The 144,179-nt window shown below is 46.3% G+C and overlaps 1 pseudogene; it reads right to left on the bottom strand.

Annotated features, from left to right (window-relative positions):
• Positions 1–103,426: 103,426 nt before the first annotated feature.
• On the bottom strand, positions 103,427–103,544 carry LOC146817307 (5S ribosomal RNA; annotated as a pseudogene).
• Between the last annotated feature and the right edge of the window lie 40,635 nt (positions 103,545–144,179).

The raw sequence follows: 144,179 nt of genomic DNA on the forward strand, positions 1-144,179 counted from the left end.
TCATTCATTTATTGCTTTTAGACCCGTTTAATGCTTATCTATGTTTCTTAATGAAATGTGCTTATCCTCCTAACGCATACTATTATATGTATTTGGGTCACAGGAGTTTTCACTCTCTTTACAGCTTTTCTAATTTATTGTCCTGGCTGATATTCATTTTAATTGTCCACCCTCCTTAAGGTGTCTGTACTCGTAGTGGTGCTCCAGTGAGCCCAGACCCGCGCTTAAAAGTTAAAAGTTGTATGTAACGAATCTATAACAATTCTTTTGATTGTCCTTTATATTTTAACAGCCAGAAATATACTGATTACATAGAACATTTTGATCTCTCTAATATATATCAATAAGAACCTTCTTTTACATTTTCTTATATCTTTCTCTATTGTTCTATACAATACTTTATTAAATTCTTTATTTGCTTCTTTATCACGTTTGTCCTCCATAAGTCTTTTTCTTTTCTTCTCTTTTTCTTTTCATATACTAAACTTTCTTAACCTGTAAAACTCTTATTTTCTTAAACTTTTCTATTTCTTATCAACCAGAGTACTCTCCCTTCCCATACAGCCCTATTCCCTCCCATTTTATGCCTACCTCTTATTTTTCCAATTTTTGACTAATACATTGATTCCCAATCCGTTTTGATTGTATCCCATCATGGGTAATGTTCATCCTTTATCTACCATTACTTGGAATGTCCATGGCCTCAATCATTACATTAAACAGAAGAAGGTACTTTCTTATTTACAGTCCAAACATGTAGACATAGCTTTATTACAAGAAACACACCTCGGTGAGATTGAATCTGACAAACTTTGCAGAGATTGGGTGGGGAAGGTCATTCACAGCAGCATTCACAAAAATGACCCCACAGATACTAATCCTGTCCGCAAATGTGGAGTTGCAATTCTTATCCGCAGACCACTTCCAGTCACGATTTCCAAGACTTGGTCAGATCCTGATGGTCGATATGTATTTGCCAAATTACGTATCGGGAATTCTTACATCTGTCTTGGGTCTATTTATGCTCCGATTGGCACTAAAAAGTCTTTTTTCCTTCAATTGAATCGCGTCCTCACAGAAATTGATGCGTCGCAATACCTCATTGGTGGGGATTGGAATTTGGTACAAGATCCTATTTTAGATAAAACTGGTTCGTTTGATAAGGCCAATGCAGCGGATAGAGCGGTATTAAATGACATATTTTCGGATAACGGTTTGGTTGATCATTGGCGTCTTAGTCATCCACAAGACATAGAATATACGTTCTTCTCATCCTCACATGGTACATTTTCCCGCTTAGACTATTTTATGATATCGCACAAAGTGGTTCAATTAGTCACGGAATCACGTATCCTAGAAGCAGCCTTGTCTGATCATTCTCCTGTCCTTTTATCTTTAGATTTAGGTATATTCCGACCAGGGCGTAAACCATGGCGTATGAGCATTCAAAGACACAGGACGCCCAAGGGTAAACTTCAGTTACAATCCCATCTACAGGACTATCTCTCTATTAACCAGGGTTCTGTCACCTCCAGCAGAACTGTTTGGGCGGCGGCTAAAGCCACTATTAGAGGGCAACTAATGCGCGATGCAGCACTTGCCAATAAGAATAATATTGCAAAGCAGACAGAATTAGAACGAGATATTCAACTCTATTCCCGTTTATATACGTCGGATCCTACCTTACATAATCGCAAGTTATTGGAGCAAGCACGTATGTCTCTTAATAGTCTCTTTACATCTAAAGCTGAATTTGCTTTACAAAGGATGAAAGGAAGACATTACGAGCAAAGGGAGAAGGCCGGGAGGTTGTTAGCTGCACAATTACGTCAAAGGGAAGCAGCAATGGCTATTCCAGCTATTCGATCGACTCAAGGTGACATACTTACAAGGCCCCAAGAGATAGTTAATGAATTTGCCTCCTTTTTTCAATTCTTATATCCTCCAGGTAGCTAAATAGACCTAGGTAAGATGTCCTCTTTTTTAGAGGAGGTGAGTCTTCCGCGTCTTTCTGATGATGGTAGAGCTCTGCTTGATGGTGAAATCACAAGAGATGAGATCTCTTAAGCCATTACTGCTCTGCCTTATCATAAAGCTCCTGGGGAAGAGGGCTTCCCTGCTGAATTTATTTTATAGGGCAGGTCATAGTATAATTGATACGTTACATGCTGTATTTCTTGAGGCTGATAAAGAATCATGATGGGCCCTCTCTCTAATAAAGCAGTTATAGCTGTACGACCTAAACCTGGCAAAGACCCTCTTTTGTGCGGTAGCTATCATCCAATTTCTTTATTAAATTGTGATATTAAAATCTTGGCTAGCATCTTGGCGTCTCGACTCCGCAAAGTACTGCCTTCTTTCATACATTTCACTCAAGTAGGCTTTGTACCAGGGCGTTCTTCTCGGAACCATCTCCGCACCCTGGCCTACACCTTGTGGTCTGCTAAACATCTTTCAGAAGATATCTTGGCCCTTTCGCTTGATGCAGAAAAAGCGTTTGATCGCATTGAGTGGGAATACCTTTTTACCAATATGCATAGATTTGGTTTGGGTGATCAATTCATCAATAAAGTGCGTTTATTATATGACAATCCCTCAGCCCAGGTTAATTGCGGTGGTTTTTTGTCCAATGCATTTCCAATACGGAGGGGAACACGTCAGGGTTGCCCGTTGTCCCCCCTTCTTTTTCTTTTAGCTATGGAACTACTTGCTGCTGCTATCCGTCAATCTGATGATATTATAGGTGTGCATACAAACTAATATCGTGATTGCACCACTCTTGTTAATATATCAGAATAGTTCATATTAAGTCCAAATACAGATTAATGTTCATCTTTATTGGTGATTCATATTCTTCTTTCTCTTGATATAAAACAGAGCAAACAGCCAACGCGTTTCGTTCTCCACTGAGAACTTCTTCAGGGCTGTGAAGTTAAAACACATATAAAAAATCCAAAATATGTGGAACAAGATACACATATAATAACAAACATAAAAATGCCACAACATTTTTGCACATGATGCACATTACATAGTGACATATAGAAACCCTAAACATATCGCATACTCAATTGTATCGGAGGTGCATAACATCATATTAATATCCATGCACCGATTGCTTAAAAGGAATTAACCTATGTATGACCACTTCACAAACGAGTAAATATATGTCTCAATAGGGTATGACCAACCTAAGGACATTCCAATATATCATTTTCATCAATAGACATTTAAATCCACTAAATGCCAATAAAATGCAAAGGCTAGAATCAAAAAGTACAAAAATTAGAGGAATGCATGAAATTCATATCCTAAGAAACTATCAACTTCAATAAGGTAGAAAAGGTAAAGTTTATCATATGTTAACATACCATTTTAAATTTTCCAAAAAGCGAACAGAGTTGATATTTATAATCTTGTTGTCCTGGTTTGAATAAGTATGTCCGCCCAGTAATCGTCAGTCAGCTGTATAAAAGCATAAAATTAAAAAACAATATGTGTGCTCAAAACGAAAAGCAAAAAACATATCTCAAAAGAGAACATGTTCAAAAAATGTGTATCAGTGCTATAAGACATGGTCATCAGCCTACCTTATGAGTTGAAGTGAACGCTGTTACTGTATTGCAGTATTCAGTTGGAGTCGTCAAATGGTGATATAATAGTCACCATATGCACCATAATATATACTTTGAATCAAAGTATCAAGGCATTACCTAAGAAGATTCAAACAACATGGAACAAGCTATTAATTTCCCTTGTTGTGAGTCCAATGCTCATCTGCACCAAACCTCAGAGTCATAATTATCTAATGCCATATGGTAAATGATGTATCAATAATTTATTATTGGTCAAAGTTTTTTAAAAAAGAAAAGAAAAACTAGCCCCAACATTTTAAAGTGGTAAGATAAACCATAATCAGATATTGTATATCGGAAATTGCTCAGACTCAGAACGTCGAGAAAAGATAATTCCTTCACGTTTGGAGCCCACAAACTCAATAGAAATATATACAATTTTATAAACCGAATATACGTGGTCCAGTTAGCAATGTCGCACTGATCCGACCAGCAAGTCCAAAACTCCAAAAGGGGATCACCCAAATGCGGAAGACACCCAATTCAGAGGGGGCCGTCGCAATACGACACCGGCCATGCTAAAGTAACGGACAATAATCATAACCAAATGCGGAAGGCACGCAATTTAAAGGGGGGCGTCACAATACGAAACCGGCCATGCTAAAGTAACAGACAATGATCAAAACCAACATCATTACAATCAAAGACAACATAATTATGAGACGTATAGGTATCGAAACGATACTAATCATGAACATGTACATGTCCAGCAAAAAGCCCTTAGTATGGCATTAATACTACATATTGTTAGGCTTTAGTAAGCACGATCAGTACAACGTACCGCATATCGCATTTAATGGGCACAAGATAATATCATGTGAGCACAGTTGCCGCGATAGTATAATAACTATAAGGAGACTTGTGTATGGCAATAGTTCTTACCCCATGTTGCAGTGACAACGTAGCTATCACTCTCGTAACTCGCGTGAGCCCGCCGTAATTTCGAAAAAGCGGGCGCGAAATAAGTCGTCATTTAAACGCCGCACCAAAGCGTGCATCTGACGTCAATCATACGTCCCCATCCCAAGCTGGATCTAGTCCCACGTTACCTATATTGAACGTGGTGGCCATATTAGAGTGTGGATCGTGTGTAACAAATGAATATCTAAGTCACGATCAATAGGTTCTTCCTATGGTTACATAAACAATGCGAAGAATCTAAACCGATAAACCATAATTACAAGAAAAAATGTAAAAAACAATAAATTAATAATACAAATAGACAAAAAATTTATAACACAAAATAAAACAAAAAATATATAATCAAAATGATACAAAATCGATAACTGACAGATCCCCTAGTTGTCCGAGGCGTGACTAACATGAAACGGATAGTATCAAATCCATTACCATTACTAAACCCTTCAAAAAGGGAACACAATAGCAACTGCCCCACAATGTGAAGAGAACCCGCCATTTTAGAGCATTGGCCCATGATGGTATTCTTTCAATATATAAAAGCAACAGACTGCATGTTTGATCATAAGGACCTATAGGGAACAGAAAGTGTAAACAATGTCGATCCAAAAAGGGATATGTAAACAATGATTATCTTTATGATGCTACACTGGGGCACAGCCTATTGTGAAGATATGGGAATACATATTTAAATAATGTCTTGAAAATACCGTGATAAAATTAAAGAGAAAAAGTATATTCTGTTAAGCCTATTGTAAAGGCATGGGGGTACATATATATCTCCCAACATCTCCAATCACCATTAGTTCCTAAAACGTGCTTGAATGGCAGAAGTGGGACAGAACACATTAAAACTCATGGTCCAATTAGGTAACCCTATAAGCAGAATAGAGAGAAGGATAGTATAAGATGGTGTACCTTTACAGATGATAGTGCATTTCATCTTCCGTATTGTGGCCCATCTCAATGCATCTCAGACGACAAATCCACATGGCCTCTTTTTTACGGAGGGTAAGTTCTCTATTACCACCACGAGGGTGGGGAGGGATATGTTCAATGCCGTGGAACCATATTCGATAATTAGCGCCATGATGTTCTCTCATATGATAAGTCATAGGGTATTTTAAGTCATAGTTCTTAAGAGCTCTTACGTGCTCCTGAATACGTAACTTAAGCGGTCGAACAGTACTACCTACATATATCTTATTGCAGTCACAACCCAAAATGTATACAACATAACATGTTTTACAGTTAATAAACTGTCTTATGTCATATTCCTTTGTCATGTTGTAATTAAATTTTAAAGTCTTGTTCTTACCAAAGGTACAAACATTGCAACCAGAACATGTATAGAAACCATTTGGTGTGGTGGGCATCCATGTTTTGAGGCTTGTATGCCTGGGGTAAGTAGGGCATAGTAGATTTCGAAGTGTTTTGCCTCTACGAAAGGTGACTCTAGGTGTAGCTGTAACATATTCCTTCAAATTCGGTATTTCATACAAAAGTCCCCAATGTCGTTTAAGTATACTAAACAATCTAGCACTGTTATTTGTATATTGTGTAATAAATGCTAGATGGGACCCATCTGTTCTTAGATGTTTAGTTCTTGTTTGTTTTTGTAAAGTACTAGCTCTAGTTACATTCTTAATTCTTGAGTCAGCCTTGGTTAGGATGTCCTCTGCATAGCCCCTTTGTCTGAATCTGTTTTTAACATCCCTGATGTTAACCCGGAATGACTCCTCCGAACTACAGTTACTACGCACACATACCATATTATAGGTGTGCCTCTCCCAATTGGACATTCTAAAATCTATTTATATGCAGATGATATTCTTCTTACTCTTACTAATCTTCCTCGATCTCTTCCATCCCTTCTTCAAATTATTAATGATTTCTCCTCCTTTTCGGGTTACAAAATAAATTGGGACAAAAGTGAAGCGTTACCCATTTCTAATGGCACTACAAGGGCAGTGATTCATGAATTCCCTTTTCATTGGCAGTCCTCACATCTTAAATATCTAGGAATTTTGGTCAACAAAGGTTTGGAAGATATGGTTGCAGATAACTTAGCTCTTTTACTTTCTCAAATGCAGAGGGATTTTGATAATTGGAAAGCTCTGGGTTTATCTCTTTGGGGTAGAGTACAAGCTATCAAAATGGTGACCCTTCCTCGTTTCATCTATGTTTTAGGTATGCTTCCCCTCCAGATTCCTTTAGCTACCCTTAGATTAATAGATTCTAAGATTAAGATTTTTATATGGGGCTCAGCTAAACCACGTCTTGCTATAACAAAATTAAAAGCCAATCAGTTATATGGAGGTATGGGTCTTCCATCCATTGAACACTATTCCCTTGCTCTACACATCTCCCAATTTTCTTATTTTTTGCCAGGAACTAAAGATGTCCCACAATGGGTTTCCATTGAGCGTCATCTTTTATCCAAGAACTCAGATTTTTCTCTTTTATTTGGTAGTGGCACTAGTTCTTCTGATCCCAAGAATCCGATCTTATCAGTCATGCACAAATCTTGGCAAAGGGGGCATCGTATACTAGGCTCAAACGCGCGTATTCATGTTAAGGCTCCTCTTTGGAACAATTCAGCTATCCGTATCAATGGTTGCACTTTATCCTGGCCTTTATGGCAAGCAGCTGGTATTTACTCCCCAGATCAGCTTCTTCATGATGAAAATTTTAAATCATTTTCTCAATTATGTGAGGAATTTAATCTTCATATACAACACTCCTCTAGATACTCTCAACTTCAACAATGTCTGAGGAAACACTTGGGATCTCCCCCTTGGGTGTTGCAAGTGCCCCCAATACTATCTTACCTAAATCTGTAGGGGAAAGTTTAGAGGAGTGACCTCTGGTCTTTATAAAACCTTTATGTCTCCTTTATTTTCACAATCTCTCGTGTATGCTCTCCAAAATAAATGGCAATCTTGTTTATCTATTTAATTTACGGCTTCTGAATGGGACAAGATACTGGAGGGATTACACAAAGGCGTTCGTGAAGCAAGGCTTAAATTTTGTATATTTAAAGTCCTTCATGAATGGCACTGGTCACCAACTAAGTTACATAAAGCTGGATTGCTTTCACACACTAATTGCTGGCGATGTTCCACCTCTGGTTGTGACATAGTTCATATCATTTGCGATTGCCCAGCAACAAGGTCCTTTTGGTCCTTTGTTGGCAAGACTTTACATTCCACAATGCCATTATCCTTACCATTTACACCTGCCACAATCCTTCTACATGATTTTCGACACTTTCCAAAACTTTCTAAATCAAAATACGTCTTCTACACACTGCATTGGCTACAGCTAAAATCTGTATTTTGTGTCATTGGAAGTCTCCTTCTCCACCCTCTCAGGAAGAATGGCTGGTGGTAATGATGCAAACAGCCCTACATGAGCGCACAATTTATAACCTTCAAGATCAAGTTGATGTATTTCTCCAGACCTGGTCTTCTTTTTTTAAAACTGAAATTAACACTGATGCCAACTCCACTCTCTCTCCTAATGCAAACACTTGAATTAACTAATTCATTATTTTATATTTTGTGTATTTCTTTTCTTTTTCCCTTTCCTTTATCCTTCATAAATGTATTTCCCCCACTCCCGTCCTCCTTCTCCTCCCTCCCTTCCTCTGGCTCTATTATCTTTCACTGTTCTCTTATTATCTTCTTTACAGTTTACCTCTTTTCTCTTCTTTTCTTCTTCCACTTTTCATATCAATTTTCTCCTCCCTTTTTAATTTTTGTGCTCTGATCTAATTATTTAAATTTTCTTGTACAAAGTCATTCTCTTTTATATTTAGATTCATTCATATTTTATATATTATAATATGTATAATATCCAGTTCTTATTCATGTTCTTTATACCATATATCTACTCACTGATTTATTCATTTTAATATTTATATATAATATGATTCATATTTATCATCAACATATGTATTTAATATTATCAATAATTCATTGTTTTAGTATTTCTGTGTTACTCTGTATTTCATGATAAAATTCAATAAAAAATGTCAACACAAAAAAAACTAGCTTTAAGTTGCTCATTATGAACTCCATTGTTATATAAACCATGGTGGCAGTGTCTGACATAGTAGTAGAGTTTGGAGACAGCTTCCCAGAACAGTAGTTGCTGTTTTGTCCTGTTTCGAGACAGTGGAAGGAGAAAGTCATGCCTGCAGGATACCTGAGAGCACCTGCAAGCTGCTAAATTTGGTGGAGTTTAACGAGCGTGCGGAGAAGGTTGATCACACGTACTAACTGAAGTTTTCAAAGGACGAGTTCAGCGGGGCAGTTGAAAAGGGTTTACCATGTAAAGGGTGTTTGTCAAAGGAGGAAGTTGTTTTCAGCGGTTATAAAGTTGTGCACAGAGTCCAGAGGGGGCAACATGTTAAGGTGCAGGAATTAATTAACGTTTAGAGACTGGGGCACACAGAATCAGAGAAGTCCCACAGTCAGAGCCACTCCCTCCCATCTCATCGCAGGTCTCACGGTCGGGCAGGGCAGGGCAGGGCCTGCCCCCACTTCTGCAGATGCTCAGCGCCTCTTACCTGCCGGGGCCCAGTCGCTTGCCCGTTACTGTGGACAGACACAGCCAGGACCAGAAGACTCTGAGCAGGGAACAGCCAGGAAAGGTGATGCTCCTGCCAGCGTAAGGCTGCTCTAGTCAAGGAAACACACCACTATCTTCCTGTCCCAGCCCTGGTAGGAGTGGCCCACTGGTAAGATCAAACAACTAGACCATTACCCATCAGTCTAGTTGTTTGCTGTTACCAGTGGACCTCTCCTGGAGCAAACAACTAGACTTCTGTCTGGCACACACACACACTGCCGAACCTGACTTTCCACAAACACTAATAGCTATCATCGACTCTAGTTAGAGCAAAGCTCTGCATTCTCTGGAAATAGAAAACAATGGCAGTTCTGACCTATGACGGATGAAGGTGTTCCATGGCAAGCCAATGAGAGACTCATATATAAATGCACTGATCGACTACAAACATTTCAGGATGTGTTCCTCCTCTAACTAGTCCTTATTGAGATTGGCCCTTGCCCCGGAGGGGGACAGCCCATTTGGACCCCATGACCAGTCCTCCATGAACAGCTTTGCTTTATGTGACAATTGACCTTGTTATTATAAACCATACTCTTGCATCAATCCTCACCTTTCTTTTGCACATACCTCCCCTTCCTTCCACCCACCCACCACTTGCTGGGAAATAATGCATCATCCCTAAAGGTCCATGAGATGCCTCAAGCAGATTGTATATTTCATAATGTTTTAGTGTACAAGGAGATGCCAGAGAAAGCATTTACTGCATAGCTGATATTATTATTCTTCACCATGTATGACTACACATAAAACCCAATAAAATATTATAAAGCTGACATGTAGACACTCAGATCACTACATATGGTGCAGTGGATTGTAGGTTGATGAATAACTCATTTCTCTTATTGTCCTCTGTAAGTTTGGATTCAGAAGGGACCGAAAGAATAGAAATTAGGCATACAAATACTGGGAATAAAAGTAGAATCCCAGGTGCCTCTGCCAAATACTGCTGGAATCGGTTACTTTGAGAGAGTACTGTAGGAAAGTTGATTATTAGTAGGTGGGGGTATTTACCTTCAGCTATTAATAATACTACAATCATAGGACCATTCAAGTTTCAATAAATTAATACTTGCTCAAACCTGAGTAGCTTGGCAAATGACCCGTCAGGGTTAAAACCAGCACAGTCAGGTCGATTCACAAATAGATGACAGCGGCTTGACTCTCAACATCGAACCGGTCTCCTCCTTGAGCTTTTCTGCAATCCTTTGCATAAAGTGTTGAAACTTTCAAATCTTGACGTTTCTTGGTTCCTTGGGGTAAAATAAGTGTCCAATAGCACAGTCCAAGGTTTCAGAGACTCTGGAGTGCCTCTTGGGGGCTAGGACTCAATTTCCCATAATGCACCTGCAAAGTCCAGGAAAAATCCAATTGCCATCAGTCAGCTGGGGTGATCCTCTGTTTGACTGGGCAGGTGAATATTTCCAGCTCTGTTGAACCTGTTGCTGATCATGGAGTCTACTTCTTTTCCTTTGAGTCAGGCACAGACCTTTCTTTGTGGGACATTATGAGTGCAGCAGGTGTAGTCTTTTTGAGTTCAAAGCTTATGTGGTGCAGTCAAGGGTCCAACAGGGCAGTCCATCTTCTTTTGATGATTCAAGTAAACCTGAACATCATCTTCAAGTCTTGAAGCCCTTCATATTCATACTCCATTCTGCGCTAGCAAGCAGAGGGACACCCCAGCTAATAGGGCTGAAGTTACCTCCCATTGTTATGACGACTTCCTGCAAAGCGTGGGATAGTTTTGACCCAGAATGCACAGTTGTCCCAAAATCAAAATGGAGAAAATCTCTCCTTGGTGTGTGTGTGTGTCGGTGTAACCGAGCCCAAAGGTGTTGCTACCATCTGATTACACACCCATTCCAGACCCTCTCCTAAGCTAATTAGGGGTGCTCCCATCTGGTTGGGGATCAAGGAATTTTGGGATGACCTGGGCCCTGTGACATCTGTTCTCCTCCCTCCCTCTGAATCCCAGTTATCTCTCCAGCTCCCTTCCTCTTTCTGGATTCTCCAGGAAGCCAATCTCCTCCCACCAAATGGCTGTACTGTTTTAGCCCCAGTCCTCTTTCCACCTACTGAGCAGCAGCTTGGCTCAAGCTATCAAAGAATAGCCAATCAGAGGAGGCTGCTACAGGGCTTTTTTAGGCAACGCCAGGATAGTAAGTTTTAGAACAACTTTCCTGTAATATTTACATTACATCTAACTTTGGCAAGTTTTTGGTCCTAATGTGACCATTAACTTGATACTTTGAATGATATTGTGAGCTAGCACCAATAAATATTTAGACTTTATTAAGTTTAATAAATACTTCCCATGTTAGCCTGTGGAGCTAGCAGCACTACAGTAGGGAAAATTACGGTGGCTGTTTTTCCTTACTAGGCCATATAAACCAGAATATTTATTGTCCTGACTTTTATAACAATGCGCCCTACAAATGGGCACCTAGTGCAAAGTTTAGGGGTGACTTATAAGCTATGAAAAGGTAGCTTTGGTCTTTGGAAGTACTTTTTATTCCAAAGTTGAATTTGGACAGCATTCTGTCTTAAAACCTGCCTGCAAGGCAGGTATGGCTTAAAAATGACACCAGACACCACAGCAGTGCACCCATAAGTGCATTAAGTCTACTGAGGTCTCTAAACCCACATGCTGTACCATATCCTAGGGACTTGTGGGTAGGTTTTCTTTGCCAAATATAATTATACCAATTACTGTATACCTTTAGAGGACAGAGCACTGGGCCTGGTTAGACAAGACCAAAGCACTGCTAGAGTCTGTAACCACCAGCATCAGTCGGAAAATGAGTATTGATCAGGGCAACAAAGATGACTTTCCTACACGCCCCTCCCCAGACGAAAGGTGATGGGCAACTAACCTACACCCTGGTAGTCTTTGTCATCTAAATGGAAAAACCTGGAAAGTCCATCTTCATTGGCATGGGCAGTCCCAGGTCTGTGTTCAATGCTGAAGGCCATCCCCTGTAGGGAAATGGACAACTTAAACAATGTTTCCCCTCCCTCATCTGCATGAGCTGAGAGGTCCGTGGTCAGTATGAACACAGACATGAGTACCAAACAGTTATGGCCTCAGCTTCTTCAGGGACCAGACCACAGCAAAGGCTTCCCTCTCAAAGGCACTCTTTCTTTTCTCTCTGGTGAGTAGTCTACTGCTAATAAAGGCAACTGGTTGATCTTTGCCCTCTTCATTTACTTGTGCCAGTACTTCCCCAATCCCTTACTCTGAAGCATCTATCTGGACAATAAACTCTTTATTTTAGTTAGGGGGCAGTAGAACAGGTGCTGAACACATAGCATCCTTCAGAGTGTCAAAGGCTTTTTGACACTGTGGGATTCAAATGACCTTTTTGGGCTGCTACTTTCAGTTAGGATCTGTCAGGGGAGCCACAATGATCCCATAGTCCCTCACAGACAATGCCTTGACCTGTGTCTGGGTTTTAGGAGCTTCCCAATCCAGGATGTTCTGGATATTGGGCTGGAGAGGTTGTACATGGCCTCCACCTATAAATTGGCCATAGCCAACACCAAAGAACATTGCCCTATCTGGCATTTGCTTACCTTGATAACCAGGCCTGCCTGCTGCAGGGCCTGAATCACTGTCATCAGGTGGACCAGGTGCTCCTCCCAGTTGGAACTGAATATGGTTATATCATCCAAATAAACTGCACTGAAGGTTTCTAACCCAGACAGCACTCTGTTCACCAACCCTTGGAAGGTTGCAGGAGTATTTGTCAAGCCAGAGGGTATCACCTTGAACTGAAAGTGGCCATCTGGGGTAGAAAATGCTTTCCTCCCCAGTGCTCCTGGGTTTAGGACAATCTGCCAATAACATGCGGTCAAATCAAATGTACTTTGCAGCCCCTAACCTGTCAATGAGCTCATCAGCTCTAGGTATGGGGAGAGCATCAGTCTTGGGGACTGCATTCAAATCTCTCTAGTCCACACAAAACCTCAATTCTTTCTTTCGCCCTTGGGGATAAAGCTTGGGCACCAATGCCACTGGACTGGCTCATGGAATGTCAGAGGGCTCAATTACCCCCAACTCGAGCATCTTGGCAACCTCAGCCCTAATGCTGGCTTTGACCTGGTCAGACAACCTGTACAATTTGTTTTTGACAGGTAGGCTGCTGAAGTGTTAATATCATGGATGCAACCAAGTGGTGAGTCTAGGGGTCAGCGAAAACAGCCCAGCAAACTGCTCCAACACTTGTCTGCAGTCCTTTTACTGCTGGTCTGTCAATTTAGGGGAGCGTACTACTCCTTCGACTGACCCGTCTTGTGCATTGGTGGAGAGGAGGTTTGGCAGAAACTCACTCTCTTCCTCTCCTCTCTCTTCTGTGACCATCAGCATAGACATGTGTTGGTAGGATTTCAATCTGTTGACATGGAGTACCCTATAGGGACTTCTGGGGCTTTCAAGGTCTACCAAGTAGGTGACCTCAACCCTTTTTTTCCAGAATGGGGTAGGGCCAGTCCACTTGCCCTGGAGGCGACAGGCTCTAACACCCACACCAATTGTCCTGGATGGTACTAAATCAAAGTAGCCTTCTGGTCATAACAGAGCTTAATAAGCTCTTGGCTGGCCTCCATGTTGCTGCTAACTCTCTTCATGTACTCTGCCATGCTGGACCGCACATCTAGCACATAATCCAGCACATCTTGTTAGGGCTCTTTGAGAGGCTTCTCCCAAGCTTCTCTAACCAAGCTAAATGACCCTCTTGCAGGATAACCAAACAGTTACACGATGGGGCTACATCCAACCCTTTTCTGTGGCACCTCTCTGTAAGCAAACAGCAGGCATGGAAGGAGGATATTGAATCTACTCCTAAGCTTATCGGTTAAGGCCATGATCTCACCCTTCAGGTTCTTATAAAATCTTTACACCAGACCATTCATCTGGGGATGATATGGGGTGGTGAACTTGTAGGTAACACCGCATGCACCCAATATCGCCTTCAGGTAGGTGGACATAAAATAAGTCTCCCTATCTGAGATCATCTCCTTTGCAAAGCCCACTCTAGAGATGATGCCAAATAGGACTCTGGCCAGTATGGGAGCAGTGATAGTCTTGATTCTGGGTATCTAGTGGCATGGTCCACTACCACCAAGATACATTTGTCCCCAGAGGCAGTTTGTGGGTCCACTTTGGGAGGAAATCTAATGTATGAATATCACTGAGTCTTAGTGCCGGTAAACACTGCCTTACCATCCTGTAGTAGGTGGCTTCCAGGAAGGGTGACTCACTTGGGGCAGCATAAGATTTCAAAACCAGCCACCCGTGTGACCGCTTCAACACCTTTTATTTGTCATTTATCCAGCTTTGCAGTTTAATAGATTTATTTACTGCTATTTTAAAAACCTGATCAGGTATACTGGTAACCATAGTTCACCCAGCTCGAGTATCTTAATGCTGTTTTCAACATATGTTTTGTGTTCGCGGTTTCCCCGTTACAGATTCATTTTGGACCAGACTAGATTGGCCAGTGTGCCCTCAGTGGCTGACTACAGTTTGTGGCAGCACTTAATGTAGGCCGCCGGTCTGGCAAGTGACTGTTTCGTCAATGAGAACTCCAGCCTGACTTGGGCGGGTGATGCAAATTTGGGTAGCAGGAAAATTTGCTTATAGCTCTTCATGTGATTTTATCAAGTAGTCTGGCCTCAGTGCCTATCATTATTTCTGAGCCATATGCAAAGTTGGTAGCAAATTGGCTTTCATTACTGTTACCAGGGGCTTCAAGTTATGACCTCAAATAGATCTTGCTAGTGTTGTGAAGGCATGATTGAGTGTTTTCGCCTTTCCCTTAATCGCCTCTCTTTGAGGTGCAAACGTAGCTCTTGCATCTATTGTGACTCATAAGTAGACATAGGCCGTTGCTTCATCAATTATGTTTCTGCTAAGGTGCCATTTGCACTTATTTAAATATGGAGTATAAATGAGATCACTTTTGTTTTTTTATGGTTCATTTCCAGTTCGTTATCCTCTTACAGGTGGATTGGTTCTGAATATTCCCTCTTTGGGCTAGTGTTTGGGGACATTTGCGGACTCTTTCTGTTTTTTATCTTGGTTACCCAGGGCTTTCCACTGGGAAGGGACCTGTCATGCTTTGTTCTGAACACCTCTCTGGTTCTTCTTGGTCACCCTGTTGAAAACCCACTCATCTTCTGTCCCACCCAGCTCCACGGGACTAGGCAGCTTAGAGTCAACTAGATACTGGTGTAACTTCTCTGAGGGACAGTTGGCCAATCTGTGCTCCTTCATGAACAAACTGTACAGCTCTCATGGGTACTTATGTTGTTACCCTGTATCTGGCCCTCTAGTGCCTTGACAGATAGGTCTGCAAATTCAACCCTGGATTGGGTACTGACTTTCTGGGTGTTCCTAAACTTTATCCCGTACTGCTCAGGGGTGAGACCAAACCTGATCAAGCTCTGCTTCATGTAGGGATATGATTCTGCCTCCAATCCCTCTAAGGTCAAGAGACTATATCTCCCCACTACTGGAATAAGTTCTCACAGGAGTGAACTCCAGTACTGAGAACTCACCCTCTTCATCTTGAGGGTCCTCTCAAAAGCTGTCAGCCATTTTCAATGTCATTGCCTTCCTCGTACTTAGGAACAACCCCCTTGAGTAGTCTTGGGTCAAAACCACCACCCCATGACACTTCTGTCTCCTCTTCGCTGCCACCATCTTCCTCTCTACCACCCCATGTGGTCTTTCTGTCCTCACTGGCCAACATCTCTGCTTCTAGGGCCATATAAGCCAGCGTTTATTCAAGCTATTTTTTTTCCCTAAGGGACAGACCTGGCTCATTTCTGGTGGCTCTTCTGCACCCACTAGCTTTGGACAAGGCCCTGACCACTGTGTGTGTGGAGAGGTGTTCAATTTCCTCAACACTGAGGTCTAGGGGTTCTTCCTCTCCCTGTTCTCCTATCTCTGGAGCCTCCTCTATGTTAGAGTGTTGAACCTCTAGCTGGGCCTCTGCCTAGGCCATAAGGGGTTTATCAGCACTGTCTTCCTGGAATTGGAGAGTGCTGGTAAGCCCCTATCCCTACACAGGTACCTAAGCTCCCTTGGATTTAAAAACAAAAGCTTTGCAAAAATTGAGGTCACAGTAATTCAGAAAAAAATTACATTAATCAATTAATATTAGTCCAAATTAAACATCAAAAACAATTTTTGCACTGGGTCAATTTAGAGGATTTTTATTAGTCCAACTTAAATACTGAAGGGTGCTACTAAACACAAGTTATGGATCCCACCACTGCTTACCAAATGTAGGAAAGTGGATTATTAGTATCTGCAGGCATCCACTTTCAGCTAGTATTAGTACCACAATCACTAATAAGTCAGTCAAGTCTCAATAAACGAATCCTTGCTCAACACTTAACTTAGAAGACAGGTATGTATAAAGCATTTAATATCACCAAAACCGCAAATACGTATAGCACAGCACAATAAAATTTATAAAAAGTGAGAATATTTTTATTTCAGAACACCAAAATGAGAAAATTCTAATGTAGGGAACCGGAGATATGAATTTTTAAAGATTATGTATTCCAGCACCGAATAGCTTAAAGCACCACTTATGATTTTCTGGTCGTGCTGGACCGGGACAAAGTCAGCGTTTTAGGCCGACCGTGATAGAGTGTCGGTTGGATAGGATCAAGGGTAGGTCCCAGTCAAAAGTTTACCATTAAACTTAGGGCCTGATTCAGAACATGGCAGATGGGTTACTCCAGCACAACGGTGATGGATATCCCGCCTCCCGAAATATAAATCGAACCATATCATATGGGATTTATATTTTGGCAGACAGGATATCTGTCAGTGGTGTGATGGAGTAACCCATCTGCCAGATCTTAATCAGGCCCTAAGTCTTATTTTGGAGCTTTTCTGTAATCGGAGTGTCGTCAGGCTTCTCTGATACAAATTTTGATTCTTCAATGGTGGCCTGTTGCAGTGCGATGCCTCAGTGAGTCTCTGAAAGTCTTTGTCCTCGACGTCGAATGCGAGGAGCTCCAGAGTTTTCAGCAGAGCAGAGCATTCAGGCCAATTCTCAAGTCAATTACAGTGCCTTGACTCTCGACATCCAGCTGGTCTTCTTTTGGAGCTTTTCTACAAACTTTTTCAGAAAGTTTCCAAACTTTAAAATATTGAAGTTTCTTGGTTTCTTTTGGGGAAATTAGTGTCCACTAGCTCAGTCCACGTATTCAGAGACTCTGAATAGCCTCTTGGGAGCTAGGACTCAATTTCCCGCAGTACACATGTGCAGTCCAGGAAAACTCCAGTTGCAACTGATCAGCTGGGGATGATCAGCTATTAGGCTGTGCAGGTGACTTCTTACAGCTCTGTTGTACCTATTGCCGATCAGGATGTCCACTCTTTTTTCTTTTAGCCTGGCATAGTCCCTTCTTTGTGGAGCCTCATGAGTGCAGCAGGTGCAGTCTTTTTGCGTGCTAGCCTTCTGTGGTGCAGTACAAGGGTCCAGCAGAGCAGTCCTTCTTCTGATGTTAAAGGCAGTGTTCTGAGGAGCTCCTGCAGTTGGCCAAACAGAAGAGGCTGCTGCAGGGCTGTTTTAGGTAACTTTAGGATAGTCATCTCTAAAGGGACTTTTTCTTGTAATATTTACATTTCATCCAACTTTGGCAAGTTGTATTTAATGTGACCATTATTTTAATACTTTGAATGTTATTACTAGCTAGCTCCAATCAAAAGTTAGATTTGATTAAGTTTAATACAGCCTTCCCATGTTGGCCTGGAGGTCATGAGTGCAGCAGGTGCAGTCTTTTTGCGTGCTAGCCTTCTGTGGTGCAGTCCAAGGGTCCAGCAGGGCAGCTCTTCTTCTGATGTTAAAGGCAGTGTTCTGAGGAGATTCTGCAGCTCTCCCATATGTATCCTTCAATCTGGGCAGGCAAGATGGTGAGTCACCATAACTAATAGGGACAAAGCTAACTCCCTCTGCTATGAACACTTCCTGCAAAGTGTGGCATAATTTTGACCCAGAATCCAATATTTGCCCAAATATCAAAATGGAGAAAATCTCTCCTTGGTGTGTGTGACTTTGTAACCCAACCCAAAGGTGTGGATACCATATGATTACACTCTCCATCCAGTTCCTCTCCTAATCTAGAGAGCTCCCATCTGGCGGGGGATCAAGGAAGAAGGGGCTGGACTGGATCCCGTGACATCTGTTCCCCTGCCTTTGAAGTGAAGCTTATATCGCCAGCCCCTTCCTCTCGCTGGATGTTCCAGGTAGCAAATTTCCTCCCCCACATGGCTGCATTGTTTCAGCCCAAGGCCTCTTCACACCGTCTCAGGAATCAGATTGGCTCAGGCTATCAAAGGCTGGCCAAACAGAAGAGGCTGCTACAGGGCTGTTTTAGGCAACTTCAGGCTAGTAAGTTCTAAAACGACTTTCCTGTAATATTTACATTTCATCCAACTTTGGCAAGTTGTTGTATTTAATGTGACCATTATTTTAATACTTTAAATGTTATTACTAGCTAGCTCCAATCAAAACTTAGATTTTATTCAGATTAATATAGCCTTCCCATTTTGGCCTGCGGGGCTAACAGCACTACAATAGGGAAAAACGAAGTTGGATGTTTTCTCCTTACCAGGACATATAAAATATCTTTTATATTGTCTCTGCTTTTCATAACAATGCACCCTACCCTTTGGGCACCTAGGACGGACGTTAGGGGTGACTTATAAGTTAAAAAAGGTGGTTTTGGGGTTTGGATGTACTTTTAATTCCAAAGTCGAATTTGGTCATAGTTTTATCTTTAAACCAGCCTGCCAGGCAGGCCTGGTTTTAAAATCGCACCAGATACCACAGCAGTGCACCCCTAACTGCATTACGTCCACTGAGGTCTCTAAACCTGCATGCTGTACCATGTAGTTAGGAATTCACGAGTAGGTTATCTTTGAAAATTTGAATTTTCCCAATTACCATATACCTTTAGAGGACAGAGCACAGGCCCTGTGCCTGGTTAGCAGAGCCCAGGGAAGTTTCAGAATCAGTGACCACCAGCATCAGTCAATAAACAGGGGTGATCAGGGCAAAATGGATTACTTTCCTACAAGTACCAAGAGTGAGTAGGTTATGTTTGTTTACAGTCTTGCTGCACAAAACTGGCCTGTCAGGCTTTGAATGTGATGTATGAATGAGTTCCCATGCTGTCAAAACAGGAGGTCATTCAGATGTAAACTGGTTTCAGCAAATACAATCTTAGCTTATAATAGGTTAGCTGGCTTGGGTAACAAGACAACCTTCAGAGAAAACACAAAAGTTTAATAAGATATACAGATCTTACAATGTCCACACCACATTTTAAATTACTATCATTACTTTTAGCAGAGAAATGTAGCAACTATAAAGAAACATTGAAATGGGTTAATGAGTTAATGAGGAAAACATAGACCTTGCTGGATTAAGTATCGATTAATTATTTTGGTTAAATGGGTTGAATACAAACCTGAAAATAATTATATAGCCATGATAGATAGAATATTTGTGAATGTGAATTGCCAGCTCATAAGTTGAAGGCAATGGATACAAACAATAAGTCCAAAAGAAACATAGTATTATCAGGAACAGCGAAAAGACAACAGCAATATGCTATGGATATAGGCTGTTCACATGGACACTTTAACCCACATATGCTCACAGAGACAGACAGGGTAGTGACAAAGTTGGTAACTTTCATGGACACTTTATCTCTGCTGATATAGCACACATTCCAAGTGGATGTATGACGTTACAACGCATACTATTACAACGCATACCATGACAACGCATTTTTTACAACGCAAACACTGTTATAACGCATTATTTTACAACAAATACTGTTACAACGCAAAACTGAGTAAATTACTTAAAAGTGCATTTACAACGAAAACAATTACAACGCATGCCATTACAACGCCAAAATATATAATTTTTTTTTAAAAGTACAATAAAATCTGGCACGGGATGCAGGGAAATTAGGGGTTTTGGGGTGGGGAAAAGTATTAAAATGTGGAGAAAAACTGTACGTAAATTAACTGAAATGCATTACAAAATGAATACTCGAGTATTAAAATTAATACTCGGGTATTAAAATTAATACTCCTATTTCCCCAAAAAATCTCACATTTAAACGTTTTACACAAATAACGAATAATTACTCAACAGTTCATATACATGCAAATCATGATTATATCAGAAAATAAGTAAACGGATTAAAACACAAAACACATACACATAGGTGCCGATCACAATCCGGTAAAAAATTCCCCCGTGCGACTCGTATCGGGTCTTTTTACCGTACGAATCGTACAAGTGCCGTACGAACTGGCAATCACGATTCGCATGGTAAAAAGTCCATACGAACCGCACTGGGAATCATTCCCCACACGTCCTCGGGTCGGAAAATGTGTCCGACACGTCCTCGGACGATTTACCTTACAAACGTGAAAAGCCAAGTCCGACCGAGGAATCACGATCCATCCCGTGCGTCCGACCGTACAACCGTATGGAAAAAACACCGTCCGCACCGAACACCCATAGCAACCATGGAGACATGTGCCCGCATACGCGCCCAACACTCCCCCCAGCCCCCGTACGTCCGACACGTACCCCCCGTGTATGTATACCCCCACCCGTCTAGGTACACCCCAGTACGTTCCAGTCGAACCCCCACCCCAGTACGTGTCATACCCCCGTCAATGTACACCCCCCCACCCCTGTACGTGTCGTACCCCCGTGTACCCCCACCCCAGTACGTTCCAGTCGTACCCCCACCCCTGGACGTGTCGTACCCCCCGTGTACCTACACCCAAGTACGTTCCAGTCGTACCCCCACCCCAGGACGTGTCGTACCACCGTCAATGTACACCCCCCCACCCCTGTACGTGTCGTACCACCGTCTATGTACACCCCAGTACATTCCAGTCGTACCCCCACCCCAGTACGTGTCATACCCCCCGTGTACCTACACCCCAGTACGTTCCAGTCGTACCCCCACCCCAGTACGTGTCGTACCACCGTCAATGTACACCCCCCACCCCTGTACGTGTCGTACCCCCCGTGTACCTACACCCCAGTACGTTCCAGTCGTACCCCCACCCCAGTACGTGTCGTACCCCCCGTGTACCTACACCCCAGTACGTTCCAGTCGTACCCCCACCCCAGTACGTGTCGTACCACCGTCAATGTACACACCCCCACCCCTGTACGTGTCGTACCCCCGTGTACCCCCACCCCAGTACGTTCCAGTCGTACCCCCACCCCTGGACGTGTCGTACCCCCCGTGTACCTACACCCAAGTACGTTCCAGTCGTACCCCCACCCCAGGACGTGTCGTACCACCGTCAATGTACACCCCCCCACCCCTGTACGTGTCGTACCACCGTCTATGTACACCCCAGTACGTTCGAGTCGTACCCCCACCCCAGGACGTGTCGTACCCCCGTGTACCTACACCCCAGTACGTTCCAGTCGTACCCCCACCCCAGTACGTGTCGTACCACCGTCAATGTACACCCCCCCACCCCAGTCCGTGTCGTACCCCCCGTGTACCTACACCCAAGTACGTTCGAGTCGTACCCCCACCCCAGGACGTGTCGTACCCCCCGTGTACCTACACCCCAGTACGTTCCAGTCGTACCCCCACCCCAGTACGTGTCGTACCACCGTCAATGTACACCCCCCCACCCCAGTACGTGTCGTACCCCCCGTGTACCTACACCCAAGTACGTTCGAGTCGTACCCCCACCCCAGGACATGTCGTACCCCCCCGTGTACCTACACCCAAGTACGTTCCAGTCGTACCCCCACCCCTGGACGTGTCGTACCCCCCGTGTACCTACACCCAAGTACGTTCGAGTCGTACCCCCACCCCAGGACGTGTCGTACCCCCCGTGTACCTACACCCCAGTACGTTCCAGTCGTACCCCCACCCCAGTACGTGTCGTACCACCGTCAATGTACACCCCCCACCCCTGTACGTGTCGTACCCCCCGTGTACCTACACCCCAGTACGTTCCAGTCGTACCCCCACCCCAGTACGTTCCTGGCGCACCCCCAACACAACCTCCTAAGTACGGAGCGCACCCCATGCCCCAACATCACAACCGCATGTACGAGTCTTACAAAGCCACACACAAGGACAAAATCGTACAACCAAATGGCCCATGTACACACCGTACACACGCTCAAAACGCACGTACACAACCAGGACAAAATAAAACAACACAAGAATACACCAGTCGAAAGGCACACAGCCACTAAACATGGCCAACAACCACTTAAATAACACAACACTGACCTGCAACTGCCAAAAACAAACAGAGGCCCAATACACCACCACTCCTTATAACACACCCACCCAAAATTCAAAAACTGCCACACCCACCCATGGACCAATAAAAAGGGCCCACACACACAAACCATGAGCCTTTCCAACAGACTCACTGCTGCCAGACACCACAGAACCAGACTACAAGCTACACCACACCTTACACTTGCACACCTTCAAACGACCACCCTCACAAACACCCTCTCATCACATTCACACACACACACAACCATCCACACCCCCCCCCCAACATCCACACCCCCCCCACACCCACACCATCCCCACCCACACCCCTCACCATGCCCACTACCAAGAATCCAAAGTTCAGTCACCGAGAGTTGGAGGTCCTTGTTGATCAAATCCTCAGAGTCGAGCCACAGATCTTTGGAACATTGGTCAGAAGCACCAGCCAGGCAGCCAAAACAGCCATGTGGCAGACCATCGTCGATGCTGTGAATGCTGTTGCGGACACCAGGAGGACCAAGCAGGATTGCCAGAACAGGTGGTACGATCTGCGGAGGAGGGTCAGAGCCAAGAGGCAGGAGGAACACGACCAGGCCAACGCCACCGGAGGAGGGCCCTCCCGCAGAGCCGTACAGTACCATCCCTGGGAGGAGAGGGTGATGGCCATACTGCCGGTGGAGGCAGTTGAAGGAGTAGAAGGACTCCGAGACCCGGGTGAGTACACAAACAACGCACCTCACATGGGGGGAACTGCAACCACAACCAAAATCAATAACAGGCACGCAACCACCACAAGCCATCGCATTACTCAACCACACTCCATGAGCAGGCACATGCCACTGCTGCCACCATGCCCCATGCACCCAGCTGGACAATGTCAAGTCACAGGCCACAGAAGACAACAACACATGACACGGTAACCCGGATGGCGGGAGGCTGGGCACCAAGAATCACATAGTGCGACTCCAAAGCAGACAACAATGCCCTCTGCCCATATGGCCTAGGTCACAGCCAGACAAACACTGTGTCCCAACACAGGAATGACTTGCCAGCAAATGGCGGACGCCTTGCATCAACACATGGGGGTGAAGGCACTGTTTTGCACATGCCAGCAGCTAATGAACAGCCAACAGTGTGAAAGAGTGGCAGCACACACCACCACAGCAGCAGCGCACAGACACACAGCAGACAAAATGGGTGCCTGGAGATCAGAAACAAACTCACATCAACAGGCCAAGGGCCACTCAAAGATCTGCTAACAGTGTGTGCCCAGGAAGCTGGGCCAAGGTGACAGAGGGTGACACACGGAGGGAGGGAGAGGGGGACACAGAGGGAGGGAGAGGGGGACAGAGAGGGAGGGAGAGGGGGACTGAGAGGGAGGGAGACGGACAGAGGGAGGAGGCTGACACACGGAGGGAGGGAGAGGGGGACACAGAGGGTGGGAGAGGGGGACAGGGAGGGAGGGAGAGGGGGACTGAGAGGGAGGGAGACGGACAGAGGGAGGAGGCTGACACACGGAGGGAGGGAGAGGGGGACACAGAGGGAGGGAGAGGGGGACAGAGAGGGAGGGAGAGGGGGACTGAGAGGGAGGGAGACGGACAGAGGGAGGAGGCTGACACACGGAGGGAGGGAGAGGGGGACACAGAGGGTGGGAGAGGGGGACAGGGAGGGAGGGAGAGGGGGACTGAGAGGGAGGGAGACGGACAGAGGGAGGAGGCTGACACACGGAGGGAGGGAGAGGGGGACACAGAGGGTGGGAGAGGGGGACAGAGAGGGAGGGAGAGGGGGACTGAGAGGGAGGGAGACGGACAGAGGGAGGAGGCTGACACACGGAGGGAGGGAGAGGGGGACACAGAGGGAGGGAGAGGGGGACAGAGAGGGAGGGAGAGGGGGACAGAGAGGGAGGGAGAGGGGGACAGAGAGGGAGGGAGACGGACAGAGGGAGGAGGCTGACACACGGAGGGAGGGAGAGGGGGACAGAGAGGGAGGGAGAGGGGGACAGAGAAGGAGGGAGACACAGGGAGAGCAAATCAGTCCTTTGGTGTGTGGGAATGTCTGCTCGTCAGCAGGTGGACTGCGTGCATGTAGACAAGGGAGCCCAGTGCCAGAACCCCCCCTCTTCATCATGGCAAAACGCAGGGCCATGTTACAACCTATACACGAGCACAAGGACAGCCACCTGCATCATATGAGTGTGTGGATCCACTCCATGTGCACATGTACAGTGCTACAAGGAAGGCGCAAACGCATAGCTCGGCACACATGCACACTCCACTGCTGACTGCAGTCACACTTGACGCAGCAAGTAAGACTGTGCCACACATAGTTAAAGGGGCCAAATTGGTGCCCAAGGGACACACACATGCACAAGTGCACTGTGAGTGGAATGCAAGACAGATCCTAATTCCAAGAGGAAATGTGCCAACTTTGTAACGGATGAAACATGGATGTTGCATGGATCAAAATTAACATTGTCTCTCTCACACACAGGTCAACGTCGTGCTGCACCCCCCAACACTGGGGGGGAACACTCACAGGACCCGGATCTGCAGGAGACCGATCCCACCGGCAGCGACCACTCTCACCACTCTGCGGACGACCCCGACCGACCTGGCCCCTCTGGTGTCCAACCACCTGCAGCACCTGCGTCAGGTACAACCGTGCCAACCACCACCCCCACTCCTGCCACATCCCAGGAGACACCCAGGATCCCTGCCCCAACACCACAATGCAGCCAGGCTCGCCAGGAGGGACACGGTGTCCCGGGCACCCAGGAGGAGGCAGGCGACAACGCCAATGCCACCCCTCAGGGGTCCCGGAGACCCCATGTGCCCACAAGTGCAGGCCAGACGCAAGTGGGCAGGGGTGGTGGGAGTGGAGAGCGGCGGAGGCGCGAGCCTGACCAGTTGGCTGGGGATCCGGTATTTTCCCATGTCCGTAACATCCTGGACTCATACCGGCAGGACACCACGGGCATGGCCCAGGTTGTGTCCGTCCTCGAGGGGATCAAGGTCCAGCAGGCCCAGCAACATGCGGAGCTAATAGCCTGTCTACAGCTACACCAACGGAGGATGGAGGACAGACAGGCTGAGCAAGTGACGGCGTCCCAGGGGATTCACGCTGAACTCCGTCGGATGGCCGACACCATGGCCGACCCTCCCTGTGCCAGAAGGCGGAGAACATCACCACCCACAGGGAGGGATCATGAGGAGGAGGAGGAAACATCCGACGGAGCATCCCAGACGTCGTCACGGCCTGCTGCTGAGGTTCCCCGCAGGAAGCCGGGTCGTCCACGGAAAGGACCGTGAGGGTGGCTGCTACATCACCATCTCCCAGGACACCTGGCCTGGCACCTGGCCCACTGGAGCAACAGCATCACAGCATCAAGAGACATTCTCTGCCACATGGCCCTGCTGGTCACTGGCTGACCAATGTTGACAAAGACTGTGGCATGGACTCTGAGGATTTCCAATGGCAAGGACACCAACTCCCCTACTGAACTTTGGATTCCCTAATCCCGGAAAGCCCCTCACTTGGCCCCCCCCCCCCAATAATAAATCACACTATTAAGAGTAGATGCCTGCTGGTAGCATTATTACCTAACATGTGTCTTGTACAGTCTAAACATGCCTGAGTCATCTGTTCACTTCAACCATCCACACCCTGGGGCCTGAGTCTGGCACAGGACACATGGGTCACAGTTTTCTAGGCAAGACAGACATGGAGCACCATACACACCCGTGATGGTCAGAACCAGCTGAGGGGGTGGCCGAACAACCGTGCTGACAGACACATTGAGTACAGCAACAGTCATGCGCAGAGGTCAGGGATCCTGGCCCGTGTCCTGGGGGGCACCCAGGTACGTGTAGACAGGTGGCAGAACCATGTCCTGCAAGCTTGAGTCCGGTTGATGCAGAGAATGGGGTCATGGACAACGTTGGATGCATGGGGATGGCACATGTCACAATACCCACACAGTCATGGACATCATGCCCATTACACAGTCTCAGCACACACACACAGCTTGCATCTTGCCACTCGACACATTGACACATAGCCACAATCAGGGAATACCATGCCAGACATGCAGGATGCACCGTGCCAACACACCAGCATTGACTGAGAAGAGGCACCTTGGAGGCATAGGGACACCTTTAATAGTCATGTGTTTGGGATTGCAGAGGCAACTTGAAGTACACATGAACACATCATGTGGAGTAACATGTGGCTCCAACACTGGCACCCCCCTTCTGCAGCACAAATGCGTGATAGCCATGGGACTGGCACACAAGTGTCGGATAATAGCTAAATACCCACAGCTGCTCACGGAGAGCCTGCCATACACCATACATCCGCTGATGTGGAAGTCCCACGCCATGTCAAGACAATGTTAACCGTATGTGTCCGAGGGCAGTGTCACACACATTGATGCCTTCATCACAATCCACCATCCCATCACTGATGACTGACAACCAGCCAGCCCATCTATTCAGGTGTACCCAGCTGCATGTCGTGTCCCATGGGGATGCCACATGTCTGCAGAGGACCCAAACCCCGACCGGGGCAGTGTGCACACATCGTGAACAACTGCCACACCCAATACACCCCAGATGCATCCCTTACCCCATGGAGACTTCCAAACGTGTCCGTGCCTGTAACGCTGAGTCAGCCCACGATGCCATGTCCATGAGGAATAGCAGTGCCACAACAATGCAACCAGCAAACGGCATGCGCAGGTACCTGGGGAAGAGAGACACACAAGAAGTCAGCCACAAGAAGCACAGCCACTTGCATGTGCATTTACTCGACACATGTATGTATGACAACATGCTAGGTCACAATTATGCCTGGGGAAATACTACCATCACTGCCACCATCACTCCAGTGACACACCCACACACACCTCTGACCCACGTGCCATACATGCAGGTGGAGACACACATCACAACGCATGCCACACGGGGACCAATGCGTGCACACTCAGACCCTGGTACTCACCACTAAGCAAAGAAGTCGCGTATGAGCCGAGTCCGGATGTCCTCTTGCGGCTCCACATCCTCCACATCACTAGCCCCATTGCCAAGCCCTTCGTCCTCCACGGGTGGATGGTCCTCGTCATCTTGATCCAGGATGAGGGGCACAGCTCTTTCAACTGCCATGTTGTGCAGCATGCAGCAGACCATGAAGATCTTGCAGACCTTTGCCGGGGCATATGGGAGTGCGCCGCCGGTCTTGTGGAGGCACCGGAATCGGCTCTTCAGCATGCCAAACGTCCTCTCTATCACTCGCCTTGTCCGGCCATGGGCGGTGTTGTAGCGGAGCTGGGCCGGCGTGATGGGGTTGCGGAGAGGTGTCAGCAGCCAAGGCATGTTGGGATAGCCAGCGTCCCCTAAATGGAAAGCACATGGATATCGTTAGAACAGGCGAAGCGGTAGTGCTGCTCGGCCAAACAGAATACAGGACAGACAGACTGTACCCACCAACAACACATGCACGTTCGTTGCGCAGCTGCATCATCATATCAGGCATCCCGCTACGCCTCATGATGTAGGCATCGTGTGCTGATCCTGGAAAACGAGCACAGACATGTGAAATCACAATGTTGGACAGACACACCACAAGGGCATTGATGGAGTGGTAGTGCTTCCGATTGCGGTACGCCACCTCCCGTGCGTGTGGTGGTACCAAACCTACATGTGTCCCATCTATGGACCCAATGACATGGGGCATCCCTCCCAGGGCATAGAAACCACGTTTGACCTCAGTCATCTGTTCAGGGGTTGGGAACTTGATGAAGTCATCCAGGTGAATCAACATGGCCTCCAAGAAATCATGCAGCACACCGCTGAACATGCTCTGGGACATGCCACCAACATGAGCTATGGTATATTGGAAGGTACCCGTGGCAAGGAAATGTAGGGCAGCCATTACCTTCAGCTGGGGTGTCAGTGCCGTAGGATACCTGTGCTGCGGTTGCAGGTGTGGTGCCAGTCTCGCCGTCAGCTCCAGAATCAACGGTTGGGTGAAGCGGTAGAGCCGGATCCTGTCATTCTCCTGCATGGTGGCCAAGTCTGGAATTCTTCGGGCAACAGGAGGCGCTCTGCAGTAATTTGGAAGTGACAAGGAAGAGTGAGTGCACTACGAGAACAACTCATGTCTACTGAGCACATGTAAATCTGCCAATACACACATGCCACATAGGGAGTCAGGCATGTGCTACATGCCCAGGACACGTATGGATGCAAGGTGACACTCCTTCCAAGACCCAGCTACACACGGTGATTGAGAACCTCCCCATGCCACGCCATGGGAATAGCTGTGTCCCAGTGCAAGTGCACTGCCCGACGCAAGACAGGAGTGACATACACCCACACATCAGCAGAAGTAGGATGCTGATTGCAGAGACTGGCAGCGGAACACTTGAGCCACAGGTCACATGACATTACACTAGTCCAGCCCACACACCTTGCCATGAAGGTGCACATGTCATGACTCCCCACACATTCCTTGTGAGTTTGCTGACATGGCCTTGTCACGCTACTCCGTGTCCCTTGCATACATGTGCACCTCACATCCGGTAACACATGTGGCATGGTGTTGGGAACAGTGTGCAATGACAATCTACACACAGCCACATGTTGGTTGCTGCAACGGCTGCAGCTTTTGAGGGTGCAACGACATCAACCCGATGTAAATCCCGGACACATATATGGCATAGTCACATTGTGCACTGTGGGTAGTGATGAGTCATGTGTCATGACCCCTGTACCGGGCATCATGGGACACTTCCGTGTGTTGGTGTCCGTGCCATGCCAGTGACGCTCACCCCAAGTGCGCAGTCCCACATGCACACATGTCAAAGGAGTCAAGGGCATGCCTGGCACACATTGCACCCTCACACAGTACACATGTACACATCTCATCATACATCTGGTGCCTTCTCCACTCAGGAGGCATGTTCCACATCACAGCCTGTGACACCTGTGCCCAACACATGTGGTAATGCACAGACGATGCCTTGGTGTCCATTCCTGGACAAGTATGTCCATCCATGGACAAGTATGTCCGCCCTATTCCGACATGTGTGTCGCCTATCACCACAGTGATGTGTAAAATCCGCCGTACTGCTGCAGAGAGGGCCTGTGCATGTTCCCAAATCACTGTGGGAGTGCTGCCGTATGTGTACCCATCGTGATGGCGAGCGTAGATGCGAGTGTACGGTCCGTACCACTACGGGTACGCATACGCGTGCAGACCCATAGTGATAGTGAGCGTAGATGCGAGTGTACGGTCCGTACCACTACGGGTACGCATACGCGTGCAGACCCATAGTGATAGTGAGCGTAGATGCGAGTGTACGGTCCGTACCACTACGGGTACGCATACGCGTGCAGACCCATAGTGATAGTGAGCGTAGATGCGAGTGTACGGTCCGTACCACTACGGGTACGCATACGCGTGCAGACCCATAGTGATAGTGAGCGTAGATGCGAGTGTACGGTCCGTACCACTACGGGTACGCATACGCGTGCAGACCCATAGTGATAGTGAGCGTAGATGCGAGTGTACGGTCCGTACCACTACGGGTACGCATACGCGTGCAGACCCATAGTGATAGTGAGCGTAGATGCGAGTGTACGGTCCGTACCACTACGGGTACGCATACGCGTGCAGACCCATAGTGATAGTGAGCGTAGATGCGAGTGTACGGTCCGTACCACTACGGGTACGCATACGCGTGCAGACCCATAGTGATAGTGAGCGTAGATGCGAGTGTACGGTCCGTACCACTACGGGTACGCATACGCGTGCAGACCCATAGTGATAGTGAGCGTAGATGCGAGTGTACGGTCCGTACCACTACGAGTACGCATACGCGTGCAGACCAAAAGTGATGGAGAGCGTAGGCATGCATGTACGGGCCGTTGCCATGCATTTGGGGTGCCCTAGGGCCCCCACACGCACCGTACCTGTGTGTGATGCTCCAAATTACATGGGGGACAAATATTAAGGCCTACATGCATGCTGGTTGTCATGGAGACCAAGTTCAAAATTGGAAATTGTTCTGGAAGGTGCACAGCAGAAGTCAGTTGGGATTTGTCTACTTTGTTGCAATGTGTTTGTGGGGCTGACATCATGCAGGAGAATGAAACCGATAGAGAACCCACAGACTGCTAGGTTTGAAGGGATTGGTGGAAACATAGGATGCAAATGTGAGTGACCAATCTCTCTGTACTCCTGTGCATGAGACTGGGCAGAAGGGCACATATAAGGCAGCCAGGTCCCATGAGGGAGCACTTGCCTGCACATCTTTGCATTCGTCGACCCAGCTGCTGCTACTGATTCCCTGGAACCATGTCAAGGGCTGTGGAGAGGACACAGCCATTCACCCTGGAGGAGAACATGGCTCTGCTGGATGTGATCCTCCCACAGTACTCCATGCTGTATGGGCGACCAGGTTATCAGGTGAGTGCATAGGCCACTGCCACAGACTGTCCCTATGTGGTGACTGTGACTTCTGCCATTGCGTCCAGGTGTAACACACATGCCATGTACTGTCGGGGGGGTCCCAGGGGGGGGGTGCCTGATGTCTCCCAGCAGTGCCCTGAGACAGGAGGGGTGGGGGCCTATCACTCACAGCAGTGCCCTGAGACAGGAGGGGTGTGTGCAGAGTCCTCCCAGCAGTGCCCTGAGACAGGAGGGGTGTGTGCAGAGTCCTCACAGCAGTGCCCTGAGACAGGAGGGGTGGGTGTGGAGTCCTCACAGCAGTGCCCTGAGACAGGAGGGGTGGGTGTGGAGTCCTCACAGCAGTGCCCTGAGACAGGAGGGGTGGGTGTGGAGTCCTCCCAGCAGTGCCCTGAGACAGGAGGGGTGGGTGTGGAGTCCTCACAGCAGTGCCCTGAGCCAGGAGGGGTGGGTGTGATGCACAGTGTGAGCCTAGATCATTGATTGTGACATTGCCATCATTCCACCTGTGTACCCACTGTGGCACGTACTGCTTTTTCCCTCACCAGGGGATGATGTCCCTATGACAAAGGTGCAATGCGTTGGCTGCATGACATGCCTTGTTGTTACCAGCTAATTTGTACCCATATGTCTCTCTGTGACATGTGGCTGGTGTATTGATGTGGTGTCACTTGTTCCTCCTCACAGGTAGGCGCCACTGCCAAGGAGCAGATCTGGCTGACCGCCGTCAGTGCCGTGAGGGGTGTGGATGGTCGGAGGCGGCGCCTGGCCCAGGTGAGGAAACGCTGGCAGGATATCCGGTGCTGGACGCGGAGGATTGCACGGCTCCTGCTGGGGGACTCACCTGAGAGCCACAAGAACCGCGGCCGCCGCCGTCTGAGCCACCTCCACAGGCGTGTGCTGCCGGTGGTCTTTCCAGACCTGGAGAGGCGCTTACAGGCGATGCAGCAGCCGGAAGGGGGTAGGTACATGTGTGTTTGTTGTGTGTCACCGGCATTTGTAAGGGCACAGTAGCATGAATCCACTGGCAGGGTTTAAAGGTGCTGTGCAGATCCTGTTTGGCCCAGTATAGCGCTGTGCCCCTGCCACCCTTCCCCTCCTTGCAATGTGTTCCCTGGTCTGTGTGTAGTCACTCCTTCCCAGGGTAATGTAGGCTGGCGCTTTGTCCACGGGAACAATGTCTGTAGCATCATGTGTGGGGGTGGTGTGTAACAGGTTGTGGGACCTTGCCTGTGCACTGTCAAGTTCACTGCATGTGGGTTCCATGTCAGTTGGCACTGATGCTGACTCCAGACATGGGAGTTGGTCTCTCATGTGTCATGCCTTACAGCGCGCATGTCCTATGTAGTGGCCTGTGACATGATGTGCATGACTGTGCGATACACATAGTGCAGGGATGGTGACGTGTGTTGCTGTCATTACCATTCAGTAGCATGTAGTTGCGTGCCCACTACTGTCCCCTGGGGCACCTTTTCCTCAGTGGTGTATGTGTCATCATGAACGTGGCCACTGTCAGTGTCTACAGCGTAAGTTGTGCTCTGTGCCATTGTCCCCTGTCACCATGTATATAGACGTGCTAATTTGTACAGGTGTCCACTGTGCAGCCTGACCTGATTGTCCTTCTTCATACTCACAGTTGCCAGTGCCTGTGTGTCTTGTTATACTCATCTGAGGATGGGCACTGGTACCTCATTATTTGTACAGGCGCACCTTGGCTGTTTGGCGTCCAATCTTGCTTTTTGCCTGCCCCTGTGTGTATCACCCAGACCATGAGATGTTGGTGCCACCTGTGTCTCCACAATTTGCCTCGTGTAGGGTCTTGTTGGGGCGGGCAATGCCTATGTGTTAAATCCTGATTACCACTTGCTGGGTCTGGGCAGTGTGTGATGTGCCTGGACACACACGCAATGTGCAGTGACCGAGTCATGTTGTGCATGTTTTCAGCATTACCTATGCAGCATGTGTCTCAAGTTCATGGATATGGTCCCTGGTCATCGGTATTTTCGCAAACGCTGTGTGGTGCAGATGCAGTGCTGGATTGTCCCCAGGACCTGGGTGCTATGTCAGACTCCTTTTCCTGTGTTTAGCTATTGTCTCATGCTCTCCATGGTATTTCAGTGGCATGGTGGCTCAACCAACTGTGTGTTGCATGCCCTACATCGGTACCCTGTTCAGTAGATGTTAGGGATCTTCCTTTTCAGGCCATGCAATGTTACCTATGTAGATTGGACTCATGTGACAGATGTGTACAGGTGTCTGAATAATTTCTGTCTCTCCACCCTGCCCACAGCATCGTCGGGGGACACAGAGGGAGACATGGACACAGACCAGGCGGAGGGACCGAGCACCAGTGCCAGCCGTGACATCGGGGCTGGCACATCGAGTGGGACAGAGGCGGAGGAGAGTGTGGCCGAGGACCTGTCGACTGGCACATCAGACTACGAAGCTGACAGGTCCGGGGACGATGTCTCCGAGTGGGCGGAGGCTGCACCAGCAGCTGGAAGCGGAACAACACCTCGCACCGCCCCCTCAGTTTCCACCAGCCGCCTCCCACTTGCTCGTGTCCCTTCCCAGCGTGCCCGGTCACAGCATGTCTCCTTCCTGCCAGGCACCGCGCCCCCTGCCCCTGTCTCCACTGCTGCCGCCAATGCAGAGTCTGTGGACATCCAGCGGCAACTGCAGGTTGGTCAGGCTGCGATCCTTAATGTCCTCCATGCCCACGGCAAAACCCTCACCAACATCGAGGCTTTCTTGGAGGGCATTCATTCATCGCAGGCTGACCAACGCAACTTGCTGAGGTCCATCGACTCCACACTGACTGCAGCAGTGGGTCTCCTGCAGCGCGACCTCCCCCCACCTACCCCTGCCCCATCCACACTTCCCACTCCCATGCCTGTCACACGTACACCCAGACGTCGGCATGCACCCACATCAACGGACACGGGCACCACACCAGCAGGGAAGGTCCACCGCACTCCTCCTGACACGCACACACAGGGTGAGGTAGGCACACCCACTGGGTCGGGGGGCAAACGTGTGACACGCAGCCATAGTGGGAGTCCGCATTCCACCCAGTCCACTCCCTCCAAATCCCCTCCCCTCAGCTCTCCTGGCCACATCTCCCCCAAGGACTCCTTCATGGCCGCTCTGTCCCTGAGCCCCACAGTTACACCACCACGCAAGCGGTCACGGAGGTCCCCGGTCAGGGTGGTTGAGTCTCCCCCCCTGTCTCCACCCTCCCCCGGTGGCGCTGCGACCCATCCCTCTGACCCCCCCCCCTCCTTGGGGCCTGAGGTCTCTTCGGGTGCAGGGGACTCCCTGGATGACCTTGCAAAGGTGTGTAGTGCCATCCTGGCCTCCGCCTTTGGCACTGACCCACCCCCTGTGGTGGACTCCTCCATCCCTGCACCCACAACGCCGCCCCTTTGCCCTGATGTCCCTGCGGTGCCTGTTGCTCCCCCCCCCCCCTGATGCCCTCACCAGTGTGGAAGACAATGCCATTTGACTGTGCAGGCAAGGTAGGGGACACGCATCCCACTGTGTCCCCCATCCAGCTGAGAATCATTGACTGCCCTATGGGCTTTGTGAAGATTGAACTGCCTGCGATCCACGGACATTGTGCTCCTGCAGAATAAAGCTTAATTTTGTTTTCATTATCACACTACTGCTATGCTGGTATTGGTGTTGGTGGGGCTGCTACATGGTTTTGGGTGGTGTGTAAGGGTTTGGGTGTGTGGGATATGTAGTAGTGTACTGCTCATTGGTGGGACCCTGTGATCTGTGTGCCATCACAAGGTGTTGGCTAACTTTCTTTGTTCATGTAGGCAGTTACTGCATGGTGCACTTGTCCAAGGGTGTATTCCTTCCTCTGTGTACCCAGCTTTCTTCCCTGCAGGGTGTTCCCAATGTTTAGCGCAGAGCTGTGTCTACATGAGCTGTGTGTGTGACGGAGCCCTTCTACTTTGGCCATGCATGCAGGGCCATGTCTCCACCTGCGACAATCGTGGCATCCTTGGTGATCACTGTACTTGTGTGTGGAGTCTGTTGACATGAGTTCATGGGGACATGTTCCCTTGTAGCCAGTATGCATGTGGATAATTCTGGCCTCACACACATGTGTTACACCCCTCCAGTCTCAGGGCACTGCTGGGAGGACTCTGCACCCACCCCTCCTGTCTCAGGGCACTGCTGGGAGGACTCCACACCCACCCCTCCTGTGTCTGGGCACTGCTGGGAGGACTCTGCACACACCCCTCCTGTCTCTGGGCACTGCTGGGAGGACTCTGCACACACCCCTCCTGTCTCTGGGCACTGCTGGGAGTGATGGGCACCCACCCCTCCTGTCTCAGGGCACTGCTGGGAGGACTCTGCACCCACCCCTCCTGTCTCTGGGCACTGCTGGGAGGACTCAGCACCCACCCCTCCTGTCTCAGGGCACTGCTGGGAGGACTCCACACCCACCCCTCCTGTGTCTGGGCACTGCTGGGAGGACTCTGCACCCACCCCTCCTGTCTCAGGGCACTGCTGGGAGGACTCTGCACACACCCCTCCTGTCTCTGGGCACTGCTGGGAGTGATGGGCACCCACCCCTCCTGTCTCAGGGCACTGCTGGGAGGACTCTGCACCCACCCCTCCTGTCTCAGGGCACTGCTGGGAGGACTCTGCACACACCCCTCCTGTCTCTGGGCACTGCTGGGAGTGATGGGCACCCACCCCTCCTGTCTCAGGGCACTGCTGGGAGGACTCCACACCCACCACTCCTGTCTCAGGGCACTGCTGGGTGGACTCTGCACACACACCTCCGATTTCTGGATATGTGCGCTTGGCACATACACGGTGGGGTTACGCACACTGCATTAGAGGTGAGGGTACGAGTCTACTGACACTGGTGTGGTGGGGGTACGCTCCGTACGTCCGCGGGTGTGGGTACGGGTCGTACTTACACTGTTGGGCAGGGGGGTACGCTCCTTGCATTCGTGGGTGGGGGTTCGAGTCGTACTTACACTGTTGGCATGGGGGGTACGCTCCATGCATACGCGGGTGGGGGTACGGGTCGTACTTACACTGTTGGGCAGGGGGGTACGCTCCTTGCATTCGCGGGTGGGGGTACGGGTCGTACTTACACTGTTGGGCTGGGGGTACGCTCCGTACGTCCGCGGGTGGGGGTACGGGTCGTACTTACACTGTTGGGCAGGGGGGTACGCTCCTTGCATTCGCGGGTGGGGGTACGGGTCGTACTTACACTGTTGGGCTGGGGGTACGCTCCGTACGTCCGCGGGTGGGGGTACGGGTCGTACTTACACTGTTGGGCAGGGGGGTACGCTCCTTGCATTCGCGGGTGGGGGTACGGGTCGTACTTACACTGTTGGGCTGGGGGTACGCTCCGTACGTCCGCGGGTGGGGGTACGGGTCGTACTTACACTGTTGGGCTGGGGGTACGCTCCGTGCGTCCGCGGGTGGGGGTACGGGTCGTACTTACACTGTTGGGCTGGGGGTACGCTCCGTACGTCCGCGGGTGGGGGTACGGGTCGTACTTACACTGTTGGGCTGGGGGTACGCTCCGTACGTCCGCGGGTGGGGGTACGGGTCGTACTTACACTGTTGGGCTGGGGGTACGCTCCGTACGTCCGCGGGTGGGGGTACGGGTCGTACTTACACTGTTGGGCTGGGGGTACGCTCCGTACGTCCGCGGGTGGGGGTACGGGTCGTACTTACACTGTTGGGCTGGGGGTACGCTCCGTACGTCCGCGGGTGGGGGTACGGGTCGTACTTGCACTGTTGGGCTGGGGGGTACGCTCCTTGCATACGGGGTGGGGGTAGGGTCCGTACATATCCGTCCCCACGCTATGTGATGTTTGTGCGGCCCGTACCCAGGCCTTTGCCACGTGGGTGCGATCCGTCCCGCCATTGTTGGGGTGACGTGTGTGGGCGTGGTCCGACTCGTACCCACGCTCTTCAGGCGTGGGTACGGGACGTACCTGTCTGGTTGTGTTGCCGGTTCGCGTGGTGACGGACTTCCGTTGTGGCGGTCGCTGGATTATCAGGACACGCCCCCACCCCCTCGTGGTGACCAGGGCATGGGAGTCAGGTATGTCCAGGCCATGTGTAGTGTGTCACTCATGTGGTTGTTTTGTGGCCTGCCCTGGTCGTGCCACCCCCACCCCACCCCACTTTCCCCCCTCCCTTAGTTATTCTGACCTTCTGCGGCGTCTGCGTCGTAACCTGTAGAGGAGGTGTACTGCTATGAGGGCAGGGATGACTCGTAGGTTCGGGTCCATGTCTGTCCGTCGCGTACTGGTACTCCTTGCTCGCGTCGTCCTGTCGCGTACGGGTCCTCCTTGATCGCGTCGTCCTGTCGCGTACGGGTCCTCCTTGGTGGCGTCGTCCTGTGTGTCCGTCACGTACTGGTCCTCCTTGTTCGCGTCGTCGTCTGTCCGTCGCGTACTGGTGGTCCTTGTTCGCGTCGTCCTGATTTCCCGGCAGTTTTTGGCTGCCGCAAAATATTCACCGTGCGGGGTGACGTCGGTGCGAATCGTGATTCCTGGGTCGTGAATGGCTGGCTGCGTGCGTCCCGACGTCAGGTCGGCGCTTTCCCGGATCGCATTGGTAGGTGTTTTTTGTTCGGTCGGTCTTTTTTACGATTCGTACGGTAATGGTGTACCCGTGCGAATCGTGATTCCATGTTTGTATATTTTGACGACCGGGTACGCGTCGGACGGAGAATATGCTCCGTCCGACGGTTCGTACCCGGTTTTTAACGGATTGTGATCGGCACCATAGTCGCCATTTTAACCATCCCACTTCTAAAACTTGTCCTACAACACTTTCTATGAAAACAATAGCAAAATACATGTTCCAAAATGGATGCCAAAATGGAGCAAATAAGTGAAAAAAACACATCTTTTAATGCTTTTTTAAATTATCATTTTCCACAGCAAATAAAAGTATACTAAAAAACACAACGAACGCTGTTTTAAAAAAAATTAATAATGACACTGACTAAAACTTATAAATACCAGCAAGACACCATTTTACAATCAGTTGATTATCAACTACCAGAGAGACCAGACGCAAAAACCTGACCCTCTGACTCCTAGACTGACAGAACACTGCAATCCATTGGAGAAGCATTCTTTCTTTCCTACTACAAGTAAGTTACTATTATATTTTAACACCATGTTTTCTCATAAATCATGTTTCATTTCCATCCAAACAGTGCAGCAAATATAATTTTAATATTTTTAAAAATGTACTCTAACCATTTTTTTTCTGTGAAGTAACTTTAATATATACGAACTTATAATATCTTCTTTTTTTTACCTAAAACAGGAATTTGTTTTTCTTTCAAAACCAACATATCGTTTGAAAAAAAAAATTTCAATACAACCTACACCACTCACCTTTCTTAATGTGAAGGTAAATTAATTAATACTTCTCATAATTTTAATTTTGTAAATAAAAACATTAACTTTACCATTAGCAAAAGTGTTGTTTGGTATAGGGGTAACAATTAATTTTTTTACTCCTTGAAGGTGCATCATTAAGGAAAGTTTGGGATGGTGCAGGGGTAACAATTACTAATTAACTCCAGGAAGGTGCAGCAGTAGGGAAAGTGTGGGATGGTATATGTTTAACAATTAGTATTCTTACTACCGGTAAGTGCAGCAGTAGGGAAATTGTAGGATGGTGTATGTTTAACAATTATTATTCTTACTACCGGTAAGTGCAGCAGTAGGGAAATTGTAGGATGGTGTAGGGGTAACAATTACTATTCTAACTCCATTTAGGTTCAGCATTAGGGAAAGTGTGGGATGGTGTTGGGGTAACAATTACTATTCTAACTCCAGGAAGGTGGAGCTGTAGGGAAAGTGAGGGATGGTGAAGGGGTATCCATTACTATTCTAACTCCTGGAAGGTGCACCATTATGGAAAGTGTAGGATGTTTAGGGGTAAAAATTATTTATCTAACTCAAGATAGGTGCAGCACAAGGGAATATGTGATATGTGATGTAGTTAGACTTAAATAAAATGTCACCTTTACAAAGAAGTTTTCTAATTTTGCAATTTTCACCAACGTTGTCAAAATTGTTCATTTCTTAGTTGTTTTTTCTTTCTTTTTCTCAGATAATTCTTTGCAACTTTGTCGTAAAAGTCAAAAAACAGAAGACCAAACAACCAAAAACTCCAGCCAGCAGGCCAAAACCATAGCAGAAGCAAAACCAAGAAAGAAACACCAAAAACAAAAGGTATTTGAAATAAACACTGTTATAAATCCAACAATATAATAGTCAAACCTTTAATTTAATAATTAAAATAAAATCCCACAATACAGAAAATATGGGTTGTAGTTGGAATAACTATTACTATTCTAACTCAAGGAAGGTGCAGTCATTGGCTAAAGTGTGGGATGGTGTAGGGGTAACAATTACTATTCTAACTCCAGGAAGGTGCAGCAGTAGGGAAAGTGTGGCATGGTGTAGGGGTAACAATTACTATTCATTCATCTGGTAGGTGCAGCATTAGGGAAAGTGTGGGATGCTGTAGGGGTAACAATTACTATTCTAACTCCAAGTAGGTGCATCAGTAGGGAAAGTGTAGGATGGTGTAGGGGCACAAATTACTATTCTAACTCCAGTTATGTGCAGCAGCAGACAAAGTGTATGAGTGTGGTGGGGTTAACAAATATTAATGTAACTCAACATCGGTGCAGAATCAGGGAATATGTGATATATAATGTACTTAGACTTAAATAAAATGTCAAATATACACAGATGTTTTCACTTTTTGCAATTTTTCCAAACATTGACAATGTTTCCCATTTGTGAATTGATTTTTCTTTCTTTTTCTCAGATAAATCTTTGCTACTGTATATGAAAAGTTGAAAAAAAGAAGACCAGACAACCAAAAACTCCAGCCAGCAGGCAAAAACCATACCAGAAGCAAAACCTAGAAAAAAACTAAAAAAGCAAAAGGTATTTAAAATAAACACTCTTATAAATCCAACAATCTTATGGACTAACCTTTTTTTTAATAATTAAAATAAGCTGCCACAATACATAAACTATGGGTTGTAATAGGAATAACAATTACTATTCTAACTCCAAGTAGGTACAGCAGTAGGGAAACTGTGGGATGCTGTAGGGGTAAAAATTACTATTCTAACTCCAGGAAGGTGCAGCAGTAGGGAAAGTGTGGGATGGTGTAGGGGTAAAAATTACTATTCTAACTCCAGGAAGGTGCATCAGTAGGGAAAGTGTGGGATGGTGTAGGGGTAAAAATTACTATTCTAACTCCATTTAGGTTCAGCATTAGGGAAAGTGCGGGATGCTGTAGGGGTAAAAATTACTATTCTAACTCCAGGAAGGTGCAGCAGTAGGGAAAGTGTGGGATGGTGTAGGGGTAAAAATTACTATTCTAACTCCAGGAAGGTGCATCAGTAGGGAAAGTGTGGGATGGTGTAGGGGTAAAAATTACTATTCTAACTCCAGAAAGGTGCAGCAGTAGGGAAAGTGTGGGATGGTGTAGGGGTAACAATTACTATTCTAACTCCATTTAGGTTCAGCATTAGCGAAAGTGTGGGATGCTGTAGGGGTAAAAATTACTATTCTAACTCCAGGAAGGTGCAGCAGTAGGGAAAGTGTGGGATGGTGTAGGGGTAACAATTACTATTCTAACTCCAGGAAAGTGCAGCAGTAGGGAAAGTGTGGGATGGTGTTGGGGTAACAATTCCTATTCTAACTCCAGGAAGGTGCAGCAGTAGGGAAAGTGTGGGATGGTGTAGGGGTAAAAATTACTATTCTAACTCCATGTAGGTGCATCAGTAGGGAAAGTGTGGGATGGTGTAGGGGTAACAATTACTATTCTAACTCCAGGAAGGTGCAGCAGTAGGGAAAGTGTGGGATGGTGTAGGGGTAAAAATTACTATTCTTACTCCATTTAGTTTCAGCAGTAGGGAAAGTGTGGGATGGTCTAGGGGTAACAATTACTATTCTAACTCCAGGAAGGTGCAGCAGTAGGGAAAGTGTGGGATGGTGTAGGGGTAAAAATGACTATTCTAACTCCAGAAAGGTGCAGCAGTAGGGAAAGTGTGGGATGGTGTAGGGGTAAAAATTACTATTCTAACTCCAGGAAGGTGCAGCAGTAGGGAAAGTGTGGGATGGTGTAGGGGTAAAAATTACTATTCTAACTCCAGGAAGGTGCAGCAGTAGGGAAAGTGTTGGATGGTGTAGGGGTAACAATTACTATTCTAACTCCAGGAAGGTGCAGCAGTAGGGAAAGTGTGGGATGGTGTAGGGGTAACATTAGAGATAGTGTATGTACTTTTACAGACTAATTTATTTTTATTCTCTTCTCTTCACAGATAATGTCTACTCTTGAAGCTGCTAAATATATTAAATCTAGGAAAGGGAAAAATTTACTTAACCATGCAGGATACATATATAGTAAAGAAAGAATAAGTTTTCCTAGAAATCATTGGAGGTGTGTGCAATACTACTCTTCCCATTGCAGTGGCAGAGCGGTTACACTTGATAATTTAGTTGTAAAAACAACAGAACATAACCACTCTGCCTCTGCAATGGAGGTAGAAATAAGAGAAACAGTAAATGAAATGAAAGCCATTGCAAGCACCTCCAATGATTCTACAGGATCCATTTTAAGAGAGGTTGCACAGCATGTCCCCAGTCATGTTGCTAGTAATATGCCTATAATTCCTAATTTGAGACGAATTATTCAAAGACAAAAGCAGGCAAGTAACATCCAATTATCTACACCACATACATTTTCTGATAATAGAATTCCACATGATCTTTCTATTTCTTTTGCTGATGAACCTTTCCTTCTGCATGATAACGAAAACCCTCAAAAACGAATTCTTATTTTTAGTACCCCACGTAACCTTGCTAAGTTAGAAAATAGTGAAATTTGGATGATGGATGGGACGTTTAAAAGTACACCCCATCCTTTCACTCAAATTTACACTATACATGCAAAAATTAACAATAATGTAATACCCTTAGTATATAGTTTGCTACCTGATAAGACTTCTGCAACATACTCTGAACTTTTATCAGTTATTAAAAATAAAACTTCCAAAGTCCTAGGAAAATCATAGTAGATTTTGAATTGAGCATGATCAATGTGATCACTAAAACGTACATGGATACCCAAATTCAGGGATGTTTTTTCCATTTTTCCCAGGCATTCTGGCGTAAATTACAAAAAACATCCCTAGTTGCAGAATACTGTCGAGATAGCAAACTTCAGTTTGAATTAAAAAAATTAACAGCACTTTGTTTCGTTCCTCCCGATAGTGTGGACGAGTACTACACTGCTATTACAGAATCTGAATATTTTACAAGTAATGAAGAAAAATTGGCACCCATCCTAAATTATTTCGAAGACACATGGATTGGGCACCTAAGCAGATCGGGTCGCAGGAGGAAGCCACGATTCCATGTGGAGTGGTGGAACTGTTACAGGAGCTGTTTAGAGGGAGAAGCGAAAACAAATAATGCCATTGAGGGATGGCATAACTCCTTCAACCATACAATTGGCAAACCTCATCCTAATTTCTACTCTTTCTTGGAAACTTTGAAGAAGGAGCAAAGTTTTCAAGAAATGAGACTTTCCCAAACACTTGCTGGTAGTCTAAACCCACGAGTAACTCTAAAAACAAAGGAAATGTCTGAGAGACTATTGGGTATTTTACAACAATTTACGTTGTGTGTGGCTCTAGACTACCTCGCAAATCTTGCTAACATTCTTTCTTTTTAAAAATTGATATCTACTTACTTTCCTGCTTTGCTTAAAATTTAATTAACCATTATTTACAATTGGCATACAAATCTTACACAAACATTTTTTCCAAATTACGAGTCGGGTCTACTTATTTTTCACTTTTTTTTTTTCAATCTACTTTTTTTCCAAACAACCAAAGTATCAAAAACGACTTCCCTAGAATATGTTTCCAATTTTCCAATTATCAAATTCAAGATATTAATTTCTTATAAACATCCTTATGTACTACCACCAAAAAAAACCAAAATATCTCTACCTCTTCAAATATCCCTATGTCAATCCATGAAACGAAATGTACATTGCTGCATAAACAACAGTAAAAATACAATCATTTTTTCACAAATTCCGAAAACGCAAAAGGTTTTTTTTTTTAAACAAAGTTTTAAATCATTTATATTTCTTCCGAAGTGATTTAATGTACATTTTTGTACAAACTTTAATTAATGTTACACTAAAACAAGACTTTTTTTTTGTTACTATTAACTTTCCTCGACCCGACATAGGCATAAACTAATGACATGATCGTGGACATGCTTTTTTACATTTAAAACATCAATTAGTTATTCCGCAACCTCTCCTTATTCTTTATTTACTATATATGTATCTATTTTTAACTTTATATCTATAAATAAATGTGAAAAAGTTTCCTACCTGGACGCAGATCAGCTTCCTGCTGCTTCCTCCTCCGATGCTATCCAAAATGGCGCCTTACGTTTACGTTCACGTCATGACGTCATCGCGTGGATCAATGTTAAAAAAGGACTATTTTATTTATTGTTTCATTAAATATATGTTTTATTTTATTAATAAATAATGTATAATTTTTAAAAAATATGTACATAATGTTATAAAAAAGAATAAAACCAAAATGTTTATCCTATGCTTTTTTCAATATAGAAATATTTTTAACACCTTATTTGTTTATGGTTATTTATTATTAATTTGTTATTTATACAAGTTAAATATATATTATAATTTCTAAATTTACTAAATTTGTTCCTTACCTCGACTCTACTATCTTTTTTCTTTCAAACTTTAGTTTTCGTCTTCTTTCACTCCTTCCTTTCTTGTTCCGCGGATTGTATCTTCTCAAGCTGCCAAAATAAATGAAGGACAATTTTTCTCATAGACTTCAATACAAAAGCGTGGGAATTTTTTCAAAGTATGTTCTATTTTCTTTTATCTTTTTTGTTTTTTTAATATTAAAAGTAATATTATTTGTTTAAAACTCTAATAATAATTTTTTTAATTATTTCTTATTTTTAATTTTTTTTTAAATATTATTTTATTTATAATATTTTGAAATATTTATTTTTTAACATAATCTTTCAAATATTAATATCTTGTATCAATACAACTTGTTTTTTATTTATTTTTTTATTTATTTATTCTACATATATATTTTTTCATTATATGTATTTTTAGTACAGTAATAAAAAAATAATACATATAATAAATATGTATTTAATAAAAAAGGTTTTTCAATTAATTCCCTTTAATTTATTTTTTTGAAGGTAATACTCAAGTATTTTACAATTTCATTTTATTTTATTTTTTATTAATCAATAAATACTCAATCTAATTTTTAAATTATTAATAATATTACTTACATTTTAATTAAATACTATATAAATACTCAAGTATTAATCATTATTTGTAATACTCAAGTATTTTACAATATCTTTATTACTTATTTTTTAATACTCATAAATTACTCAAACATATTTTTTCATTATTAATATTATTTCTTTGATTTTAAATTAAAAATCTATAAATACTCAAGTATTAATCATTATTTATAATACTCAAGTATTTTACAATATCTTTATTATTTATTTTTTAATACTCAAAAAGTGCTCAATCTTATTTTTAAATTATTAATATTATTACTTACATTTTAAATAAAAAATCTATAAATACTCAAGTATTAATCATTATTTAAAATACTCATATATTTTACTTTTTCTTTATTATTTATTTTTAAGTTCTCAAAAATTACTCAATCATATTTTTAAAATATTATTATTTTTACTAAATAATCAAATATTATTTCTTTTTTTTTTTTTTTTTATCTTTTTTTTTTGTTTTAATTAATAAATTTGCGTTGTAAAGGTCTATGCGTTGTAAAAGTACTTACCATATAAAAGCATGCGTTGGAAATGCATGCGTTGTAAAAGCTTTTGCGTTGTAAAAAATGCGTTGTAATAGCATTGCGTTGTAAAAGTTGCGTTGTAAAGGTTGTTTACCATTCCAAGTTGTTTCATTTCAGGGATTGTTTAGGGTAGGTCCCAGTGCAGACTCTAGAGACTTCATCCCTCTCTAAATAAATATCTGGTATATTTTGTACTGGAATTAATCCTTCTCATTGGCCAGAGAGTTCTTCTGTTTCATCATATTTTCTTATTTCTAGCATGCATGACTTCAGAAAACTAAGTCCCACAGCAGGAGTCAGTGACCCACAAAACAAACATACAACAACTTGTTTCAGCCTACTCATGATTCCAGCACTTCCACATAACTGGACACCCTCCAAGTTCAGCAGCTGTCCTTAGGCTTACATCACTTGTCTAAGCAAAATAGATTCCATGAGATAGCTCCCAATTAGTTCTAGATGAATATCCTCAGCAGACACATACCTCACTAGAAGGACACAAAGCCGTGGTAGAAGGTCAAGTAGATGTATTAAAATTCATGCAGTTTCCGGTGTTGCCTCATGAAATGGACAATGATGTAAACAGCACAGTGGTCAGAGTAAAAAGGTGAAACACATCTATGTGAGTGGTGAAGGGATAGATCTGTAAAAACAAAAAAGTTCACCCTATTTGGACCAAAAAGTGGTGAGTAAATTAGTTAGGGGAACTGTTCAACACAGAATTAGTGTGACAAAGTGTGTATCATGATCCTAAAAGTCTCACTGATACACTTGTGATATTGAAAGTCTTCACAGAAGCCATTGTGGTGGCTCCTGTGAAAACACAGAGATCTCTACTGGGCATATCTCTAAATATGACAGGCGATTGCTCACCAGGGCAGCTGAGTACATCCCTTAGCTGCCCTGGTGGAACAGATCATAACCTGTAAATGGCTAAATAAGCTCCAGGTCTGGCAAAAAAACATCAGAAGAATCTTTTGAATGGAAGTGAAGAAATAACAATTAACTTATCAATTATGTTTACACCTGGGTATTTGTGTGTGTCTTAATTATGTAGGTTACATTCATAACATTACAACGTGGATGGTGCTACAGATAACAGATAACATCAAGTAAGAGAGAAGACATCATGTTTAACTTACATTGCAATTACATTGTCCCATTCGCAAACCCCTAGCTGAATTGAATTCAGTTTGTTTATACAGAGACACTTCTTGCAGTTGAGTATTGGTCCTATGTCTCATTCCCTTGACGTCATTCTCTCCACATCAATAGCCTGTAATACTAGGTTATTTTCATTATGAACTGCCTCCAAACAGTGGCTGACCTGTGGTGCAGTTTGGGTTTTGATGTGGATCCTACTGAATCGTTGCGAAATGCATGATCATCTTGTAGGCTGTCTGCCTTACATATATCATTCAATATGGGCACCAAACACAGTATACTATATCACTGTATTTAAAATGTATGTGAAAACAAAGTGGGAAACCTTTGTTCTCATGTACAAGTGTTTTTGTATTCATGTTGAAAAGAGATACAATTTTTGCCACAGCTGAGGTGCCCAAGAGTTGGTAGCAGATCCCATTAAGATGTAATGGTGTTTCCGGTTAGGGCGTGTAAAGCTTTCTGGTTCTTAGATCTCTTGCAAGCAAGTGTCCTGTGTGTTTACATAGTCAACTGGCAGTACGTTTAAGCCTTTTTTTATCATTTTTCTAATAAGTTGATTTTTTGTGTTAAATATTGAGAGGCAGGTCTCTCTTTGAGGCTCAGCATGGCCTCTCCTGGTTTGTAACAAACATTCTAAAGGTCCCATCAACCTGTTATCCTCTGTCACACAATTTGTGGTGCAATACTTTGGCTTTTTTAAAGTAAGAACTCCTTAATTCACAGTTATATCAAAATCTGCAACACAGTATAAGCTGAACCTGTCACAGCATAGACCAGCATGTATGCCACTCTTGCAAACATAGGGGCAGATTTATGTTAGACTTGCGCCACTTTTACGCCGTAGTTGCGTTACTTTTGTGATGCAGCGGCGGTGTAAACCCTGCGCCACGTTGCGCCCCATTTACATTGTGACGCATCTATGGAGATGCGTCAAGGTGTAAAGCCCTGCGCCACATTAAACCTGCGTCAGAGTTAATGTATGCAGGGTGGGCGTTCCATCGGAAAAAGCCTTGGAAAAGTGACGCAGTGAAATCTACAAGATTTCACTCAGTCACTTTTCCGACGCTGCTGTGTCAAAACCTTGCGCCTGCTTGAAGCAGGCGTAAGGCATGACGCAGCATGTTAGGTATGGGCAGCCCCTAAACATTGCTGGAGTTGCGTCGTGCTTGCGACACGACTCCAGCAATGCGCCGCCCTTACGCCATCAGATGCATCACGCATCTGTTTATCCTTGCGCCACGATGCGCTGCATTGTAAATGCGGCTCATCTGTGGTGGCGCAAGGGTAAACTTGCGTGACGCATCTTTCCTGGCGCATCCCTGCTGATTTGCAGGGATGCGCCAGGAAACATAAATCTGCCCCATAATTCCTAGATTCCATGCCAGGTGGAACTGTAGCACTGGGGTGCTTGCTTCTAGGCTCTATTTTTACCTCTAACAGAAAAGGTTAACTTCCTATGGCCTTGTTCAAATGTAGTAGGCAACATATTCTAACTTTGCAAGTAGAAAGCAGGTAGCTCACTAAACACTGATGGAAACTTGACTCATGTTGACTGTGTGTGGTGCTGTGTAAGATCCACCTCTACACCATGCACTCCCCTCGGCTTTCTTAAATACAACTGAGCTAGTTTTGTAAACTTATAAGTCTTGAAATGCTAGATGTTTTGCTGGCCGAGAGTCTTCCTCATAACCGACACCTGGAGATCACTTAGACAGCTAACATATCCCATTGAAACTGATTTGAAAATCATCCAGCATTTTGGACCACATCACTGCAGAGGTGCTGCCATGTCTCCACTGTTACTCTTTTTGCTGAAACAGGACAACTTGCATCCACAAGATAAACAATACTGCCACACACTCCTTGACAGAGTGGCAGTGGCATTAATGGGAACTGTAAAGCCAGAATCCAATAGAGTCTTCCCACACAATTCACAGCTGTCAGTCACCCATACTTTGAGGGACTAGGGGTGCAACTAGACCCAAACTCTGGCTGGGTCAACGAATTGAGGAGGGACTCACACTTCAAATAATGGGGCAGAGCTATCTTTAGAGCCAATACAAGAAAACAGAGTGGTATATTGTGCATTCTAAACTGGTCCAACCTGATATGATTAAAACAAACATGTTTCAGTGGATTTGACAATGTTTGAAGGCTACTGACAGAGATCTTTAAAAGGAGAATGAGTGATTTGTCCAAGTAAAAAGTAGCTTCTACAGATTTCAGTTCAAAGAACTTTAGAAAAAGTTTTCGCAAAGCTATTTCAAGATGACAATCCTTGTTGCCAATTTCTCCTCTGAAATGACAGTGAGCTCATGAAATAATTTAAACCCATCTTCAGAAAGATGCTCCTGCCTGAATGTTACACAAAATACATTTTAAGTCTGCTCATCAGTACTTTGAAACATATGTATGTTTAATGTGGCAAACATTTGCAGGTCTCAGTATATTGAGTTTAGTAGATTAACACACCTGATTTCAGGATTTGTGACTAGCAAGTCATTGGTATGACTCCTAATACATTTTTCCATTCTTAATGAAGTTGATTAAATGAGTATCAGTCAGTTGGAAATATTGCCACTTGTTAATCACTCTGCCAGAAATCTGCACTTGTCATATAAGATGGCTGGGCTGCATTCATGCAGGACGTCACCAGGCTTAAATAACTGGCAAAAAAGTAGTTGCATTGAAATAACGTTACAACAAATAGCGTTGTAGCATGCAAAGGATACAAATATTCCTCTGAACTCCAGAACATATAAAAAGAGTGGGCAATAGTCAATATCTTGCAAAGAGTTCACTCCGACTCTAAACATATTGTACCTCTTTCTATTGTATGTTATAATAACATCCTTGTTTCTAATTCTGTTCTGAAAGCCCAGAACATAAAGGTGCCGATTACGATCCGGCAAAAACCGGGTACGAACCGTCGGACGGAGGCTTTTTTCCGTACGACTCGTACCCGGTCGTAAAATTTTACAAACATGCAAGTACGATTCGCACTGAAACACCATTTCCGTACGAGTCGTACAAAACACCGACCGACGAAAAGATACATACAAATGGGATCCGGAGAATGCGCCGACGTGACGTCGGGACGCTCTCAGGCTGCGTTTCACGACCCAGGAATTACGATTCGAACCGACAGCAGTCCGGACGGCAATATTTTTACGGCACCCAAAAAGTGCCGGAAAAGCGAAGTACGGCGCAAAACGACCAGAGTAGGTGGCCCGGTAAGCACCGTACCCCCCCCCCAGCCCCCGCATGTACGTGCCGTACCCCCCCCCAGCCCCCGCATGTACGCGCCGTACCCCCCAGCCCCCGCATGTACGCGCCGTACCGCCCCCCAGCCCCCGCATGTATGCGCCGTACCCCCCCAGCCCCCGCATGTACGCGCCGTACCGCCCCCCAGCCCCCGTATGTACGCGCCGTACCGCCCCCCAGCCCCCACATGTACGTGCCGTACCCCCCGTGTATGTACACCCGAGTACATGTCGAACCCCCCCGTGTATGTACACCCGAGTACGTGTCGAACCCCCCGTGTATGTACACCCGAGTACGTGTCGAACCCCCCCGTGTAAGTACACCCGAGTACGTGCCGTACCCCCCCGTGTACATACACGGGGGGGTTCGACACGTACTCGGGTGTACATACACGGGGGGTTCGACACGTACTCGGGTGTACATACACGGGGGGTTCGACACGTACTCGGGTGTACATACGTGGGGGGTTCGACACGTACTCGGGTGTACATACACGGGGGGTACGGCGCGTACATGCGGGGGCTGGGGGGGGTACGGCGCGTACATGCGGGGGCTGGGGGGCGGTACGGCGCATACATGCGGGGGCTGGGGGGCGGTACGGCGCGTACATGCGGGGGCTGGGGGGGGTACGGCGCGTACATACGGGGGCCGGGGGTCGACTCGAACGTATGGGGGCTGGGGGGGGTCGACTCGAACGTACGGGGGCCGGGGGGGGTTCAGCGCGTACAGGGCACCTGTTTGGACATCTCCATTGTTTGCTATAGGAGTTCGGTGCGGACGGTCTTTTAACCATACGGTTGTACATTCGGACGCCCGGGACGGATCGTGATTCCCCGGTCGGACTTCGCTTTTCACGTTTGTACGGTAAATCGTCCGAGGACGTGTCGGACACATTTTCCGACCCGAGGACGTGTGGGGAATAATTCCCAAGGCGGTTCGTATGGACTTTTTACCATGCGAATCGTGATTGCCAGTTTGTACGGCACTTGTACGATTCGTACGGTAAAAAGACCGGATACGAGTCGTACGGGAATTTTTTTTACCGGATCGTAATTGGCACCAAAGTGTCTAAAGTGTCTAATCCATTAATCCACCAAAATATTGATGTTTTTTAAATTCTATGGGCGCAATGTGCATTATAAAATACAACATTTTGAAAATATTTCTCCAAAATCTCTTTGAAAAATTCGACCATATTATCTATCTTGGTTGTTCCTAAATATGAATACTTATTATAGCAATTAATCTAGTCAGGGTAGAGAAAGGGATAACCTTGAATGGAGCAGTGGAGAGATATCAGGCAGATAGCATGGTTATCTGCTTGTCATTGGAATAAGAAATGCACAATGTAGTCTTTCCACCATGCAATGCTTTGGCATTGGTAACCTATTATAGCCAATATCAATGTCATGCTGCTTTTCACAGACGCAGGCTTAGGTTTACCACAGACTAAGGTTCCATAAGCCTTTGGTCCAATACACAGAAATGCAATACCTACACATATGGAATGCTGGCGTGCTTCCTCTGTATAAAAACTATAACAGATAAAGAACCCACAAGTCAACGTTAAATCAAATTCTACATTTGTCTTACAATCCAGTCTGAGAAACTGATCATAGATATGTCTGCTTTTTGCAGCAGAGGCATGCCTTTTGTTAGACATAAATCTTGTGGCTTCACATGGGGGAGCTATCTCGCTGTCTACACATAGGTTAGACCCCAGCCACCTGAGCCTTCCCTTACTTGATGTTAGACTTGACAGCCTTAGGGCAGTCTTCCTCAAACATTTGGCCCGTTTGCCTCCAATTTTGATGATTTCTTTTTGTTGGCCTTAGGAGTCTGAGCACTTTACCACTGCCAACCAGTGCTAAAGTGCATGTGCTTCTTCCCAAATACATAGTTTGATTGACCTATCCACAATTGGCATATTTAATTTTCCTATATGTCCCTAGTAGAGTGCACTACAAATGCCAAGGGCCTGTAACTTAAATGCTACTAATGGGTCTGCGACACTGATTGTGCCACCCACACAAGTAGCACTTTAAACATGTCTAAAGCCTATCACTGTAGAGCCTGTGTGTGCAGTTTACACTGCCATGTCGACTTTGCATTTAAAACCCATTGCCAAGCCTTAAAATCCCTTTTTTATTACATAGACATCACCATTAAAGTAGACCCTAGATACCGCATAGGGCAGGGTGCTATGCAATCAAAAAGTAGGACATGTACTTTTAAGTTTTGCATCTCCTGGTAGTGAAAAACTCCCAGATTATTTTTCACTCCTTGTGAGGCCTACCCCTCTAATAGTTTAACATTGGGAGTTCCTTATTACACCTAAAATATGCAATTACTGATTGTGAAGGAGTAGGTCAGTCATGTTTCATATCATGTCAAAGGTAGTGATAATCCTCTTTACTGGTAAAGTTGAATTTATCACTACTTTTTAAAAAATGCCACTTTTAGAAAGAGGGCATGTTTCTACTCTTAGACCTGTGGGCCTGCAGTTGTCTCCAATACATGCCTGGGTGGGTGACAGCTGGAATTTGTACATTCCCTCTATACAGTCACACAGAAAGGGGGCTAAGGTGTGACTGAGTGGCCATCCACATTCTGATGGGCTAGCCTGGGCAGGATGAGAGGGAGGAGCTGACACTTACACCTGAATAGACAGTGTCCTGTACCCACACAAAGGGCTTCATACCCCCTGTAATGAGTTGGGAGACAGAGCTGGGAAGGAGGGCCTCTGTGCACTTCAAAGCCCCTCTTTGAAGTCACCTCCACTTCAAAGGCACAACTAGCTATAAGTTCTGGGTCTCTGACCCCACCAAACCAGACACTAGTGGACCTATGAAGAACTCTGCCAGGAGGAAGGACTGCTGTGCTGCTACAAGAACTGCCACTCTGCTAGACTGTAGCTCTGGAAGAACTGTTTTTCTGCTGTGCTGTCCTGCTGCCTGCTATAGTCTGCCCTGCTGATGAAGGACTGGACCCTTGAACCCAGAGTGACTTCAAGGGCATGCGGGCTTGTCGCCAGTTCTATGTCTCATGGACATCAAAGACTTCTCATCCACCTGCAACCACACCTGGACTTTGCTTGCTGTAAATCATGCCCTGCTAAGTGGTGCAAACCTAGTCCTGGCCCCTTGGAAGTGGATATGAAGTGCTGGAACTGCATAAAATCCATGCATCAATGATGTTGCAGCGATTAGAAACGGCTCATCTCCCTCAACGCGTTACTGCTGGGACACGGACATGGATCTCACATCGTCGACTGCATGGCACATCGCCTCCAGTTCCCAATGCATCATCTGCATTCTGATGCTTGACGATGATGCCTTTCTGATTTACGAGGCTCAACGATGAAGCATCGCCTTCGATCTAGTGGTTCAATGCCGATGCACCGTCTTTTGATTTCTCGCATCTCGACCCCTTGGAAGATGCATCCCAGGTACTTTTCAGTAGGCCAAGGCTGATCCCAGTATCTGATGTGTGATCTATCGTGGTTGGCCTAAACTTTTGGACTTACACCAGTCAAGCGTCCCCAGATGTCCCCGGTTGGCGCTTTAAGCTTTTAAGAACTACATTTTCATGTATTCTTTACAAACTTCATACCTCTGGTGATATTCATTGGATTTGTGTTGTTTTGGTCTTGTTTTGTTCATAGAAATATAAGATATTTTCTAAGGTGGTGTGGCTTCTTTTTGTGGTGTTTTCACTGTGTTACTGTTCGAATATTGTAAAAATTCTTTACACATTGCCTCTTAAGTTAAGCCTGCCTGCTCTGTGCCAAGCTACCAGACGGTGAGCACAGGTTAATGTATGGTGTGTATCTGAGTTACCCTGGCTAGGATTGAGGTTCCTGCTTGGACAGGGTGCATATCTCTGCCAACCAGAAATTGAATTTCTAACAGGTGACAAGGCTCCATAACCACAACAAGAGCCACAACAAATAATTTCTGCTCGGTTTTTTCTTAAATTGTCACCAGCCCTCTATTTAGTGCTTGAAGGTATCCACTAAATATTAAAAATTCATACATGCAAGATATGGTTTCAGTTGAGTTGTTACTTATAAAGTGCACTGAATGCCCTAAGGCATCTTGGAATCAAATTAACTAACAAAATCATATTTGATATGAAAATAATCATTAAAATAGTAGCAGTGGATGAAACACGTGGAGTTTCACCCCATGAAATTCTACAGAGTTACAAAGAAACTCTGCGAGATTCTGCAGAGTTCCACAAGTGGGTTGAATCGGCACCAGCGCTCTTTTTAGAGCCAGGAGCTTGTTCCGTACTGCAAAAACAGTCCAAATGGCACCACATGGTGCACCAGAGTTGTTAGCATAGCTGCGTGAACTCAGCCGGAGGAGCAGAATTTATCTTCCACCCCTATACAAAAGCTGAATTTTAAGAACCTTCCTAATCATATAATTATTCTTTATTTTGCAATGACCAAGATGGTGTACATTTCAACTAGAGAAAGCAACAAAAGAATAGGAACATAATGGGGCCATGGCTTGGTGGATACATGCATCAAAACTATAGAATGGTCCTACAAGCAGGGATAATGCTCCCTGCATGTCAGGAAATCTGTGTTTTGCATTGAGAAATCAAACTCTCACTTTGAGAGTTTATTTCCTCTATACAACAACGATTTTTAAGTTGGTGCTGTAAAGGTGATGCTCCCTTAGCAAGCCTGCAGTGCTCTGAAGTGAGTGTGACTATGGTGTCTGCCCTTAAAATTCAGAAATCCCATATAGATAGGTGGGGGATCTCTAAATAGGGCAGACAGACCTCTGCCTGAATGGAGGAAGCCATAGGTTTATCCCCCTCAAGATCTACAGACTGTCCTCTAGTTTCGAAATATCCCCCTAAGCATGGCCCACAAGGTTAGGCATTAGACCTATCAGGCACGTTTGGTGACCATTGTGTATTACCAATATCTATGCATAATCTTGATGATCTATTTAGCTATCCTCTATGATTTTTTTTTTTTTTTTGTAATATGTTTATTAACATTCAAGATCATACAAATACATGACAATCAGTAATCGACCCTCGCTGAAAACATTTAAGTGGGCAATTGCACTAGAATAACCATGCTCGCTGAACCCCGCTGACATATTCTCTGATTAATCGCTCCTCCTACAAACCTTACAATAAAGTCACTAGCAATTCCACCATCGGAGCAACTTGCAAGGCCATATTTACAGACATTTTAACCATGGAGCCTCCGTTCAACAGGTTCAGTGCATAAGCAATATGACTAATCCTAAACTGATCAACTAACCCTGAGTACAACCCCCCTATCCTCCCCCCCATCTCCTCCGGCATAACGTGTTGTCTTAGTATATGGGCAGACGTTCAGTTCCGTATGGGACACCCTAACACAGGACCACTGGGAACGCAAGTAAGGCAGTGCCTGATCCCCTCGGTAATTAGCTATCGTCTATGATGTTACCATAGTGCAAGAGCAAAGACAGAGCTGGTGACTGCATGAAGATGGAGAGAAAAATGGATACTGTCAGTCTCCATTTCCCCTACTAAAACACACACACATCCACACCAAACTCCCTCCTTTACTGCTTATAATATGTAATTGTATTGCCAGGGCAAAGGCAAAGGTGGAGATTAACTAGAAAATATGAGATTACAGCTGGTAGATAAATAGGCAACCTAGGCTGGCTTGGTGACTCCAACTTGATACTGATATATTGTAACCTATATACCTGTATAGATATCATTATGATTGAAGCACAAAGCAAGATTTGAAGAGCAAAGGCCATGGTTCCAAGTCATGTACCACAAACCAGTACCTGTTATCTATGTAGTGGTCTGCATATATATATATATATGTTCGAATCACATAGAAATGGGGCTAAAACATGCATAGAGATGAAGGGAACTGCCATTGGGAAATGCAAAGTCAGGGAGTGAGGCAGTTATGAGGGCTGAGAGTGTTTCCAGTCAACCCCAAAACACCCTCTGTAGAAGAAAAAAGCTATATCGACAGCACAGTATAACAGGGCCTACAGCACCCAGAATACACCTACTTTAAGATAACAACTACCTGGGATCAGCAAAGTGGGCAGGCTTTGGAGACCTTGGGCACTAATTAGAATCAATGATAAAACCTGATGACAGAATATATCATATTTTCATTCAGCATCTGCTTTAATAGGACCTGATATCATCAATAGGTTGAATGCATTATGAAGATAAAAGAAAGCAACGCTCATGCCATATCTGCGCTTTGGGCTGGAAGGTTAGAAAGGTGCTATGCAAATGATGATACAATACAACATCATTGTCTTTCTGTAATAAATTCTGATGAATTGTTGCATTTTGTGTCTTTTTTTAAATTAAAGTCTGGTGAACTACCCCTGCTGTGCATTGGTTGGTGTGGTGGTCTCTGATAGTTGTGCCTTTCTTCCCTGATGAAGTATTCCTCAGCATTTTAAGTAGCTCACTATGGCCAAATATAATTTGAACTGTACTGGTTGGATGCAAACTCTGTACCGGTAATTATCAGTCCTGTACGGTAACAACCCACCAGGATAGTGCGATTACCATTTAAACCCCATGGATTTACAAGCTGGTATTCGTCATGGTATCCCTTTTCCATGGGCTTTAAGATTGACACACACATTTACCACCTACTTTGAGGAGGTGGCAAAAGTGTGCAGGGGGCTGTGGTAAAAGTGGGCATGAGGCTGTTGTAAGGTAGGTTTGGAGGGGGAAGAAAGGAGTGGAGAAAGCTGAATGACAGGAGCGAGCGGGTAATGCTCTCTCCGTGCCTTTTCTGAGGTTAATGCTGGGGTTATTAAAAGAGTCTGGGCTACAATGCAGCTTTTTCTAACACTGATTTTTTCTGCTGGATTTTCTAGCTGGTAAAATTGGGCTTGTATTTGCCGCACTGAGTAAATCTAGGTGCCAGAACACTGGCCTCTTATAATTGCAATTATTATTATTCAATTCTGCACAGTTACCAATCGGACTCATGTCTTGTGCACTCTGCAAGTGGGCTGAATAGGCAGAAAATGTGTGACATTATTTCAATACAAATTCAATTCCATCCCGGCTAGTATTGAAATGGTTGATGCGGAGAAAGCCTTTGATCTTGTGAATTGGAAAACTTTGTTTTTCACTTTGCGGCGGTTCGGGTTTCCTGCACAGGTTGCTGATATGTTACATAACATCTACCAGGGGGCTACTGCCCAGGTCATAATTAATATAATCTGTGCAGGAACCATAAATATAAACCGTGGAACTAGGCAGGGCTACCCGCTTTCGCCATTACTTTTTACTTTTTTTATATAACCTCTGGTTTTGAAGATATGTAATAATGCTGCTATCCAACCCCAGTTACCTGGTATGGCTAAATTAAAACTCTTCGCTGATGACATTATTTTATACTTGATTCCCGATAAAGAGAACCTCAACACAGCTCTGAGGGAATTCTCGGAGTTTGAGCAAATAGGCGGGTTAAAAATAAATGCTAATAAAACTGAGGTTCTCGCCCTTAATGCTGATTTGAATACTTTTCCCTCTTGTCTAAAGACACAAGCAACAAAAACCGATCCAATTAGATACCTTGGGATACATGTATCTAATCAGTATCCTCAGTTATTTGAACTGAATTATGTAAAAATGAAGGGCAAGATCAAGAAGCTGCTGGAACAATGGATATTACTCCCCCTATCGATAGTGGGTAGAGTTTCATTGATTAAAATGTCCATACTCCCGCTGCTTATTTTTCTGTTTTCTAATATCCCGATTAAAATAAATCAGTCATACTTTAATGAAATGGATACTTTATTTAGAGAATTCATTTGGGGTAAGAAAGCTCCGAGGGTAAAATTGAACGTGGTCCAATTACCAATAGTACAAGGGGGTTTAGCGCTGCCTCATCTGAGAACTTATTATGAGACCGCTTTTTTAGATCTTGTGTCTGGCTTGTTAGGATCTAATTTTACTAGTGATAGCTTTTTTATAGATATAATGACACAAGAAATCGGATCACTAACCCGAGTGTTTTTAAAAACTTCCAAACTTCAAAAAAAGACACGTTACAAGACTTCAAAAGATTATTTTTTTAGACACCAGTCCTTTTTTTAAAAGACAGGTTCATCTGGTCTCCAGTATTTAAAATTAAGGGAAAGTATGAGTCTCGGCCTCCAGCTGCAATTAAATCATATAAGTACTTGGAAGGCTGTGGATTCTCCGAGTTAAGGCATTTTATAGATCAAAATAGGCCGATCTCCTGGCAAGAAGTAACGGCACGGGCGGAAGGCCACTGGAAGCCGACCTTTTTTGAATATTTACGCATTGTCCATCTGCTAACAAATACCAGCGGTATTTTGGACACCCCTAATCAATATGTGGTAGCCCTTTATGGAGCCAATATTAAAGGGGTGGGCAAATGGTATAGGCTACTTCATAAGCAGGGACAGGCTTCTGTAATCGAGACTCACCTGGTAAAAATAACTCGGGAGACCGGATGTTGGCTAGATGGGAAGGAATGGGAGTTTATGTGCCATCTAGGAAGTAAATCCCTGTGCGCTGCAAATTTTAAAAGGATGGCAGTCCTATTAAGATGGCTCTCCTATTTAACGCCGGCAGCCTTACAAAAAAGATTTCCAGGTGCAGAAAATAGGTACTTTCGCTGCCAAATAGATGGGGAGGGAGGGTGGCACCGTACTTTTTTTGCATGTACAGGACTTAGGCTTTTCTGGGAGGCTGTTTTTTGGGATATTGGTCAAGCAATCGGTAAGAATATTATGCTCGAGGCCGAAGCTGCCTTGTTTGGTATCAGTAAAGAAGATAAGATACTATCCGAACCCGAAAAAGCCTTTGTATTTATTTCATGCATGGTGGCTCGCTCCCTAATTCTGCAGTATTGGAAATCCAGTGAAGCACCTTCTCATCTGAAATGGTTTAATAAAATGAAAAGAACCCGAAAATTTGAAGAAGCATATGCTAGGAGGGTAGGAGCTACTAAAAAATTTGAACAAAACTGGAAGTTTTTTAATGAACTGGAAAAATTTAAAGAGAGATCATAGCACCAGGGTTGGTAAATTAATATAGCAGCATTTTTTCTAAAATGCATCAGCACTTTCTCTAATTGCACTTTAGCAGCACCAGTACTTTAATAGTTTTAGCACTTTATAGAATGTATTTGGTACTTTGGTCAGTGATATGAGGAACTGTAATAGTCACAAATCTTTTTTTTATAAAATGTATTTATGTTGGTTTTAGGCGAGAAGATGGCACTAGCACTTTATCGGCATTTGCACTTTAGATGTATTGGGAATTTTCCTCTTTGCTGCTGTGTTTTAGGATAAATTTGCACTTTGCTTTGTGAATAAGTACATAATTAGCTGCTATACTTTTAGTTCTTTGTCATTCTAAATTAAGTATTGTGAGGCTGTCATTTTGAGATATTTTGTAGAAAGTGGCTTTAATTTTAATGAAAATGATCCGTAGTATACTATGTATTTCTTGAACCTATTGCTCTGCTCAATAAAAAAAAATTAAAAAAAAGAAAAAAAAGAGAATGCTGAATGACAGGTGCGAGCGGGTAATGCTCTCTCCGTGCCTTTTCTGCGGTTAATGCTGGGGTTATTAAAAGAGTCTGGGCTACAATGCAGCTTTTTCTAACACTGATTTTTTCTGCTGGGTTTTCTAGCTGGTAAAATTGGGCTTGTATTTGCCACACTGAGTAAATCTAGGTGCCAGAACACTGGCCTCTTATAATTGCAATTATTATTATTCCATTCTGCACAGTTACCAATCAGGCTCATATCTTGTGCACTCTGCAAGTGGGTTGAATAGGCAGAAAATGTGTGACATTATGAGTAGGAAAAACAATAAAAAAAGACCTCCTCTGCCTGTAAATGGCTTTTGGATATACTCAGTGGTTGAGATGAGCAGGAGCTATTGAAAATGACATTTCCAATCATTTTTAACATGTCAGGAACAGTTTCCATGTCGTTTGTTAAAAAACAGCAGTTCCAGAATGGATAATGCCGACATGCAGATGCCTTTGTATGGAAGGGAAGGGGAGGTCTCCTACTCCTTGGTGTGGGCGAGCCACTGAAAGCTCAATCCACGCTCAAGCCACATGTCTGTTTGTCGCACAGTTTCTCTTGGACCCTCGAGACCCAATCGGGCTGAGCTTCCATGTTCCCTCTAGCTACCACCCATGGCCTAACCTCAAGCACAAAGAATTAATAAAAACAAAGCAGTTTAATTTGATATAAGAAAGAAGAGTGAAAGAGATGCCTATCTAGTGGCTGACTCACATAATGTAAAACCAGAAAACCTAGGAACAATCACAGCTTCCCAGCTTCATCAAACTATGTGATCCTAGGCAAATATTTTATTACATCGAGCTGCCTTTCACTTCATTATTACATATAATCGCAACTTCAAATGTGTGAGTTAAGGATGCGTGCTGTACAAAACCTCTTGTATTTGGCATTATGTACAGATGTCACTATGCCCCTGTGAACCAGCCAGGATTTAGATCTATGACTGGTTACTTGCACAGTCATCTGCAGTGGTCTCCTTAACCAACTGAGCTTTCATAACATAAAACAATGCATTTCCCTTGCATTCGTTTTTCTAGCATTTATTTTTTACTCAAGATGTATTCTTTATATTGTATATGTATTTACCTGAAGGCGAATGGTCATCAAAATAATTTCAGACTATTTAGTTCTTTATAGCCACCTCGCTGGCCCGCCTCCAAACTTCCTGACCCTACCCCCATCACACTCAGAATCCCAGTTTCCTTATTTTTAGGCTGTCATTGAGAGACCATCTCCAATGCAGCAAAAGCCATCAGGTAAAGAACTGTGTGTCCTGGAAGCTGCAGCAGCCAAGGCTGACTCACCAACTGGGGGGCGAGGGGGCCTTAAGCCCTTTTAGCCCGATGGGTAGCCTACGCCTGGTTGGACCCAGAAGCTGGAGCACAATGTATGTGGGAAAATATACTTACAGGGACAATGCCAGCTGCATATGAAAACCATGGAAATTACAGCATGTGTGTTGCGCATTCATAATGAAAGCAATGGAGTGTACTAAAGAGGTACTTGGATACCTGGAAGTTTATTTGAACGTTTACTGTATAATTACTATAGCATAATATAATATTGTGAGATGCTAGGTGGTGAGCAATGCATAGTGAAAGAAGGCCAAGTGGCATCATGGAAACTTGAAAAGAGATGCAGAGATTGTTAATGAAACGTGTGTGGAATTATATTGAGTAGCTCCATGTATAAATATTGGGGCATTAAGGAACATTGGAAATTATGATGATAGGATAATAACGGAGCTTTTCAAAATGCCCTGGGACAACGATTTAGCCTAATAGACCACATGGAGGACTATAACAACCGGGTATTGCTATTGGGTGATGGAAAATTGCAAAGTATGCAGGCTGGAGTATAGTGAAACTTTTAAAGGGTTGCTAACTGGGACGTAAATGAAACATAGATGTCGTGCTAACACAGATATTTTTATCAATGTTTTGTAAAAATGCTTACATATAATAAAAAGCCATAATCCATTTATCAAACTGCAGCATTTACACCTAGGGGTCCCATTTATAACCTATCCTATAGCAAAGTGATTTAATAGTCAGTTGTGACACACCGAACACACTTCACAAATTTGAGGGAAGCTATTCCTTTTCACATACCTGTTTGCTCTTTCCTTCCCCATTTTGGTGGCATAGAGAAAAACACCCTCACTCTTTACATCCACACCCCAGTATACAGTTAATAGCAAGCATGAATAGCTCTGGATTTTCGCACTGCCCTTGACACACTTCCATATCTCATACTTAGGCCAGGGGCAGTCACAGAGGTCTAGTATTGTTCTTGTCTTTAGCCTGGCCATAAACGCATCACGCTCACTGCACTTCTGCCTTATGTCCCCTCCTTTTGCCAACATAGGGGCATATTTATCAAGCAGTTGATTTGACCTTGCGCCACGCAATGGGAATCAAGGGAGACGCAACTACTAAGTAAGATTTATCAAGCCACACAAGGCCACCTTGCATGGCCCTGTGTGGTTCATAAATCTAGCGTAACGTAACACAGTGCAAATCTCTGCATTGCGGTAGTGTGCCCCAGGGAGGAGACTGAAGGGTGGGGCATGGTTGTTCCCACGCATCCACCCATGGATTTTGGTGCATTTTCTGATTTTTTATTATTGGTGGTCCTCCGAATGTATTAAAATGCTATGCCTCCCCAGGTGAGGCATAACGAGGAGAATTATTTTGATTTCTCCTAGTTTATTCCTCTTTCTATGTTCACACATAGAAAGAGGAAAATGCCACAGAAGATTGTTTTTGTGCAGGAAGGTCTCACTTCCTGCACAAAAACAATCCTGCTTGCAACGCAGGCACCCTTGCACCATGATGCAAGGGTGCCTGCGTTGGTGCTAGGCAGCCGAGGGAAAAGATAGGAATGCGCCTCATAACACTAAATATGGAGCACTCCTATCCTTTCCTTATCATGCAGCGCAGCTGGGCGACTTGCTGCACTGTGTGATTTTTTGATAAATGTGCCCCATGGTCAAACCCATAAGTGCGCTAACAAGCTCAATTCAAAAAGACGTCAACAAAATCATCTAAAACTTCAGCATCGTTAGAGGATAGGGCAACCCTAGAGAAAAGCCAACACGCCAGGGTTGTATTGAATAGCTACACATCCCTGAGACCTCAGCGGAACTCGCGGAAGCCCTAAATCCCAAGACAAAAACACAATTCTTGTTTTGCCAACTGGGCAGATTCCCATTGCTACCATTTATCAAGCCCTGGAAGAGGACAGCTAGAGACACGGCCTACAGGCTATGCGGCTTGGCAGTCGCAAACCTGGTCCACACCATCTGTCTGTACAACCACACTAAGAATTCACCTGACACTTTTGCGCCCACATTTGAAACAGCAAGGGGTGCGCACTTGCTGGGAAGCAATCTTGACCTGCTTCAAGTCATCAGACAGGAGTTCCATTACTGGAATATTTAAGTATATTCATGGTATGGAAAAGGCATTTATAAAGGCAGAAAAACATCATATGGGGTCAATATCCCAACCTGCCCAACAACAGACTAACAACTACTTCCTGCTTGAGGAAAGGCACATCTCCCGGGACAGTGCCAACAAAGCACCCTTCACCTGTCTACTTTATCATTTTAAGATGTGTCCTTGACTAATTTTATCATCTTGTCTTCTCCATTGATGTACAAAAAAGGAACATAAGGTTGAATATTTAAATCACATGATTTATTGATATTCTGAATGATCAGTATCAATGCCGTATTTTAATTGCTTTTTATTGTAAAGATTTTAAATAATCAAACAATAAAAATATTTCAATATTAATTGCACTAACAGCCTTATTGGTGCATGTGAATTAATATTACAAAATGAACTAAAAATAACTGTGGAATTTAGGAAAACTGAAATGTGCGCTAACTGGTGAGTAAAAAACTATTTGCATGGACTGCGAATGGTTACATTTTGAAACGTTGTGTGCTGATTCTTTATGACGAAATGACAACACAGCCACAATAACAAACTAGAAACACATCACAAAAACAATGTAACAATCCAGCCCTGAAACAAATTTTAAAAATCCCTAAAGAACTAACAAACAATAAAAGTCAACAACATAAACTAACACACCAATTCATGCAAAAACACAGCATACATGCACTACTGTGATTTCATGTGGTTTTACTATTGTGCTATTGTTTTGTATTTGTGCATGCACGTGTTTTGTTCGTATGTTAGGTAGGTGTATAGTTCAGTGAGAAACTATCTATGCGACTATTAAGGACCTGCACAGTACAATTGTGGACTGGTGCCACATGGCATTTATCTCCCATCTACGTTGTCATTCAAGGCATGCCCCTTCACTTACTTCCACAGCTTACACTGTCCACCACTTATTTACTGTTAGAAATGGGGGGTCTCTAGTAGGTAGACCTTTTTCCAAATAGGGACCCTTGCTACTAGTCAGGGTACGGGGGATGCAGTCTTTAGATAACCCCTGCTCAACCCCTGGTAGCTTGGCATGAGCAGACAGACTTGTCCCAAAGAACATGTGTAAAGTATTTGTACTCAAAACACACAGTAATACAGTGATAACACCACAAATGGACACCACACCAGTTTAGGGAAAAAAAACATATCTTTATCTAAACTCAACAAGACCAAACCGACAAAAATCAAACATACATGTAATAAGAATATAACTCTGGATGCGTGATTTCTCACAAAGTACCTGAAGATGCGTCACAATTCATGAGGCCAATCAGCTGCAGAGGTGGGAAGCGTTGAAAAACAAAGAGATGAGTCAGTTCCTGAGACCATGGGGAGGTGATGCAACAGTTCTGCTGCATGCAAGAGAAGGGATGCGTCAAATCCGGTCTGCAGGGGGAAGTGATGAATCTATTCCGAGACGGTTCTGGTCTGCGGGTGATGCATTGGTAAAGCTTGGCACACAGGTACGATGTGTGGAAATCCAGGATGCGGCGACGATCGATGCAGCGGCATCGAGCGGTACTGGGTCGGTTTCTTCAGCCACAATCCCTCAATGTGTCAATTCTTGCAGCGGCGACAGGTGCCATATTGGTTTCGGCAGCGGCGATGCGTGGAGATTCTTCTTGCACAGCGGTGCTGTGTCGGAAAAACAGCTGTAAGAAAAGCGATGTGTCAATTTCTTCTGTTCTTTAGGTTTCTTCCAGCTCCCAGCAGCAAGCACAACCTCCAGAGGCCCAGAACTGGAACAGGCACCTCCTGGCAGGACGAAACTCTCAGCAGCATAGTTCAGGTGAGCTGGGGTGAATACTTTGTGTCCATGAGACTTCAGAACAGGAGACCGCACACACAGGCCCTTTGAGATCTTCTTCAAGCAGGTTCAAAGCAAAGTTCCAGTCTTTGTCCTATCCTTGGCAGAGACAGCAACTGCAGGCCAACCCCACACAGAAAAGGGGCAGTGCTCCTCCTTACACCTCTTCTCCTTGGCAATGATTCCTCTTGAGTCCAGAAGTAATCTAATGTTCTGGGGTTTAGGCCTAATACTTATACCCTAAAATGTCTTTGTTCTCTTTGTACAAGGATCTCTGAGCCCAGTTCAAACCAGTTCTGTCCTCACTGGTGCAGCATGACCACAGGGGATGGAGACAGCATTGTGGTGAAGAACCAGAACCTTTTGGGTCTGGCGGCACAGGGTACGCCCTCTGTCCTCGGAGTTCACCTGCTTCGCTACACAGAGACACGGGACACTCTGTCTACGTTAGAAGATTGGATTTATTTAGCTGCAGCTAGTACAGTTATCCTAGAAGTACACAAAGTAGGTTCTCAGGAGACTGCCACTTCACTCTGTGGCGCATCAGAGTAAATACTATACAGTACATAATTATTAACGAGACACACTCCCGAAGCATAGAAGAAAAGAGCCAATAGGGTAAGTGGAAAAACAAGGTGGAACCAATAAGAAAGGTTCGAAAACAGAAATATCAGATGACTCGAAGAGACCTCTCCTCCAACTGTGTTTGTCATCCCACCCCCGAACTAATTCATTAACAGATTATAACTAACTTGCAGGTGGTGAGATACGCTTGTGTGTATTGGAGGACAGTCGTGACACGGGAGAATGCTAGCAGGAGACAGTGAAGGCCAGTTGATAAGATATGATCAGGAAAGAATAGTGTGAGCCTACAGATAGTTGAAACAGGGATTAGGAAAGCCAGACAAGGATTAGTGTACTCGGCGAGTCCAAACACCAGCTTCGCAAATAAAGCCGAGGACGTATTTCGACACCAAGCTACAGGAAAAGCAGAATAGACTTCGTTCGCCGTGCTGCCTGAGTGATGGCAACACAAAATGGCGGCGGGTCACACAATGGCGGGTCGATTCGATCGTGATCGAAAATCGAAGTTCCTCAGTGGAAGGGAGACAGGCCCTATTTAGGTGCAAGGAAATCTCCTCCCACTACTCTAGATTCAGCCAAGGTCTATTCAGCTCAGCTCTGAGTCATCCAGGAAGGGCCAGGCACGCCTCAACCTCCCCCAGTGGCTGTATAGAGTGAATGCAGATCCCCAGCCCCTGTCACTCCAAAACCAGACAGTCAACACACAAACAGGCAGAGGCACACAAAATGGTTAAACAAGACAATGCCTACTTTCTAAAAGTAACTTTTGTATTGAGCTGTGATTCTGGGAACGGTTCACAGCATCTGTTCACCCACAATAATATGGTTCTACATTCTAAAGACAATACACGTTTAAGGGAAGGAGTGCATTCTTATATTTCCTGTTTTGCATCGCTACTTTCTAAAAGTGGCATTTTCAAACACACAATTTGAAAACCATCTTTACTAAAAAATGTATTATAAAATTCTGACTTCAGAGAGCCTAAACTTTATTTCTCTATTGTGTCCCAATGGGAAGTTATACTTGTAGGACGTTACAAAGCATTTCCCATTCTATCCTATGCGACAGGATAGCCTTTCAATAGTGAAAAACGAAATTTGCCGGACATGTCACACACACCAGTACATGTCCTACCTTTTACAAACACTGCACCCTGCCCAGAGGGGTACCTTGGGCCTACTATAGGGGTGCCTTACACGTAGGAAAAGGTACGGTTAGGGCATGGCAAGTGGGTGCACTTGCCAAGTCAACATAGCAGTTAACAACAGCGCACAGACACTGCAGTGGCAGGTCTGAGATACCTTTTCAGGGATACTCATCTGGGTGGCACAATCAGTGCTGCAGGCTCACTAGTAGCATTTGATTTACAGGCCCTGGCACACTCAGTGTATATCAAAAAGAAGGGGGAAAGAGAGGTTTTTTAACGGTTAGGTTCACCCTCCCATTGTGTACATGACTAAATAAATAACCCGAATCTTCAGATTATGAGAACCTAACCTAAGGGTGTAAGGAAAGCACTTGTTTCCTGAAGGAACACCCAAGCAAAAGAAAGAAAGGACAATTCCTTTCTTGAGTCCCCTCACTCACCAGGGTTTCCCCACGGTGACATGCTTCATCATTGGGGTCCTCTCAGTCCTCTACGGGCTGAGGCGTGCTGCGACTTGCGGATTTACGTAGGAGCACTGAACAAGACTATGTGTGGTGCAAGTGTTGTGGTGTGGAGTGGTTTAAAGTGAGTTAAAATAATCAACTAGTGGGCCAAATAAATTTTATTATTGCTCCTAGCTAATTGGTTAAAAAATGGGTGATATGCTAGAATAAACTACTTTAATGGGTAAGTGTACCTAGCATACGGTTGACTAGTTTCGAGCTTCCCAAGCTCTTCATCAGGACTACACTGGGACCAGCCCAGTGTAAGTACCACTCCTAGAAGACCTGATTTGGTGCAGAAATAAGTGAAAAAACACACAAACGCTGCGCAAAATTTGCATGCGTTAATCAAAATACATACGTAATGTACGTCTAATGAGAATCTGTAGGATGAAAAACAGACGTTAATGGAGAAAAAGCGGCTTATGCTTATTGTCATGGAATAAAAAAGTGATTACACTATGCACCAGTGTCGCAATGCTCAATATTCACATATTCTTATTGTGCCACTGTGTAGTTCTCCAGACAGTACATCTTTCATGCTGGCGTCTAGCTATATCGTGAATAAAAAGTGATCGTGAATGCACGAAGTGCACATTTAATAAAACACACTGGAACAAAAAACATGCGTCTGACAACACAAATTACACACAAGACAAACAAAAGTACGAAAATACATACATTTTAAAAGGCAAAACTGTGCCTCATGGTCGACTGAGGGGGGGTAGGACACTCGTACACCTAGAATAAAGGTACAAGTGATGAAGTGAAGACTGGAGCGCCGTCCTGTTTGGAAACCCAGCGCAAAATGAAGAGAGATGCAATGAAGACCCATCTGAGTTCAAGATGGACAAAGGGCATCCCGGCGCTACGTGATTACTTACTTGTACTCTTCAAGCCACCCACCGGAAACACCTACTGGAGACCTGCCTCGCCAACCGCATACTGAATGGATGCGAGCCGGGTGCCTTGATATCTACCTGGTGGGGGATGTGAAGAGGAAGGAAGGACTCGCCGGTTGCGGTCCCGCTCAATAGCCGCCATCTTGGAGCAGGCAAAAGTCGTTAAAGGAAAAAATAAAACTAAGAGTAATTCAAAAGGAATTAATTGTTAGCAGTGAAAAAAGCAATATTAATCATCCGCTCCGTTTTTCTCAAAAAACCGGACAAAGGGAGGAAGAGCTCGCTGATTGCGGTTCCCCTCAATCGCCGCCATCTTGGAGCAGGCACCAGTCATTAATATAAATAAAGACGAAAAAATAAGAGAAATTAATTATTGGCAGTGACATAAGCGGTTATATTCATCTGCTCCGTTTTGCGCACAAAAACGGACAAGGCAAAAGAGCCTTAGCGTGTCTTTTCTCTTAATTTGAAATGGTTCGGCCATCTTAGGTAGGGGAAAGAGTGTCCATCTGAAATATTGTGCATTTACAAGGGACTTACCAGTAAATAAAATATGCCAATCATGGAAACACCAATCCATAACACATTTTACACAGAGAGAATATGCACTTTAGCATTGATCAGCAGTGGTAAAGTGCCCAGAGTCCTATAGTCAACAACAACAGCTCTGGACAAAATAGGAGGAAGAAGCAAAACAATTGGGGATAACCCTGCAAAATGAGCCAAGTCCAACATTTACCCTTTACCCCTTCCTGGCAATGTGCCTGCCTCTTTGTCCAATACCATCCCAAGGGCTCAAGTTCCCATACCCCACCCCTTCCTACTGCCCTTCAGGGTAGAAGATTATAAAGATCAGCCTCCAAAATTCATCCCAGGCAGTAAATACTTTTTAGGTTGAAGTGTACCAGACAGTGCAGCTGCCTCGGGTGAAAAGACTTCTTAGGGACATTTGGAAATCTTCCCTGACAATGCATTTCACCCTTTGCTTACCATTGTACTTTGTGTTTTGTAACTCACAGTTGCTTGGTTTCTATTTGCTGGCTCTATTTGTTTTAGGCTGTCTAGTATGTCTTTGTCCCTTCCTTGGATCATAGCATGTCTACTGTATTCTTCCACAAGTGCTCGTTTTCTGCCTTTAAGTTTTTTTCTTATCTTGTCACATTTGCTATGCGTTCAAAAACAGAGGTCAAATGTTCGCCTGTGTCTTTCAAGGGACCTTGGTGTTTACTTCTCTTTCTCAGTCTTTAAAGTGCATGAACTCATATTTCAATCATGATGGAATGCTGTAGGAAGGCTACATGATGTTCCTTTTTTAGCTCACAATAAAATTTCAATGTCCATAAACAAACTTCAAATATTTGAGAATATATCAGAACTAGGAAAGCACTAATGAAGCACTTTTTTGTAATTTTGAAGTGTGACGAAAACACATTTTTTAATACAATCATACACTAGATGATGCTGTTTCCACTCGTTATTGTTTTTTCACTGCATAGTTTTATAAGTAAAACTGTATGCCTGTGCAAATGTAATGGTCATTTCAATTCAAAACGTGTTGTCTGAGAAAGTAGTGACCTATTGCGCCCTCTACTCCACAACACTCTTTGACACTTTACTCACCTCTATGTTACGCCACTCTACTCTACACCACTGCACTCAACTCTATGCTACTCTACAACACTCCACAACACTCTACTCCGCTTTATATCACTTTACTCTATGCCACTCTACTCCACTCCACTTCACTTCACTCTACTCCACCCTACGCCACTATTCTCGACTCTATGCCACTCTACTCCATTTCATGCTACTCAACTACATCTAGCGCCAATCCACTCTACGTCACTTCAATCTATGTTACTCCACTCTATGACACTGTACTCCACTATGCACTTAGAGTATGCTCTATGATACCTTGCACCACACTACACCTCTCCTCTCCACAACACTCCACAACACACCACTACACAAGACTCAACTGCACTCTACTACACTTTATGCTTCTCTGCTCCACCCTCTGCCACTCCACTCTGTGGCACTCCACTCTAAGCCACTCTATACTAATTCACTCTAGTCCACTTTACTCTACTCTGCATAACTCCACTCTACGCCATTCCACTCAATGTTACTTCACTCCACTCCATTCTAATCCGCTTCTGATGCTGCACTTCACAGTGCACTACTCTATGACACTCTGCTCCATTCCACTCTACTCTACTCTACGACACTGTATGCCACTTCACTTTAAGCTACCCTACTGCGCGCCCTACCATCCTACACTCCACGACACTACACTCTATGAAACTCTAGCTACTCTACGACACTCTATGTGATTCTATACCACATCAATCTACAACACTTTACTCTACTCTACACCACTCCACCCTGTGACACTTTACTCCACTCTATGCTATGCCACTCTACTCTACTCTACTTCATGCTACGCCACTCAACTCCACTCTACCGTACTCCATTCTACAATACCTTACTCCACTCTACAACCCTTTTTCTCCACTCCAGTCTCTGCTACGCCACGCGGACACTACTCCATTCCAGTCTATGACACTCTACTCCACTCTATGCCACTATACGTTACTCTACTCCACAGCACTACACTCTATAAAACTCCACTCCACACATCTCCTCTCTATGCCGTCCTCGGATCCACCCCCTCTGCATTGGACTACACCTGGTGGCCCACTGCTCTCAGCAACACTCCCACACCCACAGACCACGCTCGCAACCTCAACATCATACTCGGCTCCTCCCTCACCATGTACCGACAGATCAACGCCGTATCCTCTTTGTGCTTCAACACCCTCTACATTCTCCACAAGACCTTCCAATGGATCCCCCATGAATCCAGAAAGATTTTCACCCACGCACTCATAACCAGCAGACTGGACTACGGAAACGCCCTCTATGCCAGAATAAGCAAATCTCCACTCCTTAAACTCCAGACAATCCAGAACGCTGCAGCTAGACTTCACCTCGGCATCCCCCAACAACACAACATAACCCAGCACCTGCAAGAACTCCACTGGCTCGCTGTCGAAAAGAGAGTGACCTTCAAGCTCCTCACTCACACGACAAATCCCTCCACAACATTGGACCCCAAACCTCAACAAAAGAATCTCCTTCTATGCACCCAGGAGAAACCTCAGCTCTGCCGATCTTGCCCTGGCCAAAATTCCATGCATCCGCAGAGCCAGAGAGGGGGGCGATTCTTCTCCTACACTGCAGCCAAGATCTGGAATGATCTCCCCCTCAGGATCAGACTAACACCCTCATTGCAAACATTCAGGAAGAGCCTCAAGACCTGGCTCTTCAGATGAGACGGAGCTGCCCCAACCCCCCCCCCAGCACCTTGAGACCCTCACGGGTGAGTAGTACGCTTCACAAATCCCTGATTAATTGATATGCCACTCCACTGTATACTCCGACACTCTACGACACCCCACTCCACTCTATCACACTTCACTCTAAGCAACTCCACTCTTCGTCACTATACACCACTCTATGCCACTCCACTCTACGACACTCTACTCCTCTCCACTCTATTCCACTCTGCTCCTTTCTATGCCACCGTACTCTTCTCTATGCCACTCCACTACACTCTGCAACCGTAAAATCTTCGTCAATTTACTCTACAACACTCTAAGACACTCCATGACACTTTACTCTATGACACTCCACTCTACACCACTCTACACCTCTCCACTCTAAGGCACTCTATTCCTTCTATACCATTCTATCCCACTGTATGCCACTCCACTCTAAAACACTTTACTCCACTCTATACCACTCCACTTTACTCCTCACTGTGCCACAACACTCTACAATACTATACTTCACTCTACGTTCCTCCACTTGATGCCTCTCCACTCTATACTACTCTGCATCACTACTCTACACCACTCCACTCTGCTCCACTCAATGCCATAACACTTCACTCTAAAACACTCCATTCCACTCTACCCCATTACATGACGCTCTGCGCCACTTCACTCTAAATCAATTTTACACCACTCCACTCCATACCACTCTCCTCTATGCCACTATCTTTAAACAATGATGGTGCACAACATCGCTAAAACACATTGGAAAAAGTCAATAGGTTTTGCATAGGCGAGACCTATATACTTTGCCAATGCTTGTTAATAACTATAGCTGATAAAGGAAGTGGGATGTCAGGATGAATTTTGTTCATATTTGTACATGATGCACCAATACAGTTTACATGACCATGATTATTCATGACTCACTATTTGCAAGTATTTTTTAATCAAAATTAATTGTTGGGATTCAGGTTTTCAGGTTTATGGTCTATAAAAATAGGTGCATCTGTTTTTTCATTGACTTTTCTTCATTAAACAAATGAGAAACTCAGATTTAAATAATGTTCTAGGCTGTTTTCTTTTGCTCATAGCAAATGTACTGGGAACAGGTATTCCTCTAAAGAGTTAAATTAGCATTATCCGTTGGCAGTGGACCTATGAACAATTAACAGCTATGACAACCGGAAGCATGCATTTAGGGAAGAGCTGTCAAACCAGTTTTAATATAATTGCTTGCAATTTTATTTGTAATGATTTAAATACGCTGTTATTTGGACAGAAATATGTTGCAATTAATTACCATTGAGTACAATTCATTTTGATGTATGAACTACTCTTACTGGACTTTTTAGGAGAATATGCATAAACTAACTGCTTATCTATATTTTAAAGATATTTACATTTTATTCTCTTTTGTATTGAAATGCAGGCATTTCTTTTAGATGTAATTCACTGCTTGATTACTCTGAATGTATCAGGTTTTCTAGACATTGATTTAAGCTGTATTAATTTCTCCCAACTTTTTTTGTATATGAAAAATGGCAGATGAGGAATACAGTGGATTGGTTATAAATGCTTTTTTTTTCTCTGTTGAGATTTTAGTTTCATAATGTCAAGCATTGGAAGATGAGGTCCCTTTTTAGACATTTTATTGTAACCAAAAGGTTAATTTACAAATACCCTTCCCTGTGCTTCGCAGGCTCATTGTCTTGAAATCCGGGGTATCATGATGAATAAGAGGCCTAAAAAAGTGTCTCTAACAAATTCACTGGGATGTTTGGCCCCTTTGTCTGACAAAACTACAAAGAATAAATGCAGTATCAGCCATGGGAAAACCCCAAAGTACAAAATAACACTGCAAGTCATAGTTAAGAAATTAAGAAAATATTCCTTGTCTTTGTATCTAAGGAAAAATATGTCTTCACTTTCAAGATGCTGAAACCGTTTCTTACTATAGGTAGACCACTACTGTAGCATGATAGGTTTCGAATTTATAACATGGCTATGCAGGAGACATGACTGGTTGACCTGCTGCTCAGGCAAATGAACAGAGGACTGGTCCATCTTCAGAACCCCTCTATATCCTTAGACCAAGACCATCCTGAAACCACTTCCATTCCATATTCCATTGAGATTTTATTTTCATTAATATCAATGATGTCACAAGCCGACATGGACATACCTAGGTCACTAGAAAGGATCCACTCTATTATGATGCCTTTTAGAGACCCATATGTTCGGCTTTGCTGAGATGATGGCAGCCCGGGGTGATGAAAATACTCAAAAGCAGTTTTCAGGCAACAGAAGGATCTACTTATTAGGAGAGCAAAATTTCTCAACCCTCCTTCCAGCAAGTTGACAAGTTGAAGGACAATGCCCGGAATCAGAATGGATCAACAATTAAAGGGTTTCTTTTTCAAACATGGAGCCAAAAGCATGGTTGCCACATGACCACATGCCTCTGTGCTGCATGTGGTATTCGCCAGAATATGGAGTGCATATATCAGTGAGCTCAAGACAGTGGGCAACATTTGGGGAAATAGTGAGTGAGTGGGTCTTGACTGTCTGCTCAGAGCCATTACTTTACGTCCTTTCACTAATTGGGTCTGACTTACTTGATGTTGGTTTTTAAAGCACACTGCATTTTAGATTTGTTTTAAACTTTTTAAAATTATTGTTATAATCATATGTGTGAAAGGCAGCTATGTTTTGAACTGTGTGTTGATCGCATTTTAAACATTCAAATTCACTGGGCAGTGGGGACAATTTGGAAGGCAGAGAGAAGGCGGTTCGGAGACTTTTCTTTGAGATCTTGGGATTGTCTTTTGATCAGTAGCGTGGAGTGCTGTACATTCCATAGTGTCTTTAAAGTGTCCTCTCCCTTTGGCAGTGCAGCTTATTTTTTATAAGCTTAGTACATTTTTGTTTACTGCATAAACAGTGCATTCTGGGCAGAGTCATATTTCCTACTTAAGAGGTGCTTGTCTGGACTTCTCTGCGAATAAATACATTCATTAAATATAAGATGGTCCTGAGGCACCCCAGAATGTTCATTAGGGGTCATTTCTGGATGCTACTGGGAGTATGAGATGGATTGTTAAATTCTTGTTTGCAATATTAACCGTGCTAAATATGTATATTTTTTTAAACACATTTTATTGACGTTGTATGGTACCATCTGGGCAGCAGCCCTGCATGCACATATAGAAAAATAAGATAATTTAAAAGTACCAAGCTAGTACACAGTATTAACAACAGTTTGCATATGTAACAACAAAAACTTTGTGCAGACAGTTCCATTACCCGTGTATTTTAGTGAGTATGTTTGAGTACCCGCATCGGCGATGATAAGATATAATTGGTGGCGTGTTGTGGTCAAGGAAGTGTGGAGGGGTTCACTCGTCAGGGGGTCTGAGAGGGAAGGGGGGCAGGGCCGGACTGGGAACCAAAACCGGCCCTGGCAAAGTGCTCGGCCGGCTTGGGGGTGCCGCCGAGCTCTTTGCCAGGGCCGGTTTTCGGCCGATTTTGTTACAGGGGCGATTTTGCAGCTACGCTGCAAAAACGGCCCTGTAACATACACGGCCCCCAGGGGCCCAAAACCGGCCCCCACCCATGCGGCGCACCGGGGGATTGCCCGGTGCCCGCTATGGCCAGTCCGGGCCTGAAGGGGGGTAAGATTGATACCCTGATATGTTGCCCATCGGGACCATATTTTCCTGTGGATCAGGGGGCAGCCTCGCGCTTGGAATACAGCCATCTCTGCTCCCATACATCTATCTAGTTCTTTTAGCCATTTCCCTTACACCGGGGTGGGAGGTCCCCTTCCGTAACAGAGCGAAATCACGCTTAGCAATAGGGCCAGGAAGAGCAGTTGTTGTTTATACCGATTTCCCCCTATCCCATCAGTGCAGTGTGCTAAATAGATTTTTGATTACCTGAAGATGGGGCACATGCCATTTTCAATGTCCTTCAAGTGTTGGTTTCGGAGAAAAGAAATCGGGTCTTAAGCTGATACTAGATTCAGATACCACTGCCTGCTACTCGGAATGAAATGAAATGCAGTGGACGTTGTGGGAGTAGTAATCATATGACCCCATGGTCTTGACTTGACAACTCATCACCGAAAAGTAGACCACAGATTGTGCTGAGAATGTTCTTGCTTGAGTGCACGCTTTGCAATGCATTGTCCTAATGATGCACAAAGGGAATCGACTAGGATCTGTGATGCCATTTCAGTCTGCTTTGATCTCTATGTGATACTTCAAGGGTGGAGTCCATAAGGCACAAAAGAAATAGAGGATACTATTGCAGATATTACAGGCACACGTCTTTCATCAGACCCTAACAAGTAGCTCTACGCAGTCCAAGATTTCACATCAGTACCTCAAATATAGCTTGAGAACCATTAAACTAACTCAAGGTGACTATGGCATTGTGCCGCGGTGCTCTTTCAAACATGGCGGCTTGTTTGTTAACTGTGTGTTTTGTATGAAATGCAATACAACGTGCAATGACTTTACTTTGCATACCGTATGTTTGTGCGAGGCTGAATGCACAGGAGCTGGAGCAAGATTCGCTATAGCTGCTCTCTGTACCTGTGGGGAGGCATAAAAACGGATCGAGTCTGTTTTCCTGTTCGCTTGACGTCTTCCCGCAGGTGACATCAGAGTCGTGAAATCTGCCCGGCAGTCTGAACTGGGATCTGTAGCTGCAGAGGCGCTAAAAGCGGAGACAGGTGCGCGCTCCTTTCTGACGGCTTCGCAGGCTTTGTCTCGTCGCCGCCTTCGCGCAGGAGCCGCCGCGCCGTGTTATTTTTTCAGTGGACATTAAGTGGCCCCTTGAGCACAGCACTTGCCATTAACATTTCAGTGCAACAGCTTGAAGCACAATGATATGTAAGACGCTTCCCAGCAGGGTTACCATTCAAGTCAGGTTTTCTGATTTCATTTGAAATAAAATGGTTCACTGTTGTGACATGAGAGGGACAAACACATCCCCACTCTGATTGCATTAGAACATCCTGCAAATCAGGGAATTATTCCGGGAAAAAAGAAAAAAAAATGATGCTCATCGGCTCCACTACGAACAAGTGCAATGTAACAGCTTCTGTATGAATTTACATTCCGGTCTCTCACGCCAATTTTCACAAATCAGTTTTATCAGCTCCATTAGCATTGGGGACTGATAGAAATCTTAAGTAGACTTCCTGCTGTCTCCCCTCTAAGTGTCAGCAGTAATGTTTTCCATGTAACAAATATCCGGGAGGCAGAAAATGTCTGCGGCTCTCAGTACTGTGGTATCTATTGTTCCTCGGGAAAAACATCTGCTCGAAGACTCATTAAAAATTACAAAATAAATCACAAATATAAGCTGCTGAAACAAAGAAACCGACTGCAACTGAATGACTTGGAAAAGCTGGGGTAGTTCAGACCCATTTGATTTTATTAACTCCGGTGCCATGCTCGCTGGGGCGCTGCAGTCTGCCGCGCGGCGCGCCGGCGCCCTGGCTGGGAAGGCACACCGTTCCAATCCGAGCACAGGACATTGGCTGCAAGGTCCCGCTGTTCAGCAGATTGAAAGTATATGTGGGCTCTTTAAACGCAGAGTGGATTTAATTACCGAAAAGGTCACTCTCCTTTGCTATTTGGCCACCAGCTTGCATTATTTGGCACTTTGTGTTTATTCTCTATGACGGGCCACTGGCAAATGCTGTGCAGTCCCTCAGCGCACTCGGAGGGTAACATTTAGAATGAAGTTTCCAAACTACTGGCCAGGACTCAACTGAGGTTAGAACAATCATCACTCCTTTCTCGCTCGTTCTCCTCAATACTCATGCAAGCCTTTGCCCACCTCAACCTGATTCACACTTACGTCTTGCTTAAGGATTGTGTTGCATTTTTAGTGAAACACTTTCCTTGGCAAATGCATACAAATACATCTTTCTAAAATTATCTCTAATTGTTAATGCAATATATATATTACTTATAAGTAAGTAGCCATTCCTACTTACTTAAAGTACTATATCAAAGATGATATCTTCTTTGAGGACCCTCATCAAACTTTCCTAAATGCAAGAGTTGCAAAATGAGTTCCGCCCATTTAGTGGGCACAGATTTTTTGCTTTTTTAATCACCCGTTTTTGTTTTTTTACTGTGGGTGAGTCTCACTACATGTGCCTCACCCATAGTAATCACAAGGTAACTGAACTGCACATGTTTACCACCAGCAGTGGCGGTTCCTCCGCTAAAGCAGAGGAGCGTCACCCCACTGCTTTTAAGCAGTGTGACGAAAGGAAATATAAAATGACATTAACTTGTTGTTATCATTTTATTGTTCCCAGCCGCTTTACTGGTGGGCCGTGCTGCTCTGCTCTCAGAGCAGGGCAGGGAAGGAGTGGTTTGCCCACTCCAAGTGCACATGAATGCTTGGCCGGCCCTCAGGGTCCGGACAAACAGTCATGCGCACTTTGCATGTTCTCCACGCAGGCTGCATTACAGCCTGCGTGGAGAACATGCCCAGGCCCCCCAGTCTCTGTCTGAGCGCCGAACCACAGCACTCACACCAATCAAAATGCTGCATTGCAACGTTGTGATTGGTCAGGGCAGCCTGGGTGCTTACTAATCACAACGCTCCATTGCCGCCTTGTGATTGTTCAGGGGAGCCTGAATGTGCTTCTTGGTTGCTGTTCCAGCCCAGGTCCAATGGAGGAGACTAAGGTAAGTGTTGTTTTGTTTTTTACATTCCCCTTCCTCCTTCCCTCCCCCACCCCCTGCCCCGCCACCTCCGATTCGTGCTGCCACCACTGACCCCCAGTGTCCGCCTTTTAAGATAAGGCTGCTGTGACACAGCAAGGGTAAGGGGCACTTGGCTTGTCACACTTGAAGACGTGGGCACATGCGTGTGCACACGTGTGCAGCTGTGTGGATTGTCCTAAATGTCCATATTTCTCTGGCTCAGCTCAGGATCATAACCCAGCCCTTTTGTCACCCAGCTTGGCAAAGTTTATTACTCTACTCCCCAGCAGAGGGAACAAATGACTCCCCACAAAAATGCACTGTATCAGGGCAGTGGATGACCAATGGCCAATGAGCAAAGCAGGAAGGCCAGACAACTGGAGCCAACAGAGGAGGGAACTCTTCTGTGATATTTTGGTGGGAAAAGCCCTGGAAGTGATGTCAGCTATAGGTGGAGCTGAGGCTCCCAGAGGAGATGTGACCAGTGACTCATGGATGCTGCCATCTTCAACTGTCATAGCATGCTGTGGAGGAGAGTTGGACAGGGGTAGAGAGGTGACATGGCACCCTAGGATTGGCCAGGGGTGCCTGGCTTTTAGAACCTTCCACCCCCATTTAAAAACTCTTGCATAAGGGAGAGAGAGAGCTTTTGCTGTTCTTTTTACTTGAACTGGATAAAATCAGCAGCCATAGACAACTGGAAGGACAAGCCTCCTGATGTTGTATAGGACTAAGGACTCCACCCACTGTTGACCCCTGGAACAGTGGGACTCTCCAAAGGCAAGTGAGGCTGCCCTCCTTACACCTCTTAGGAGCAGCTGGGGAACGATCTGGACTGCTGCATCCCAAAAGGAGTAGAGGAGCTCCAGAGACCAAGAAAAGAAGAAAAGCTGATGCAGGGAGTTAGTGGAATCAGCTCCTTGCAACGTGGATTGCCTTGGAGGCCTGATGAAACTGCTCCTAGTGGCTGGAGCTCGCCACCAAGATTAAAATGAGCCCAATATCATCTAATTCTGTCCAATGCGGCTAGAGCTGTGGCCTTTTTTTAAGTTTGGTGATCTTTGACTTTTTTGAGACATGGAGCATGAGGAGCTCTGCTGCAAGATCTGACAATAACCCTGGGATAGACCTGGGGCAGAGGGTCGGCACAAGCTCGTTAATTATTTATGAGCTTTAGAGGACGTGTGCATGGGGCCTCCTCCCCAGAGCTCTTGAGTCCTGGGCACCTCAACCCTAGAGCTGGCTTATGCCAAAGAGAGCCCAGGACCCATCTCCAGGCCTCCGCAAAGTAAGAAGAAGAGGAGCACTGTTGCACCCCCCAAGAGAGAAAGAAGTGGTCATGGACCCTTCTCTAATTCCCTGATGAGAGAAAACTAAGGGTGGGGCTTCCATCATGCCCCCCATTGGTGGTGGCCTTGCCCCCACTCCCTTGACTGGGGGGGCTGCCACTACTGAAGGTTGTACTCTGCCCACATAGAGCGGGCAGGGAGGACAAGACTGCTGGATTACGCACCAGCTGATGTAGAAGACCGAGTGCGAAGTAGCCATCTGGGGTAATGGGGGCCTTGGGGTCCCTTGTCACCCCCATCGCACACTCACCTTGGGGGTGTCCTGGGTGGGACTGGGCACCCACGGATAAAAAAAAGGAAAAAAGGAAAAAAGGATTGGGGTTTTCCCAAGCAGCGGGAGAGACACTTATTAAATGTTCACTGCTCCTTGGCTGGGAGAGCCCTTAATTCTTCAGGTGGAATCACATCCAGCACACCTAATTTGCATATTTGTCTTGAGTTATGATGGCCCCAGTTTGGCACAGGCACCATTAATGAATCCAGGAAGTGGTGTTGGGGGCTGCAGGAAATAAATTAGTCTCTCAGAGGTAACTTTTAAAAACAGACCCTATTGTGGGGGTCAAAAAATGATAACCTAAGTTGGAGGGTACTGGGAGTTTGGGTGCCATTACCCTTTAGGGGTCAAATGTGATTGCAGAATGTCATATAAGGTAAGGTATTTCCATCTGCCTTATGTATATATTTCTAAATTAATGCATAGTATGTAGTAGTATGTGTAAGAAATTTCCTTTTCATTTTCTAAAGATAAAACACTGACCGGGCAATCGTTTACTGAGTGTTATTATTGCATGCCAGGGAATGTTGACTACTAGCTCACCCCACCTCCCCTGAGTAGGCCTTTTGACTGCTCTGTTTCACTGCCCTCAGAGAGCCAAACACTACAGTGGGGTGCTTGGTTACCAGTAAGGGGGAATAGTGGACCTATTACTTTTGCAGGCCTCATATCCTGCACAACTAATAAACCAATGTTTCTACAATATTGGATATCCAACAAAATCATAACAGGCTTATTAAAATTACAGTCAGACCAGGGCACAAGTCCTAAACAAAACCATGATGGGGGGGGGCTAATTATCATATTTAATTTTCAATACATCACAGAAAGTGATCTCACAATAAGTAATGTCATTCCCTTATAATATTCTTCACTTATAATTGAATGGACCTGTTTACAAAACAAGAAATTAACTTAATCATGCACAAAATGTGATAACATCTTTTGTTTTTTTGACTTTTTATATAGCACATGTAGATTTTCCACATGTCAACATGTAACTAAGCAAAGAAATAACTGAAAGAGACTATTTTTTAACAGACTTGTAGAATTATGTTATAACATCTTTAAGCTGCGTTTAAAGAGAAAACAGAATGTCCTGGGTGTTTTTTTAATATTAAAACTTGGTGTTAAGGTGTATTTGTTTCCTGCTGGTCTTCTGTGTCCGCTTCACAGTACCAATGCACTGTACATTTGTAGTTCATTAGGTGATGGGAGGTTTAATTTTTAAAGTCTCTGTAACTACTTCGGTAAGAGAATCAAAGATAAGCCACTCCTGGGCGTCTTTGTCAAGAAAAGAGGATGGACCAATGGGAGGAGGTTCGATAAAACCATATGGCCATATTACATGCATACTGTGTTTGTAAATGAAAGCTGCTGCAGATCCCAGGCACAAGGTGACACTTCTCACCCGCCTTCGGGTCCGGGGAAGGGGAATCGAGACACCTCTCTAAAAATAGAGGTGGAACTCTGTACACCTGCATCCACCCACGACTTCTGCCCTGGGTCAGACCACCCACATAAATGAATCCTTTGTACCATTGATGGAAATCAAGCAGGTTTAATGAACACCACATTGCAATATGCCCAGAGCAATACAGGCAACCAGTATTTTAGGCAACCAGTCACTCACTCTTTGTTAATGGCCACATATCCAAAGGGTTCTGTAACCCTGGACAACCTAATGAAACTAACCATTATTTTTAAATTCCCCTCCGTGAAACAAAATCCCCCTAAATAATATTTGGTGAGATTTGGCGGTTGCAGATAAATGTGATAAACAAAGTGTGATTCATATATTTGTAGCTGAAATATTTGAGAGAGGGTGAGGCGGAAACGAAAATGATAGGAGGCACTTCAAGGTAAGGAGCACAAGATATTCACCTGTGAAAACGAAGGCAGTGAGTGAGTTCCCATATTAGCGATCACCATTTTAAGATGCTTGAGCCAACAAGACAGAAAGGAAGAAAAAGAAAACATCACATGTAGTATAGATGGACATTAGGCAGAACAAAATGAAAAGGTAGTCAACACACAGGCAAGCTCTATCAAAGGCGTCTCAACTGTACTACAATTGTGAAAACAAATGTTGAGACAGAAGCCATGGAAAAGTAAATTGATGTATCAAGAAAAAACAAACAGATAATATGTTTGGTATAATATATAACCCAAGGGGGCGTGGCTTGGGAGCCTGCGGTGATGGCCGCCGTTCCCGGGAGCTCCGCAGTGGTGTGAGGCGGCGGAGGCTATCCAAGGCACTTCTACCTCGTTTCGGAGCGCGAAAACCGCTTATTTAATCAGCGGAAATGCTGCTTTGTTTAATGTGTCATGCGCAAAGATGAGGGGTGAGACCTAGACTATATTTCTGCTTTCCTCAACGCTCGCGGCTGAAGTGCATTAGCGGCCGCCATTTCGTTTTTGTTTCCAACGCGCATATCGCGTTTACCGCCTCTGTTCTTGAAGAGATGGCTTTCTTCAGCAAAATGACTGCCTGACATCAAATATTGTTCTTCCTCTAGTCCTCTAGTCTGCTTCATTTTTTCTCCCGTTTTTTGACCTGCATTGTCTGAGGTGCCTGGTTTTTGTCCTGCATTGTTTGAATTGCCTGAACCAAGTGCTACTTTCTCCTCAGACATTCCTTAACTCTGCCACCTTTACATTGGAGACAACGTTTTCCCTCATCGTAATGCCTGTTTGGCATGGAAGTGTTGTCCTTCACCTGGTCTCTATGATTTTTTCCCCTCATGTTAAGCAACGTTACTTGGCTCTCTTGAACTAACTGTCATTTTGCATTCCGACGCTCCTCACGGTTGCTGCATTCAGTCTTGAGTCATTTTTTTTTCTTTTCTCATCAGTATATTGACTGTTTGGCATTTAATTAATATTTTCTTTTGTTTTTTGCTGTTCTCATTTATTTTGAGTAACAATTTCTCTGAATTCCGGAACTATTGCCAATGTTTCTTTTCCGCACATGCACTCCATACAGTGACGTCGTGCATTACTTTGTTTTTGGACAGCTTATATTACTATAACTTATTCTCCAAGTTGGTTTGAAATCGCCTTTTTATTGTATGTACCATGGCAACTTCTCGTGCTAGTCGTAAGGAGGCCTCGCAGTCCAAAGATGCATCTTTGGAGGATTACAACCCCTTTAACATCCTGCAAGAGAACGTGGATGATATTTCAAATTATACTGTGGCTCTAAAAAATCCATCTTCCTCTACGTCTCGGCTGGGTCCCAAACAGGGATCCAAAATACCATCAGCATCATCCTCCACACCAAGAAAGCGAGGGAAAACGAATCCACCTTCTCCTACTAATTCTTCTTCGCCTCTTTTGTTGGAACTTCTCCTTGAGGAGATTTGCGCTCTCAAGCCATACATGGAAGAAACCAATACTCGTTTGCAGAGCTTGGAAGATCATTGGTCTCATACTGAACAAAGAGTTGATGTCCTGGAGAAACAAGTTGATTCTGTTCGGGAATTCACTGTCCAGGTTCCTCTTATTCACAAGGATATAGAGCAGCCCAAGCAGCAGGTTGAAAGTTTGGAAAATCGAAATAGGCGTAACAACTTACGCATTTATGGTCTGGCCGAAGGCCTTGAAGGCTCTAACCCAATATCCTTTTTTCAATCCTTTCTTCCAACTCTTCTTGGTCTTCCTGATACTCCATCATTAAATATCCAACGTGCGCATCGCTTGGGTCTAATCTCTCGTTCTTCATCTTCCTCAACGAAACCTAGAGGAGTCATTTTGTACTTTCTAGAATACACTGAATTACTTAAGGTCTTACATACTGCCAAACAGCGAGGGAAAATCTTTTGGAATGGATCAAATCTCTTTTTTGCTCAAGACTATGCCAAAATAACTGCTGATCGTAGGAAGAAATTCTTAGATATGAGACCAGCACTTCGCAGCATGAATGCTCGCTATGGCTTGTTTCATCCTTGTCTCTTCAAGGTGACCTACAATAATAGAACGACCAACTATGAAGATCCTGCCCTGCTTCAACAATTTTTGAATTCTTGCAGACGAGAATCTATGGGCACTTCTACGCCATGACATGATCTGTTTATCTCAATGTCAACTGTTTGCTGATTGTTATTGTTTGTTTCCTAATTGTACAATTCTTTACCCACTATTATTTTTGTAACTTTTTCTGTTATATAATTCTAGTATTATGCATTAACTTATATTTTATTTTGTCTCTTTTACCAGGTTGCGGTTTTTGTGTATCCCCTGCTCTCTGCTTCCTTCATTGTTTCCTGGAGGTTGTTCTCTGCGTCTGTCTCGCCCTACGGTCTCTCGTTCGACGCCTTGCCTTCCCCATGTGGCTCTACCTACCCCATCATTGTTGTCCTTTTGTGGTACGTTTTCTTATTACTGTATTTTCTTATCATATGTTAGCTTTGTTTTGTCTTTTTGTTTCCTGTTCTGCACTCTCCTTTTCACTTTTTTTCCCTACTTTCTTGTTTCATCTTGTTCTCTGGTCTTTCTTTTTCTTTCCATATTCATATCATTTTTTGTCTCATACTAATTTCTTTTTCTATTCTGTTCTCCTATTTACCTTTAATGACTATTTCTCTACAACATTTCTTCTGACTCATGTTTGGACAAATGCTATAGTATATTTCACACTTACATGCCATAGTTTTTCTCAATAATTTTTTGATTATAATGTATAAGTTTTAGATGTCGTTAAATATTATATCTTGGAATGTTAAAGGTTTGGGTTCTCCTATTAAGCGTCAGCGAGTTTTATCACATATTGCAAACTTAAAGGGAGATATTGCTTTATTGCAAGAAATTCATGTAGCAGCTACTGAGATAACTAAATTACGCCGTCATTGGGTAGGCCATGTTTTTGCATCACCAGGTTTAGGTAAACGCAATGGTGTTGCTATTCTTTGTCATAAAAGATTGGATGTTCATTTTATAAGACAAGATAATGATTCTGAAGGAAGATGGGTTGCAGTTTCCTTATTAATTAATAAGATTCCTCTCACTATTTTCAATATTTATGCTCCTACTATCCAAGATAAACTGTTCTGGCCCCAAATCCTTTCCTCCTTAATGCAATATACTGATGAGTATTTGATTTTTAGCGGCGACTGTAATATGATTGTAGACCCTTTTATTGATAGAAGAACTAACTCCAGATTTTCCCCTTCTACCATGCATTCTCAATTCACTTCCACTATTACTCAAAGGTCTCTTTTGGATTCCTGGAGACTTTGTCATCCTACGCTACAAGAATACACTTATTACTCACCTGCTCACTCTTCACAATCCCGAATAGACTACCTTTTTATTTCCAAAGCCCTAATCCAACACATTTCTCATTCAGACATAGGCTCTATTTTAATCTCCGACCATGCTCCAGTTTCATTAACTTTGGACCTACTTCCTCCCATTAAAGGCACTAGACGCTGGAGATTTAATAATTTGCTTTTACTAGATCCTAAATTCACTACAGCCTTTCTTGATTTTGCGACCCTGTTTTTCTGATGAAAACAAATCTCCTCAGTTATCTCCCCAGCTTATTTGGGTCTCCTTTAAGGCTGCCTCCAGGGACTTTATTATTTCTTTTGTTGCTCAAAAACGGCGTGCAACTTCTCACTCAATACAATTGCTCAATACACAGATTAAAAAATTAGAACACCTTTATTACTTAACTAAGAGTCAATCTGATTTAAAGGAACTTATTAATGCAAAACTCTCTTTTAATAAACTTTCAACTGAATCTGCAAATCTGTACTTACTTAAATCCAGTGCTAAATACTACAGTGCACAAAATAAATCTGGCAATCTTCTTGCTAATTATCTCAAAATTAAAAAGGAACGGACTAAAATTGAATCCATTGTATCCTCATCTAATACTATTATCCATAAGGACGAAGATATTCTCTTAGAAATCTCAAATTTCTATCGCTCATTGTATACACCTGAATCTTCTCCTCATCCACATACCATTGCCCAATATTTATCCTCTATTTCTCCACCCTCCTCCCTAGGTGTCGACTTTGCTTCCTTGGAAGCAGATATACAACCTAAAGACATTCTCTCTGCCATTCAAACACTTAAAAAAGGAAAAGCTCCCGGACCTGATGGTTTTACTATAGAATTCTACACCCACTTTTCCAACCTACTAATTCCCAAATTACATAAATTATTATTATTCTTTATAGCATCCCAAAAATCTGAAGGTTCATTTCAAGAAGCTTTGATTTGTCTTCTTCCTAAAGACAATAAAGATCATACATTGTGTAAGAATTACAGGCCCATTTCTTTAATCAATTTGGATTATAAGATATTTGCGAAAATCCTTGCGCTTCGTTTGGATAACATTCTACCGCAATTGATTGGTAAAGAACAGTATGGTTTCATTAATGGCCGTCACCTTTCTGATAATGCTCGTCTCTTTTTCAATGTACTTAGTAAATCCCATTCCTATAGTTCCTCACTAGCAGCTGTTGCTTTGGACGCTGAGAAAGCATTTGACAGAGTTAATTGGCAGTTTATATTTTCAACACTTACTTGGTTTGGTTTTGCCCCCAAATTTCTCTCTTATGTTTCGCTTCTTTATTCTTTTCCTAGATCATTTATTCTAGCCAATGGCCTTGTCTCCTCTTCAGTCCCTCTCTTCAGAGGTGTCAGACAGGGTTGTCCTCTTTCCCCTCTCCTTTTTATTTTGTCTTTAGAACCTTTTTTATCTAAAATTCGGATGAACAAAAATATCACAGGTTTCCCATATGGCGATAAACACCTTAAACTTTCAGCTTACGCCGATATTATCCTTTTATTTATATCTAACCCTCAAACCTCTATACCAGCTTTTCTTTCAGAAGTTTCATCTTTTGCTTCAGTTTCCGGATATAGACTTAATGTTGACAAATGTGAAATTCTCCCCTTAAATAAGCATTGTTTCCATGCCGATTTCTTAACTTCCTCTTTTCACTGGAGCCCTAATAAAATCAAATACTTAGGCCTATGGTTTACTCCTTCTATTAGAGATACTGTATCACTCAACCTAAAAAACCACCAATCAACCCTAACTGACTCCACATCACAATGGCATCCCTTATTTTTGTCCTGGTGGGGTAGACTAGATTCTGTGAAAATGATGTTAGTCCCAATAATATTATTTTTCTTATCTAACCTTCCAATTAATATTCCTAAATCTTGTTACAAAAATATCTACAAAATGTTATCAACATTTTTGTGGCAAAATAAAAAATCTAGGATGTCTTTTTCCAAACTTAAACAACCTAAACATTTAGGTGGAGTTAATTTTCCTGATTTTTCTTCATACCATTTTTCCTTCTTTCTTAAATACTCCTCTTCTCTGCTATCACAAAATATGATTGACTCTATATCTTTACCTTTATGGGTAGAGATTGAATCTTATTTCATACAACCTCTCTCATTTGAAGAATTGATATCTGTATCTAATACCCCCTCAAGATTTTCTCTCCCCATTCTTAAAAATATTTGTAAAGTTTTTCATCCACTCATAATGGACGGCTTAGATGACCGCAGTCCTTTTTTGCAATCCCCGATTTGGTATAGTAAGCATATTAAAATTAACAATAGAACTCTTGTTTGGAAAGACTGGTTTAATTTTGGGCTTAAATGGACTCATCAACTTTTTCAAGGTGATACCTGCATACCCTTCTCTTTAATGCAAGTGCGTTATTCTCTCCCTTCTTCCTATCACTCTAAATATATATTATTGACTCTGACTGCCCAACGTTCCTATGATACTCTCCTGACCTCCTCCCCTCTTGTTAAATCCTCTCTTGTTACATTTTCATTCTTAGATTCTGCCCCCTCAGCTTCTCAAATTTATAATAAATTAAGATAAAATGTTCAAACACGTGATAAATCTAAAGTAGAATATAACTGGGAATCTGATTTGGATGCTTCCTTTTCTATTCCAACGTGGGACAAAGTTTGGATCAAAATAAGGAGATCTTCTAGGGCAGCAAATACCACACAAACGTTATTGTTTGTATACAATAGACTTTTAATCACTCCGGCCAAATTACACTATATTAATTCTAATAATCCATCTTCCTGTTGGTCATGTCCTGCCCCTGTAGCAGATCTTAAACATATGTTAGTCACATGTCCACTTATTTATAAATTTTGGACCAAAGTATGGCAACAAATTAACAAAATCTTTCATACACATATTCCATTTTCTTTTTCCCATATTTTTCTAGGTAGTGTTTCTGAAGTTTGGTCCTCTTCTTCCACTTTTAACGTCTCCATTATTGATTTGCTTATAGCTGTCGCATTTCAACAAATCACTAAGTCATGGAAGAATACTCTAAATGTTTCTTTTCAAGCCTGGTGGTATGGAATTTGTTACAATCACAGATTAGATAGAGCTTATGTTCATTTGATTGCATGTGCTATTAAACGTGATTTACTATGGCTACCTATTACCAATTTTCTGAATACATCCGCTCAATCATTACCCATACATACTCCAGCCAATGAGGAAGTCTCCAAACCTCCTTGAAGTTTATTGTTATTTATTTGTTATGATATTCTATTTCAGTCCTAATCATATTCTTAAGTTTATAGTAGAGAAATAACTGTAATGTAAATATTCTATTTTTGCATGATAAAATTATGTGATACCAGTATTGGTTTTATTTTCCCCTTCCCCCCCTTTTTCCTCCCTACCTTCCCTACCTTCCTTACTTTATTAACATATCCATAGTATATTGTCATTATATATTGTATTGTATTGCTGTTATATCTTATAATTATATCCAATAAATTCTCTTTTAAAACTGAAATAATATATAACCCACCAGGATTAAGATGTCCTCTATACAACTTAGTGCATGTACTCCTGTATTTACTAGAAACAAATAGTTAGCTAGAAGAACCAGAATGCAAATGGTGGTGTCACTCAAGGTGGAATTTCTGCTTGCTGCACTCCTTAACTGTTGGTCATATTAAAGAGACACAGAGGGATGGAATGCCAGTTCTTATGCCCTTTCTCTTTCTTACAAAGGAGCAGCATGCCTAAAAACAAATAGTGCAAGCTTCCAACAAGTGGTGGCACTGTGGAAATGATTTAGCAAGGTATCACGTAAGTGCTCACGTGGTACAAAGTGATGCATACCATTGCATCAATATGATTACCTTCATAAAAGTCCACTGAAGCAGCTTAAAACTCCACAGTTCTATGAGAGCGCACAAACAATCATTTGAACATCAGACAATCATTCACAGAATTTGTAGGGTGCACAGTTACTCAGAGAAGGTCCTGGTGCTAGCAGATTCACTGACCACCTAAAACTAAAACAGATTACTGATATGCTGATTTCCAAGAGCCAGAGTCTTAAGGTTGCATAAGAAGGAGAGTACATTCTTCATAGCCCGTGGATGAACAGGGAGATCGTTCCAGTCCCTGCTGGCAAGAAAAGATACCGCTCCTTTTTGTTTGCGGGACCACCGCCAATAGAGTGTCAGACGAGCAATGGGTTCTAGATGGCTGGTAAAGGATAATCCTATTGGCCAGGTACCGAGGGCCAGCCCAATAAATGGCCCCATGAGCCAGCATGAGCCAATTGAGGCCCATGTCTTCTTCTAAGGAGCTTGGAGGGAGTGTCACATAACGTCTGGCTAGTGATGTCACTTCAACAGCCTCTACCTTCTTCTATGAAGAATGTACTCTGTGAGAGTATATGCGAAACTGGCGATGAAAGGAAAAAAATGTTTTAAATATGCAGCAATGACTGTGACATTGTCCTTACATTTATTTCCCTAGGTTGGGACCGCAGTGACTCATTGATGCATCTTTTGTGTGGGTATGGCTAAAGGAACCTGGCGTGTTGGCTGTAAAAGGTAATTGAGATGCAGGATTGGCAAAAGTCAGAGGGAAACTGAAGGAGGGAATAGAAGATGAAAGGAACAAAGCCATGTGGTGGTGGAGTAGGAAGCAGGGGAGGGTGGAAACCTATATATAATTGGGGTTGTCAAAAAAGGTAGGATGAGATAGTGGATGGCTGAATGGAGGGGGGTAAGAAAGGGAAGGAAAGAAGTGAATTGTAGGGTAAAATAGGAGTGGGGGTATAGGGAAGGAGGACTGAAAGCACTGCAGAGAAAGCAGAGCTGAGTAGAAATGGAGGGCGAGGCAAAGTGGGTAGATAGAAACAACACAGAAAGATAGGAAAGAAGAGGAGGAGGGAAGTAGAGAGAGAGAATGTGTAAAATATTTACATCTAATACAACTTCCACAGAATGCCTCTGAAAGTGTGACATGAATGGTGGCTAGTTCCATCCATACTGGGTGACTGAAAGAGGATTTACTCAAAATGTGTCCTCAAAGATTAAAATCAGTGTGTAGAATATGTCCTTCTGTTTCCCTGGTGGTAATTTTCAACTACTCAGTGGGCAGTTCTGGGGGTGTCTGTGACCAGTTATGAACAGTGAGAATACCCCATTTACTTTAATGTGTAATAGTTGCTGCGGTGTTGTGCAGTACTGCTAAAGATGCCTAATTGTACTTTGTAGAGAGCAAACTGATCAAGAACACTGTGCCGCCCTAGGGCCTAAGTCGTGTGTATAGTTGAACTTAGAACAAAATCAATGTATTTATTCAAGTGTCAATTTTACTATAGTGCACTAAGGAACTGTAAGATTGTTTTTGTGTGGTGAGTGTTAAATATATTTAATGTACTCGTGGGCAATGATGTTTTAACATGGTCAGAAAGCATGAATGAGCATCCTGAGCTGTTTGAATATAGGATAGTGTGGTGCAGAGTGACAGCTATGCTACAAGCTTCCCTGACTTGCAGTGCTCTGATCTCATGCACAGGAGGTGGCATTGACATGGTTTTCAAAGGCTGATAGGGTGTGAGGGGATGTTTTTGCAGAGGAGAATGGTAGTGTATCATAGCAAAGGTGTTAAATCAAATATTAAAGGGAGGCTGTGTAAGTAGGGTGGATTGTTAACAGTGCAGGCTACTTTTGTTAATTTAACATTTAATATACATATTTTCAAGTCAGAGGAGTCGTAGAGTACAAGACTGCATTGCTCTTATCTATTTCCCATCTGCCTGAGGTGAGCCCCTTCCCAACTGCCCAGCATTACTGTCTGTGACTAGTTTTGCTATACTAGTCAGAGCCACAGATTTAATACATGTTCAATATGTATTGCAAAAACAAACCTCAAAAAAGGTGACCTGCTATATATAGTAAGCTCAGATTGACAGAATTAAGCAATGAATAACTTGCATTTAAACAGTATATCTATTGGTTTTTTATTGCATTTTTAGGGGCAGTTTAGTGGACCACAACTGAGACTACTCTGAGGTTACAAAATGGCTGCCTTGGGACAGAAGTTAGTTTCAATTGCGCATATTTTAAGAAAAAGTACATGCACTGAGATCTCGTTAAGCGGATTTAATCTACCCAAGGACCCCAGTTTCAGAAACCAAGGCAAAAAAAACCTCGAAGAATTCGAGGGGGCGCATGGGGGCATGACAAACAAAATTTTCTACACATGCCCGCCTACAGGCATGCTGATAGGGATTCGTCTATTATTGAACTTTGTAGAAAGAAAGATTTTGTGTACTGGTTCATAATAAAGTTTGCATCTATTTAATTTCCTAGAGTAAACAAGCATTTGCAATGCAATCGGCCTCGCCTTTGGGACCTTATAAGTTGTTAGCCATGCAGTATAGTATTACATATTACTGCAATGGACAGTGTGGTAGTGATTATAAGTGTGGCAGTAGTTTTGGCAGTGAACGTGGTATTTGAGCTCTTAGGAGTGGTTTGAAGAATAATACTTTAAATGATTGATACACTGTAACTAAATATAAAAATAAGTGGAGCCTACAAAGAAGTTTGTGTACTTTTCTGGAAATTAACATATATGCGCTGTGGTATTTGAGGTGCACACAGGAAGAGAAAAGCAGACATTGTGAGAGCAGGGGGTGTGCTCTGTGGAACAGATGTGTACTAGGACAGAGGAGGAGATGAAAGATGGGAGCAGAAAAACAACAAGAGCAAAAGAGTGGTAACAAAAAATCAAAAAAACAATAAAACATGGCAATCCCAGAAATGTTAGTGGATAAATTAAAATGCTGCTAGTTAGTCTTGATGTGATTTTTCTGTACAGCCCAAAAAACACAATGGTGACCCTCCGGCCCCAGTTGGTGGGACATATGAACAATGCCCCTTTGTACACATACAGCGCGTGGCGAAATAAAGTGGTACAATGACTACTAGGAAACCTCAGTACCAAACACCGGATTTGCAATGCAATTGGTCTCGCATTTGTGAAGGTTAGAGTTAATGGCGTTGTAAATGGCAATGTTTTTTACTTATGTCATTTTGTTTGCAGTGGAGTGATCATTGAGAAATGAGAGTTATAGCTACTGGCGTTGTAAATGTAAATATTTTTCAAAGCACATTTACAAAAAAAACTATTTTGTGTGGTGTTCTGACATGCTAAGCGGTTAACAAGCATCCTGTGAGGTTAAGACAAAATGTACTCGGATACATAAGAAAATACGGCGCCATAAAAAGCCTCAGCATCAAAGAATATTATTTAAATAAACTAAGCAAGTATTTTACAGTAAATATAGTCTATGTTGCATCTATGGACATGCCTCAATTTTGAACAAAACACAAACACAATGCCCTGGCTCACAAAAAACGCTTCTCTGTGTGCATGTACGCCCGTACAGGTAAACTGAGAGGGAACCAAGCAAAATAATAATTTCAGTAATTTTATAATTGCCCAATCACTGTAAACGAAACATCAAATGAGCGCTATCAGTTAATCACAACACCTGTGATTATTTACTTATTATGCTATGCACTGCGGTCGTACTACAAGGAGGAAATAGCAACATTTCCTGCATTTCACTAAATGTGCATTTTGAAACACAGGAGGAGACACACAGCAAATCGTATGATATAGAACATTGGACTCCAGCAATAACTTCTATATTACTGCGTGGGCTCTCAAGTTATGACGGTCACTCTTGCTTACACAGACAGGAAGGGCAGGGGTGAAAAGAAAACAAAGACTTGTGCACAAGCAGACTATGCGGCTGTGTCCAGTTTTTCCTGCACTCAGTAAGGCTGAAGCCAAGCATCGCTTCCCCTAGCAACTGAGGCGTGTTTTTAGCATCAGGTCAAAGGACATCAACATAGCTGAAGCTGCGAGGGCAGGGCTATCTCAATATCGTGCAACTAGCAGGATAAACTATACAACGGCACAAAGAAACCAAAGACACACAAATATTAAACGGATCAAAAATACATCAAATTATACATTATATTTCATAGAGTATAAGTGCGATAGATTTGCTTTTAATGTATACCCTGTGCCAACCAGGGTGGTGACGACTGCCAATTCCTGCCTAACAAAATGGAGGTGTTACCTATAAGAGTGCTGCATAATACCAAAGGAGAAGTCATTTAAAAAAGCATGGTGGAAATTACTGTCAATGGAGTTTGGGGCTGATAAACAGGGTTCCAAATCGCTTATCGCAATAAGGAAACTAAGGAGCAGCAGCCAGCGGGAGGAGCAGGAAGGAGGGGCTTAGGCGGGACACTAACAGGAAAATTTCATAAATAAATAAAGGTATGCTTAAAGTGAAAGCGGCACCGGTTACCTTGTAGAAGCAGCAGCAGCTAGCGCAAGGAGCGGCTTCGCGCAATAATCAGTCCACGCAAGGTACTTTGCGTAAAAGGCCATTTTATTAGGACAGGGTTGGACAACCATAACCAGAAACATAACACAAATCCCCAACAATCCCCAACAACAACATTCCTCACTACCCATACTCTCCAAGACTCCAACTACTCCATACCCACTTCACACCGCAACCTTCTCCATTCGTCGTCCACTGCTCTGACGCACCCCCACGTTCTCCCCAGTATCCCCCTCCCCGGAAGGGTGAGTATGCCCGTCATGGACTCCTCCCCCCTCCCCAATCCGCCCCACACACACACACACAACCCGTCCTAAACTGGCACGCTGAAAAACATGACCTCCTCAACTAGTCATGTAATTGCCGGGTGGGCGGGTGGCCAACGGTCCACTAACTATCCCTCCCTGAGGCGCTGGGGAATGGAAGAGGAAGGACTTCCTCTTCCTGCCCCTTTTAACCCTACCTGCGACCCCACCCCTTATCCCACCCCTTCCTCCCCTGTCCTTCCTTTTGCGCGAACTCCCCGGGGGAAGACTAGACCGCTGGTCTTACTTCCCCCGGGGGCCTCCTCGCGCAATAATCAGTCCACGCAAGGTACTTTGCGTAAAAGGCCATTTTATTAGGACAGGGTTGGACAACCATAACCAGAAACATAACACAAATCCCCAACAATCCCCAACAACAACATTCCTCACTACCCATACTCTCCAAGACTCCAACTACTCCATACCCACTTCACACCGCAACCTTCTCACTTCCTTTCGCTTCCTCACTTCTCTTCCAAAACTCCACCACCATCTCCATTCGTCGTCCACTGCTCTGACGCACCCCCACGTTCTCCCCAGTATCCCCCTCCCCGGAAGGGTGAGTATGCCCGTCATGGACTCCTCCCCCCTCCCCAATCCGCCAACCAGGGAACCCCCGGAGGGCGGTTACCTGCCCCACCCCACACAAGTGCACCTTTCGCCCTCACCTCCTCCTACACCAGATCGACTCATTCCACAGCCCACTGATAAAATCCCTCATCTCCATCATATAGTAGGCGTTTCCCATGTGCGAAAGGTGCACGCCATCAGCCCTAAAAAGCAAGGGCTCTTCAAGCCGCAGACCAGGATGCGCCAGCACCTTGATCCCACAGTCCTCACAAAAAACTCCCATTGCCCTATTTAATTTTCTGCGGGCGCGTTCCACCGCAGCGGGCTTCAGCGCCCCCCTCCAAAACTTTCTGGGAATGAACTCTGTCCACACAATACAAGCGCCAGCCAGATTGCTTTTGATCGCTGCCAAGTCCCGCTGCATTAAGTAGATCAAGGACACCGCCGACTGCCGCACCAGATCGTTCTCTCCCAGGTGAATGACAAGCAGATCCGGACAGCCCTGCTGCGAGACCTTCTTCGTGAGCCAAGGCAAAAGTTCTCCCCATCGCATCCCACTCCTACCCCACCAGAAAACCTCATGACTGCAGCTTCTCAGGCCCAGGCTACGCCCATACACCTGCCTGTCAGCAAACTTGGCAGCCCAATGCACAAATGAATGTCCCACTATCCAGGTAACCGTCTTGGCTCCAGGACCCCCAACACAACCTACGAAGAGAAAAGGAGCATTAGAAACGAGAAAGGGCACACAAAACGCTCACACAGCCGCCGCGTACCCCTCCGCCCTACTTCCTCACGTACCGCTCGCAGCAGCGCGAACGCCATCTACCAATCCTCCTGATCTTATCCCAGGACCAACCCAGCCGTGCCGCCGCCGTCGCCGCGCCGATCCGGAAGGAGTGAGTCCCAAACCCCGCCGGGTCTCTCCCTAAGCGCCGCAACGCCATGCGCAGTACCGCCAAGAGCTGGTAAGCCGTGACCCGTTTCCCAGAAGCATGACAGAAAATTTCCCCCGCCAAACGGCCACACTGCCCGCAAAAACTGCTCCACTCCCGCACAGGGCACGCTGCCTACTCCCCCGACTCATTCAGCCACACCCACGTGCCTCTGCCAACCTGATCCGTCTTGGAATGCCCCAGCCATATCCCCAGGCGCCCCCCATCCACACGTACATCCTCGAACCTCAACCCCATCACCCCCCTACCCCCCAGCAACTCCGAAACCCGAAAGGCCCCAAAGAACATCCACGTCATACACAGGCGGAACAACGCCAACTCATACCGATCGTAACACAAAACCCCCAACTCCCCCAACACATCCACCAACAGGCCAAAAGTGATCGCCTGGCACAACGGCGCTCCCTCCCGCCCCCCCCGCTCCCTTGTCCAGCCCTTCAGCATCCTGCTCAGCACCTCACCCTTGGCCGGATCAAAACCCAGATAGATCTTCCCATATAAAGAAATCCCTGCCAATTTTCCTGCAATTGTCACTGACGACAAACCCCTGTCCATGCAGTGCAAAACATAGCGCACGACACCCGCTTCACACTCACCCTGAGACATCCGCCAGTCCTCCCGCGACCAACCCAAAAACGCCCCCAACTCCACCCATGCCATACGATAAGTCCGCCGCGTGGACTCGGCAACAGACTGCTCCACCAGATTCACCACTCTCACTCCCCCCAGCTCCAGATACCCTCCGGCACCTTGGTCTTGGCAAAGTCCGCTCCGGGCGCCAACCTTCGGAAACGCTGCCACTGCGAACGAGACAATGCATCCGCGATGTCATTGCTAACGCCCGGCACATGTTTCGCGCGAAACAGCACATTCAAGCGCAAGCACAGCAGCATAAAACTTCGCAGCAAGCGCAGCACCCGCAAGTCCCTCGCCCTCTGATGGTTCACCAGCTCCACCACCGTCATGTTGTCCACATGAAAAAGCACCGATCGGTTCCGGAATTCCTGCCCCCACACCTGCAGCGCCACCAACAGCGGAAAGAACTCCAGAAACGCAATGCTCCTGCCCTGTGCCAACCAGTGCGCCGGCCACTGCTCCGCACACCACCGACCGTCCCAGAACACACCAAAGCCCCGCGCCCCAGCCGCATCCGAAAAAATCTGCACCTGCCACACCATGTTGTCATCTGCAAAGTCCAAGGAGACCCCATTGAAGTCACTCAGGAACCCCTGCCACACTCGCAGATCCGCCCGGACACCCACCGAAATCCGCACCCTGTGATGGGGCAACACTGCCCCTGACATGGCCAACCCGAGCCGCCTGCAAAACGTCCTGCCCGCCCGCACCACTCGGCACGCAAAGTTCAGCAAGCCCAACAAACGCTGGACGGACCTCAGATCAATCTTCCGTTGCACCATCACTTGGCTCAGACAGTCCTGTATCTCCAAAACCTTCTGCTGGGGGAGGCGCGCCATCCAGTCCACAGAATCCAATTCAATCCCCAGAAACGCCAGACAACAACTGGGCCCGGCCGTTTTTCCCGGCGCCAACGGCACACCAAACTCCCCCACCATCCTCTGAAACTGGCCCAAAGCCGCCCCACATTCCCCCGTCTGACCACGACCTACAAACAAGAAATCATCCAAATAGTGGGACACCAGCCGGTGCCCCGCCCTGTCAGTGAAGGCCCATTGCAAAAAGGAACTGAAAGTCTCGAACAGAGCACAGGAGATCACGCACCCCATGGGCAACACCTTGTCCACAAAAATGGCCCCACCGAACTGCATGCCCAGCAACGAGAAATCCTCCGGGTGAATCGGCAGAAGGCGAAACGCCGACTTGATGTCACACTTGGCCAATTCCGCCCCCCGCCCACACAGCCGCACCAATCCAATCGCATCATCCACCGACGCATACAACACCCGGGAATCCTCCTCCGCGATGAAATCATTCACTGACCGCCCCTCAGGCCAAGACAAATGGTGGATCAAGCGAAACTCGCCAGGTTCCTTTTTTGGAACCACCCCCAACGGGGATATGATGAGTTCGGGCAGCGGCCACGTGTCAAACGGGCCGGCCACGCGACCTTCCAATACCTCTTTGCGCAATTTAGCCTCCACGACTTCCGGCAACTCCTTTGCTGACCGCAAATTCTCTGCCCACCTGCACTCCCGTGGCCCCTGGTACCCCACTCGAAAACCTTCCGTGAATCCCCAAAACAGCCGCAGCGCCGCCACCTGATCAGGGTAGCGGGAGAGCCACGGACCCATGGCCTCCACACTAACCGGTGTAGGAGCCCTTTGGCCCAGCCTGCCCCCTTCCTTTCGTGACCCGCCATTGCTCGGACGGGGTGGCCAAGGTGAAACACTGCGTGACCGGGTGCTTGCCACCACACTTAGAACACTCATGTTTTAATTTGCAGGGGTGGCGGGTGCAGAATCCCTTGTTGAAATTCCAACAAGCCCCAGTGGTGGCTCCCCCATTCTTCGCAGGCTGTCCGGTTGCGCCGGCAGCGGCAGCCTGCCCACCCGCACCCCCAGCTCCACTTGCGCCCCCTCCCGCCCCCCCCCGAGGCGGGACGGGACTGAAAAGACCGATAAGCCACCGGAAGGCCACTCGCAGTGTGTGTAGCCGCAGAGGACTGCGTGGAGGCCATCCACTGCACCCACAGCTCCTGATCTACCTCTCCCCAGGGCTTGTCCGGGTTGACGCTGACCCTTGCCCGAAATTCCTCATCATAACTTAGCCAGGCAAAACCCCCAAAGTGCATCTGCGCTTTTCTGATGATATCCATGTATTTGAACAACGCAATCGCCCTATCCGGATGCTTCTCGCAATAAATACTGGCATAAATCAGGAAGGCCGACGTCCAATTCTCCATAGTTATCGGCACCCGTGGCCGCCGTGTCAATTCCCACTCCTCCTCTTTAGACCCCTCTTTCGCCTGAATCTCCCGATGCAACAATTTAAAGACATCCACATATTCGTGTTTCCAAATCCTGCCCCTTGTCTTTTCAGACAGATGGGACCCCAGGGGCATCGCCAACCCCATATAAGGCAGCTTCTTCTTATGTTTCTCACCCCCTTCCTCCTTCCCATCTGTCACCTTCTCCGTCTGAACACCAGCTCCCACCATTCGCTTCACATCCCCCTCTGGGGCCGCCGCCTTAGCCGGCACCTGCGGCTGCGCCGCCTCTCCCACCTCCCTCACCGACCCATCCCCCACCCCCACAGACCTACAAGACTTCTTACGCCCCCGCCCAAGCCCCTCATCCCACGCCCCCCACCATGTACTCTCACCTGTCAAAGTGCGTGGCACCTCCTGCGCCCGTCCGCCGGGACCCGGGGCCGACACCCTCGCGGCTGGCGCCTTGCTGCAGCTGGCTTTGCTGTCCTGGAAAACACCAAACTTCCTCGTTGCCACCGGCCCCGTCACCTCACGCACCTCGCCTTCTTCCAACTCCTCACTTTCCGACTCGTAATCCAGCTCTTCGACCACCACAGGCTCACTAGGCTCCATGCGCACCTCACGCACTACACGCTTCATTCCTTTTCCTTTCTCTCCAAGGACAAACTCATACTCCGGCGCCGATGATGCGCACTCCCTCGATGGAGGGCAGGCCGCCGCGGACCCCCCTTCTGCTTCGTCCCGGCGTCTGGAGGCCGTAGTGCGCCCCGCCGGCCCACCCCGGCCTCTACCAGCAATCAGCGCTGGCGTGGATCCCACCCCCCCCTCGTGACCGGCATAGTCCGAGGGGGCCCCAGCGCCACCAGGTCTCTGAGACGTCAAGTCCGTCCCTGCCTCATCCAGCCACACCCAGCGCCAGCGCCCCCGAGCCGGCCCTGCCCCTCCCCGCGCGCCACCACCCGGTCCGCCGCGCGCTCCCCCTCCCTCTCCCTAGCCGCGCACATCTCCTCCCAGTGCCGCTCCGTATCTTCAATCAGCCGCCGCTGCTCCCGGATACGCTCCTCTAAAGACATCTCGGCCCAACGGTCGTCCCACCGGCCCTCCCCCGCGGCCCGCGCCCCACGACCGCGGCCTGCGCCCCCAGAGGGGCCAGGCATCACAAGCCCCGTCCCCCGGCCCCCCACAGCCTTCGCCGGGCCCTTGCCTTTACCCCCCCGCCCCCCACCCTTCCCCTTGCCCCCACCCCCCACGTCCGGCCCCTGGTCCCCCCACCCACCGCCCTCGCCCCCCGCGGACTCACTCCCCGAAAGATACAGGGAGAAATCATCCCCAACCCGCTCCTCTGCGTCCTCCGCCAAGTCGCTGTCCTCACTATAGTCAACCAGGAACGAGGCCCCCCCGCTGCCCCCAGCCCCCGCCCCCCCCGGACCAACCGCGCCTCCGCAGCCCCACCCCTGCCCTCAACAGCCCCCCCGCCCCCCCCCCACAGGCACCTCAGCGGACGAACCCAGCGCCGGGAGGCTCAGACGCCTATCCCCTGGCTTCCCCCCAGGCCCCGCCTTCTTGCCCCCCCCTCGCGCGCCCACCGCGTGTTTCTTGGGAGGCGGTTCATCCATGCAGGCAACAACGGCCGCTGCAACCCCCGCGGACGCCGAACGCGGAGTCCTGGACATCCCCACCCACGCCTGCTCCAACACACCCGGCCGCAGAAGGTCCGCCCTCCCCGCACGCCCCAACAGCTGTAGCGCCGCCCGCACCGCCGCCTCATCCGGCGCCTGACCCCCTCCCGAGTCCATCGCGCTCGCTCCCCGCGCTAACCGCCGCTCCGCCCCCGCCGACTCCACCCGACACCCACAGGCCGCCAAACGTCGCCAAACGAGGCCGCCCGGAGACCCGCTCGTCAACTCACCACACGCACCGCTCCCGACGCGAGAACACGCCCCCGCCGATCCTCCAATGCTCCACAGCCCCGCTCCGCGCACCAACGGTCCACTAACTATCCCTCCCTGAGGCGCTGGGGAATGGAAGAGGAAGGACTTCCTCTTCCTGCCCCTTTTAACCCTATCTGCGACCCCACCCCTTATCCCACCCCTTCCTCCCCTGTCCTTCCTTTTGCGCGAACTCCCCGGGGGAAGACTAGACCGCTGGTCTTACTTCCCCCGGGGGCCTCCATGGTAGGATACTAATAGGAACATCTATTTATCTAAAAAAAGGAATGCTTAAAGTGAAAGTGGTGCCATTTACGTTGTAGGAGCAGCAGCAGTCAATGGGAGGAGCGGGGAGGTGGGGATTTGGCAGGACACTAATAGGAACACTTAAAAAATAAATAAAGGCACACTTAAAGTAAAAGTGGCGCTGTTCACGTTGTAGGAGCAGCAGCAGTCAGCCAGAGGAGGGCTTTGGCAGGATACTAACAGGAACATTTTATAACACAATAAAGGCGCGCTTCAAGAGAAGCGGTGGCATTCTCGTTGGGAGGTGTGGGGGCGAGTTTTGAAATGCAGCATGGTACCCTGTACCGAAGAAGCGCCTGGCCTCTCTGTAGGTGTGATGTCACCTCATGTTCAGCTTGAGTGAGGCACTTCCCTGTAACAGGAGGGGGGGCATGAGAGTGGCGTTTTTTTCCAACTTGGACAGCATAAGAGAGGGTGGGAGGGGCTAAAGGCAACACAAACAGAATGGAAAGCGGGGCCCATGGCAGAAAGCGGGACAGCGCTTGGAGCAGGCAACATAAACAGCAAATGTAAAAAGAAGCAGAGGCAAAAGAAAAAGTAGTGCAGGACACTAAGGTATATGACCGATGATGAATTAACCCTTGCAACAGAGGCGATCCCCAGGACATGACGTAAACAGCAAAAGGCAATACAAATGTAAGCTATCCACCAACTAAAACAAAGGAATTTGGATTAGCACATGAAGGACCCAATCATAAGCGATGGACGTGCTGAATATCCATACAGTAGATTCATCAGTCTCGCACAGCAGCGCATGCGCGCTGACTCTAACCTTGACCAAAAAGCGTCCATTTACATTCCAAATTCGTACCATATCTACAACTGCTTTTATAGGGAACTGAAAATAAAAATCCACTTAAAAATGATTACTCATATCTATAAGTCTACAAATGGGTCAGTAGAAAGACAACAATGCTCATTGCAAAGTATTTAAGAGTCTGTTGTGATATTGCACTCAGAATTAACAATACAACACTGAATGAAATTCAGTGGTGTGTGTGCCATTGAAATCTATTTTTATGAACTAAAAATGTGTGTGATATGACTTGAGGAATTGGTCCTTTGGTAATGATTCCTACAGTTTTTTTTTACAATTATCTGGAAGAGAAAGTAGAGAAAGAACGCTAGAGACGCTATAAGGTATCGTACTAGCAGCTTCCCACTCCTCCTCAAGCTAGAAACACCCTCCCCAAACAATTGTACGGCGCTGTAGCATATATGAGGCTACAGAATTTTATTGGCCAGGCTTCTTCCATCCCTCCTATTCACTGTGTGACTTGGAGAGAGCGACTTACGTGCCCTGGACTTCACAGAGAATAATGAATGTTGGGCCTGGTTCACAGTTAAAGACATAACTTTATACATGGAGGTTGACTACCATGCACCGGGTGATTTTATGATTATGAACCTGCGTCAGCCGCAGCCACGATAGGTGCAGGGTCAGATTGGGATCAGAATTAGGCCCGGGCATTTCGAAAAAAGTGGCCACATCCCCATATCATCCCTTTCTTGGATCACCATCTGTTTACTCTCACTGGAATCTGGGCGGTTATTTTTTTAAATAGTTTTATATAGTGTGAACTTGGTTCAAAGTCATTGGAGCAATGTGCATGAGCACCAGTTACATTACACAAGATCAAATTCGTTTTCATTTTCGGTACAGGGATTAAGTGATTTGTCCAGAATCACAGATGTTGAGCTGGCGCTGGGACTCAAACCTAGTTTCAAGGTCTGCAACCATAGCGCAATTTTATGCAACCCTCTCCTCTCCCCCAACAAGCCCTAATAGACACTGGGGATGAGATTGCAACACCTGGCTGCTATGGAGGCCACTTCTCTCACTCACCCCCTGCCAAGCCCATTATAGTCTCAGGGCATTTACCTGGCAAGGGAGGTGTCAAAAGCACATTGCTGCTGCTCAAAGGGGTGGGGGTAGGTAAGAATATCCCAATAAAACCTGCCCCCCTGTGAGGCCCTTACATACAACCCACCCTCCCTGCACCCGCCATGGCCCAAAAGCGATGGCCCACTGGGGGATAACACTGCTTTTGGTAGGGCACATGAGGTAGGGCACCAAAGTGAGAATACCCCAAAGCCTAAGGCAACACCTGGCCTGCAGACTCAATTTACAGCACGGCAGGGGAGTGACCAAGATACTGGTGCCACACTAAAGTGGCCTGGCGGGGACTGGGAAAGAAAGTCAGCCTCTTGGGCCGGTTTACAGAGGCCTCAAAAAAATGGCCCACAAGTGACCCTGGGACACCAGCCCATTGACCAATGCCCGATTACCCGCCAGTTCTGGCAGCTCTCCCTATAGTACATGCTGCTAATTGAATCCCACAATCACTACTGCAGCATGGGAGCCTCAAATTCCACTTGTTTGTACTTTACCAAAGATAAATAAGGAGCAGCAATGCAGTGTGGACAGAGCACACATGTTAGATGCCAGAGGATGTCTGTCAAGGGGAGACTGTCTGCTAGTAGGAAGGGGGCAGCAGCAGCTGCATTGACTCCATGGAAAGAAGGTATCCACTGGCCAGAGGACAAAGGCCACGATGCAGGACCAGAAAATACATCTGTAGGACAAATTATCACGTAAATGGGATAGGTTTTTAGTGATGGCTTCCTTGGTTTAAAAAAGATGAAACATTTATTGAGAACAAGATACGATTAACAAGGGCCCCATTTTTCTATTGCCAAAAAGTTCTTTCTGTGATTTTGAGCCAAATATTAAGGAGAGGTGATCTGTTTAGACTACACCTAGACCTACAGCAAAGTAAAATACACTGGCCCTCGCAACGAACACACTCACTGCCTGCTAAACTGAAATGGTCGAAACTGTTTGACTGAAAACTGGATACACATTGATAGACTTGGCATCTTTGGCGTGGTTTCCCCTGACTTTTGCCTCTAATTCCTGTATTTTTGATGCTGTGCTGGATTTCGTTTTTGCTGGCTTAGATGCTTTGGGCACTTTGCAACGGCTGATCAGTGTTAAATTGTAAGTTCTCCCTGTGTAAATTGTTGTTACAATTGGTTCTCCATGATTGGCATATTTGATTTACTGGTAAGCCTCTAGTAACGTGCACTGAATTGTGCCAGGGCCTGTATATCAAATGCTACTAGTGGGCCTGCAGCACCGATTGTGCCACCTACATGAGTAGCTCTGAAAATGTAACTCAGATCTGCCACTGCAGTGTCTGTGCGCAGTTGTACTGCCCTGTCAACTTGGCAAGTGCACCCACTTGCTAGGCCCTAACCTTCCCTTTTCTTACATGTAAGGCACCCCTATGGTAGGCCCAAGGTACCCCCCTGGGCAGCGTGCAGTGCATGTGAAAGATAGGACATGTGCTGGTGTGTGTGACATGTTCGTTTTTCATTATTGAAAGGCTATCTTGCCCATAGAATAGAATGGGAAATACTTTATGACATCTTACAAGCATAAATTCCCATTGGAACAAGATAGATGAATAACGTTTAGGCTCTCTGAACTCAGAATTTAATAACACGTCTTTTTAGTAAAGATTGTTTTTAAATTGTGTGTGTTTGAAAATACCACATTTAGAAAGTAGGCATTTTCTTGTCTAAACCCTTCTGTGTGCCTCATCCTGTTTGTGTATTGACTGTCTGGTTTTATAGTGACTGGGGCTGGGGATGTGGATTCACTGTAGACAGCCACTGGGGGTTTGAGGTGCACAAGCCTCTGTGACTACAGCACCCCATGTTTCCTGGTGGTCTCCCATCCAGGTACTAACCAGGCAAACCCTGCTTAACTTCTGAGGTCAGACGAGATCAGGTGCTTTCAGGGTGGTATGGCCTTATGCCCCACGCAGCCAAACAGCCAAGGCCCATTCACTAAGCCACAGCACCTGGCTCCCAGTGCGAGGCCCCCAATGAAGAACCAAGGAGAGCCTCACCCTGTCCCAGCCAATGGCAGCGCAGCCTTCCGACCCAGCCCACATCACAGCGTGCCAGCACCTACATTTGCACACAATGCGCTTAGCAAGGGAAAGCAGGCCCCATTAAACAGAGCTCCAACACAAGGCAAAACTGGCAAAGAACAGGTCCTGCTAAAGCAGGGACTCTAACAGCCTGCAAAGTCTGGTCCCACAACAAGCCACTAAGACAGACCAGTACATACTCACTTGCACATCCCGGAAACATGCAAAACTACGAACCTGCCTGATGACGAACTGCAGAAAAAAACAACAGGATTTCTGGATGTGAGGTCAGAGGTTTTATATTCCACAGGATAAGGGTGTGGCCTAGAGGGAAGGGATGGGAGTTGTATGTGTTTTTTTGGTTTGTTTGATTAAGGCTGTGGGGAGGAGCTGTCGCTCATTGATGTAAGGACTGTGACGGAGAGGTCGGAGACTCCGAGTAATGAACCTTACCGGTAGGTGACTGGGCATTCCAAACCACTTATATTTTCATGAAACCTTTAACATACTGGAATTACCAGTTGTATAGTGCACCACTGCCTGATGTAAATCATGGTTGAACGCCACATGCGTGGAGGGTTTCCTATCTGGAAAGAGTATTATGATGTGCGCTCAGTGATTTGCTTCATTAGGTTTATTAACCCCTTCGGTGCTCATGACGGAATGGTTCCGTCATGACCCACGGTTGAGCTGTGCTCATGACGGAACCATTCCGTCATGACCACACCCGCGCAAGATTCCGTCAGCACAGCGGCGGAATCTGCGCAGCATCGAAGGGGTTAAACATGTAAAGGTGCAGCCAGGAGAGCTGGTGACACGATGCTTTAGAGTAGAAGTGTTCTGTGCAAGCTTGGTGGCAGCGTGAAGAGAGGAAGTCCTATTAGGCAAAGGAAAGGGTTCGGGTCATGTGTGTTGGCGAGAGATGTGCACCCATTGTGACTGAAATACATGGACACTGCAGAGAAGCATGTTGCCTCTTCAAGGTGCAAAATGAAGCGGGGGAAGCATCTTACCTGCCACTGTGACTGCAAGAGATCTTATCTGGACCACAAGTCGGGGTACACTGAGATGAGTAACCATATGCTCTATGCAGTGGTACTGCTATAAATATAGACTTTAATTCCCTGCCACTACAGTTCATTATTCATCTCATACAAACATCGCTAGTGCCACAGGCTGGCTTTTCTAATTAAAAAAAAAAAATATTTCATAGTTTTACTTTTGCAAGTGCAGGGTGTGGATAAGGCAATAATACATCACTGTTGCACAAACATTAAAAGTCAAACAACTACATAAGCATGTTAAAAATAAATATAACAACGCTGTTGCACAAACATTAAAAGTCAAATGCCAGCACAAAAAATAAAAATAAATCTAAAGATTTTGACATTCGAACGAAAAACAATTAAGTGAATAAGTTTCTGAGAAAGAAGCACTGGTGTCAATGTATTTTTTCTAACAGCCTTTCTCCGATGCCCACACTCCCTGAAAGGCCCAATAGGAACATGATATGAAGAGCAGGCAGAAGACTGGAGATTCACTTGTCTGACATTTACAGAAGAATATATAACATTATGAGATGCTCAAGGGCAAAGGGACTGTGTTCAATAAAATGTGACCCACCTTGATGGAAAGCCTGATACCAGTCCCCTGAAGAAACAATTTCGAATATAAGACGGACAACGACTTTTATTTCCTCTGAACAAAGTGATTGTACAAGTGCAGACCTTTTGACATTGGCTATTGGTGTAGTAACTCGTTGGCTGCTTGAGCACCAGTGATGAGTCAAAAATCCTACCTTCAATAAAATTCAGTATTTCATCAAAGGCCTCTGGTATCTGCCTGAAACTGACAAATGGAGTAAAGGCATTTTTTAGGTTTAGCATCATTGATCTTGCGCCATACATGGCAAATATATTGTATTCTATGCTAAAGTTAAGAGGATTTTGGTCAGCATCTTTCAGTTGTTGGCTTCTTCTGCTCTAGATTATTCAGGCTTTGGCTTGAGACATTGTCCATAAGGCCTTACATCAGTGCTCTGGGGGGTTTTACCCTCACCATTTTTCTATTGGCTGTTCGGGTTTATCCTTCCACCTCCATTTAAATGCATGCGGGACTATTACATCTGAATCAGTGTGTGGTCTGGCCAGTGACACTGGAGTGTAAAAACTGGCAAAAGCAGCCTTAAAAATGCATGTTATAGAAGCAAATTTCAGTAGCTCTGCTTTTTAGATTTCTTTTTTTTCAGAACTTGCTCCCAGTTCTGTTACATCATTTCCTAACTGCTTATAAACATGGTCTCCATCTTGGAATGGTAATCTACCTACTCAATATTTTTTTTACCATTCCAAGTCAATTAGCAGGGTGCTTGCAAAAAGATCTAAAAATGGGTGCTAGACAAAAATAATTTTTTTCAGTAGCATTTACTTTTAGATGCTTTTGTCTGCGCTCATATCCTACTGTTGCTAGACAAACAAAGCATTAGCAAAGCCAAAAGGTTTGACGTTTGCACATCTTGAGCGTGTCTGATATGAGCATCATTGAAACATTAAACATATTGGATCTGGCACCTGCTGGTGTGGATGGTTATCAAGAGAGGATATTGGGAAGGACATGACAGTCCACAAATATATACAAGGGGGTATGATTTGCCAGGAAGCCTCTACAGCAATAATAAGACCTTGACATTCCAGGAAGCTCAAAAGTATTTTGGTGTGGGGAGGGATCAGGTCCTGCTGCATACTAAATTAGCGAAAATAGCCAAGGATCTGTTGCCAATGTTCCTGGAGGCCCCAGGGTCACACTCACAACTGAAGTACTATAAATGACGGCTTAAGGAAAATACTGATAACCAATATGTACAAGGCACCGTAGGAGGATAAAACGGTGGAGGTGGGATCTGTGCAGCACAAATGGGTGAAAAACACAGCAGAGCACATAACAGACAGGGCATGCAAACACATTTTTACAATAACCACAATCGTTTGTTTCAAGCTCATACAATTTCATTATGTGCACAGAAACCACCTTGCACCCCAAAAAAAGGCAAAGATATGTGTGGGCACTAATGCTTGATGCAGCAAATGAGTGGAACTGAGAGCTGATTTCAACCACATGGTTAGGTCCTGCCATAGCATTTAAGGGGCATATTCTCAAGGACCTATCGCCGAGTTATCGGCACTTTATCGCAGCCAAAGTCGCGATAAATTTATCGCCCCATTCACAAGCCGGTGAAAACAGCCAATATCACCAGTTTTCCAGCGATAGCATCCTCAAAAAACATCGCCACGGATGACCCCGGCAACTATCGCTAATGAAATGCAGAGTAGGCGTTCCTGAGCAAAAAGTTGCGACAACACCACTCCACAACATTCTCAACGACCAGCCAGATCGGCGATAAGATCCCAAATCAGGCGATAAGGCGTGTTAGCAGCAGGATCTTAAAACCTGCTCTGACTTGGTGTAAAGTCGGACGACAACCGGCAGCAACCAAGGGAGCACAGTCCAGAACCAAACATGAAGAACAACAGATGGCCCTGAGCAACTGAACATGCAGCCTGGAGCCCCAATAGGGCAACAACACCCACCACCCCACAAAACCATGAACCAAACAAATCGCCTGAAGTCGAACAATCACCACACCTAACATACAGGTGTGGCCAGAAAAATGTCCAGTCCAGGAAGGACCTGGCTTGGCATTTCGGGCTGGACTGTTCCCATGATGCACAGGGTCAAGACTGTTTTGCATATGGCTGGGTTCAAACTGGAATGGCATGGAGAGCAAAAAAACGATGGATTTAGGCCCAGATCTCTGTACTGGGGTGAATGTATGACATTGTTCTGCATTCTGTCCATCAACTGTTGTTTTTGAATTTGTCACCCCGAGTGGGACGGGTATGCCCAAACATTGGTCCCATGCTCTCCATGCCACTGGAATCAAGCTATACTGGCTGAAGAGGGGTGAAACCCCCAAACCGGTCCTAGGATGCTTGTTTCCAGTCCAGGGAGGACCTGGCTTGGCAGTTCGGGCTGGACTGTTCCCATGAGGCACAGGGTCAAGACTGATTTGCATATGGCTGGGTTCAAACTGGAATGGCATGGTGAGCAAAAAAACGATGGATTTAGGCCCGGATCTCTGTTCTGGGGAGAATGTATGACATTGTTCTGCATTCTGTCCATCAACTGTTGTTTTTGTGTGGGGAGTGCAGGCCTGTGGCTGGTTTTTGCTGATTTTTTTATCGCGATTTGCGTCATCACTGCTTTTTTCACGTTCGTGTTTCGCATTTTTGCGGCGTCGTATTGATTTTAACGCATTCATTTGACGCGTTGTGGTGGGTCTATCTCATGGTGCCGCCTTGTTGAGAATACCACATTAACACTGTTATTTTTTCGTGATATACTGCGATGTGAGGAGTTGCGTTAAGCTACTTTTGCGGTGGTTATCCCATGTTCTTGAGAATATCCCCCTAAGAGTTCTGGGATGGAATTTTGGCTGCACTTTAGTCTGTGTCGGATGCATTACTAGACAATACTATGATACACTGCCTGATATATAAAATACGAAAAGAAAACTTCTATCACTAGGGACGGTGCTGGCAAAACCTAGAATTGCAATTGATTTGAAAAATAAAACACCTCTGCCAGTTGGAAAATTAAGATTTACTGGATTGGAAGCTAGCTGAAGAGATTCATAAAAAAACCCACTTGCAGAAAAAAATTGACAGATGATCTCCAGAGATGGGCTAAGACGCTGTGACTTATCACAGATCACCGGACATTGGCGCACCCTGAATTTTCTAAGAACTAAATGAACACAAAGAAGCATGTACTAGGTGCACTGTAAATTAGAAGTGAACAATCATTGTGGTGAGGCTGTGTGCTCATTGGATACCTAGGTGAACCTACCAAATAGGCTTTTGGTGATTGCGTTTGTGCATATGATTGGTTGCCATTTGTATACTGTAATGCTATATTTCCTAATTTTTATCTGTAGGTTTTTTTTGAGAAAAACTAATAAACTATTGTTTTAAATTTGTTTAAACTATAGGGTTTACCTATGCTTGTTTCTCTAGAAATGAATCTGTCCCAAACATCACATAGACTGAATACTTGAAATTGGTTTAAGGATAGCACAAGGACCTATTTCAGTTTAGAGATGAAAATAAAACCAACAGCGCTTTTTCAACTTGGATTAGCAAATTGCAAATGTATTCTCTATCATGGTTTCCATTAAGCCTGTCTTTAAAGACAGAGAAGGCACTTCATTACAGGGACATTATGGCATGTCACATTCATACCACACGTTACTCTGAGGTTTTTCCGCTTCAGCATACTTTTTGCCAAGGGAAGAAAGCCTCTCCTAGGCCAGGCTTCTCCAACTAGTAGACCGTGAGCTATTGGCAGCTGCAGAGACCTGTAAGTAGCTCTCCTCTATACCACCCACTAAATCAAAAGCTTTTGAGTGTTTTATAAATACCAAACTTGAAAGTGTTTATTTGAGGCAAAAATATATTTCTTTTCATAACTCATATGGTGATATTTGGAGAAAAATGACAGGACTTCCTAAATATATTTTAATCAGATATTTGAGTGATAAATCATGTGGCACTGAGGAGACTTTTTACAAATGTTATCACCTTGGTACCAGTGGCATTGCTGCTGTGGCTGTATTATATTACCCATGTGGAGGCAATCCAGATTGACAAAGTCCCTTTTCCCTGATGCCAAACACACCTAATGCACTGAGGTGATCACTGGTAGGAATCATCCATATGGTGGTCGCTAGTATATTCTGGTCTGATGTGGTCATTGTTACAGCACTAATAATGCTAGTAGCTCTCTATGAGTTTCATTAAACATAAGTAGCTCTTAATACAGAAAAGGTTGGAGATCCCTGTCCTTGGCACTAAAAACATTGTTGAACTACTGTTCAGGAGCATTTGTACTCAAAAGAAAGCTTCATCTAATATGACAAATAAGGTAAACCCTCCCTCCAATCCCTAAACAAACTAAAATCACTTAGAAACGCAAATGATTTCAATTGTCACGCTTTTGTGATGTCACCAATTAACTTTGGCCCAAGACCCGAATCAGCCTTTGTAAAACATCTCGGTCACATTCCAGAGTAGTGATCCATTGTTCTGCCTGACTCCTCTCAGGAAACGACAAGTTTGATCACATCCTCCTCGCCCTCACAGAGTTCCACTGGATTCTCCTCAAAACCAGGATTACATTCAAGTGACCTGCATCACCCTTAAGGTTGTTCGTCACCAACAACTCACCTACCACTCATCACTTGGCTGTGTTGCATGGCTCCCTCCCTGTGAAATTCATTACCGTAATAAATCAGGCATCAAGAAAATTCAAGAAAAAATATAACACATACCTGTTCAACTGTTACCTAACTGGGGAACTTGTTGGCTCCTGATATCCTTCTACCCTTCGGACCATGCCTCCATGCCATGTTGATTAACTTTTTCGCTTACAGCCCATTAAACTGTTGCATTCTTACCCTTTCTTTTGGATTCTAACATAAGCACAGATGGTGCACAGGCAGCTGTTCTATTAACTGCTCATTTCTCTCTCCTTTCCAAGTAAAAAAAAAAAATCATGGTTGTTTTGGAACGCGATCCCCGACTCTAAAGCTGTTGATTGTGAGGCACACCAGTGCCTCGTTTGAGCTGGTGGTTGAAGGTGGGGTACCCTGACTTACTTTTCCGCATAACACTTTGATTGACAAATTAAGCCACAGCCTACCGATCCCACCCAGCCGTGTCCAGCAGTAGGGTGAGACAGGGCATCGTTCACACAAAGCATGGCCGTCACTAGGGCTAGCTTCCCGAATGCAAAGAATGAGCATTTGTAGGCAACGAACATGTTCACTGGAAGTCAGCAGCTGGGGTGGCTTAGTTAGCATTAGGGCAAGAACCCTTCAAACATTGAGAGGGAGGAGTACCTGGGAATAAGGATTGAAACCTTCCCCTACACACAGCATGAGCAGCAGGACAAGCATCCCTCACACACAGGGGTGAATTTCCAATATTTGGGGGCAGAGCATCGCTGCCGTATGTCAAAAGAAAAGGTCAGGAAAGCTCTGTATCCTTTCTGCTGGCACACAAACTGCAGTACTGAACCAACGCAGGCACCCTTGCACCTTTGTGCAAGAGTGTCTGTGTTGTTGACCTGATTGTTTTTGTGCAGGAAGGGATGCCTTCCTACACAAAAACAATCAAAGGAGGCATGCTCCTATTTCTATGTGTGCTGAAGAAACCAGCACATGTGGAAAGAGGAAAAAACAAGGAGAAATGTTTACATTTCTCCTCGTAATGCCTGCTTTTGGAAGGCTTTAGTTTTAGCACTGCCCCAGATTTACACTATGTTGTAAACCTGGGGCATTGTCAAAAGTCATGGGTGTTGCGTTGGAACACCCACAGCCACACCCATGGAACTCCCCTTACATGCAGAGTAAGGCACTGCCTTACTCCATATTTAAAAGGCCATGAAGAGCCACGCAGGGTGGCTTTGTCTGGCCTTGTAAATATGGGTCGACACACTGTGCCTTCGGAGCTTCACAAAAGTGATGCTACGGCAATGCAAAAGTACTCCAGGGGCAATGCAAATATGTCCCACAACATCCTCAGCAGAGCAGCTCGCCTCTTCCATAGACTGCAGAAGAGCCAATATAGCAAATTACTGCCACACAAAACTTGTCTGGTACAGCACAGAGGAAGAAAGTAGCAAAGGCGTTTTTTCTTTGCACTCATGCAGCAGTAGGCAAGCTTCCTCCCACGCAACAGATGCAGCAGCAGATTTCCTTCTTTGTGCACATGTGCACACAAAATAGACATACTGGCATATTTACAATATGATATGATATGCTTTATTCGATACAAAAGATATATCATAAAAGCAGAGTCAATCCTTATACAATTCATAAAAACAACATGACATAAAACCAGCAATAGAAGTTCATTACAAATTTGCTATTTACAGAAATAAAATTCAATATGTAAAAAGATATAAGATAGGGAGAGACCCGTAAAATTTGAATATCATAAAAAGCAGTGCAGAGCGATATAATACAGAGCAATTCATACAAGCCTAACCCATATATTTTGTTGCCAAAAACTTCGAACGAATCACCCATGCACATCCCAGGTATTTAGCTACCCCACAGATCACAGTAAGGGAGGTAGTATCTGTTCTAAGGAGGCGTAAAACAGACAAATAATTTCTTGAGCCCAACAATATGCAAACAGGTTTTAGCCACTTACTTCTTATGTGTCTGTACACTGGACAGGCAAACATAAAATGGGCAATGGACTCTGTGCGAGCTCCACATCCTGGACATGGAGCTGCTACTGTTACTACTGCAGTTCGGTCGCTCCCCCTCCAGCTCGCTATTAGATCATTAATGGGGAGAGTTCCAATTCTCAGTTTCATGTACAGAGACCTATCTCTTGGAATTTGGATAAAATCAAGATATGCTTCCAATTTCCGAACAGGCTTGTGTTCCAGGAACCGCTCAGTGAGCGTTCCCCTGTCCGCACTGGTCGCTTGTACCACCTCTACCCAATTCCAGTAAGCCTTCTTTATATCCTGTTTAGGAGGCGGGGTCTGGTTAACCCATGCCTCCCCCAGACCTATATCAAATAGGAGACGCCTAAGGTTTAAAATCCATTTGACCCTCTGGCCTGTATCTGCTTTGATGACATCGCTAAAAGCTGCGGCATAGTTGGACAATTCTGGGGTCGATCTAATACGGGCCCAAAAGAGTAAAGGGCGGAGGCGTACAATATCCTTGATGGAATGTCTGCCCAGATCTAAATACAGGGGCTTCAATGGAGTAGAGATTGGAAGGGAAACCAGACCTTTAAGAAATTTATTCTCCGATCTTACTAAGTCAGTGGTGTTCTCAAAGCCCCATAATTCAGCCCCGTACAGGGCTGAGGGGAGTGCTTTACCTTCATAAACCGCAAGGGCCGGGGATATTGGTTTGCTTACAGAGAGTTGTTGTTCTCTTAAGATCACCCCGGATACCCGCTTGTGGTTTAGGAACATTTTTGCCAAATGGGAACTCCACTTCATTTCACTGGTGACCCGGATGCCCAAATAATCAAAAGACTCAACTAAGTCTAGTGATATTCCATGGAGGGTGATGTTATTTCTAAACCGCTTTGAGGGGGATATAGTCATTAATTTTGTTTTTACGGTGTTAATGACTAGTCCTCGAACGGAACAAAATAGGCTAAATCTATCCAACAGCTTTTGGAGACCACTTGGGCTTTTCGATAGCAAAAGGGTATCGTCGGCGTATAGGAGGGTCAGGGTTTTTTCACCCGCCAGGGTTGGTGCGTCGGCCGGAAACTCCTTCAGATGGTCTACCACCCCATTCACAAAGAGGGAGAACAAGGTCGGCGCCAATACACAGCCCTGGCGTACCCCCCATTCACCTTGATCCTCTCCGTTAGCTGTCCCTGAGTCCCCCACCTAATTCTGGCATAGTTACCCTCATGGAGGCATCTGATAAAATCCAGGACCATGGGGGGGTACCCAACTTGCGCAACACCTGCCAGAGCCTGGGACGCGGGACCAGGTCGAAAGCGGTCTTCAGGTCAATCAAGGCCAAGTACAAACTGCCTTTCCCTATGACCACGGTTTTCCAATAGATCATAAAGAATCTAAAGACCTGATCAATCGTACCCACTCGCCCCCTAAAGCCTGCCTGGAGGTGCGACAGAATATCACCTTCCTCCATCCACAGCCTCAACCTCATAAGAAGCACCCTGCCAACCACCTTTTGTATCACATCGATTAAACTAATCGGCCTGTAGTTGGCAGGGTCCTCCCTATCCCCCTTCTTGTAAATTACAACCACCTCCGCCCCCTTCCAAGATTCAGGGACTGCGTGGCCTCTAGCTATGAGATTCATCAGCCATAAAATAAACTGCGACCAAGACTTTGGATCGTACAAAAGGAGATCACCAGGTATACCATCTTGACCCGCCACTTTGCTGGGGCTATGTTTCCTATTGCCCGGGCTACCTCCTTTAGGTTAAAAGGTTCTGCCGATAATGGATCTCCCAATATATAGGGGTAATGCTCGTCTCCTATGTGTGAAACATCTGCCTTACCACAATACAGGTCATAAAAATGGTCGTGCCACTGTTGCCCCGTAATATGGTTAGGTATTGGCTCAGATCCTTTACGGGTCCCCTTATTGATTAACTTCCAAAATAGCGTAGGGTCTTTCTGTCGTGAGGCTAGCTTGAGCTCCTGCCAGTGGGTCTCTTCCCACTCGCACTTAGCTGCCACTTATGATCTGGCATAATCCTTCCTAGCCATTCTAATTAGTCCCACGTCTTTCCCCCTAAGGGCAATGGATAGCGCCTGCCTCTTTTCGATACATGCAACCGAATACCAAAGGTTCTTGGGTATTATTCGGTTTCCTTTCCCTATTTTGCTGTCCTTGATGGTGAAAAACTGTCCCAACCTTGTCATTAGATTTTGGTAAAAATCAGGAAAAAAGGAGTTATGAATTATCTCTAAGTTTTCACCTATCGAATCAAGCTCCTCAATCTTTTGATTCATCAATTCGGTTATACTGAACAGTTTATCATCCTGATTTGAAACCTTATGCCATTTGAGCCGTTGGTTGCAATTGGAGGGCACAAACTCTTTTGTTGACAATCTAAGGGGCTCCTCCACTTTAGGGTCAATGGGTACCCATTTATTTTTAATTTGCATGAATAGGGGATTATGATCGCTATCCAGAGTGTCTTTTACTACCATATCTATAAGATCGCCCCATAAGTGGACGTCTATCAGGATGTATTCAATACTTTTTTTTTTTTAAAGCTTTATTTAAATTTGCAAAATCAAACGATACAGAAATGATAGCTGTGTGTTCACCAGTGACAAAGTATGAAGATACATCACAACACCTCCAGCTCCTTGACAAAATGTGCAACTTATGGAAGGCATCCGACATCAGAACCCCATCTATCAATCCACCATCAACACCTGTCCTACTTGAAACAGGAGAGATTGACATCGACAATCCACACCCCGGGCCCATAGCCACCCCATCCCTCCACGCACACCCTGTAACTGACTTGATGTCCGTGCCATCAACCCCCCCACAGCAAGCGCCCCGTGGATCATACAATCCCCTCCATTCCATGACGACACCATTCACCCAACGCCCATGTCGTACCGCCTACCCCACTCCCGTTGGGACTATACCAGAATGTGTGGGTGACGAGGGGGAACCGGGAAGACCCGTGATGTATGTTTTGTAGGGGCCCCAGATGTCCCTAGGACGCGCCACCGAGGGGAGGAGACTAGAGTAGAGTTCGCTATTCGTGCTGCAAAAAGCCATGGCAGTGAGCCACGATTTGACCGTAGGAGCCCGTCTATCCCCCCAGCGCCTGGCGATTTCACGTTTGGCCAGAAGTAGACCCATAGTGGCCAGCCTACGAACATTCTTAGGGAAATTTGCTGTGTAGCCCAACAACGCAACCTCAGGAGCGGGAACAAGTGTAAGCCCTAACATGTCTTCCAAGACCTTGTATACCTGTGTCCAGAATGATTGCAGTCTCGGACAAGTCCAGGACAAGTGCGCGAAGTCAGCATGCGGTGCCGAGCACTTCCAACAGAGGTGTGGCCGTGCTGGGTCAATTGAATGGAGTCTGTCTGGGGTCATGTACCAACGGCGCAGGAATTTATAGTGAAGGAGTTTGTGACGACTGTTCAGTGACACCGTAGCAGTAACCTTACAGCAAGCCGTCCACTGTTCATCCGTAATAGGCCTACCCAAGTCCGTCTCCCATTCCGCCCGCGCCCGGTCATCCGCACAAGGGAGCAAAGCCGCACACGCCTTGTACAGCCTCGAGACTATATGGGCCCCCGTATCTTTGTCAATAAGGATGGTAAGGGGTTCAAAGGAAGCAGGCTCAAGGGGGAAACCCTCAATTGCCACCCTGGCCGCGCAATAGAGTCGGCGAAGAATGAACCTATCCATGAATGTAGCCTCGCTGAAACGCGCCTCTTCCGATGCCGAGAATATGTGCCCTCCAGGGTATAAATCCCCCATCTTGGTGAGGTTAAATTTATTTAACGTTTGCTGCACAATCGCCCCATCTGTGCCCGGCAGTAACCCCGGGTTGCGAATAGGGAGAGAAGAGGAATATAGGCGAGGGTGAGCTAAGTAGCTCAAAAGTTTCTTCCAGGCCCAGCTAGCAGTGGACACCGTTTGAATATCCACTGGGCTTCTGGGGATACCCTTGGGCAAAACGGCCGCCAACCGGCCCGGGAGAACAAAGTCTGCCTCAGGGCGAAGAAACGGGATCCGAGCGTCCGGATGGTACCAGGCATAGGCATGTGCGCACTGCGCGACCAGATAGTATAGATACAGATCAGGTACGCCGAGGCCTCCCCTATCATGGGGGAGTGTAAGAGTCTTCCAGCGAATCCGAGGGTGCTTCCCGCCCCAGACCAGTCGGATCAGGAGGGACCTCAAGGTGGAAAAGAAAGACCGAGTGAGAGGAACAGGGATGTTATTAAAAAGATACAAAAATTTGGGGAGCACTGCCATTTTTATGATGGCTATTCTGGCCGACATGGAGAGCGGGAGGCGCAACCATCCCTCCACCTGCGTCTCCAGCCTCGCAATCGTGCGGCCATAATTGAGGCGTATGATTTCGTCTGTGCTCAAATGTATCTGAATGCCCAAGTAGCGTACCGAGTCCGAGCACCACTCCAATGGGAACTCACATTGCCATGGGGAGGTGCCGCTAGTCAAAGGGAATATGATGGATTTGTGCCAGTTTATGGCCAGTCCCGAGTGGCCACCGAAGCGCAGGATCTCACGAATAAGGGGGGCAAGGTTAATATGCGGCTCCCTCACATACAGGATAGTGTCATCTGCGTAAAGGGAGGCAAGCAATGGGCCCGTCCTAAACTGGAGACCCCTGTGGAGGTGCCGCTCCTGGAAATGCCGAATCAGGGGGTCCATGGCTAAAATAAACAAGAGCGGGGAAAGCGGACAGCCCTGCCGTGTGCCACGCGTTAGAGAGAATGGACGGGATAACGTACCGTTGATACGCAGGTGTGCCGTGGGGCAGCTATAGAGGAGTCGAGTCGTGGCCAGAAAGTTCGCCGGCATGCCCATGCGCTCCATAACGGCAAGAAAGAATGGCCATTCTAAGGAATCTAAGTAGGATCGCAGCAGCAGGTGTGGCCGGGCTAATTCTGTGCAAGACAGTGAACAACGTCCGCAAATTCAGCGACGTCGAGCGACGGGGGACAAAGCCCGATTGCATAGGCGAGATAATGAATTCCATCAGCTGGGAAAGTCTGTTGGCCACTATTTTGGCTAAAATCTTATAGTCGGTGTTTAAGAGGGAGAGGGGTCTATACGACCCACACAGCGACGGGTCCTTGTTCGGTTTCGGGAGCAGAACCACCACCGCCTCTCCAAGAGTAGCCGGGAGTGAACCCCGCTCCAGCGCCTCCGCATAGACCTCTATGAGCTTAGGCGCCAACAGATCAGAGAAGGCCTTGTAGAAATCCCCTGAGAAACCATCAAGACCCGGTGCAGAAGAGCTCCGGAGCACTTTAATCGCTCCCCGTACCTCCGTCACCGTTATGGGCTCCGCCATAAACTCCTGCATGCCCCTATCTAGAAACACAAGAGCAATTTCCGACAGGTAGGCGTCACGAGCGGCCGTGGAGTCACCCAATTTGGAGGTATATAACTCAGTAAAGTAGGCCAGGAATTCATCCCGAATCTCAGCGGGCGTTGTGCGGAGCGCACCGTCCACTCCCCGCACTTCGGTTATCAGGGACTTACTGTACGGCGGTCTCAGAACCTGCGCAAGCGTGCACCCCGGCCGATCCCCCTCCCCATACCGCCGAGCCACACAATATTTCCCCAGATATAGGATCTCCTTGTCCGCAGCCTCACGAAAGTCCAACAGTAGGCGCAAGCGCCTGGCAAACACCTCGTCGGAGGGCGACCGTCGCGCCTCCATATCAATCGCATCAAGCTGCGTCTCTAAGTGTGTGATTGTTGCGCACAGCGCCCTCAGAACCCCAGCCTGTTTTGCAATGCAAACCCCTCTGATATAGGCCTTGAACCCCTCCCATAATACAGCCCACGAGTCCACCAAGCCAGTATTTAGCGCAAAATAGTCTTCTATCGCTTCAGATACCTCATGAACAAAAAGGTCATCCAGAAGTGCCCTTCCGGGGAAACGCCACTGCCGCTCAAATCCCTCAGGGCGGGGAACGTCTAAATCCAGTACGACAGGAGAATGGTCAGAATAGGTTCTAGGGAGGGTTCCCAATGCGCGAAACCAGAGGGACAGGCCCGGGGATAGGAGCCAGTAGTCAATCCTGGTCCAGGTGTTGTGTTGCCCAGAGAAGTGCGTGTAGGCCGTAGTGTCTGGGTTGCGCCTGCGCCATATGTCAGTAAGAGAGAAACGACTGCAGAGGTCCAGGAGCGCGTGTCTTGCCCTAGGTTTGGAATCAGTGGCCCCAGAGGTGCTATCGAGCCCCACATTCAGTAGCAAGTTGAGGTCGCCGCCAAGCAGGATGTCAGCGGGTGCCAGGGATGCCAACTGGGCCGCAAGCGCGTGGAAAAAATCCGGGGAATCAGTGTTAGGAGCATATACACATACCAGAGCGACCACATGCCCCATCAGCACTCCTTTCACAATGCGATAACGCCCATCCCTGTCCCCCAGGAATGTCTGGCAGTGGAAGGGGAGTCTCTTATGAATCAGGACCGCTGTGCCTCTAGCATAGTTGCAGAAATTGGAAAAATAGCGGTGGGCGCCCCAGGAAGCTGCAAAACGGGTATTCCCCGAGGGATGTAAGTGCGTCTCTTGAAGAATAGCAATGTCAACCCTATGCCGATTTAAGTAATGTAGTATTTGTTTGCATTTACGCTGATTGTTTAGGCCACGGACATTCCAAGACATTAAGGATAGATGGACAGGAGTTACATTCAAACCTATCTGGGCCATCGATGCCAAACTGTTCGTAGCAGGAGCAAGAAAGATGCAGCGCCTTCGTGTACCAATGATAACAGCTCACACATAGCCAAGTCATGAAAAGCAAACTTACATATCACCCCCCCCCTCCCCCCACCCAGCCAAACCACGCAAACGTGAGGCAGTCCCCAACCTAGAAGAGAAAAACATAGCTCTAAACAGTAATACCAAATGTATACCAAAAAAGGAAGGCAGAGCATCATAACCCAGAAGTACTCCCAACGGTTTCAACCAAAGGGGGGTGACGACGATCCGCAATCAACCCAGCGCTGTGTAGCAAAGATATACCAATTATTCAAAAAGTCCTCCAATAACAAGAGTCAATGAAAAGTAAGTTAGAGCCTGGGCGCAGTCTCAGCCGACACCGGAGGTCGCAAACAGGTCCTGGCTGCTCGCCGACCCACTGCGAGGGGGGGAACGTCCACCCTCGTCTCCCCCCGGCGGGCTCCGACGCGGCTTGTAGTTGCGACAGAATTCCTGCACCGCAGTGGGGTTGTCAAAGAGCCGAGTACGGCCCTCGATCTTGACCCGGAGACGAGCCGGGTAGAGCATACCATATTTGAGGCCTAGATTCCGCAGCGCAGCCTTCGCACCCGTATACTTCCGCCTGGCCTCCTGGACCGTGGCCGTGAAATCGGGGTAGAAGGACAGTCTCGAGCCCTGCCAAGTGATCTCACCCTTCTCTCTGGCTATGCGCAAGGCAGTGTCACGGTCCCGAAAGTTCATGATACGGGCAATAAGCGGGCGAGGCGGGAGCCCCGGGTTAGGCCGCGGCCCAAGGGAGCGGTGGGCCCTCTCCACCACAAAGCCCGGAGTGAAGGCTTCTCTCCCAAAAATGTCAGTAAGCAGCTGTTCCACAAAAACATCATGCCGGCCCGTGGCCGTGGATTCCGGCACCCCGGTGATCCGCACATTGTTGCGCCGACTGCGCGATTCCAAATTTTCGTTCTTGATGGCCACTTCTTTCAAGATGCGCTCCAGCTTGTCTACCCGGTTGGACTCCTGTACTGCTCTATCCTCGACAGCAGAGATCCGGACCTCGGCCTCTCCCAGACGCTTGTCATGAGCCTGGATCTTGGCCCCCATGCTGTCCAGCGTCCTATCCAGGGCATCGAAGCGGCCATCCAAGGCCCTGAAGCCAGCACGCATCTCCTGAAGCCAGTCCGGGGACGGGGCACCGGCCGGCGGGCCACCGGACGTCCCCTCGGCCGGGCCCGGCATGTCAGGGCGATCCCCCGCAGGCTGTTCGGGGAGCCTCTCAAAAGGCAATGTCTTCTGCTTGGGGTCCTTGCGACCCATGCCCCAGACCGTCCGATGGCCACCAGTCCGCTGTCTGTAGCGCAAAGTCGGCTCAGCTATGCTGCAGTGGTATTTCGGCAGGATAGTTCAGGCTGCCGCCAAGCCGCCAAGGTCCCCCAGGTGCCGCAGTGCCCACCGGATGCCGAAGCGGACCCGACTACACCACGCCGTCGGTCTGGGACATCACCAGTTGCAGTAGACAGGGTCCAGAATGGGATGGGGGGGGACCATAGCGAAGCAAACCGCAGCCGAGCCCCAGTGTAGCCAGGCAGGAAGAGGGAGGACAGCCCGACCAGGCCGCGGAATACAGGTCGCACCCAGAGCAGGCCCAAGGATAGAGGCGGAGACAGCCCGAGCGCTAGACCAGCGCAGCGTCCAACCCGCCCCCCACACCGCAAGCGGGCCACCCCGCCACCCCTCTCCGGCCCCCCGACCGCGCGGCCAGGGGCCCCAGGGAGGAGAACACGAGCAAGGACGCGCCTGGCGCGCCAGGTAAGATCCAGGCACCCGGCCGCCCCCCGGCCCGCAGCGGCGCAGGGAGAACCGTAGACACCCGTCAGCCCGCATCCCGGTGCTCAACGCCCCCCCCACGCCCCACCCCCGGGTACCTGACTCACGGTCGGCCTCCGTCCTCACACTCCCGTCTTTGAAGCCTGTGGTAGCCCGCCATCTTGGGTCCTATGGCGACATGTCCTGAGCCGGTCGCCCCAATGCCACGAGCGCTCTAATCCACATCTCAGCTCGCTCCGGGGCCCCAGGATCATCAGCGGCTGCGCCAGGAGTTCCGCGCCCGCATCAGGAGGGAAGGAAAGGAGCTTTAGCGCCGGGCCGATGGCGGAGCTTCAGTGCCGCGCGGCCATCTTAGCTCGCGGCTCGGCCACGCCCCATGTATTCAATACTTGATGGTGAACTAATTCTGTTGCAAGTGTTGGCCCCATGCTGATAAGAGGGTGTTCGACCATTTACTGCTCTTAGATCATATTCAAGCGTTAAAGCATTCATTTGGATAGCCCTTTGGGACCACTTCTTAATAGGAGCTATGTAAAGAATTGGAATATCCCATTTGGTGTCTTCCTCATTCGTGCCCAACAAATCCTCACTGCTCAGTGGTTCGTAAGTGCAGTTGAAATCCCCTGCCAAGATGATGTTAGCAAGAGGGTGGAGGTATGATAACTCTTGCTCTAAAGCAGCAAGGGTTGAGGATACTTGAGCCCCGGGAGACCCTCGAGCATAGATATTGAAAAGCTCCATGTTTGTATGAACCCCTTGTATGCCCATGACGAGCTGGACTCGTCATGGAGCACAGTCGCTCTGTGCCCATGACGAGTCCAGCTCGTCATGAGGCATACCCTGGGGAATCCCTCTGGTGCGGGCACCAGAGGCATTCCCTTTCATGCAAAATAACCTCGGGAGCTGGGGAAGAGCTTCCCCAGCTCCCGAGGCCACCCCCCCTTTCACTGTAATGACGATCGGCGCGCACGTCGCGCCGACGTCATTACAGTGAAAGTGAAACTGAAAGGAGCCAAGAGGCTCATTTCAGTTTCACTTTCTACGTGCTCAGGCGGCTATCTCAGCCCCCTGAGCACGTAGAAAGACGGGAGGGATCCCCAGTGGATCCCTGCTTGGGGATCGCCACAGGAGGGCGGTCCCCAAGCAGGGATCCACCCACTAGACACCAGGGAGGGGGGAGCGGCCCCTTGGGCAAGGGCCTTTGCTCTCCCCAAATATTTTGGCCATTATTTAGTCTTTTTGCCCCCCCCTAGGGGGCAGATGGGGGCAGTAGCCCCAAATCTGCTCCCCCGGGGGGGGGCAAAAAGCCCACTATATACCAGGGATTTTTTTCCAGTTTTTTTTAGGGTGGGGGCTGCCCGAAACGGGCACGCCAATGCCCCGACCCACCCACCACCATTACAGCCTTTCTGCCCCCCCGGGGGGGCAAAAAGACCACTAGACACCGGGGAATTTACAAAAAAAATAAAAATAGGGGTGGGGGCTGCCCAAAACGGGCAGGCCCATGCCCCCACCCCACCCCCCAATTATTACAGTCTTTCTGCCCCCCCCCGTGGGGCAGATGGGGCATTGGCCCCTAATCTGCCCCTTCGGGGGGGGGCAGAAAGCCCACTAAACACCAGAGATTTTTTTTAGCGCAATTGTTTTTAGGGTGTGGGCTGCCCGAAACGGGCACGCCAATGCCCCCACCCTCCCCCCCACAAAAATGACAGTCTTTCTGCCCCCCAGGAGGCAGATGGGAGCTGTAGCCCCCAATCTGGCCCCCCCTGGGGGCGCAGAATGCCCACTAGAAACCATGGATTTTTTTTGTTTTATTAGTGTAGGGGTAGGGGCTCCCCAAAATGGGCATGACAATACCCCACCCCACCCCCAGAGAAATTCCAGTCTTTCTACCCCCCCGGGAGTGCAGATGGTGGCAGTGGCCCCTGATCTGCCCCCTGGGGGGCAGAAAGCCCACTAGGCGCCAGCGAGTACGCAGGCTTTTTTATGCGTGGGGGCTGCCCAAAATGGTCATACCAATGCCCCCACCCCCACAAAAAATAGCCACAGTATTTCTGCCCCTTTAGGGGCATATCAGGATGAAAGCCCCTTCCCGGATTCCCCCCCAGGGCAGCAGAAAGCCCACTGGGCTCCAAATTGTTTTTAGCAATGTGCATATCAGTGGATTTTGGGCCCTAGCGCAGTTGGCACGTAGGCAAACCTAGCAAACCTGTACATTCTTTGAAACTAGACACCGAGGGGAATCCTGGATGGGGTGACTTCACTGGCTCTCACCAGGTTCTGTTACCCAGAATCCATTGCAAACCTAAAAATGTGTCCAAAATAACATATTTTCCTCACATTTATGTGGTGGAAAGTTCTGAAATCTGCGTGGGTCCACAAAATTCCACCCACCCTGCGTTCCCCAAAGACTTCAGAGAAAAATGGTACCTCACTTGCATGGGTAGGCCTAGTGCCCGCGTCAGGCAAGGGCCCAAAACCTATTGAGGAGACATCAAAATTACCTATCACAAAACAACCTGGTTTTGCAAAGGGGGTCCCATGAGTTTTTGGCCCCGGGCTTGGCGGCCACCTAGGGAAACCTACCAAACCCACACATTTCTGAAAACTAGACACCCGGGGGATTCCAGGGAGGTATGGCTTGCGTGGATCCCCCAATGTTTCCTTACCCAGAATGCCCTGCAAACCTCAAATTTAGCTGAAAATTTCACCTTTTTCACATATGTTTGTGTGGGAAAGTTGTGGCATCACCGGGCTGACACAAATTTCCTACCACCCAGCGTTCCCCAGGGTCTTCCGATAAAAACGGTGCCTCCCTCGTGTGGGAGGCCCAAGTACCCGCGACAGGCAAGGGCCCAAAACGTATTGAGGCGACATGAAAATTGCCTACATCAAAACGACCTGGTTTTGCAAGGGGGGTCACCTGGGTTTTTGGCCCGGTGTTCGGCGGACACCTAGGGGAACCTACCAAACCCACACATTTCTGAAAACTAGACACCGGGGGGATTCCAGGGAGGTATGGCTTGCGTGGATCCCCCAACGTTTCCTTACCCAGAATGCCCTGCAAACCTCAAATTTAGCTGGAAAAATCACCTTTTTCACACATTTTTGTGTGGGAAAGTTGTGGCATCACCGGGCTGACACAAATTTCCTACCACCCAGCGTTCCCCCGGGTCTCCCGATAAAAACGGTGCCTCACTCGTGTGGGAGGCCCAAGTACCCGCGACAGGCAAGGGCCCAAAACGTATTGAGGCGACATGAAAATTGCGTACCTCAAAACGACCTGGTTTTGCAAGGGGGGTCACCTGGGTTTTTTGCCCGGTGCTCGGCGGCTACCTAGGGGAACCTACCAAACCCACACATTTCTGAAAACTAGACACCGGGGGGATTCCAGGGAGGTATGGCTTGCGTGGATCCCCCAAAGTTTCCTTACCCAGAATGCCCTGCAAATCTCAAATTTAACTGAAAAAATCACCTTTTTCACACATTTTTGTGTGGGAAAGTTGTGGCATCACCGGGCTGACACAAATTTCCTACCACCCTGCGTTCCCCCGGGTCTCCCGATAACAACGGTGCCTCACTCGTGTGGGAGGCCCAAGTACCCGCGACAGGCAAGGGCCCAAAACGTATTGAGGCGACATGAAAATTGCCTACCTCAAAACAACCTTGTTTTGCAAGGGGGGTCACCTGTGTTTTTGGCCCGGCGCTCGGCGGCCACCTAGGGGAACCTACCAAACCCACACATTTCTGAAAACTAGACACCCGGGGGATTCCAGGGAGGTATGGCTTGCGTGGATCCCCCAACGTTTCCTTACCCAGAATGCCCTGCAAACCTCAAATTTAGTTGAAAAAATCACCTTTTTCACACCTTTTTGTGTGGGAAAGCTGTGGCTTCACCGGGCTGACACAATTTTCCTACCACCCAGCGTTCCCCCAGGTCTCCCGATAAAAATGGTGCCTCACTCGTGTGGGAGCCCCAAGTACCCGCGACAGGCAAGGGCCCAAAACGAATTGAGGCAACATGAAAATTGCCTACCTCAAAACGACCTGGTTTTGCAAGGGGGGTCACCTGTGTTTTTGGCCCGGTGCTCGGCGGCCACCTAGGGGAACCTACCAAACCCACACATTTCTGAAAACTAGACACCCGGGGGATTCCAGTGAGGTATGGCTTGCGTGGATCCGCCAACGTTTCCTGACCCAGAATGCCCTGCAAACCTCAAATTTAGCTTAAAAAATCACCTTTTTCACACATTTTTGTGTGGGAAAGTTGTGGCATCACCGGGCTGACACAAATTTTCTACCACCCAGCGTTCCCCGGGGTCTCCCGATAATAACGGTGCCTCACTCGGAGTTGGAGGCCCAAGTACCCGCGACAGACAAGGGCCCAAAACGTAGTCAGGCGCACTACGTTTGGGACCCTTGCCTGTTGAGGCGCACTACGTTTTGGACCCTTGCCTGTCGCGGGTACTTGGGCCTCCCACACGAGTGAGGCACCGTTTTTATCAGGAGACCCGGGGGAACGCTGGGTGGTAGGAAATTTGTGTCAGCCCGGTGATGCCACAACTTTCCCACACAAAAATGTGTGAAAAAGGTGATTTTTTAAGCTAAATTTGAGGTTTGCAGGGCATTCTGGGTCAGGAAACGTTGGCGGATCCACGCAAGCCATACCTCACTGGAATCCCCCGGGTGTCTAGTTTTCAGAAATGTGTGGGTTTGGTAGGTTCCCCTATGTGGCCGCCGAGCACCGGGCCAAAAACCCACGTGACCCCCCTTGCAAAACCAGGTCGTTTTGAGATAGGCAATTTTCATGTCGCCTCAATACGTTTTAGGCCCTTGCCTGACGCGGGTACTTGGTCCTCCCACAAGAGGGAGGCACCGTTTTTATCGGGGGACCCGGGGGAACGCTGGGTGGTAGGAAATTTGTGTCAGCCCGGTGATGCCACAACTTTCCCACACAAAAATGTGTGAAAAAGGTGATTTTTTTAGCTAAATTTGAGGTTTGCAGGGCATTCTGGGTAAGGTAACATTGGGGGATCCACGCAAGCCATACCTCCCTGGAATCCCCCGGGTGTCTAGTTTTCAGAAATGTGTGGGTTTGGTAGGGTCCCCTAGGTGGCCGCCATGCACCGGGCCAAAAACCCAGGTGACCCCCCTTCCAAAACCAGGTCGTTTTGAGGTAGGCAATTTTCATGTCGCCTCAATACGTTGTGGGCCCTTGCCTGTCGTGGGTACGTGGGCCTCCCACACGAATGAGGCACCGTTTTTATCGGGAGACCCGGGGGAATGCTGGGTGGTAGGAAATTTGTGTCAGCCTGGTGATGCCACAACTTTCCCACACAAAAATGTGTGAAAAAGGTGATTTTTTCAGCCTAATTTGAGGTTTGCAGGGCATTCTGGGTAAGGAAACGTTGGGGGATCCACGCAAGCCATACCTCCCTGGAATCCCCCGGGTATCCAATTTGTCAGAAATGTGTGGGTTTGGTAGGTTCTCCTAGGTGGCCGCCGAGCACCGGGCCAAAAACACAGGTGACCCCCCTTGCAAAACCAGGTCGTTTTGAGGTAGGCAATTTTCATGTCGCCTCAATACGTTTTGGGCCCTTGCCTGTTGTGGGTACTTGGGCCTCGCACACGAGTGAGGCACCGTTTTTATCGGGAGACCCGGGGGAATGCTGGGTGGTAGGAAATTTGTGTCAGCCTGGTGATGCCACAACTTTCCCACACAAAAATGTGTGAAAAAGGTAATTTTTTCAGCTAAATTTGAGGTTTGCAGGGCATTCTGGGTAAGGAAACGTTGGGGGATCCACGCAAGCCATACCTCCCTGGAATCCCCCGGGTGTTTAGTTTTCAGAAATGTGTGGGTTTGGTAGGTTTCCCTAGGTGCCGGCAGAGCTAGGGTTCAAAAACTACAGCGAGGCACATTACCAAAAATGGTTCATTTTTCACTGCGAAATTGAGGTGTGTCCACGATGCGTTTTGCGCCGTTTCCTGTCGCGGGCACTAGGCAGACCCACACAAGTGAGGTACCATTTTTATCGGAAGACTTTGAGGAACACGGGTGGGTTGAAATTTATGGATCCGCGCAGATTCCAGAACTTTCCACCACAGAAATGTGGAGAAAATTTGTTTTTTTTGGCAATTATTTAGGTTTACAAGGGATTCTGGGTAGCAGAACCTGGTGGGAGGCAGTCATGTCACCCCATTCTGGATTCCCCTGGGTGTCTAGTTTTCAAAAATGTATAGGTTTGCTAGGTTTCTCTAGGTTCCGGCAGAGCTATGGTTCAAAAACTACAGCTAGGCACTTTGCCAAAAAAGGGTAATTTTTCGCTGTGAAATTGAGGTGTGTCCACGTTACGTTTTGTGCCGTTTCCTGTCACGGGCACTAGGCCGACCCATAAAAGTAAGGTACCATGCTTTTGTACCCATTTCTACCATTAACTGGAAGGAGGTCGAAAGCACAAAAAATAGCAAAAATAGGCTATGTCCCAGAAAAATGCCAAAACTGTGTAAAAAATGTTGGGTTTCTGACAAAAGTCTGGTATACCCTAAAAGCTGGGAAATGGTGATTTCAGCCCCACAAACCCTTTTTTGATAACACTTGCAGGGAAAAACCCAGATGCTTTCATTTGCAGCCCGTTTTTTCCATTTTCCCCCAAAAAAACTACATTTTGCTGTATTTTGGCTCATTTCTGTGACCCCTCCAGGGGAATCCACAAACCCTGAGTACCCTCGGAATCCCCATGATGTTGGAAGAAAAGGACGCAAATTTGGCGTGGATAACTTATGTGGTCAAAATGTTACAGGGGCCTCAGCGCGCACTACCCCAAATAGCCAAAAAAGGACGTGGCACAGGAGGGGGAAAAGGCCTGGCAGCGAAGGGGTTAATGGTTGAACCTTTGATCGTTAAATGTAATATGTCTGCTAGATCATGATTATACTTGACAATTGACCAATTCATAGAGATGTTAATCCATATAAGAAGGCCCCCTGATGGACGACCTTTCCCTGACCAGGAGGCTGGAACAAAATATGTAGTGTACCCGGATTTATATAGAGGAACCATGCTCCAGGTATCCTGGAACATGCAGACATTGTACTTCTCAATGAGCTCATTCCACTCAGGCAGAGCCAGTTTTGTGTGGAGGCCACTATGTTCCAAGAGAGAGCATGGATCACCCTTGGAGTGTGCCTGTTGACCCCCCTCTCTTTGTCTTCAACTACCCCACCCATCGACTCGACAGTACGAATAACCATCTCCGTTCTATTCTCATTTGAGTTTTTTAGATGGGAACCCAAATCACCGCAACTGTCATCTGACCCAATACTAGACTTTATTTGCTGAATACCCTTTTCTAGTCAGTCTACGACATTTAGTCTGGACTCGGTTCCCACCTTTCCCTGTGCTATCGACTCCACCGAGCTTACCAATGACCAAAGAGGGGAGGATCTGATCTGGATTCCAGAGTGTCCTGGGGCAGATGTACGAAGCTCCAAAGCCAGTAACTTCTCAGCTAATTCGACAGTTGTTAATTTCAACTCAATGCAATCAGTCTGGGAATTAGCCATTGTAATCCTCCTTACCGCCAACAGATCTTCACGTATGATTGACCTACACCCCCTCACATATCTTAGCCAGTGGATAGTTTTATTGCAAAGGGATTCACTACTTTCGTAGGCATAGTTATGTTTTGGTTTGGGGATTTTGGTCATATAAATTGTTGGTAAATTAGTCCCTTCACGGATAGCACTTCTTTGCAGATTTGATCTAATAAGATCTTTATTATGGAAAAGTGGCCTCTGAGAAATTGCGATGTTTCGGTTTAAGTCCAAGGGTCTATGTACTTTGAGTGACTCAGCATGTGATCTAGTAGTTCTGGGTACAGTAGCCGTGGCAACAACAGGGGGGCCCTGGGTTTGAGGCTCTAAAACTGAGCTCAAACTAACCCCCTCCCCCCGAATGGGTCTGGATGGTACTCTTGGTGCTAAAATAGTGGGAGTAATTGGGAGGAAAGGGACGGGAATGGATCGTGACTGCTCAATTCTACGTGTTAGGTCTTCCACTAATGCTTTTAGAGATGTTACCTCAATATGGAGAGAATCAACCTTCTGTAACAAACCTTCGATTGAGATACCACACGCACAACCCATTTTTGGCACTATGACGGTAGCTACAAAAGGAGGATCATTACCTGGGGTTGGCAATATACTATCATCAATATGATCTAAAATTGCAAATCTATTAGAACATACAAGCGTTTTATCGCCTTCACAGTGATGCAGTGCCTTTTGAATGGGAGGGCTGGAGCTTATAGTTGAAATAGCAACATGATGGTTTAATGTGGTGTTCTCAACTGTGGGAGACAAAGATATACCAGTAGGAGGTCTTTGGGTTTGTTTGCTGAACATTGTTGGAATCACTTTTTTTTTTTCCTGCAAACCAGAGCCTCCTCTAAAGGACATACGTGGGCATCTGGCTTGTTGATGTTATTAACTCCCAAGACCTCTCCACATTCTTCAACTATTGCTTCTATTCTTGTGAGCACGCAATTACTAGCGGCGGGGCCTACTTTCTTTGATTTTTTTCCTTTCTTATTAGGTAGCAATGATAAACTCCCTCCCTCCAATGATTTTCTTTTCCCCAATACTCACAATTATTAGAACAATAAAAACAGTCAATATAAAATAGGTGGACCACTCATTTACATAGTCACCATTGGGATACAAATTTGCTCCGTGGCTCCCCTGTCCCTGCTGGTTTCCAATTACAGTACCTTTAATCCCCAGCGGTCCGTTGCCCAAAACAAAAGAGGGATGGCACTACCCTGCTTCTTCCTGGCGATGACGGGCAAGGACGGGCCTGCCCTTGGCCCGGGCTTTGCCCGGGCGCTGCCCTCGCGCGTCCCGCGATGCGCGGGCGCCGGTGCTGCTTTGAGGGCGCCTCCTGGCGCGTCAATAGCCCACGTCAGCGTCGGGCTCGCTTAGCCGCCTGGGAGTTGTGGTCCTCCCTGCCGTTTACCTCACGGCGGCGATGAAGGATTGAAAGGAGCTTGTAAAAGGACAAAAGAAAGAAGTCCGCCATGCTCCCACTGTGGCAGCGCAGACCTCCAAAAAGCTGAAGTGGTTTGCCGTTCCCCTCACGGCTCACTGATTAAAGAAGCATATTTACAATATTTTGATGTAGGGCAGCTCTACAAGCCTTCTAGCTGCGCTACCCTACATAAAAAAAAAAGGGCAGGAATGTGGCATATCAGCAAGATTTCTGTCCTTTCCGCTGGCACACAAACTGCAGCTGTGCGCCAACACAGGCACCTTCACACCATGGTATAGGAGTATCTGTATTGTTGGCATGACTGTTTTTGTGCAGGAAAGAACACATTCAAAAGATGTGTTTTCCTCGTTCTATGTGTGCTGTAGAATGCAGCACACTAGGAAGAGGGAAAAAAAGAGAAGAAATGTAAACATTTCTCCTCGTTATGCCTGTGTTAGGAAGACATTAGTTGTAGCACTGCCCCAGATTTACGCTATATTGTGGGGAAATGTAAAAAACCTTGGGGCATATTATCAAGGAAGGCGTTAAAATTATCGTCGCTTTAGCGGCAGAAAACTACCGCTAAAGCGGAGATAATGGGCTTGATTATATACCGCAGAGAATTCCAATAGAAGCCCATGTTGACACCAGAACATGGGCTTCTATGGGAATTCTCAAGGGCATATTATCAAGCCCATTATCGCCGCTTCAGCGGCAGTTTTCTGCCGCTAAAGCGGCGATAATTTTAACTATGTTTCTTGATAATATGCCCCCTTGTGTGTTGCTCAGAACACCAACAGCAGCACGCATAGAATGCCCCTCCACCCCATATTTACAAGGACATGAAGCGTCACTCAGGGTGACTTTGTGTGGCCCTGTAAATATGGACCAGCACCGGAGTGTCACAAAAGTGAGGCTTCGGCGGTGTAAAAGTGCCACTGGGGCATTGTAAATATACCCCACAGTGTACATACACGTACTCATTGTCTAGATCTTGGCCAAGAGTCTTGTCCGTTGAAACTTTGGTGAAATGCCACAGTGCAGAGAAACACACAAGGGCGCTTTTTGAAACAACATGCATGGCTTGTACTTTTTTCCCTTACGTATGCTTTAGAGAAAAAGCCCTTATGACGTTTCTCAAACACGAATTCAAATATGGCCAGATATGGCAAAATCTAAAATATATATATTTATAGACACTGACAAAAGCTGAGGCTGAAACGCGTCTATCGTTTGATTTTGGTGCACGAATAAATCCGGATTGGGTTTAACATCAACGTGAGTGCTGGTCCTTTCTGCTTTAACAGGCAGTGGAGCGTCATATAAATATATATAATAGGTGTAAACGATAACATCGCTAAAAGAAATCCCGCCTCCGTTGTGCGGAATTTGCGAGAGCATGCCACGTATACATCTCAAATATTCATGCCTATGGAAACTAGGGGCATATTATCAAGCATGAAGTTAAAATTATCGTCGCTTTAGTGGCAGAAAACTGCCGCTAAAGCGGCAATAATGGGCTTGATAATATGCCATTGAGAATTCCAATAGAAGCCCATATTGTCACCAAAACATGGGCTTCCATGGGAATTCTCAAGGGCATATTATCAAGCCCATTATCGCCGCTTTAGCGGCAGTTTTCTGCTGCTAAAGCAGCGATAATTTTAACTCTGTTTCTTGATAATATGCCCCTAGGAACCTTAATCCCAAGTAAAGACTCAAAACACATATTGTCTGGGACATTACACGTTTACTTTTAGAGGAAAACGAGGGGAAAATGTAAAGTGTGGATAGAATATGCATTAGAGCTGTTTGTTAGCTCTGATTAAATAAGCTAAACGTAGCATGAAATGTAAATTTTGAAGTATTTGCTTTCGCCTCACCTATCAACTAAACTCACAGGGGCATATCATCAACGAGGCGATAAAAAATTATCGCCGCTTTGGCGTTTTCGGGCGAAAAGTGGCGCTAATTTTAACCCCTAATCAGCAAGGTCACGCTATCGCGTGAAACCTTGCATTATCACCTGAAATCTGAACACCCAGCTTTGCATCTCTAATGAGATGCAAAGTGGACGTTCCTGCCCTACCATGACTGGAGAAATGTCGCTAAGCGGCATTTCTCCTATCATCAAGCCCCATGCTATGAAGCATAGCGGCAAGAAAAGTAGCGATAACACCTGCTATCGCTACTTTCCTTATGCCTGCTTCAGGACTGCCTTAGCCATGATATCCTATGGAAGGTGGATATCATGGCTAAATTTTCCTTGCCCTATCATCAAGCTAACGCCAAACTTTGTGAGATTATCGCTGGATTTCCAGCGATAATCTCACGTTTGTCAGTTAGCGCTAGGATTTTTATTGCTTTTGAGATAAGCGTTGCTAATAGCACGCTATCTCAGCGATAAAAATCCACGTTAGCCGGCGATAATTATCCTAGCGCTAAGCGCAGGTCCTTGATGATATGCCCCATAGTATCAGGAATGACTTTTCTATACTGTGTAGCACGATTCGTGTTCTATAATTAAAGACACTTTAAAGCTGGGAATGTCAGCATTATCCCTAGGAAAGATCGCCGCCCTGCAACCACCACCATTTAGACGAAGAAAGGTGTTCTCACATTTCAAAGATGTATGCTTTGTGAAAAATTATATTTTTTGCTATGGAGAAGACGACTCGGGCGCCTTTGAGGCTGCATATGCTTTCTTTTATGGCGCCATGAGCCCCCGTTTGAGTAGGCAAGAAAATCAAAATGAACCTTTTAGTCGAATAAAAAACACCAATGTTTCAGCCAGCACACCTACTGCAGCTTTGAAACACGAAGATTACAAGGACACACACACAATTATACGGGTGCTTTCTCGTGCTGTTATTTGTATGGCAGATTTGCTACTGAAAAAGTGTTTCTATGGAGACGAGGAAAATGGGTTTACAGTAATTCAGATATATGTAGGTGAATATAATGGACTGTCGCGACAATAGTGAGTGCGCGGACTTCTTTGTACATCAAAGGACTGCATTTTCTCTACACCTCTCTGCGTGCAAAACATTTGTTCAACAATATAACTTCGTCCCATTGACAGTGTCTTATTCATTTGTGTTTTCCAATCCAGTTTTCCTTTGTTTAGTTTCCTTGACATATTCACGATCCAAATTGTGTTTATCAAGGGCTGCTACGCCATCAGAATGCGCAAGATGGCAGCAAAGAGCAAGCCTAGGTTCTAAGAAGAACGCTGTAGTCCTACAGTATTGTACCTCTGAAAGCAGGAGAAGGAAGCCTGGTGGAAGCCTTCAATCTCCACGGCTCCATCTTTCACTCCTTCCTCCACTAAATCTTCTATTAACGCACAGCGCCTCGCAAATAATTAGCTATCAGGCCCTACAGACTGACAATCTACAAACCAGGATCTTCCCGGTCCATGTTTTGATGTAGATGAAGTAGCTATGGCAGTTCATGTACAGATTTGCCGATGATAATCACTTTTACCTGAAAGCATAAATGAGGAGGAGTGCAGTCGGACCTCGAATGATGCTAGTGTGTGTATTTATCCAGCAGCAGAGAATTCGTAGCCCCTTATGTCAAGAGAGTCTTTATTAGGCTGCAGTACAGGACAAACAGGTTGCGGAATACCATGCTGGAATCCGACTGAACCACGTCATGTCACTGGAGCTCTGCCGCAGTCTGTAAACACGGGCATGTTGAGACTGACCGCGTGCGTGGGCACTGAGCCTCCTTCATTCAAGGGAAGTTAAACAGCGGGATATTGCTCTTCCCTGATGTAACATCCGTCTGCGTGGAACGTGGCGCTGTCGTGGCCTCTGATTACGTACGTCCCTCACAGCTTTTTCAGAAGGCCACCGCATTCTGAATAATGGGAACAACATTTTCAGTTCAAAGCCTCGATTTCCAGCATTCACTTACTTACCTGTGACTGGGAGCTGCGTCCTCCTGAGGATCATGAGTGCATGCCAGGCTGTTATTATGTAGTAATGTGTGTCAGGGTCCCATGGCTGATTCAGGTAACACACACACAGGGGCATATTCTCAAGGACTTATCGCCGAGTTATTGGCACTTTATCGCAGCCAAAGTGGTGATACATTTATCGCCCCATTCACAAGCTGGTGCTAACCGCCGATATCACCAATTTTCCTGCGCTAGCAGCTGCAAAAAACATCGCCACGGATGGACCGGCAACTAACTCTGATAAGATGCAGGGCAGGCGTTCCCGTGCAAAAAGCCCCGACAACACCACTTCGCAACATTCTCAACGACAAGCCAGATCGGCGATAAGATCACAAAACATGCAATAAGGCGCGTTAGCAGCAGGAATTTAACTCCTGCACCTACCTGGTTTTAAGTCAGACAAAATACATGCAGAATGAAAGGGAGCCCAGCACAGAGCCACACCTGAAGAACAACAGATGTCATGGAGCTACTGATCATGCAGCCCGAACACCCAAGAGGGCCACAACACCCACCGCCATCACCCCAGGCCCACCCCCCCACCCAGACTACCACAGCGCAGACAAAGACTGCGGACCATCAGAAAACGCACCAGCCTCACAGACTTAACACCAGAGGATATTATTGCCCACTACAGGCTCAAAAGGACAACCATCCTCCACATCCTGCCCATCATTGCCCACAGGCTGACGGTACCAACACAGCGGACAACCAGCATCCCTCCGCAGACAAAGCTTCTGGCTGTGCTGCACCTGCTGGCCTCTGGTACCTTCCAACCAACAACTGCAAAAGTCAGAGGAGTCTCACAGCCAGCCCTATCAAAGCTCCTCACACATGTCTTGGATGCCATCATCAGCTTGGTACCCCAGCACCTTTACTTCCCACATACTGCGCAGGAACAGCTGGAGACCAAGCAAGGCATCTACGCCATAGCTGGCTTTCCGCACGTGTTGGGGGCAATCCACTTCACACATGTCCTATTTGTGCCCCCTGCCGACACTGCACACAATTACTGCAACAGAAAGCACATGCATTCCATCAATGTGCAGGCAATAGTGGACCACCGGGGACTGTTCTCCAATGTCGTCGCCAACTACCCAGGCAGTGTGCATGATTCCTTCATCATCCGACAGTCCATCCTCAACCAGCGTTTTGAGGCTGGCACCTACGCAAATGCATTGCTCGTTGGTAAGTACCAAATGAACACACCACACACCTCATCTCCACAATCGTGCAGCTCACAACTCTGGGAATGCACACGTTACAAACTCACATACAACATGCCAAACAACATGCCCACCTACCAGACATGACAGCACAACTTACTGTGGCAACCTGGGCTAGCCATGTACATAAGCCATCAACGGCATGGCACCTCAGCTACACAATAGCATATTGTGGGGAAAGGTGGGAACCAGGCATGTGCGAAGGAGGCAAGTGTCCCATGAATGAGAATGTACACAATGCCAAGTGTGGCGTGGATGTGCTGGAGAGACTGCAGTAGGCAGATCACAGACAGGTCCATGTTGTCATATACTGCTGGTGTTTGGAGTGTAGTGAACAGCTGATGCAACCATGTTACCCCAGGCAGTGGGGGAGAATGTGGAAATGTAGCTTGTTACACCCCCCCGGTAAGCGTGAGCGGAGTGGGCTGGCCCGGCGTACGCCAGGCCAGCGTAGGGGTGTGAATAAAAAGCCAGTTGCTCTGGGTGTGGTTCTCTTCTGGAGTGGCCAACGTGTCTGCCAGGGCGGCGCCTCTCACCCCGCCACAAAGCCGACGCCATGAGCGGCAGTGCCTGCGATCATGTTCGTCTGCTGCACCCCAGGCTGCAGGTCCCCCGAACTGTCCTGGCGGCCCCTGCGCAACCAGTCCACACTGCTCACCTGCCGACATCGGCGTGTGTCAAAGAGGGCCCACCATGTGCCTGTGCAAGCTCCAAGCCTGAGGTCTGCGACCTTGGCAGCCTCCTCAGACCATCACGGCCTCCGTGACACAGGCCCCCAGTATTCCTTTCTCATTGACATACTCCACCGGCCTACACTACGGTCAAGTAGGTCACACATTTGGAACTGAGTCTTGATTTATTGATGGCAGTGTTCATATCATTGTACGCAAGGAGATAAGTAAGAGGAAGACGCGGTTCAGTCCGTAGGGAAAAAGCATCCTCGCTACGGAGGTGATAGAACACTACCATCAACTGCTCTGGTGCCACTAACTCTGTGCATCGCATTCCAACGACACGTGTCTGTGGGCCCTTGCTGACTACTGCCTTCGGCCTACACTGCGGTCAAGCAGGTCTCACACTAATCCAATCCAGGCAGGACACGGCATCGTCGCAGGCTGCACACACGCTTAGCTCTGGTGCTTCAACCACAAATCGTCACCACATGCCATTCTAACGTTGTGTTTGAGAGTTCCAGGAGGAGCTGGCTGAACAGTGGTTGGCCCTTGCTGACCGCTGCCTCCGGCCTACACTGCGGTCCAGTAGGTCACACATTTGGAACTGAGTCCTGATTTCATGATGTCCGAGGTCATATGTTCATGGCGGCATTTATGTCACTGTACTCCCTTCAACGTGGTGCCACCAACAGCATTCAAACGACACCTGTCTGTGGTCCCTTTCTGACTACTGCCTTCGGCCTACACTGGGGTTGAGTAGGTCACACATTTGGAACTGAGCCTTGATTTATTTATGGCAGAGTTTATGTCACCGAAATTCATGGGCACCCTTTGGTTAAACTTTGGTGGCGTCTGAGTATATGGCCTGGGGGTTGTCTTCATCATCATGTAGCTGTTACTGACTTTGTGTTAAGAATGAGTCTGTAGCATTCATCTCATTCATATTGCCTGTTTCTGCTTGGTTCTGCCCTCTGCATCATGCCCTGGAAGAACACCTTCCACTGTCCCCCGAAACACTCCGTGACATTCACCTTGGACATCGACGAGGACCCACTCACCTCTCTTGGCCCTACCTCAGTGCACTGCAAGTCACCGTCCCGTGGCAGTGTGCCTGGGCCTGCCGCAGTGCATCCAGAGCCACTAACTCTGTGCAGCTCAAGTCATGGACCCTTGCTGTTTGAACTTTGAACTTCTGATTGTCTTATCACTGTTGTAGTTTTTTCCAGCACCAATCGCTTCCTGAGGGCTGGCTTACACTCACCCCACACCCATCCAGCACATGCGTAACTGGACATGTGACCCTGGCAATAAAAGGGGCCGGGCGCATGTGCCCGTCACCAGTTCCACAAACCATCTGAGTGTGTCCGAGTGGTCATTATGTATGCATGAGGGCCCCGAGCACTACCACATAACATTGGGCTGTGTACAGCAGATGCAACCATGTCACCTCAGGCAGTGGGGTAGACCTGGGACATGTAGCCGTGTCGTACCCCCCTGTGAAGGTAAGCGGAGTGGACTGGCTTACGACAGTACAGCGTAGGTGTGTGGTTCATCAACCCGGGGCTCTAGGCGTGGTTAAGTTTTGGCCTTGCCAAGGCAGTAACTAATGTGTGTGCCTCTGTTATAGTGTCGGCGTCACCCATCCCGCAATGGACAATGTTGCAATGTAGCATGCCCCCGGAGTGCGGGCTCGTCTGAAGGGGCAAATGAGGGAGCGCAAGCTCTCTCGGGGTCCGGGATCATACATGCCAACTGTTGTGTGTGAAGCTGTTATCGCAGCATAAGCCAAAGGTCTACCCTCAAACGCATCGCGAGTTCAGCCAGCCATGAACTCTGCATCTGTGTCAGCCCCATCCTTAACATAGGCCTACACACACGTGACCACCCACCTTCAACTCACAACATCACAGTGTCATTCTCAGGCTTGTGGACATGCGCAGACAGGCATGACAATTGTGTGCCATAGGAGTGCAAGTGATGCAACCGCGCTGCGCACAATAGTAAATAGGCTCGGGGGGGCGGAGCAGCAGTGAGGCAACGTAATACACATTGATGCCGCTCATTTGCTACAAGCAGTACATGTCAAACAGGAATCACTAAGTCACACAAATCACACACCAATGAACCAGTGAGCCTGTCAACACATCATGCATAACCAACTATTGACTCAAGTCTCTCTGCACTGTCACAGGTGACCAAGGATATGCCCCGAACACACAGGCCCAGAGGCAGTACAATGCAGCCCCCAAACGCACCAGGGGCATCGTGGAATGCATATTTGGCGTGTTGAAGTCATGTTTTAGGTGCTTGGACATCACAGGTGGAAGGCTCCTGTACAGCCTAGACATTGTGTGCAAGATGATTGTTGCATGTTGTGTGTTGTACAACATATGTGTACGTTGTGAGAAGTTGGCCTGATATATGATGTCACTAATTCTAGTGTACACCTTGTATCAGTCCAAACAACCCTTATGGTGATTGGTTGTAAAGTCAACCTTATAGACCAGCTATCCTAGTGGTAGCATGGACAAGAGCAGGCTAAACTCTGAATGGCATGTGAAGCCAGCTGTTATACCATATGCACTCCCTTGAATACCAAATGAAAGGACACCACAACAGATATATATAAAAATAGAATGTATTTATTCTAGTCAAACCCTCAGCACTCTTTATGAGATTCGAGGTAAGTACAACACAGTCTTATTTAAGCATACATTAAGTCACACAGGTAAGTAATACAGTGAGGCCCTAGGGGCCACGCAAACTATATACTAAGTAAGTGGTATAAGAACCACTGTCACGAACACAGGATAGGCCTAGGCCTAGAGAATCGCTGGGGCTACACTATACTATCAAAGGTTAGGAAGTGGGAGGCCCACGGGATTCAGGTGCAGAGTGGAAACACTCATGCGTAATGCGTAAAAGTCGATAGAAATGGAAGTTATAAGAAATTAACAGTTTTAGGACACTTCTGGAATAGCTAGAAGGTCGAGACTTGGAAACTAGACCCTAGGATAGTCAATACCCTTGTGAGCACCGAAGTACTCAAGTTACCTAGCCCACGGGCTGCGGGTGCATAGGTGTGAACTTGCGTCGGGTTTCGTCGTTGACTCCTATGGATGCCTGAAGGAAAGTTGCTGACAGGCAGTCAGTGAAGAGTGTCCGGTGGATCCCAAGGATGGAATCAAGAAGGAAGGATACCTGCAAGCAGAAGGGACAGAGTCTAGGTCACCAGCCAGGAGCCGGGACAGAACCAGGAAGGAACCAGGCGATGTCTTGAAGATGCAGATGAAGAGGTGAAGCTTGTCGCAGCAGTCACGGGTACCAGGAGGCGTCAAGGACGACCAGGACCAGGAGGTGAGCTGTCCCACGAAGGCTCTTGCTGTCGGCGGCGTCGAAGTCGAGTCAGGACCCAACAAGCCTTGGCGAGCGGAACCCACGCAGGATGGAGGACTTGCTTCTGGTGCAGACCAGGAAGGTCTGGGGTGCTTCTCTTTCACAGTGGAGCGGGTGCCAGTCTGGAGGAGCCGCACCAGCAAGATGAAACAAAGGTTCGTCGTCGCAGAGGTCACTAGCCAACGGGCCAGCAACTGGACAACACGTCGAGCAACTCAGGTGCAGAAGGGCCCCACGCGGAACACGTGAAGTGTGGGGAGCTGATGTTCTTTGCAGATGGTGCTCGGGATGGGGGCTTCTCAATTCCCCAAGCACAGCCTCGAGGGAGCCTCGGAAGTTGCGCTAGTCAGGTACTCGCCACTTTTCCCAAGTCGCCAGTCCCACATCCCTCGTCGCCTCCACGGGTCTCAGCTTCGCTGTAGATGTGGATCTGGGTCAGAGGTGTCTGGAAGTCTCGGCGCTGGTCAGTCTCTACAGTCGTCCCTCGTAGGATCGGTCGCAAAGCAAGCAGCGGTCGCTGGATGGTGCCTGGTTGCCCAGGGTGGTCACTCCTTGGCCACAAGGGAGATTTCTTTAGTCTTCTTCCTGAGGTCGAATGTCGAAGGTCCAGAGTTTCTGTACAAGTTGCAGATTCAGGTTAATCTAATTTAGCAGGGCTCAGCTACCTACTGATATACTGGGCTAGTGGGCTGGGCTACCTGCAAGGTCCCTCCTATGGGTGGGACCAGGAAGGGGAGTGGTTATACCCCCTTTCCTTTGTCCAGTTTCGTGCCAGAGCTGGGGCTGGAGTGCTCCAGCGCCGGTTTGAACTGGACTATGCATGGGACACCTTGTGTGCCCCAGGCAGTGTCTAGTTTCTTTCATCCCTCCCTGCCCCAATACACTAACTCCTGTCTGGGGTGGTGCTCGCACCTCCCAAGGCAGGAAACCTATTGTCCAAGCCTCCCTCACTGGAAGGACTCCCAGCAGCAGGAGGTCAGACTTGTGTCTGTGGCAGCAGCATCCATTTTGTGATGCTGAGGCTTTGGTCATAGTTAAACAGCAAAGTAGGATTTTAACATGTCTCTCCCTCTAGAAAGGGGGAATAATATCCTCATCACCAGAAATTGTATGGGGGTATTATTCCAAAGTGTTAGACACCTTACACAACATGTTTTGATAAAGCCAAACCATAGTTACCATAACCGCTTAAGATTATAAGGTACTTTAAGAGTATATGGTAGGCTATATCATAGAACAGCTATAAGGACATGGTTCCGAAAGCTGCAGACAGGCTCAGCTCATGCTAGAGCACCATCTCACATGTTACCAAGCACTCTGCCTCCAGGATTGTTAAGGCCTGCCATAGGAGTGGCTCACAGGTACACATGTGTCTATTTTAAGGGTAGATATAGGTATACTATATCTAAGCAAGGGGTGATTACACGACCTTGCCCCAGCTGAGTGATCAGCCAGTTGTGTCTGATTGGAAGGCCAGGCCAGGGGTGGCATAATACATGCTGCAGCCCCTGGGAGGCCTAGGGTACACCTATGCCCTGGGTACCTAGGGTACACTGTACAGGGTCCTATAAGGTGATCCTTACCAATTGGGTATGTACCTAGGGTACATGGAGTCCATTTTAAAGAGAGAGCAGACAGCCTGAGACCCTGAATGGCAGGATCTCAGGCCAACTAAGTCGAAAAACCAGCTAGACACTAAGCAAAAAGTTGGGGGTAACCATAGTCAGATATCCACCTTCCTACATATGTAACCAATGCCCCATGGCTACAAGTGGCCGATGCACAGGACGATGATGAGGAAGATGACGCAGGTGGACCACACCCTACTGCAGCTGCAGCAGGAATAGCCCGTAGGAACATCATCATTGAGAATTTCTTCACATGAGCACGTCACATTGTCACAGTCCTTAGCAATCATGGGACAGTACAAAATGGCCACAGCATGTGCAAATACATTCATTCCAACACACATTCCCTGAGTGCATGTCACTCCTCTGTACAAGCACATCACTCTGACAAGTGTAAGAGCAACATGTAGTGCTAACAATCTTGAAAATTGAGAATAGATGTTGGGTGTGTCACCTCTGTACAGAGTGGCTGTTTGGGGTGTCACATACTCGAAATGCCATTTTTGTGTGTCAAAGATGGTAAAGAATCCCACTCATCAGCATTTCCTCTGTGTCCCAAATCATCACATATAGGCTGTCATTTGTGACCTACAATTGACAACAGGGCTTCTTTTGGGGTCAGATATGTAACAACATGGTGCAGAGATGCACCCTGTGACATAATTCCCACAACATGAGCAACATGGATGTAAGGGGGAATCACTACCCCTACATTTGTCCATGCTTTCATACTTGATTAATCATGGGCATGACATATCTGTGTGTATTGGAATGTGTTATTCACATTCAGTGGAGTGTTGAAGCTGTCTTAGTACTGGGCCATGCAGACAACACTTTACAATGTTCCCCTGTGGAGGTCCAGCCAGAGTCCTTGAGGGATTGTCAAGTTACTCGTAAGGGGAAGAGTCCAGTCCTCAGGCTGATTGCTGTGTCATTGTCTTGCAAACAATATATAGCGGTCCATGTCGATGTGCAAGGTTTGTGTTGCAGGGCAAATCTGGGGACAGTGGAAGGTGGTATTCCAGGGCATGATGCAGAGAGCAGAACCAAGCAGAAAGGAGCCATATGGCGTAGATTAATGCTACTTGTTAGAAATGGGGATCTCCAGTTGGCAGCGGCTGGCGCCGATGTCCAAATAGGGATCCTTCTTCTTAAGTCAGAGTAAGGGGCTACACCCTTTGATAACCCCTGCTCAACCCTGTGGTACGTAGCAAGAGCAGACAGGCCTATCTCAGAGGCAGTGTGTGAAGCATTTATGACCATACACAATAACGCAGTGAAGACACTACAAAGGGACACCACACAAGTAGCTATAGAAAAAAAGTATCTTTATATAGGCTTAACACAAGGCTCAAAAGCGATCAAGAAACCACAATGCACATAATTACAGATTCATTTCAAAACAATAGAGTGTGAACGAACTTAGTTCGTGGCCGGGATCCACGCAACCCGGTGATGCACAATGTACCTGAGATGTAAAGGGGCACGAAGGAAGCCGCAGTGATGACTGGCAGACTTGCAGCGGCCACAGCTCCCCGATGTAGCGGTCTGCGGCGTGCACTCACGATTATCCTGGGACGGGGCTTAAAGGCGGGCACCCAGCGTCACCCGCCGGTCATAGCAAGATCCTCGAAGTGGTGACTAGTGCGGGCACTCAGCAGCACAGCTCCTCAGCTGCAGCGGCCCACAATAGCGATAGCGATGATTCTTGTAGGACGGCAAATGTGGGCACTCAGCGGCACAGCTCCTCAGCTGCAGCGGCCCCCAATAGCGATAGCAATGATTCTCGTAGGATGGGCAATGTGGTCACTCAGCGGCGCAGCTCCTCAGCTGCAATGGCCCACAATAGCGATAGCGACGATTCTCGTAGGACGGCAAATACGGGCACTCAGCGGCACAGCTCCTCACCTGCAACTGCCCCCAATAGCGATAGCGATGATTCACGTAGGACAGCAAATGCGGGCTGCTGCATCCAGTTCCAGTGAAAGAGGTGGTCTGAACCGGAGGACGTCATGTCGTGTAAGGTAAGTGTTTTAAAAAAAAATATATTATTTGCTCGCATGTGTTTTAAAATATATTATTTGCACATTCGCCCACACCCCCTGTAGATGCCGGGCGTGACTACCCCATGCTCACCTTTTTGTTTCTTTATTGTTCCAGTTCTAGGTCCCAGGTCACCTGCTCTGTGGTGCCCATCCCTTGTTGCTCCAGGCCCATGCCACCACTGTGTTATGTCTCTATGGTGTGGTACGTCCAGAGGGCCAGGTAACAGTGGCGGCTGCTCCATTAGGGCATCGGAGCGCTGCCACACTGCTTTCTCGCAGTGCGAGGAGCAGAAAATAAAATGGTATTTTAAATACCATTTTATTTTTTGCTTTTCGAGCTGCGAGAAAGCAGAAGGCAGGGGTATGCCTTGTTGGGGGCGGGAGGGAGGGTATGCCTAGTTGGGGCGGGATGATGAGTGGCTTGCACCACTCTAAGTGCCCTGACTGTTTGGTCGGCCTTGGGGCCGACCAAAGCAGTCATGCGCACTCTACATTTTCACTATGTAGGCTGCATGCAGCCTACATAGAGAAAATGGCCTCCCTACAGGTGCCTGGCTGGGCGCTGCCCCCAACTCCGCACCAATCACAACGCTGCCATTGCAGCGTTGTGATTGGCTTACAGGAGGAGAGGGAGAATGCCTGTTCCTGTTTGAAAAGCAGAGGCGGCGTAAAACCCAGCCCAGGAGCAGAGGCGGCGCGGGACCCGATCAGGTACGTTTTCATTTTATTATTTTTATTTTAAGACCCTAGGTAATCCCTGCGCGACCCCCCCCTTCTGCGAGTATTGCGAGCCGCAAATTCCAATGCCAGTTTTGCTTTAAATGAAAGCGCTGGGATTTAGGAAAATGATATTTTATTTTCACTCTTCCCACTAACGCTTAAATCACGTAGAGCTGCATTATTATGATTGCCAGGATCATTTACTTTACTTTAAATAATTAAGCATGCATTGTGTATATTTTATTCCATCGAAGCCACGTCTTGGCGTCCTCTGCCAGCACGTCACTTTAGAGAGCTGCGCGCGGAGTCTCTGGAACGGATAGCATGAGCTGTGCGCGGAGTCTCTGGAACGGATCGCATTGAACTTTGCTGGGCGGCAGCATAAGGCCTGCTGTTAGCATTACCAGAGCTCAGCTGGGTAAATTAAGGCCCAGGGAAGAAAAGGAAGTGGCTCGCCCAAGGTTAAAAAGCAGCCAAACGCAGAGGAAAGGAAAACAGGCTTTCACACTGCAAATAGAGGCCAAACACTCACTTCTGTGCGCTGTTATTCCTTCCATTTATGGTGTATACAGCCAGATGCAGTGAGGCTCGCACCTGGAATTCGTTGTGCTTCTTGAAAAATAGTAAGGGTTAAAGAGTGCGTGTGCTGCCGTGCATGGGGCTCCTATATTCATTATGTTTATTCTGTCTTTAGTCACCCTTGATGATAAATGTACAAGATAATCAGACGAAAACGTCAATGGTTGTTGCGAGTCGACATAGGTGGTACAAATGAGAAATGCATAATAGTCGCCAGATTTCAGGTGCGCTGAGGAGAAATATCTTCACATGTAGATATTTTCATTGAAGGAAGCGGGCTTTAGTTGGTGCATGTTTTTAAGCTGATGATTCATGGAGGAGCAAGCGAGTGGCGGAAACAGATTGTAGAGAGATATATTTTACAAAACAAATATGTCTAATATATATTGTAGAATT

Source organism: Triturus cristatus, chromosome 6 (assembly GCF_964204655.1).
Source record: "Triturus cristatus chromosome 6, aTriCri1.1, whole genome shotgun sequence".
NCBI classification, from domain to species: domain Eukaryota; kingdom Metazoa; phylum Chordata; class Amphibia; order Caudata; family Salamandridae; genus Triturus; species Triturus cristatus.